General features: G+C 43.5%; 3 protein-coding genes and 3 long non-coding RNA genes across 8 annotated transcripts; 4 read left to right on the top strand and 2 right to left on the bottom strand.

Moving 5' to 3' along the window:
• The first annotated feature begins 44,016 nt into the window (after nt 1-44,016).
• On the top strand, nt 44,017-44,763 carry LOC306807825. Its single transcript, XR_013775824.1, has 2 exons — nt 44,017-44,155; nt 44,698-44,763. It is a non-coding gene; the product is annotated as an uncharacterized lncRNA (long non-coding RNA).
• Nucleotides 44,764-44,818: 55 nt separating this feature from the next.
• On the top strand, nt 44,819-46,549 carry LOC306808125. Of its 2 annotated transcripts, none has more exons than XR_013775905.1 (3): nt 44,819-44,913; nt 45,448-45,626; nt 46,251-46,549. It is a non-coding gene; the product is annotated as an uncharacterized lncRNA (long non-coding RNA). The 2 variants fall into 2 exon arrangements; XR_013775906.1 differs by having other exon boundaries at nt 45,448-45,648.
• A 6,148-nt stretch (nt 46,550-52,697) lies between these two features.
• Nucleotides 52,698-100,892, bottom strand: IQGAP1 (IQ motif containing GTPase activating protein 1). Its single transcript, XM_079317792.1, has 38 exons — nt 100,346-100,892; nt 98,492-98,591; nt 91,255-91,411; nt 90,800-90,877; nt 89,099-89,175; nt 87,649-87,716; nt 86,498-86,611; nt 85,940-86,118; nt 85,220-85,310; nt 84,554-84,717; nt 83,420-83,504; nt 82,235-82,398; nt 81,699-81,859; nt 81,029-81,153; nt 77,723-77,886; nt 74,957-75,047; nt 73,821-73,982; nt 73,315-73,457; nt 72,798-72,968; nt 71,619-71,702; nt 71,455-71,526; nt 71,296-71,365; nt 70,351-70,559; nt 69,540-69,695; nt 69,162-69,325; nt 68,164-68,388; nt 66,966-67,106; nt 66,793-66,877; nt 64,370-64,602; nt 63,465-63,597; nt 63,017-63,119; nt 61,420-61,555; nt 60,029-60,116; nt 59,388-59,600; nt 58,151-58,317; nt 56,428-56,550; nt 55,466-55,574; nt 52,698-53,916 (listed from the first exon to the last, which is right to left on the bottom strand). The coding sequence occupies exons 1-38, from the start codon at nt 100,395-100,397 to the stop codon at nt 53,803-53,805; spliced, it is 4,971 nt and encodes a 1,656-aa protein (XP_079173918.1). The 5' UTR covers nt 100,398-100,892; the 3' UTR covers nt 52,698-53,802.
• Nucleotides 71,883-72,526, top strand: LOC306807848. Its single transcript, XR_013775828.1, has 2 exons — nt 71,883-72,009; nt 72,356-72,526. It is a non-coding gene; the product is annotated as an uncharacterized lncRNA (long non-coding RNA).
• Nucleotides 100,893-103,586: 2,694 nt separating the features above from the next.
• Nucleotides 103,587-116,362, top strand: TUBGCP4 (tubulin gamma complex component 4). Of its 2 annotated transcripts, none has more exons than XM_079317598.1 (18): nt 103,587-103,769; nt 103,863-103,991; nt 104,547-104,669; nt 105,053-105,106; nt 105,552-105,608; nt 106,159-106,238; nt 106,882-107,083; nt 108,968-109,133; nt 110,251-110,375; nt 110,708-110,758; nt 111,146-111,251; nt 111,477-111,584; nt 111,826-111,964; nt 112,448-112,625; nt 113,383-113,517; nt 114,532-114,648; nt 115,071-115,210; nt 115,515-116,362. In XM_079317598.1, exons 1-18 carry the CDS (start codon nt 103,692-103,694, stop codon nt 115,525-115,527), a joined length of 2,001 nt encoding a protein of 666 aa, XP_079173724.1. In that variant the 5' UTR covers nt 103,587-103,691; the 3' UTR covers nt 115,528-116,362. The 2 variants fall into 2 exon arrangements, with proteins under 2 accessions (XP_079173724.1, XP_079173725.1); XM_079317599.1 differs by having other exon boundaries at nt 112,448-112,629; nt 113,387-113,517.
• Nucleotides 116,363-117,561: 1,199 nt separating this feature from the next.
• Nucleotides 117,562-142,150, bottom strand: TP53BP1 (tumor protein p53 binding protein 1). Its single transcript, XM_079318495.1, is given in 34 exon segments — nt 117,562-117,897; nt 118,622-118,767; nt 119,587-119,786; nt 120,786-120,880; nt 121,476-121,688; nt 122,231-122,434; nt 122,926-123,117; nt 123,247-123,668; nt 123,924-124,100; nt 124,411-124,703; nt 126,520-126,672; nt 127,361-127,865; nt 128,959-129,051; nt 129,576-129,627; nt 130,627-130,863; nt 131,469-131,588; nt 133,670-134,488; nt 134,491-134,536; nt 134,539-134,801; nt 134,804-134,846; nt 135,829-135,948; nt 135,950-136,032; nt 137,582-137,673; nt 138,006-138,135; nt 138,944-139,063; nt 139,066-139,088; nt 139,969-140,085; nt 140,546-140,693; nt 141,315-141,330; nt 141,332-141,387; nt 141,602-141,674; nt 141,676-141,728; nt 141,731-141,809; nt 141,893-142,150. Coding segments are annotated over 34 exon segments (5,817 nt in total). The 5' UTR covers nt 142,136-142,150; the 3' UTR covers nt 117,562-117,706.
• Nucleotides 142,151-144,179: the final 2,029 nt, after the last annotated feature.

The raw sequence follows: 144,179 nt of genomic DNA, 5'->3' as shown, positions 1-144,179 counted from the left end.
TGCTGAAGAGGACGCTTGGACGCATCTTCCGGCGCTGGTCTTCGCCGTTGAACCGGAGACTCCGGGAACTAGTGGCGGCGACGGCGACTGCGGAGACGCTATCTGCCTCGGGTACCTGTGAGACAAAGGAATGAGGTCAAATGAGGGTTTTACCTGATGGTTAGGAGATACCCTCAGACAATTTCCTACCCAAAATCCCATGGAAACAGATCAACAATCAAGTTTTATAGCTACATCTACCTAACTGTGTACCAGGGCAGGGCAGCTCTGAGCATAAGCAACATTTACAAGTCATGGCAAAGTGGCAACATCCATTGCATATACAAGGCACAGCAAAGTAAAAAACCCCCATTCCATACACAAAGCATGACTAAGTGAGCAACATCCAGTTACATACACACGCACGGCATGGCAAGGGAGCAACATCCATGTTCATACACAAGCATGGCAAAGTGAGCAACATCCTTACATACACAAGGCATGGCAAAGTGAGCAACATCCATTACATATACAAGGCATGGCAAAGTGAGCAACATCCATGACATACACAAGGCATGGCAAAGTGAGCAACATCCCATCATATACAAGGCATGGCAAAGTGAGCAACATCCATGACATACACAAGGCATGGCAAAGTGAGCAACATCCATTGCATATACGAGGCACAGCAAAGTAAAAACACCCATGACATACACAAGGCATGGCAAAGTGAGCAACATCCCATCATATACAAGGCATGGCAAAGTGAGCAACATCCATCATATACAAGGCATGGCAAAGTGAGCAACATCCACATATACAAGGCATGGCAAAGTGAGCAACATCCTGACATATACAAGGCATGGCAAAGTGAGCAACATCCATCATATACAAGGCATGGCAAAGTGAGCAACAGCCATTACATATACAAGGCATGGCAAAGTGAGCAACAGCCATTACATATACAAGGCATGGCAAAGTAAGCAACGTTATACAAAGCGATGTAAGCGCATGATGATGAACTGTGACGCCCCGAGATGAGTTAGTTCCAAAGCTGTTAGGAGGTTGGTCCAGAAGCTCGGAGGAAGGAAGCGCTGCCGAGTGACCCGTGGCGATGGCTCCGAGCTGAAAGGTGGGCTCCCGAGGTGAAAAGATCCGCGACGACTGAGACGCAAAAAAAAAGGCTGACGACGCAAAGGGCGGGAGAACGCGTGCTTGTGTCGGAACTGCCCTGCCGAGGCTCTGGTGAGGCTGATGAGAAACCTGGTCCCTTTGCTTCTGAGGGGCCCCTCCCACTATGGGCCTATCCTCTAACCTAATTTCAAATTGCCTATGTTGATAACATTTTTCCCCTTCTCCCCACCACTGACCCCGATACTTACCTTTAGGTAGACGATCCTGACAAAATCCATCCACGCTTGGAAACAAATCGGTGCCGTGGACGTGGAGATAATCTCCCGGGAACCCCTTCGGCTACTGCGTTTCGGATTTCGGCTCCACGCCTCCCCTGGATGCCTAAGAAGACAAAAGAGAAAATTTTACTACTGTGCTTCCAAATATTGATCTTGGGATCTGCATATATCATCTGAGATAATCTACAGCCCACATTACAAACTCAAAAGTCCTAGGACCGGTCCTATCCCACCTATGCCTGGACTATGCAGCAGGGCAGAACAGTTCCGGCCCAAATATGTTGCAGGCACCCTGTGACACGCAGGACATGACAAAGGAGGGGAAGATGCTAGCTAAGATAAAACTCTGACTGAAGAATGACTGAGAAGAACAGAGAATGCCAAAGCATATCACTGAGGGGAGACTGAAATGCGAGCCATTCAGGCTTACTCCACGAACTGCAGAGATGGATCCCGAAAATCTTCTCCTTATCTTCGCATTCTTCCAAAGCCCCGATCTGCTGGAATGGATCTTTGCAGGGCACGGCTGTCAATACAGCTCAGAAAAAGGTCTTGAAGACATCTGACTGGATGCTTCAAAAAAGAGATGAGATTCAGATGGCTGTCCAAGCTCCTGAGTCCAAGATTGGATGGCACCGGGCCAGGAATGAAGACGCGCAAGAGGGCTATGAATAACAGCAGGATGTTTGAATACTGCACTCAAAGGGCTAAGGAAAGACCACGTACAATACTACACACACACACAAGACGCAGACTGCACCACGGACAAGTGAGGTGACACCCACCGGAACTGCTCTACCCTGTGCAACTCAGCAGGGAGATCAAATTGAGACTTGCCCATTATGGAGCCTAAGGGGCTGCTTTATGGATATCCCGCCTCTATAGCTGCCTTAAGAATCCTCCTGACAAGTCCAGACCCAGCATCCCCCTCTCCTCCCCTCAGCGAGTCATGCCCCTTCACTTATCTGTCTTATATCCAGGGAACCAGGGAAGAGAATCCATGTCAGGTGTCGATCAAAAGCCTCTTGCAAGCTGGATAATTTCCTGCCAACACCAGGCATGCTGCCTCTTAGTCAGCTACAAAAAAGAAAAGTAAACATCAGTGTATCCTCTTAGCAGCACATTGACCAACACCAGATAATGCACTACTCCACCGTCTCCCAGGAATGCCCGGGTCCTAGGGGCGCTTTAGCCGCTCTCAGTGCCTGATGGCCATCTTCACAGGAGAGACCTGCAATAAGAGTAGACAAGGTGATGTGGCAGGGCTGAAACTAACCGGACCCACGCTCCGCCCCCCAAACTCCCCGACTCACCGAAAATAGCTCGGCCGATGCCAAGGCTGCCCGGGTGGCACCTCCAAAGAGGAAAAGGCAAAGGGTTCGTCAGACATCTCTGAATACTTCTGGAGAGCTCCCATGAGTGGTGAACAGAGTCTGTTGCCAGGTCAGTGATGGAGATCTCAGATTAATAAAAGAGCAAACACAAACAGTAACTGGATACTTTAAGAGTCGCAACCAGAAATGGAGACCTCGCAAAAACAGCTGCTTCTGTAAACAGGTCACTGCTCACCTTGCCCACTTCAACTTCACTGCAGATAGCCAGCTTTAATTCCTATGAAAAGAAGACAAACAAAATGCTGTAAAACCACTCATCATTTACTCTAGCCCCGGTAAATGCAAAACTGTGACTGACCCTTCTCAGGGTGCAGCCTCTCAACTGCGATGGGCCCGCTGCCTCAGAGTGAATCCATCTGCAGCTGAAAAAATAGGTAAGACAAAAGTCAAACCCCTGCAAAACAACTTACTACCTCCAGACATCTTGGCTTTAATCTGCATATTATCTTCTAGAGCCCAGCTAAACCCCACTTTACATACTGCAGATCCCTAGGACCGGTCCTATCCACCTATGCCCGGATTACGCAGCAGGGCAGAACAGCTCCGGCCCAAATAAGTGCGGGCACCCTTTGACACGCAGGACATGACAAAGGAGGGGAAGATGCTAGCTAAGATAAAACTCTGACTGAAGAATGACTGAGAAGAAGAGAATGCAAAGCATATCACTGAGGGGAGACTGAAAGAGAGCCATTCAGACTGGAAAAGGATGCTAAGCAGAAGCGTTTACTCCAAGAACTGCAGAGATGGATCCCGAAAATCTTCTCCCTATCTTCGCATTCTTTCCAAAGCCCCGATTTGATGGAATGGATCTTTGCAGTGCACAGTTGTCAATACAGCTCAGAAAAAGGTCCTTGAAAGACATCTGACTGGATGCTTCAAAATAGAGATGAGATTCAATGGCTGTCCAAGCTCCTGAGTCAAAGGCTTGAAGGCACAGGTGCCGGACCAAGGAATGAAGATAGTGCAGGTGCTATGAATGACACCAGGAATGTTTGATACTGCACTCAAAGGGCTAAGGCAAGACACGTACAATACAACACACACACAAGACGCAGACTGCACCACGGACAAGTGAGGTGACACCCACCGGAGCTGCTCTACCCTGTGCACCTCAGCAGGGAGATCAAATTGAGACTTGCCCCTTATAGGGCCTAAGGGGCTGCGTCATGGATACCCCCGCCTCTATAGCTGCCTTAAGAATCCCTCCTGACAAGTCCAGACCCAGCATCCCCCTCTCCTCCCCTCAGCAAGTCATGCCCCTTCACTTATCTGTCTCATATCCAGGGAACCAGGGAAGAGAATCCATGTCAGGTGTGATCAAAGCCTCTTGCAAGCTGGAGAATTCTGCCAACACCAGGATGCTGCCTCTTAGTCAGCTACAAAAAAGAAAAGTAAACATCAGTGTATCCTCTTAGCAGCACATGACCAACACCAGATAATGCCATACTCACCGTCTCCCAGGAATGCCCGGGTCCTAGGGGAGCTTTAGCCGCTCTCAGTGCCTGATGCCATCTTCACAGGAGAGACCTGCAATAAGAGGAGACAAGGTGATGTGGCAGGCTGAAACTAGACCGGACCCACGCTCCGCCCCCCCAAACTCCCCGACTCACCGCAATAGCTCGGCCGATGCCAAAGGCTGCCCGGGTGGCACCTCCAAAGAGGAAAAGGCAAAGGGTTCGTCAGACATTCTTCTGATACTTCTGGAGAGCTCCCATGAGCGGTGAACAGAGTCTGTTGCCAGGTCAGTGAGGAGATCTCAGCATAATAAAAGAGCAAACACAAAACAGTAGAATGGTACTTAGAGTCGCACCAGAAATGGAGACCTCGGCAAAAACAGCTGCTTCTGTAACAGGTCACTGCTCACCTTGCCCACTTCAACTTCACTGCAGATAGCCAGCTTTATTCCTATGAAAGAGAAAAACAAAATGCTGTAAACACACTCATAATTTTCTCTAGCCCCGGTAAATGCAAACTGTGACTGACCTTCTCAGGGGAGCCCTCTCAGCTGGGATGGGCCCTCTGCCTCACACTGAATCCATCTGCAGCTGAAAAAAAGGTAGGACAAAAGTCAAAGCCCTGCAGGGGAACTTAACACCTCCAGATATCTTGGCTCAATCTGCATATTATCTTCTAGAATCCAATACACCCCACTTTACAAATTGCAAGTCCCTAGGACCGGTCCTATCCCACCTATGCCCGGACTATGCAGCAGGGCAGAACAGCTCCGGCCCAAATATGTGCAGGCACCCTGTGACACGCAGGACATGACAAAGGAGGGGAAGATGCTAGCTAAGATAAAACTCTGACTGAAGAATGACTGAGAAGAACAAGAGAATGCAAATGAGATGACTGAGGGGAGCCTGAAAGCGAGCCATTCAGGTTTACTCCACGAACTGCAGAGATGGATCCCGAAAATCTTCTCCCTATCTTTCGCATTCTTCCAAAGCCCCGATCTGCTGGAATGGATCTTTGCAGGCACGGCTGTCAATACAGCTCAGAAAAAGGCCTTGAAAAGACATCTGACTGGATGCTTCAAAAAAAGAGATGAGATTCAGATGGCTGTCCAAGCTCCTGAGTCAAAGGCTTGAAGGCACCGGTGCCGGGCCAAGGAATGAAGATAGTGCAGGTGCTATGAATGACACCAGGATGTTAGATACTGCACTCAAAGGGCTAAGGAAAGACACGATACAATACAACACCACAAGACGCAGACAAGTGAAGTGACACCCACCGGAACTGCTCTACCCTGTGCAACTCAGCAGGGAGATCAAATTGAGATTTGCCCTTTATGGGGCCTAAGGGCTGCTTCATGGATACCCCCGCCTCTATAGCTGCCTTAAGAATCCCTCCTGACAAGCCCAGACCCAGCATCCCCCCTCTCCTCCCCTCAGCGAGTCATGCCCCTTCACTTATCTGTCTCATATCCAGGGAACCAGGGAAGAGAATCCATGTCAGGTGTGATCAAAAGCCTCTTGCAAGCTGGAGAAATTCCTGCCAGCACCAGGATGCTGCCTCTTAGTCAGCTAGAAAAAGAGAAGCAAACATCAGTGTATCCTCTTAGCAGCACATTGACCAACACCAGATAAGGCCACTACTCACCGCCTCCAAAGAATGCCGGGCCTCGGGGAGCTTTAGCCGCTCTCAGTGCCTGATGCCATCTTCACAGGAGAGACCTGCAATAAGAGGAGACAAGGGATGTGGCAGGGCTGAAACTAGACCGGACCCACGCTCCGCCCCCCAAACTCCCCGACTCACCGCAATAGCTCGGCCGATGCCAAAGGCTGCCCGGGTGGCACCTCCAAAGAGGAAAAGGCAAAGGGTTCGTCAGACATTCTTCTGATACTTCTGGAGAGCTTCCCATGAGCGGTGAACAGAGTCTGTTGCCAGGTCAGTGAGGAGATCTCAGCTAATAAAAGAGCAAACACAAAACAGTAATGGATACTAGAGTCGCACCAGAAATGGAGACCTCGGCAAAAACAGCTGCTTCTGTAAACAGGTCACTGCTCACCTTGCCCACTTCAACTTCACTGCAGATAGCCAGCTTTAATTCCTATGAAAAGAAGAAAAACAAAATGCTGTAAACACACTCATCATTTACTCTAGCCCCGGTAAATGCAAACTGTGACTGACCTTCTCAGGGGTGCACCCTCAGCTGGGATGGGCCCTCTGCCTCAGACTTGAATCCATCTGCAGCTGAAAAAAAGGTAGGACAAAAGTCAAAGCCCTGCAGGAGAACTTACTACCTCCAGACATCTTGGCTTTAATCTGGCATATTATCTTCTAGAGCCCAACTACTCCCCACGTTACAAATTGCCAATGCCTAGGACCTGTCCTTCGCCTATGCCCAGACTAGCAGCAGGGCAGAGCAGCTCCGGGACAAATACCTGCAGGCACCTGTGACACGACAAACGAGGGATGACATTAAGCAGAATAAAGAACTCTCGCAGAATAAAAACTCTCAGGTGGAAGAAGGGTCTGAGAAGATCAAGAGAATGCAAAATGAGATGACCTAGGGAGACTGATAGCTAGCTGACAAGACTGGAAAAAAATGCTAGCCGAAGCCTTCTTTCTAGCAATCAAAGAGAGGGATGCCTCAGAATCCTGTGGGCAGAACCTTCTCCCTATCTTCACATTATTCCAAGTCCCAATTTGCTGTAACGGATCCTTGCAGTGCACAGAAGTCAATACGGCACAGAGCAAGACTATAACAGACATCAGACTGGGGGCTTTTAGCAGAGATGCTACTTGGATGCTTGCTCAAATCCAGAGGGGGACGTTCCACGGTCCGGGCACCGGGCCGAGGAATGCAGACATCTGAGATGCTAAGAACAATTCCCGAGTTGCTGATATGCCCATCAAAGGGCTAAGGCAAGACACTTACAATGCAACACACGCAAAAGACGCAGACTGCACCACGGACAAGTGAGGTGACACCCACCGGAACTGCTCTACCTGTGCAACTCAGCAGGGAGATCAATTGAGACTTGCCCTTATAGGGCCTAAGGGGCTGCTTCATGGATACCCCGCCTCTATAGCTGCCTAAGAATCCCTCCTCGACAAGTCCGACCCAGCATCCCCCTCTCCTCCCCTCAGCGAGTCATGCCCCTTCACTTATCTGTCTCATATCCAGGGAACCAGGGAAGAGAATCCATGTCAGGTGTGATCAAAAGCCTCTTGCAAGCTGGAAAATTCCTGCCAGCACCAGCACGCTGCCTCTTAGTCAGCTACGAAAAAGAAAAGTAAACATCAGTGTATCCTCTTAGCAGCACATTGACCAACACCAGATAATGCCACTACTCACCGCCTCCCAGGAATGCCCGGGTCCTAGGGGAGCTTTAGCCGCTCTCAGTGCCTGATGCCATCTTCACAGGAGAGACCTGCATAAGAGGAGACAAGGTGATGTGGCAGGGCTGAAACTAGATCGGACCCACGCTCCGCCCCCCCAAACTCCCCGACTCACCGAAATAGCTCGGCCGATGCCAAAGGCTGCCCGGGTGGCACCTCCAAAGAGGAGAAGGCAAAGGGTTCGTCAGACATTCCTGTAATACTTCTGGAGAGCTCCCATGAGTGGTGAACAGAGTCTGTTGCCAGGTCAGTGAGGAGATCTCAGCTTAATAAAAGAGCAAACACAAACATAACGGATACTTAGAGTCGCACCAGAAACGGAGACCTCGGCAAAAACAGCTGCTTCTGTAAACAGGTCACTGCTCACCTTGACCCACTTCAACTTCACGGCAGATAGCCAGCTTTAATTCCTATGAAAAGAAGAAAAACCAAAATGCTGTAAACACATCTCATCCTTTACTCTAGCCCCGGTAAATGCAAACTGTGACTGACCTTCTCAGGGGTGCAGCCTCAACTGCAATGGCCCTCTGCCTCAGATTGAATCCATCTGCAGCTGAAAAATAGGTAAGCAAAAGTCAAACCCCTGCAAAACAACTTACTACCTCCAGACATCTTGGCTTTAATCGGCATATTATCTTCTAGAGCCCAGCTAAACCCCACTTTACATACTGCAGATCCCTAGGACCGGTCCTATCCCACCTATGCCCGGACTACGCAGCAGGCAGAACAGCTCCGGCCCAAATAAGTGCGGGCACCCTTTGACCGCAGGACATGACAAAGGAGGGGAAGATGCTAGCTAAGATAAAACTCTGACTGAAGAATGACTGAGAAGAAGAGAATGCAAAGCTATCACTGAGGGGAGACTGAAAGAGAGCCATTCAGACTGGAAATAGGATGCTAGCAGAAGCGTTTACTCCAAGAACTGCAGAGATGGATCCCGAAAATCTTCTCCCTATCTTCGCATTCTTCCACAGCCCCGATTTGATGGAATGGATCTTTGCAGTGCACAGTTGTCAATACAGCTCAGAAAAGGTCCTTGAAAGACATCTGACTGGATGCTTCAAAATAGAGATGAGATTCAGATGGCTGTCCAAGCTCCTGAGTCAAAGGCTTGAAGGCACCGGTGCCGGACCAAGGAATGAAGACAGTGCAGGTGCTATGAATGCACCAGGATGTTTGATACTGCACTCAAAGGGCTAAGAAAAGACACGTAGAATACAACACACACACAAGACGCAGACTGCAGCACGGACAAGTGAGGTGACACCCACCGGAACTCTGCTCTACCCTGTGCAACTCAGCAGGGAGATCAAATTGAGACTTGCCCCTTATAGGGCCTAAGGGGCTGCTTCATGGATACCCCGCCTCTATAGCTGCCTTAAGAATCCCTCCTGACAAGTCCAGACCCAGCATCCCCCTCTCCTCCCCTCAGTGAGTCATGCCCCTTCACTTATCTGTCTCATATCCAGGGAAACCAGGGAAGAGAATCCATGTCAGGTGTGATCAAAAGCCTCTTGCAAGCTGGATAATTCCTGCCAACACAGGATGCTGCCTCTTAGTCAGCTACAAAAAAGAAAAGTAAACATCAGTGTATCCTCTTAGCAGCACATTGACCAACACCAGATAATGCCACTACTCACCGCCTCCCAAGGAATGCCCGGGTCCTAGGGGAGCTTTAGCCGCTCTCAGTGCCTGATGCCATCCTCACAGGAGAGACCTGCAGTAAGAGGAGACAAGGTGATGTGGCAGGGCTGAAACTAGATCGACCAACGCTCCGCCCCCCAACTCCCCGACTCACCGCAATAGCTCGGCCGATGCCAAAGGCTGCCCGGGTGGCACCTCCAAGAGGAAAAGGCAAAGGGTTCATCAGACATTCCTGTAATACTTCTGGAGAGCTCCCATGAGTGGTGACAGAGTCTGTTGCCAGGTCAGTGAGGAGATCTCAGCTTAATAAAAGAGCAAACACAAACAGTAATGGATACTTAGAGTCACACCAGAAATGGAGACCTCGGCAAAAACAGCTGCTTCTGTAAACAGGTCACTGCTCACCTTGCCCACTTCAACTTCACTGCAGATAGCCAGCTTTAATTCCTATGAAAAGAAGAAAAACAAAATGCTGTAAACACACTCATAATTTTCTCTAGCCCCGGTAAATGCAAACTGTGACTGACCTTCTCAGGGTAGCCCTCTCAGCAGGGATGGGCGCTCTGCCTCAGATTGAACCCATCTGCAGCTGAAAAAATAGGTAGGAAACAAGTCAAAGCCCTGCAGGATAACTTACCACCACCAGATATCTTGGCTCAATCTGCATATTATCTTCTAGAATCCAATACACCCCACTTTACAAATTGCAAGTCCCTAGGACCGGTCCTATCCCACCTATGCCCGGACTATGCAGCAGGGCAGAACAGCTCCGGCCCAAATATGTGCAGGCACCCTGTGACACGCAGGACATGACAAAGGAGGGGAAGATGCTAGCTAAGATAAAACTCTGACTGAAGAATGACTGAGAAGAACAAGAGAATGCAAATGAGATGACTGAGGGGAGACTGAAAGCGAGCCATTCAGGTTTACTCCACGATCTGCAGAGATGGATCCCGAAAATCTTCTCCCTATCTTCGCATTCTTCCAAAGCCCCGATCTGCTGGAATGGATCTTTGCAGGGCATGGCTGTCAATACAGCTCAGAAAAAGGTCTTGAAAGACATCTGACTGGATGTTTCAAAAAAAGAGATGAGATTCAGATGGCTGTCCAAGCTCCTGAGTCAAAGGCTTGAAGGCACCGGTGCTGGGCCAAGGAATGAATATAGTGCAGGTGCTATGAATGACACCAGGATGTTTGATACTGCACTCAAAAAGCTAAGGCAAGACACGTACAATACAACACACACACAAGACGCAGACAAGTGAGGTGACACCCACCGGAACTGCTCTACCCTGTGCAACTCAGCAGGGAGATCAAATAGAGACTTTCCCCTTATGGGGCCTAAGGGGCTGCTTCATGGACATCCCCACCTCTATAGCTGCCTTAAGAATCCCTCCCGACAAGTCCAGACCCAGCATCCCCCTCTCCTCCCCTCAGCGAGTCATGCCCCTTCACTTATCTGTCTCATATCCAGGGAACCAGGGAAGAGAATCCATGTCAGGTGTGATCAAAAGCCTCTTGCAAGCAGGAAAATTCCTGCCAGCACCAGGATGCTGCCTCTTAGTCAGCTACAAAAAAGAAAAGTAAACATCAGTGTATCCTCTTAGCAGCACATTGACCAACACCAGATAATGCCACTACTCACCGCCTCCCAAAAATGCCCGGGTCCTCGGGACGCTTTAGCCGCTCTCAGTGCCTGATGCCATCATCACAGGAGAGACCTGCAGTAAGAGGAGACAAGGTGATGTGGCAGGGCTGAAACTAGACCGGACCCACGCTCCGCCCCCCAAACTCCCCGACTCACCGCAATAGCTCGGCCGATGCCAAAGGCTGCCCGGGTGGCACCTCCAAAGAGGAAAAGGCAAAGGGTTCGTCAGACATTCTTCTGATACTTCTGGAGAGCTCCCATGAGCGGTGAACAGAGTCTGTTGCCAGGTCAGTGAGGAGATCTCAGCTTAATAAAAGAGCAAACACAAACAGTAATGGATACTTAGAGTCGCACCAGAAATGGAGACCTCGGCAAAAACAGCTGCTTCTGTAAACAGGTCACTGCTCACCTTGCCCACTTCAACTTCACTGCAGATAGCCAGCTTTAATTCCTATGAAAAGAAGAAAAACAAAATGCTGTAAACACACTCATCATTTACTCTAGCCCCGGTAAATGCAAACTGTGACTGACCTTCTCAGGGGTGCACCCTCAGCTGGGATGGGCCCTCTGCCTCAGATTGAATCCATCTGCAGCTGAAAAAAGGTAGGACAAAAGTCAAAGCCCTGCAGGAGAACTTACTACCTCCAGACATCTTGGCTTTAATCTGCATATTATCTTCTAGAGCCCAACTACTCCCCACGTTACAAATTGCCAGTCCCTAGGACCTGTCCTATCTCAGCTACGCCCAGACTAGGCAGCAGGGCAGAGCAGCTCCGGGACAAATACCTGCAGGCACCTGTGACATGACAAACGAGGGGATGACATTAAGCAGAATAAAGAACTCTCGCAGAATAAAAAACTCTCAGGTGGAAGAAGGGCTGAGAAGATCAAGAGAATGCAAAATGAGATGACCTAGGGGAGACTGATAGCTAGCTGACAAGACTGGAAAAAAATGCTAGCAGAAGCCTTTTATCTAGCAATCAAAGTGAGGGATGCCTCAGAATCCTGTGGGCAGAACCTTCTCCCTATCTTCACATTATTCCAAGTCCCAATTTGCTGTAACGGATCCTTGCAGTGCACAGAAGTCAATACGGCACAGAGCAAGACTATAACAGACATCAGACTGGGGGTTTTTAAGCAGAGATGCTACTTGGATGCTTGCTCAAATCCAGAGGGGGACGTTCCACGGTCCGGGCACCGGGCCGAGGAATGCAGACATCTGAGATGCTAAGAACAATTCCTGAGTTGCTGATATGCCCAAAGGGCTAAGGCAAGACACGTACAATACTACACACACAAAAGACGCAGACTGCACCACGGACAAGTGAGGTGACACCCACCGGAACTGCTCTACCCTGTGCACCTCAGCAGGGAGATCAAATTGAGATTTGCCCATTACGGAGCCTAAGGGGCTGCTTCATGGATACCCCCCGCCTCTATAGCTGCCTTAAGAATCCCTCCTGACAAGTCCAGACCCAGCATCCCCCTCTCCTCCCCTCAGTGAGTCATGCCCCTTCACTTATCTGTCTCATATCCAGGGAACCAGGGAAGAGAATCCATGTCAGGTGTGATCAAAAGCCTCTTGCAAGCTGGACAATTCCTGCCAGCACCAGGATGCTGCCTCTTAGTCAGCTACAAAAAAGAAAAGTAAACATCAGTGTATCCTCTTAGCAGCACATTGACCAACACCAGATAATGCCACTACTCACCGCCTCCCAAAAATGCCCGGGTCCTAGGGGCGCTTTTGCCGCTCTCAGTGCCTGATGCCATCTCACAGGAGAGACCTGCAATAAGAGGAGACAAGGTGATGTGGCAGGGCTGAAACTAGACCGGACCCACGCTCCGCCCCCCAAACTCCCCGACTCACCGAAATAGCTTGGCCGATGCCAAAGGCTGCCCAGGTGGCACCTCCAAAGAGGAAAAGGCAAAGGGTTCATCAGACATTCTTCTGATACTTCTGGAGAGCTCCCATGAGCGGTGAACAGAGTCTGTTGCCAGGTCATTGAGGAGATCTCAGCTTAATAAAAGAGCAAACACAAACAGTAATGGATACTTAAGAGTTGCACCAGAAATGGAGACCTCAGCAAAAACAGCTGCTTCTGTAAACAGGTCACTGCTCACCTTGCCCACTTCAACTTCACTGCAGATAGCCAGCTTTAATTCCTAAGAAAAAAAGAAAAAAAAAGTGCTGTAAATACACTTATCATTTATGTTTCCCCTGCAAAAAAAAACAAGGACTGACCTTCTCAGGGGAGCCCTCTCAGCAGGGATGGGCCCTCTGCCTCAGATTGAATCCATCTGCAGCTGAAAAAAAGGTAGGACAAAAGTCAAAGCCCTGCAGGGGATCTTAACACCTCCAGACCTCTTGGCTCAATCTGCATATTATCCTCTCGAGCCAAATACACCCCACTTTACAAATTGCAAGTCCCTAGGACTGCTCCTATCGCACCCACACCCTGACTAAGCAGCAGGCAGAGCAGCTCCGGGACAAATGCCTGCAGGGACCCGTGACACGGGACATGACAAACGAGGGGATGGCACGAGGAGGAAAAAACTGGGTTGGATGAATGACCGTGAAGATGAGAGACTGCAAAATGAGATGACCGAGTGGAGACTGATAGCAAGCTGACAAGGCGAGAATAAGATGCTAGCGAAAGCATTTCTTCTAGCAGTCACAGAGAAAGATGCCACAGGATACTGTGGGCAGAATCTTCTCCCTATCTTCACATTCTTCTGAGTCCCAATCTGCTGTAATGGGTCCTTGCAGAGCATTGCAGTCAATATGGCGCAGAACAAGACTTTATAGACATCAGACTGGAGGCTTTTAGGCAGAGATGCTATTCGGATGCCTGCTCAAATCCAGAAGGGAGGTTCCGTGGTACGGGCACCGGGCCGAGGAATGCGGATATCTGAGATGCTAAGAACAACTCCAGAGTTTCTGATATGCCCATCAAAGAGCTAAGGCAAGACACTTACAATGCAACACACGCAAAAGACGCAGACTGCACCACGGACAAGTGAGGTGACACCCACTGGAACTGCTCTACCCTGTGCACCTCAGCAGGGAGATCAAAATGAGACTTGCCCATTATGGGGCCTAAGGGGCTGCTTCTTGGACATCCCCGCATCTAAAGCTGCCTTAAGAATCCCTCCTGACAAGTCCGGACCCAGCATCCCGCTCTCATCCCCTCTGTGAGTTTGAACCCTCCACTTATCTGTCAGATATCCAGGGATGGGAATCCATGCCAGTTGTGAGGAAAAGCAGTTCAGCCGTGTAGCAAATCGCTGCAATCATCAGGCTGTGGTCTCTTAGTCAGCTGCGATAAAGAAAATCAAACGACTGTACTTGCTACGAGCAGTACAACAGCCAAAATCAGGTAATTCCATTAGTCACCGCCTCCCAGAAATGCCCGGGTGCTTGGGACGCACTCTTCATCCCCCCTCGCAGGGTGATGCCTTTTGGTGAGAGCGATCTCGGTGTAATTCAAGTGCGTTGCATAAAATGCGCAGATAACAAATACTGAGAGTTGCGCCAGAGATTGAGACCTGATCAATAACAGCTCCTTCTGTCTGTCAGCAACTACTCACCTTGTCGCTTCCCCATGACTGCCAATATCCAGCTTCGTTAACAACAACAAAAAAATATTCCTTTAACAGAGTCACCATTTATGGTTGCCCTGAAAAGGCAAACTGTGACCGACCTTCTCGGGGCAAGCCCCTCGCCTGGGATGGGGCTCTCTACCGTGGATTGGATCCGGCTATATCTGAAAGGAATTAAAGACAAAAGTCAAAGCCCTGCAGGATAACTTAATACCTCCAGATATCTCACCTCAATCAGCAGATATCATCTGCAGCCCAACTACACCCCACATAACAAGTTGCAAGTGTCTGCTACTCAGCTACTCACCTGCTCCTGATCAGTCCTTCTATCTCTGGCTTTATCCTAAGTTTAAGCCAGTGGCTGTTATTATGATTGGCACCTGAGTTGGCAAGAGACAAAACTACGGCATTGCTGTGAGCGAGGCAGCTATATCTATGCGCTATAAGGCGTGTAAATGCATCTGCTGCTCTCGTGAAAAGCATTGGGGACCTACAAAAGGACATTTATCACTGTGCTGCCTTCAAAACTGGCCCCCCATCCCCCACCAGTAATTTCTAACTGTATACGGTGCTCAGCCTCCTTCTTCTGGTCATGGTCCTCAACTTACTCATATGAGCCTTGATCTCAAATATCCTCTTTGACACAAAGCAGAAGCCTTTTGTGACAAGACAAACCTGCTGAAAAAAAATCTCGTGTGCCAGGTTGACACAACCTAGAATTTCAGGAAGTTGTATTCCTCCTAAAAAAAACAAAAAAAACAAAAAAAACAAAAAAACCCCAAAAAACAAAAAAAGCCAAAAATTGCAAAAGTGCCTTATTGCCTCTGAATATGTGACCCAAAAGGAGGAATTGAAATACTCCCTGTGTTTAATGCTAATTCCTTTGCTGTATTTTCAAATCCTCTGCTGTTTTAGATACCCAAAATCATCTATTGAAAAAAACAAACTGAGACAAGGTGAAACAACCACTTCAGAGAAATGAGAGACCTCTTATCTCAGCTGATTCTCTCTCTGATTCCCAGAGAGGGAATGAAGGCCCTTAGCAAAGCCTGGAGTTAATATACCCCTGATTGGGTCCTCCTCCTCCTCCCACAGAAAAGGTGGAGCAAGTTCCACGAGGTATAAAAGGCCTCAGAAGACCTGCAGCTGTTTGGCTCCTCTGAAGTAAAAGCGAGGTGAGTGCATGCAAGGAGAGAAAGGTGAGTCTTTTTTCAATGTAAAAGAAAACTTTATAGGAAATGAAAATGCTATCCTTTATAACAAAAGTACTTTGACAAAAAGGGCAGAAATCTGGTCAGAAAGAAAACTTTGTGTTTCAGCGGCATAGTGAGATAACTTAGATAATTTATTCAGTTACATAATTATTCATTAGTTATTGCAAAGAAGTACTACACCTGTGCCTAAGTAGGGTGGATGACTAGGAATGACAAAAGCTGTGTAAGTCTTACAGGGAACTCTACTTAGTGCTATGTTACAAAAAGAAAGGGAAAAATAATAAATTCTCTATAAAGAAAAACTCACTTACACCCCCCCCCCCCCCCCCTCCCAATTCCATGATATTAGTAGAGAAGAGCTGTTTCACACTACAAAGGCAGCCAGGGTTCTAAGCAGTGGCAACTTGGGTCTAGGACAAATCTTGATACGTTCAGAACTTTAGTGTGTGGAGGCTTGTATGTGGCCACAGACCCATAAACATAAACTTGGGCCGTTTTCCTGGTGAAACAAAACTCACTCTCCTGGTTTCCAGATACCAGTCTGGAGGAAGAGTTTGTCACTCCAAAGGAAGTCAGGGTGGCAGGAAGGACCTGGGAGAAATCCTAATCCGTGTGGAATTTTGGAAGGCAGAAGTCCGCTCCTGGACGCAGACTGTGACCTATTTTGCTGTGAAATAAAACTCACAACCCGGTATCAAGAGTTGCCCTGCGCAAGGCTATTGGCACTTTTCGCTTTGAAAAAGTACTCACCCTCCCAGTTTTCCCATACCAGTCTGAAGGAGGTCTTTGTCACTCTAAAGGTAGCAAGCCTTCTAAGTGGTGGCAGCTGGGGTTTGGGTAAAAACCAGATTTGTTAATACTTGCAGAAGACAGAGCCCACTCTCGAGCACAGGGACCTGGACACAAACAGGGGCTGATTTCATTGTGAAATAAAGCTCACATCGACACTTTGGTAATGTCAGTTTAGAGCAGGTGTTTGGCACTGAGAAAACAGCCAGGCTTCTAAGTGGTACCAGATTGTGCTTGTGAGAGACCCTGAACTGTTTGGAATTTTAGCAGGCAGAAGCCATGTTTAATTCACTGGGCACTGGACACAAAGAGAGGCCTATTTCTCTGTGAAATACAGGTCACTTCAGCATTTTTGTAATATCTACTTCGAGGAGTATTTTGGTATTCAATGAACAGCCAGGATTCTATGTGGTGGCATCTTTAGTCTGGGAGAAATCCTGATCTGTTTGGAATTTCAGCATGCAGAAGCTCAGTCAGGCACAGGAGCACAGACATGATCATTGGCCTTTTCACTTTGAAAAAATATTCACCCTCCCAGTTTCCCAATACCAGTTTCATGAAGGCCTTTGTCGCTCCAAAAGCAGACATAGTTCCAAATGATGGCAGCTTGTGTCTGGGAGAAATATTGATTCGTTTGTGGTTTGAGCAGGCGGAGTAAATTCTGAGGCCTGGGGCACTGGACACGAATACTGGCCCTTTAACCTGTGAAACAAAAACCCCACCACCACATTTGTAATGTCAGTTTAGATAAGGTGATATCACTCAAAGAACAGCCAGGCGTCTAACTGGTGCCAGTTAGTATATGGGAGATTTTTCAACTCTTTGGAATGTTAGAAGACAGAAGCCCTGTCTCAAGCACAGGGCTCTGGACACAAACAGGGGCCTATTTCTCTGTGAAATGAAGCTCTCTTCACCAGTTTGGAAACGTCTATTTAGAAGAGGTGGTTGGCACTCAAAAAACAGCCAGGGTTCAAAGTGGTGCTAGTTTGCATCTGCAAAATATGCTGATTGTTTGGAATTTTAGCAAGCAGAAGCCCTGTCTCAAGCACAGGGACCTAGTCACAAACAGGGGCCTATTTCTCTGTGAAATAAAGCTCACTTCACCACTTTTGTAACGTCTATTTAGAGCAGGCTTTTGGCACTGGAAAAACCTCCAGGGCTCTAAGTGATGGCAGTTTTAGTCGGGGAGAAATACTATTTGATTTAGAATTTTAGCATGCAGAAGCCCAGTCCCAGGCAAAAGGCCATGAATAAGATCATTAGGCCTTTTAGCAGTGAAAAAAACCTCACCCTCCTAGTTTTCTGATACCAGTTTGTAGGATGCCTTTGTTACTGTAAAGGTAGCAAGCCTTCTAAGTGGTTGCAGCTGGGGTTTGGACTAAATCTGGATTAGTTCCTCCTTTTAGCAAACAGAGCCCAGTCTCATGAACAGGGACCTGGACAAAAACAGAGGATTATTTCACTGTGAAATAAAGCTAACTTCACCACTTTTGAAATGTCAGTTTAGAGGAGTATTTTGGCACTGAAAGAACTACCAGGGTTCTAAGTAGCTCCCATTTCTATCTGGAAGAAATCCTGCTCCGTTTGGAATTTTAGCAGGCAGAAGCCCAGTCTCAGGCACAGGGCCCTGAGACAGAACATTGGCACTTTTCACTTTGAAAAAGTACTCACCCTCCCAGTTTTCCCATACCAGTCTGAAGGAGGTCTTTGTCACTCTAAAGGTAGCAATTCTTCTGAGGGGTGGCAGTTGGGGTTTGGGTTAAAACCAGTTTTGCCAATACTTTCAGCAGACAGTGCCCAGTCTCGAGCACAGGGACCTGGACACAAACAGGGGCCTACATCACTGTAAAATAAAGCTCACTTCAACACTCTGTTAATGTCAGTTTAGAGCAGGTGTTTGGCACTCAAAAAACAGCCAGGCTTCTAAGTGGTGCCAGATTGTGCTTGTGAGAGACGCTGAACTGTTTGGAATTTTAGCAGGCAGAAGCCATGCTTAATTCACAGGGCACTGGAGGCAAAGAGGGGCCTATTTCTGTGAAATACAGCTCACTTCACCACTTTTATAAGATGTACTTAGAGGAGGTGTTTGGCAATGAATGAACAGCCAAGTACTAACTGGTGCCAGATGGTGTCTGTGAGATCCTGAACTGTTTGGGATATGAGCAGGCAGAAGCCCAGTCTCAGGAAGTGACACAAACAGGGGCTTATTTCACTGTGAAATAAAGCTCACATCATCATTTTTGTAATGTAGATTTAGAGGAGCATTTTGGTACTGAATGAACTGTCAGGGTTCTATGTGGTGTGTCTGTGGGAGATCCTGCACTGTTTGGAATTTAGCAGGCACAAGCCGTGTTTAATTCACTGGGCACTGGAGACAAACATGGGCCCATTTCTCTGCGAAATATGGCTGAATTCACCACTTTTCTAATGTCTATTTAGAGGAGGCTTTTGGCACTCAGAGAATTATCAGGGTTCTAAGTAGTGACAGGTTGTGCCTGGGAAAACTTCTGATCTGTTCAGAAAACTAAGCAGGCTGAAACACACTCTCAGGCGCAGGACCCTGGGCAAGAACATTGGCACTTTTCGCTTTGAAAAAGTACTCACCCTCCCAGTTTTCCCATATTGGTCTGAAGGAGGTCTTTGTCACTCTAAAGGTAGCAAGTCTTCTAAGTGGTGGCAGCTGGGGTTCGGGTAAAAACTAGATTTGTTAATACTTGCAGAAGACAGTGCCCAGTCTCAAGCACAGGGACCTGGACACAAACAGAGGCCTATTTGACTGTGAAATACAGCTCACATCGACACTTTGGGTAGTGTTAGTTTATAGCAGGTGTTTGGCACTCAAAGAACAGCCAGGCTTCTAAGTGGTACCAGATTGTGCATGTGAGAGACCCTGAACTGTTTGGAATTTTAGCAGGGAGAAGCCCAGTCTTACAGACACAAGCAGGGGCTTATTTCACTGTGAAATAAAGCTCACATTATCACTTTTGTAATGTGTATTTAGAGGAGTATTTTGGTACTGAATGAACTGTCAGGGTTCTATGTGGTGTGTCTGTGGGAGATCCTGCACTGTTTGGAATTTTAGCAGGCATAAGCCGTGTTTAATTCACTGGGCACTGGAGACAAACATGGGCCCATTTCTCTGCGAAATATGGCTGAATTCACCACTTTTCTAATGTCTATTTAGAGGAGGCTTTTGGCACTCAGAGAACTATCAGGGTTCTAAGTAGTGACAGGTTGTGCCTGGGAAAACTTCTGATCTGTTCAGAAAACTAAGCAGGCTGAAACACACTCTCAGGCGCAGGACCCTGGGCAAGAACATTGGCACTTTTCGCTTTGAAAAAGTACTCACCCTCCCAGTTTTCCCATATTGGTCTGAAGGAGGTCTTTGTCACTCTAAAGGTAGCAAGTCTTCTAAGTGGTGGCAGCTGGGGTTCGGGTAAAAACCAGATTTGTTAATACTTGCAGAAGACAGTGCCCAGTCTCGAGCACAGGGACCTGGACACAAACAGGGGCCTATTTGACTGTGAAATACAGCTCACTTTGACACTTTGGGTAGTGTTAGTTTATAGCAGGTGTTTGGCACTCAAAAAACAGCCAGGCTTCTAAGTGGTACCAGATTGTGCTTGTGAGAGACCCTGAACTGTTTGGAATTTTAGCAGGCAGAAGCCCAGTCTTACAGACACAAGCAGGGGCTTATTTCACTGTGAAATAAAGCTCACATTATCACTTTTGTATGTGTATTTAGAGGAGTATTTTGGTACTGAATGAACTGTCAGGGTTCTATGTGGTGTGTCTGTGGGAGATCCTGCACTGTTTGGAATTTTAGCAGGCATAAGCCGTGTTTAATTCACTGGGCACTGGAGACAAACATGGGCCCATTTCTCTGCGAAATATGGCTGAATTCACCACTTCTCTAATGTCTATTTAGAGGAGGCTTTTGGCACTCAGAGAACTATCAGGGTTCTAAGTAGTGACAGGCTGCGCCTGGGAAAAATTCTGATCCGTTTGGAAATTTAGCAGGCTGAGGCCCAGTCTCAGGCGCAGGACCCTGGGAAAAAACATTTGCACTTTTCGCTTTGAAAAAGTACTCACCCTCCCAGTTTTCCCATACCAGTCTGAAGGAGGTCTTTGTCACTCTAAAGGTAGCAAGTCTTCTAAGTGGTGGCAGCTGGGGTTTGGGTAAACACCAGATTTGTTAATACTTGCAGAAGACAGAGCCCACTCTCGAGCACAGGGACCTGGACACAAACAGGGGCTGATTTCATTGTGAAATAAAGCTCACATCGACACTTTGGTAATGTCAGTTTAGAGCAGGTGTTTGGCACTCAAAAAAACAGCCAAGGCTCTAAATGGTGCCAGGTTGTGCTTGTGAGAGACCCTGAACTGTTTGGAATTTTAGCAGGCAGAAGCCATGTTTAATTCACTGGACACTGGAGACAAATAATGGCCTATTTCTCTGTGAAATGCAGCTCACTTCACCACTTTTGTAAGATTTATTTAGAGGAGGTGTTTGGCAATGAATGAACAGCCATGTACTAACTGGTGCCAGATGGTGTCTGTGAGATCCTGGACTGTTTGGGATATGAGCAGGCACAAGCCGTGTTTAATTCACTGGGCACTGGAGACAAACATGGGCCCATTTCTCTGCGAAATATGGCTGAATTCACCACTTCTCTAATGTCTATTTAGAGGAGGCTTTTGGCACTCAGAGAACTATCAGGGTTCTAAGTAGTGACAGGCTGCGCCTGGGAAAAATTCTGATCCGTTTGGAAATTTAGCAGGCTGAGGCCCAGTCTCAGGCGCAGGACCCTGGGAAAAAACATTTGCACTTTTCGCTTTGAAAAAGTACTCACCCTCCCAGTTTTCCCATACCGGTCTGAAGGAGGTCTTTGTCACTCTAAAGGTAGCAAGTCTTCTAAGTGGTGGCAGCTGGGGTTTGGGTAAACACCAGATTTGTTAATACTTGCAGAAAACAGTGCCCAGTCTCAAGAACAGGGACCTGGACATAAACAGGGGCCTATTTGACTGTAAATTACAGCTCACTTCGACACTTTGGGTCATGTTAGTTTATAGCAGGTGTTTGGCACTCAAAAAACAGCCAGGCTTTTAAGTGGTACCAGATTGTGCTTGTGAGAGACCCTGAACTGTTTGGAATTTTAGCAGGCAGAAGCCCAGTCTCAGGCACAGACACAAATAGGAGCTTATTTCTCTGTGAAATACAGCTCACTTCAACACTTCAGTAATGTCTATTTAGAGGTGGATTTTTGCACTTAATGAACAGCCAGGCTTCTGAGTGGTGGCATCTTTACTTTGGGAAAATTCCTGGTCTGTTTGGAACTTCGGCATGCAGTAGCTCAGTCTCAGCCACAGGGTCACAGACATGATCATTGGCCTTTTTACTATGAAAAAATACTCACCCTCCCAGTTTATCAACACCATTTGGAGAAGGCCTTTGTCGCTCCAAAAGCAGACATAGTTCTAAGTGATGGCAACTTGTGTCTGGGTGAAATATTCAGTTGTTTGTTGTTTGAGGAGGCGGAGTAAATCCTGAGGCCCGGGGCACTGGACACGAATACTGGCCCTTTAACCTGTGAAACAAAAACCCCACCACCACATTCGTAATGTCAGTTTAGATAAGGTGATGTCATTCAAAGAACAGCCGGGCGTCTAACTGGTGCCAGGTTGTGCCTGGGAAAAATCCTGATCCGTTTGGGATTATGGCAGGCAGAAGCCCAGTATCAGGCACTGGCACCTGGACACAGATAATGGCCTATTTATCCGTGAAATACAGCTCACTTCAGCACTTTTGTAATGTTAGTTTATAGCAGGTGTTTGGCACTCAAAAAACAGCCAGGCTTCTAAGTGTTACCAGATTGTGCTTGTGAGAGACTCTGTACTGTTTGGAATTTTAGGAGGCAGAAGCCACGTTTAATTCACTGGGCAGTGGACACAAACAGGGGCCTATTTCTCTGTGAAATGCAGCCTTAGACTGGGCTTCTGCCTGCTAAATTTCCGAACGGTTCCGGATTTCTCTCAGACTAAAGATGCCGCCGCTTAGAACCCTGGCTGGACTTGGGCTGCCAAAACCCACCTCTAAATGGACATTACAAAAGAGTTGAAGTGTTTCACAGAGAAAGTTCTAATCCTTAACCTAAATTTCTGACCGCTTTTGTTTGAAAGATACTGTACAGTATGTTGTCCAATAATTAAAAATTGCACAAAGAATAAGATTCCCAGACCAAACCAAACCACCCCCTTCACTGCTCCATCTTAATTTTGGGAGAAAGAGCTATAGAGTTTATAAATGCTCTCCTTCCATGCTATTCAGTCCTTTGCTGCACATCCCCAGAGAGGATTTACTCCTGCTTTTGTTCCCAACACCACCTCTCTCTCCAGCACAAATCCCACTGGTCAGACAGAGATGGAGCAGACCTAAGGCAATGGTTCTGGCAGCACCTGCAATTCCCAGCTCCCTGTTCCCTGGAATGCTCATCCGAGCGCTCGTGGCAATCTCGCTTCAGCCCAGACTCTCTGTCCTCAGAGGGAAACGCAGCCTGATGGGACACGGCTCTGGCACCCCATTTCCTCTTGCTGGAAAGCCCCAGGTAAATGTAGTCCCTCAGACCTTGCATCCCTGAACACCAGGAGAGCTGGCATTTCACCCAGATACAGGATTCCCTAGGCAGCCAATCCCAGCAGGGAGGAAAAGAGGAACGCAGCATCCCTGTGACTTACCCCACAGCACGGACAGGACCAGGAGCCCTCAAGCACAGACCCCGGCTGCTGAAGCCTCTTGGCTTTGGCTGCTCAAACACCACAGCTTTTGGCAAAGACGGGAGCAGTGTAATGATTTTTCCTGTCCTGAAAGAGAGGAGGAAAAGAAAACAAAATTAAGTTCCCTGCAGAATTCAAAGGATCCCGGCTTTCACATTTCTGCTCTGATTGCTCAATACGGGGTTTTATCCAGGTGACACCAATTCAAATACAAAAGTGCCTTTTCCCAGCATTTTTATTCCAAACTATTTCAGAAATTAAAAGGATGCTCATTTTTCTTATTGCATTCTTTGCTTGATTTTAACAGAACCATTTTCATCCCAGACCCTGCTTGTCAGTTATTCAATCCTTTACCGCTGGACTTCGCACAAAGGGACACCCAGGGTGCAGCATCCCAAGAAATCCCAAAGAGAAACCCCTCCAAAAGGTTTTGAGGCGCTCCAGAACACAGCTGTTCATGCCTTGTCAGGCCACACCAATTCTGTCACATCCACCTGAGCTGTGCAGGTGAGACAAAGGTTCCCCTTCCTCCTAGCGAATCGCTGTCTGAGACCACACATGTCCATCCAGGGCAGGACCTGAAAACAACGTGGGAAAGGCAAAATGAAAATTATTTCTGTCAGAAAATGTGTAATAATAATAATCAGAACTTATGGACAAATTTAGTAACATCAGTTTCATATGATAAATACAGGCCATGCCCATCCTTCCAGCCCAGGTGAAGGCAGGAAGGAGAACTACAAGAAGAGTCCCTTTTATGGATGTATATCCTAAAGACTCTTCTGCATTTTATGCTCTTTGTGTTCTTTTAACAAATGGATTGCTGCTAAAAACATCCGTGGGGCCAGAGGCACCAGGCAACCCAAAAGTATCAGCACTCACACCCACTGCTAGTACGGACTTATTCACAGTTCATCTTTGGCCAAACAAATCCCAGGTTGGTTTTGCTTTCCTGACAGACTTGGCCAATTTAATTCCCATTTAGCAAGGCAACAGACCCTGTTTGGCTTGGGGGTCAGAGCCCACCTCTGGCACAAGAACTCCAAATTAGATTGGAGAGAATCCAAGAGCAAATTGAAATCCCAGCTATGCAATAAAGGCCTGCTTCTGGCAGGTTCCTTGTGGCTTTTGGGGCACAAGAAAGGCCTTTAGACCAGAAAAACTGACATGAAAACCCCAAGCGAGCACTTGTCATAAAGATGTTGCGGTTAAGGTTACAGACGCAGAATTGCTTTGGCATTTCCTGCACCCACACAAACACATTAAAAGAATTAAGTGCAGAGTCCTGAAGCTCAGTTCTTCCAATTCTATTTTGGTCGTGTCACTTGACATACCAAAATCCACAGTAATACTTCAAAAAATGGAAAGCAACTCCCACCCTATTCCATTTTCCTGTTGAACAGTCCTCTTAAGAACAGGTTAAAAAAAACCAGAAGAAACAACCAAGACCTAGTAGCAACTGGTGTACCAGCCACCCACTTTCAGTAAGTTTTCATTACATCTGCTGGCTTCACTAAGAAAATTAATTTGTATGTGTAAAAACCCATCCACAAGGAGCAAATGTTTCTGAGCCCACAGCTTGCAGGTAAAGGATCAGAGGGATCCAAAAGTGCCCAAAAAAGATTCAGGTTCACGGGACTGGGGCAGCATTATTTGAAACCGAAGTGCTCTGCAGCTGTCCCAAGTCAGGAGTTCACAAACAAAATGAGCTCCTCGTCCTGCCTCCTCTTCCCCTTTCTTCCCTTTCAGACACGCACAGTCTGAAGCTGACTAGCCCCAGGTGTCCCTAACGTCGCATGCTGGGACTCGCTCCGGGGCGGGCGTCGCTCCGCGGAGTGAGGGGACGGCGGCAGCGGCGGCACTCGGTGCCTGGCACAGCCCCGCGCCTTCGCGGCGCCCGGCGGCGGGTCCGCGGCTGCCGGGGCGGGGAGGCGGGGCGCCGGCGGGGGGGGGGGGGGGGGGGGGGGGGGGGGTGCCCGGCGACGAGGAAGCGGCGCGCCCTGCAGGGGGGGCGGGGGGGGGCGGAGCCGCGTAGGGGAAGCGACCTGCGCGCGGCGGGGGGGGGCGGAGGCCGCGAGGGAGCGACCGACGCGCGGGGCGGGGGGGGGGCGGAAGCCGCGAGGGGAGCGAAGCGCGCGGGCGGGGGGGGGGAGCCGGAGGGCCGGGGAGCGCCGCGCGCGGCGGGGTGGGGGCGAGCCGCGAGGGAGCGGACGTCGCGCGTGCGGGGGTTCGGGGGCCGCGAGGGAGCGGGCCGCGCGCGCGGGGGCGGAGGGGGGGCGGGGGGGACCGCGAGGGGAGCGGCGCGCGCGGAGGGGGGAGAGGGTGGGCGTGGGGGCCGCGAGGGAGCGGCGCGCGCGGCGGGGGGGAGGGGGAACGGGGCCGAGAGCGGCGGGGGGCGGAGCGGCGCGAGAGAAGCCGGAGCCGTGCCGGGGCCGGGCGGCCCCCGAGCCCCCTCCGGAGCGGCCGAAACGGGCTCGGTTCCTGCCGCAGCTCCCGCCTGCCGCTCCGACACTGCTCGGCTCGGCTCTGCGGCTCAGCTCTGCACGGTTCTCAGTCGCCCGCGTCTCAGTCCCCTTTAAATCACAGCTGGAGGGCTATTTCCCGCAGTTTAAGCACACACAATAACGGAAGAGTGCTACTCCCCTCAATTTAAATTTCTTTTGTCCTCATAGCCCCCCTTTTTTATGGAGGAACCAGGGAGGGATGGACAAGATAAAACTGACTAGGGAAAAGAAACAAGTTCCCACTAAAAAGCCACACTGGTTCACCTGTTCAGCAGTTGCTTCCTTGCACAGAAGTGTCCCTCAGCACCTCACTGAAGCAGTGCTCCACATCCCAGCGCTCCCCCAGATCCTGTGAGGTGCTCTCACCTCGGTTCCACGAGTTACCCCTGGGAGCCCACCATAAACTGCTCTCCCCCAGCAGCTCCACACCAAAGAGAGCAGTGAAAACCTCCTCGTAACACAGCCCCCAGCAGGACCTGCCCCTCCTTACTGTCACTGCGAACACCTGGGGCTGCTCACCCTCATCGCTCACACCTGGGGCTGCCCTGTTCTCTCATCACCTTAAGTGCTCACACCTGAGCCGAGGCCCCGCTCACCGGGGAGGGGGCCACGCCCCCAGGAGAGGAGATCCCGTCCACCGGGTAAGAGACCTCCGCCCCCAAGGAAGGTGGCCCCGCCCACCAGGGAATAGCCCCCTGCCTCAGAAATGAGACCACGCCTACAAAGGAAGAGGCCACGCCCATGGGCCTGTCAGAAAAGGAGACCCCGCCCACTGGGACCACAAAAGAGAGTGAAATAGAATGAGAAAGAGTCAATATAAAGGGACAGGAAAATAGAGAGTTAGAAAAAGAAACAGAGAGTTACAAACAGGGTGAGAGAAAGGAAAAGACTTAGGGGTTAAAGGAAAATAGTAAGATACAGTTAGAGAAACAGAGAAAAAACAGACTTAGAGGGAAATAAGGAAATAGTGAGAAACTTAGAGAACCAGAGAGACACAGAGAGTTCAAAATAAAAGAGCAAAGCCAGAAATATACTGAAAAGTAATGTGAGAGGCAAAGCAAGAAAGACAGTGAAGAAAATGAATAAATCATACCAAATAAAGACAGGAGCCGGGGGAGAGGGGGTTGGGGGGAGAAGGAGTGGGGTATCTTTATTATATTCACCTTTATTAAATTATTTTTTTTTATTTACACTTCATTAAAACACAGCCAAACAATGTATACAAAGGCGAGTACAGATACAAATTGGATTAGAAATACAATCCATATACATGATGTTACATGCAAACTTACATACAGAGCAATACATGGAAATGCAGCAGCAAATGCACAACAATACCACTGACTGCAAGCCAAATACATATTAATGCAATATATCCATCCTCCTATTTCAGAACTGCTCACTGTAGTTTGCTTTATTTATACAGGAAATCCAAAGGACAATCGGCACACAGAAAACTCTCGTCTGCCACACGCAACTCCTTATGCTTACCTGTGACTCGCCGTCACTCTCCTGGTTCCCGGGAGCCTCAGGAAAATCCTCCTGCCTGACGAAAACCCCGGGCCCTGGTCGGTGTGTGCCCGAACTCTGGCCATGAACGTCGCCTCACAGACCGGCTGGGACCGAGGAAAAAAAAAACACAGCCGGGGGGAAAAAAAAAAAATCCAGCCGGGGGGAAAAAAAAACCCAGCTGGGGGGGAAAAAACAACCCCCCTGGTTGGGGATTTTTTATTCTAAATGTAAAAATTAATTAAAAACTGAAAGGTAAAAGTCACGCACGCAAGGTTAGAGCCTGTCAGCACACACACTCGCACAGGTGACGCAAGCATCGGCAGACAGACGCAAACTCTCACAGACAGACATGAACAGCCCCACAATCTTCAGCTGACACGCTGACTGCAATCCTTTCTTGAAACGCTCTGAAGAGGATGCTTGAACACATCTTCTGGCTGCTGGTCTTCAACATCGAACGGCAGATTCCGGGAAAAGCATCGGTGGCTGCGGAGATGGATATCTGCCTCGGGGCCTGTGAGACAATGGGAGGAGGTCAACGAGGGTTTACCTGACAGTTAGGAGATACCCACACACATTTCCTACCCAAAATCCCATGGAAAAGAGATCAACAATAAAGTTTCATAGCTGCTCTACCTAACTGTGACTGTGTGCCAGGGCAGGGCAGCTCTGGGTGTAAGCACATACAAGGCACATACAAGGCACGGCAAAGCAATCACCTTACAAGGCTTGGCAAAGTAAGCCCATATAATGAACCAGGGTTCATTCCCTCCTCTGGCTGATGGAACCTAAACCCAGGTGTTGTGGGATTCAAGGAGCAAAGCCCAGCTTTGCCACTTGCTGTTCCACTCTGTCCCATGTTTGCAAAGCAGGAATATTCCTGGCTTCCATATTACATCTCAAAGCAGCAGCCCTGGGAGTACTGCTCAGACTCCAACCTGACTAGTCAGCCTCACATTCCTCCAAGGGCAGAAAAACCACAAACTGGTAGAAAATGGGTATTTTAGACCAACAGGACCCATTTCAGAGGTCAAATATTCCACGCTGTGTTCCTGAGCATTCCCAAGGCTTTTTGACAGGGAAGTAAAACTCCACACGGGAAGGACCACTTCCCATGTAACAACTTCTTCAGTAAAACTTCCCACATAAAAGCCCAGGTGTCTGTAGCATCCTTGGTAACACATTCCACATACAGTATCAGGTCCCTTGGTACATGGGCCACAGCAGAACCTTCAGCATTAAGAGCCATTTCCCTTGGAACAACATCCTCAGTAAAACGTCCCAGATGAAGGACCAGGTCCTGTGTGGCACCAACCTCTGTGCAGCAGTAAGCTTTATCTGGAACTCACAGAATCAACGCCCGCAGCAGCCCCGGAATTTTAACACAGGATTTTGTGGAACCAAGGAATGGAGGAGCTGTCCTGTCCCAGTTCTGCCTCCTCTGCCAGCAGCAGGGGTGATGCAGCTCTCAGCCATGAGATCACTTCAGTTCAACCTCCCAAAGGGAGGGAACACTTACTATGAATCCCAAAGTTCCAGTGCATCATCTGTCTGCTATCTCAGAACTTCAGTTGGTCTTTGTGGGAAAAAAAATCTGTGTTGGGTCCAAGAACTGACTCTAATCCCTGTTACCTGAACTGTCCATCTGCAGGATCAATGTTCAAAATAAACATTGGGTCCTTAAGGGCAGAGTCTGTCACCCTCTGTAAAACCCAAGGGAAGAACAAGGCTCAAAAGGCAGCCCCTGATGCCTCTAGCCCCTGCTGCTGGAAACACTGCCCAGGATTTTGTACAGACAGGACAGAGCCTTTGCACAGCTCTGTCCCGTGGGACCGAGGGTGGCAAACCTGAGAGACTGACAGAAATAGAACAAATGATTGATTCAAATGGACACTGGTGAGCCCCTCCCCAGAACTGTACCCTGCCCAGCTCAGGAGCTGGAACTGCTGTTGCAGGGCACAGCATCTGAAGGAACACTGCAGCCGTGACATTAAAGCCAGCAAAAACAAGGACTAAAGAGAAAAAGATCCTTACCTGGTCCAATGTCCCAATCTCTGGCTCATCCTCACAGGGGGACACTGCTCCAGGAAGGAATCTCCATACAGCCCGTGAGACCGAGGCTAGGACGCTGCCCTGACAGCAGAAGACAAGGGTTAGTGAAGCTTTTAGGACATACTCTGTCCTCAGAGTGGTTTGACAAAACACCCATCAATAATAAGGACAGCCTGCACCCAGGCTTGCAATAGACTTTCGTACGTTATTTCTTCAAAGTCTGTGCTTTAAAATATTTTGATATTGAAAGTGTTTAATCAAGATTTACCATGAGCTCTGCACCCTGCCATGCACCAAGCCCAAAGGAATAACTGGATATCCTCACACTCATCCAGCCTGAGGCAGCTCCCATGTAGGGAGAGTAGTTACAAAAGTATCCCAATTAAAATTTCATTTACTTCTAAATATCCTCACTGAAATTATTTTTATTATTGTTTACTGTATAATGTGTGCCTTATTAATGTATTAGTTATCATCAATAAAGTATAAAAATATATTATGCTAAAATATAGTTTGCACAGATACCTTTGCAAATTCTGAAAGAAGCTGGCCATTATGCTGAACAATCAGCATCCATCTGGATAAAAACCCATGAGCAGAGCTGAAACTGGTTTTCATTGGCAGCTGTACCTTCCTGCAAGTTGTGTTATCGTACCTACGTAGCACACACAGAGATTTCACCCTGCTTATAAACCTTCATGTACTCCCCCCTGCCCCCCACTTGTGCTGCTGCAAAGATGGAAACTGCTAATGGAAGGTTTCAGAAATACAAACCAGCACCATCTGTATTTTTCACCAGGTATGAATGTAGGATGAGCATAACTTCATCACATATGACAGGTGCTAAAATTCCAGATGCTCCTTCAGCTTTCTGACTAAACTAAGATGCTCCTTGAGCTAGAAACCAACAATTTATGCTAGAAAAGGAAACCAGGTTCAGAAGAAATTCTTTTCTTCTATTTTGCCCTAATGATAAACAGGAAGGTTACTGAAACACAGTAATGCACATCATGCTAAAACACTTTGCTCCTATTTTCCATCTCATACTAGCTTAGCAAAAAGGGTGTCTACAAATAGAGCAAGATTGCTTAAAATGAAAAGGACAAAGAACTCAGATATTTTAAATGAAGAGGCTAAAACAAAAATTTACATGGTTCATGCAGAATGTTTTAGGTGGAATAATTCTGTTCCATTACTTCAACTTCTTTGCACTTTGAGAGGACAAGGACTAACAGAGTTTGGAATGTGGGAATCACCATGTAATTATTCAATTTTATTGAAATAAAACTGATTTTTTTCTCCAGTACTAGAGAATCTCAGCTGCTTATCAATGACAATCAATTCATACCAATAGTAAATATTTTTTTTTACCTCTGAGAAGGTTACAAACCTTCACAATAGCTTCCCCACAGCTGGATCTCTGCAAACACTTTTGGAAAACATTTGTGTAGATTCAAAGTCCCAGAACACTGCCTGGATTCCTTCTCTACCATGCAGGAGAGGCCCCAGGCTGGGGCACCCCTGAGGTCCTGGGGCAAAAAGGAAAGTCCCAATCCTAGAAAAAATTCCCCTAAATGAATGCCCCAAGAAAAGCCCAACCACAACTAAAAAACTTCCTGCCCCTAACCAAATAAAACAAAAAAAGAAAACTTTAAATACAGAAAACTTATACCTATTAAAATATTTAATTTCTGGTCCTATCCATATTTGACATTATATATACTACATATATTACTCAATAAATTTTATGGAATTTAAATTATAACATATACTACACTTTTATTATTTATTATGTACATGTTTACATTACTAGATCTTTTTTCTATTTTATGTATATATATCTTTACATATATTTGTATGTTTATATTTTTAATATTATTTATTGAAAAGCTCTGCCTCTAACCTAATAGAAACAGAAAAACCCATTATTTTTAACTATATTTAAATGTATTTTTCTATTTATATATATCATACTCTTTGGTATATATAAAGATTTGATTAAGTTGATACTTTATATATATTAAGTATATTATACACTATAACATATATTATTTATATTATATCCTACATATATACTTCTATTTGTTTATATTTTAATTTATATATATTTACACGTACATATATTCATAAATGTAGATATATTTTAGTTTTATGTTTGTATATATTGCATATTTGTGCATTTATATTTTTGTTATATAAGCTACATTTATATTATTGATTAAAAATCCTGCCTCTAACCAAATAAGACCAATAATAAATTTATTTAAGGTTTATTTAAGGTTAGTTAGGTATTTTTTATATTTACATTTTTTCTGTCTTCTACACCCAGCCCACCCCGTCCCCCCCTCAGCTTTTTTACCTCCCAAAGAAGGCACAGAACGGCTGCAGCTGCCCCGGGCAGGAGCACGGGGTTTTATTCCTTCCCACGGTCCATCCCCCCAAAAAGGGACTGTGCTCACACTGGGAAGGGGGGGCAGCCCACAGTTCCCCAGCCCCGCAGACACAGGCGGCGAGAGGCAGAGCGAGGGAGTGACAGCAGAGAGGACAAAGGAAGAAATCCCTCCCGCAGCTCTCACCTTGCTGGCTAGGAAAGCAGCTGCCTCCTCCTGCCGGCTGATCTCGGCTGCGGGCAGGGCGATGGCTCGGCAGCTCTGCAGAGTGTTCGTTCTTCCTCGATGTATTTGTGTTTCTCTCCATGTCCCCGGGGCCGGAGGGGAGCAGGCAGAGAGCGCGGAGCGGAGCCGGGACGGCTCGGGAAAGGCCCTTCCTGCAGAGGAGCCCCGCAGAGAAAGCCGCTCCCGCAGCTGCCTGCCAGTGCCCGCGGGGCTCCGGCGTGCCCGCGGTGCCGCTGAGCGCACGGCCCGTGTCCGCACGCCTGGCACTGCCACGGAAAACGGTGCCGGGTGGGGGGGATTGGCACCGGGGCGCAGGCAGTCAGCCAAATAACCGAGCAGGGACCTCCATTTCCCACCCTTTCTGCCGCCACCTTTGGAAGGTCAGCGAAGAACGACCGAGGTGCCATCATGGGGGTGGCATGAAGCAACTTCCGCCCTTCCTCGCCGCCATCTTTGTGGTGGCCGATGCCACTTCCTGTCGGTCGCCATCTTTGTTGTGGCCGAAATGACTTCCGGTCGGCCGCCGTCTTTTTTGTGGCTCCCTTCAGGGCCCTCGCCCCTCACAAATGCATCATTCTTGTCACCTGCCTGATCCCGACGCGACTCTGACACCGGTCGACCAACCCTGCGCTTTCGGCGCAGTGTTCCGGCGCCATTCCGACGCTAGAAAGCGTTAGGGTCGTGATTCTGGTTGAATATGGCGGCATTCGGGCCCCGTACGTATTTTCCGTACAATATGGCGGCGCTCCTGCTCTTTACGTATTTCCGGTTTTAAATGGCGGCGCCCATGAGCATCACGTGCTTCCGGTTCAAAATGGCGGCGCCCACCATCGTCACGTGCTTCCGGTTCAAAAATGGCGGCGCCCATGATTGCCACGTGTTTCTGGTTTAAAATGGCTGCGCCCATGCCCGCCACGTGGTTCCGGTTCAAAATGGCTGCGCCCATGATCGCCACGTGTTTCCGGTTCAAAATGGCGGCGCCCGTGATCATCACGTGCTTCCGGTTCAAAATGGCGGCGCCCATGATTGCCACGTGTTTCCGGTTTAAAATGGCGGTACCCGTGCCGCCACGTGCTTTTGGTCAAATATGGCGGCTCCAACGCGGCCACTTGGTGCAGGACAAGTATGGCTGCGACTAAATAATCACGTGTTACGGGAGATTATGGCGGCGGCCCTTCGGCCTTGTGATTGGGGACATTTCGTGCGGCGCCAATGAACGTGGTCGGGCCGACGGGGTGATGCGGGACGACGGCCTCATCCGATGACATGGAGGGCAGGCCGACCCTGTGACGCGCGGGAACGGTGACAGTGCCGGGCGGGCCGACCCTATAACCCAGGGGGCGGAGGGCCGTGCCGCGGGGGGCGGGCAGTCGCTGTGAGGCGAGGGGCGGGGCCGTTGCTGTGGCGCGGGGGGCGGGGCCATTGCTATTGGGCGGGGGGGCGGGCAGTCGCTGTGAGGCGAGGGGCGGGGCCGTTGCTGTGAGGCGGGGGGCAGGCCCGTTGCTGTGGCACGGGGGGGTGGGGCCGTTGCTGTGAGGCGGGGGCAGTCTGTCACCGTGTCGCCGTGACCCTAACCCTAAGCCTAACCCCTAACCCTAACCCTAACCCTAACCCTAACCCTAACCCTAACCCTAAACCCTAACCCTAACCCTAACCCTAACCCTAACCCTAACCCTAACCCCTAACCCTAACCCTAACCCTAACCCTAACCCTAACCCTAACCCCAAGCCCTAACCCTCGCCCTAACCCTCGCCCTAACCCTAACCCTAACCCTAACCCCTAACCCTAACCCTAACCCTAACCCTAACCCTAACCCTAACTCTTTCCAGCCCGAGGCCGCTCCTTTGCTCGGTCTCCCCGGCCTTCTTTTGTTAGAAAGATACTGGACAGTGAATTGTACAACAGGCTTTAGAAACTGCATAAAGAATAAGAGATCCAGACCAAACCCAACCACCCCCACCACTGCTCCACCCCAGTTTTGGGAGAAATAGTGCCGGGCGGGGCGGGGCAGAGTGAGGGGCGGTGCCGGGCGGTGCCGGGCAGGGCGAGGGGCGGTGCCGGTTGGTTCTGGGCGGGGCGAGGGGCGGTGCTGGGCGGGGCCGGGTGGGGCGAGGGGCGGGGTCGGTTGGTTCTGGGCGGGGCGAGGAGCGGTGCTGGGCGGGGCCGGGTGGGGCGAGGGGCGGTGCTGGGCGGGGCCGGGCGGTCCCCGGGGCTAAAGCCGCTCCTCAGGAGGCTCCTCCGCCAGGCGGGGGCTGCGCCGGGAGAACTGCGCCCGCCCCTGCCCGCCCAGCGGGGCTGGCACCGGGCCAAGGCGGCCTCCGAGCCCCCTCCGGGGCGGTCGAAACGGGCTCGGTTCCTGCCGCCGCTCCGGCACTGCTCGGCTCTGCACGGTTCGCACTCGCCCGTGTCTGTCAGTCCCCTTTAAATCACAGCTGGAGGGCTATTTCCCGCAGTTTAAACACACACAATAACGGAAGAGGAATCACTCCCCTCAATTTTATTTTTTTTTAGTCCTCATAGCCCCCATTTTTTTCTGGGGGCTCCAGGGAGGGAGCGGCAAGGTAAAATTGACAAGGGAAAAGCGACAAGTTCCCACTACAAAGCCACACTGTTCAGCAGTTGCTTCCTCGCACAAAGGTTCGTCACTGTCTCGGTGCCCTCCAGCATCTCCTTGTAGCGACGCTGGAAAAAACAGACCTGGGGAGGGAAATTTTGGGGGAAAAAAGTGGAAAAAAACCCCAGCCAAAAAAAAAAAAAAAAAAAAGGCCAAAAAGAAGGAAAAAAACCCCAAAGAAACCACAAAAACATCCACAAAAAACCAAAACCTCCCAAAACCCCAACTCACCCAAAACCAAAAAAAACCCAAAAATTCCCCCAAAAACCCTCAAAAACCTCTGAGAATCAAAAAAACTTTCTAAAAAAATCCCCAAAAACTTTTTCAAATCCCTAGAAATACCCTAAAAACAACTTTAAAAAGCCTTCAAAGCATCCCAAAACCCCTTTAAAAACCGCAAAAAACCCAAACTAAAAAAACACCCAAAAGCCCCCAAATTCCACTGTATATGGCTCCCAAAACCCATCAAAAAAAAAAAAAAAAAAAAAAACCAAAACCAAAAACCAAACTGAGAGGAATGTTACATTTGTCTTTACAAACAAACTGTAGATCTGTTGGTAGGTAAAGTTAGCACCTATAGATAAAAGAAACAATGGGAGGGATTACACTGATTGATGAATGGAAAAAGAGATTTGCCTTTACAAACAAACTGTAGGTTTGCTGGTAAATAAAATTGGGTAACAGAAAATGAAAGAAGCAACGGGGAGGGGGAAAACTGAATTCTACAAGAATTAAAAATTAAAAGGGAGGGTTATACATTAGAGGGGAATGTCAGGTGTCAGGCGTTCCGGGAAGTCTGTGCCTCTCGAGTACCTCAGCCAATGGGGAAAGAGAGAGGGAAAAGCGGCCGGGAAAATAGGATAAAAAGGGAGGCTGCGTCCTCCAAAAATTTGAGAGATCCCAGGGGAATGCCCCATGGCCTCTCCCTTTATTCGAATAAAGCAAAAAGGACTCCTCTGTCTCCTTTTTGGACATAAACCTCTGGTGTTTGTGGGTTAATTTCCCTTACAATTTGGGGGCTCGTGTCCGGGATATTTCCACCGTCCGGGGCAGCAGGCAGCGGTGGAGCTGAAGGCGCGCCTCACCCAGTTTCGGTGATCAGCTCCCCCGGGTGCCGGCTGGCACCGGGCGATCGATTGGGTTCCCGAGACTGTCCAGGAGACAGACGAGTGGCGGACCAGGGGGGTCCGTGAAGAGTCCGCAGGGAAGGACCACTGAAAATCTCACCGGTGAGTAAAGTGGGATCCTCGGGGAAGCAAACCTGGGAGGGCGCCCATGGAGGGCAGCACAGGTGAAACGGGGAACCCATGGAAGGTAGCACAGGTACACCTGGGAGGGCGCCCATGGAGGGCAGCACAGGTGAAACGGGGAACCCATGGAGGGTTGGAAGGGTGAAGCCAGGAAAAATATTGTTATTTTGTGTGGCCAGAGTATAAGTTGTCAAAGGGGCTTATAAGGCCATGTTATATAGATGCCCTGGGGGGGCAATACGGGAAATCGAGAAGGGATCTCGATAGTCCATGCCCTGAGGGGCAAAAAGGGGAGTTGAGAGAGGGTCTCGACAGCGGCGGATGGATGGAGAGTGTTTGTGTGTTGGAAGAGAATTGAGGAGGAGTGTGTGATAGGTATGGGTGTGGCAATGAGCGGCAGGTCCGAGCACGGAGCTGTGGGACCAGGAACACGGGCTGGGGGCTGTGGGGCAGCCGGGGCTCAGCGCGGGTCTGTGCCTGACCCCGCCAGCCCCGGGCAGGGCCAGCAGTGTCCACTGGCCCCCGTGAGGCTCGGGGTGCCCCGGCCCCGTAAGGTTTGGGGTGCCCAGCCGCCTGCGATGCTGCGGGCCGTGCTCGCTGGGAGCATCGGTGGGGGAGGAGCTGTGGTTGCACTGTGACAGGACACAAACTGACTCTGGTATACCGTGTGTGATAAAGAAAGGGAGAACGAGAATAAAGGAATATATGGGAAATGCAGATTGTACGTGAAAAGATTAGGATTCTGTTTTAAGGATTTTGTGAGTTTTGCTGGAAAATACAAGTAATACAGGGAAAGGCATGGGAATTTGCTAAATGTGTGGGAGGGGTTTAAAAAGCATGAGTTTCTGATTGCTCCTCATTGTGACTGTAACTTACTGGGAAGAGATTTGATGACTAGAATGGGAAAGTAAATTAGTTTTGTGAAAAGTAACAAGAGTAATAAATAAATAAATAAATAATAAGAAGTAACACAGAGTCTGTGTTACTGTCTGTAATATCTTTATGTTAAATGTCTGGTAAGATTTATGCTGAAATGCAGCTGCAGAGATATACAAAGTTTGTTTAGGCAAGCTGTGCAGAAAATATTAAGAGTTTACTCCACCCTCAGGAGTTAAGCTGTTGCAATATGTAGATGATTTGCTGTTATCGGGGGAGCAGAAAGAGGTGGTTGAGGAGAGAGTCAGATATTTGGGACACCTTCTGACTGAGGGGTTGCAGTGTGTTGGTCCAGAAGGAGTGCAGGGGATTTTTGCCCCAGACTGACAAGGGGTTGTGGAAATTTTTGGAGTTAGTGGGGGACTGCGGAGCTTGGATCAAGGATTTTTCTGTTGTGGTTAGACTTTTGTGTAACTTTTTAACCCAGAGCGGTCCTGGTGTTGTGATGTGGACACCAGAAGTGGAGCAGTGCTTTGGAAAATTGAGGGATGGATTAGTTGGTGCTCTGGTCTTGGCTCTTCTGGACGCAGAAAAGGAATTTCAACTACATGTGGGTGTTGAGCTGGGTCATGCTAAAGGAATTTTCGTGTAAGAGAATGAGGAACACAGAGGCCTGTCGCCTGTTTTTCTGAGTTGTTAACCCAGCGGCCAGAGGCTGGCTCCATTGTCTGCAGAAACTGTGACCACAGCTCTGATAGGGGCTGACAAGGGGAGGGTATGTGATTGTAAAAAGTTTAGCATCAAATTAAAGCTTTGTTAACTGAGAGAGCCTCTATGTGGATGACGAGTGCTCGATTATTACAATATGAATCTTGTTTAATGGAACAGGAGGATTTAGAATTTAAAAATGGGGAAAATTTTAATCCAGCCTCCTGTTTGAATGGCCCCGAAGAAAGGGGGAGACAGGAGGAAAGCCATGATTGTATCCAGGTTATAGATCTCCAGACTAGAGCTAGGGAAGATTTGAGAGATAATCCCTGGCCTGAGGGAGAGAATGTGTTCCTCGATGGGTCGTCAAGAGTAATAAACGGGAAGCGTTTTACAAGATACTCTATCGTGAATGGCAAACAATTAAAGGAAGAGGGGAGGTTACTGCCCACCTGGTCAGCCCAGACAGCTGAGCTGTATGTGCTTATCAGAGCCTGTGAGTTATACTGGGATAAGACAGTGAACGTTTTTACCGATTCTAAATGTGCTTATGAGGTGATACATGCATTTGGGAAACAGTGGGAAGAACGAGGTTTATTAAATTCTAGGGGAGAGACGTTGGCCCATGAAAACTTGGGTCTCTCGCCTATTGGAGGTGGTGAGTTTGCCAAAAAGGGTGGCAGTGGTCCACATTGGGGGGCATCAGGCAGGGTGCTCGGGGCGGGGGGCAATGGGAGGCCGATTGGCTGATGGGGAGGCTCGGAGAGCTGCGTTGTTGCCAGAGGTCTCTGGGATCCTCCCCTTGCGCCCGGTGGCTGCACCGCTGCCAGAGAGGCTGTCTTTCCCACCAGAGGAACTCGAGATAATTAGGGGGAGTGGGGCAGAAAAAAAAGAAAACGATTGGTTTACAAGGGATGGGAGGCAGTGGATTCCAAAAGCTCTGGTCTTACAGTTGTTAAAACAACTTCATGAAAGGAGTCATTGGGGCTCTCGAGGGCTGGCAGAAGCCTTCCTAAAAATGTATGCTGCTGTGGGTCTTTTTAGCTTGGCAAAACGAGCTATTGAGGGTTGTTTGACTTGTGCTAAAACCAATAATAAGGTTACAAAGAAACTTGCCAGGGGAGGGAGGCCTTGGGCTGTACGTTCCTTCCAGAGATGTCAGGTGGATTTTACTGAAATGCCCCGAGTGGCAAGGTTTAAATATCTTCTGGTAATAGTATGTCAATTAATAGGCTGGCCAGAAGCATTCCCTACTGTTTCAGCAACTACAGGATCAGTTGTTAAAGTATTTCTGGAACAAATAATTCCAAAATATGGAATTGTGGAAGCAATAGACTCAGATAGGGAACTCATTTTACAGGAAAAATTCTTCAAAGAGTTATGGCTGCTTTAGGAATACAATGGAACCTGCACACCCCCTGGCACCCCCAAAGTTCGGGTCGGGTTGAAAGAATGAATGGAGAAATAAAGAAACGCCTTCTGAAGCTGGTAATAGAAACCAAGATGCCATGGGTACTGCTCCTGCCCCTGGCTTTGGCAAGAATAAGGGCCAGACCCAGGGAAGATATTCAATTAAGTTAATGTTTGGAATTCCTTATCCTTGCAACTCTCAGCCTAGTGGGGGGATAGAGATAAGTGATGTGTATTTGAAGCATTATGTGTCTCGGGTACTGTCTCTTGTGAAATCTCTTCGACAGGAGGCTCAGCTGGCACAGACTCTGCCATTGGACTTTGCTGTTCACAACATCCAGCCAGGAGATTGGGTCCTAGTTAAGGAGTATAAAGAAGCACCGCTGGTGGTGAAGTGGCGTGGACCTTTCCAGGTGTTGCTGACCACAGAAACAGCCATCAAGACAGCTGAACACGGGTGGACCCATCACACTCGGGTCAAGGTCTCTAAGGCCCCAGAGATTTGGACATCTCAGCTGGAGGAGAAGGACGGGAAGCCGCGACTGACACTCCGCAGGGATGGACTGGAGCAGTAGCAAGTGTGTTGACATCGAGGGAAGCCTCGTGTGCCTACCCACGGACTGCCTGCTGAAATAAGTTTGTGTGAGCATCCCACCTCTCAGATCTCCAGTCACTGGGGGGCCAGCCCTTTGCTGTCACTGTTTTCCTTTATATTAAGCTGTTTCTGTGCCTTCACTCACCACAGGTGCAGAAGACAACGTGAAAGTAAAAATTAGGTTAGGGAATTACATAACCCAGTTGGAATGTTTCTCTTAGTGATCTTACCTTTATACTGTCAGTTAGGATGGGGCCAGGAATGAGAAAATAAGTTTTTAACCTTAGGAGAAGAAGTAGCAAAAACCTTTAACCTTAGCAATTGCTGGGTCTGTGGGGGGCCAGGAGGATCTGAAAACTGGCCATGGGTGGCCAACCTAAATGGTGGGTTAGCACCCTGAGTGAAGTCCATAATGGAACAGGATTCTGGGATGAAGAAGGAAGTCCATGGCGGCTTCATTCTTCTGAAAGAGGCACTTATTGTCTAAATAGAACAGGAAGCATATACGTGGGGAAAAGTGTTTGTAACTGGACTTTATCTTTGGATTTAGATTGTTGGACCCCAAATGCCTTCCTTATGATTGTTCCAGATATCAGGGCAGATGGAATCAAACTCATGTTAAGCTCTCAAATGGTAGTTGGGTAAAGTGTTCCTACCATACTTACCAGAAAGATTTGGAAGGCTGTAAAGCAGTGGAGAGGGATAAGTTTTTTTGACTCCTTATTTTTAAGCTGCCCCTGAGATAATTCCACAAGTAGGACACATGTTGTTCGTGACTATCAGTGGAAGTGGCAACACCGGAATGGAACTCGAACTCTTTTTAGCAGGTTCTGGTCCCAATCTAATAAAACAGATCTGGGATGTAACTGCAGCTGGAAACCTCATGTGGGAGCATGGAAGTGCAAATACTGTGATTCTTATGGTGGGGCAACTATTCTTGGGGGACCACTAGGCCCAGGAAGCAAGCTGTATTTTGACCCCCCAGTAGATCATGAAAATTGGGAAGGTCTCTTTGCCAACGGGACGTGGGCTTTAAAGGGGCATTACTGGATTTGTGGCTAATATGCCTATCGCAGGTTACCCCCAAACTGGAATATGTTATGTGGGATATATCAGACCTCTGTTCTTTCTGCTACCACAAGTTCAGGGAAACCAGTTAGGAATCAAGGTATATGATGATCTAATCAGGGAAAAGCGGTCAATTGATGTATTCTTGGCTGGGGGGAGCAGCCAAAAGTGGGGTAATGATGAGTGGCCACCTGAACGAATCATACAACACTATGGCCCAGCCACTTGGAATCCTAGTGAATTAATATCAGGTGCCAGAGAAACCATTTATAATTCAAATCGGATAATTAGGTTACAAGCTGTCTTTGAAATAGTAAGTAACCAGACAGCTACAGCTCTTGACCTTCTTGCTGACCAATCTACTCAGATGAGAAATGCAATATTTCAACACCGGATGGTATTAGACTACTTATTAGCAAAAGAAGGGGGCGTGTGTGGCAAATTAAATGACTCAAACTGCTGTTTGCAAATAAATGACAATAGAAAAGTGGTGAAACAAATAGCAAAAGGAATAAGAAAGTTAGCTCATGTACCTGTCCAAACATGGAAAGGATGGGAATGGGACATGTTTTCATGGCTACCTGGTGGACTGTGGGTTAAACAACTGCTTTTTTTCTTCTTATGTGCTGTAGCAACTCTACTCTTTTACCATGCATGATCCCTTGCTTAATACAACTTATTCAACATGTGATCAAGGGGATGCAAGTTATAGCCATGCCTACTGACCCAGAGCTGGCTACAAAAGGACAGAAATTGATGTCATTGCAAATAATTGCAAAACCAAAAAGGACACAAGAACAAGAAATTAAGACAATGATAGCTAAAGTTTGTAAAGACAATTACTAAAAATAAAAGAGGAGGGATTGAGAGGAATGTTACATTTGTCTTTACAAACAAACTGTAGATCTGTTGGTAGGTAAAGTTAGCACCTATAGATAAAAGAAACAATGGGAGGGATTACACTGATTGATGAATGGAAAAAGAGATTTGCCTTTACAAACAAACTGTAGGTTTGCTGGTAAATAAAATTGGGTAACAGAAAATGAAAGAAGCAACGGGGAGGGGGAAAACTGAATTCTACAAGAATTAAAAATTAAAAGGGAGGGTTATACATTAGAGGGGAATGTCAGGTGTCAGGCGTTCCGGGAAGTCTGTGCCTCTCGAGTACCTCAGCCAATGGGGAAAGAGAGAGGGAAAAGCGGCCGGGAAAATAGGATAAAAAGGGAGGCTGCGTCCTCCAAAAATTTGAGAGATCCCAGGGGAATGCCCCATGGCCTCTCCCTTTATTCGAATAAAGCAAAAAGGACTCCTCTGTCTCCTTTTTGGACATAAACCTCTGGTGTTTGTGGGTTAATTTCCCTTACAAAACCAAAACAAAAAAACCATAAACAAAAAACCACTTTTAAAAATCTCTAAAAATACCCTAAAACAACCTTAAAGACCCTCTAAAAAAAACACAAAAGCTGTTTAAAAACCCCTAAAAAGAACCTAAAAAAGCCCCAAAATTCCCATTTAAAACTCTCCCCAGAAAACCTTTTAAAACACCCCAAAATAACACAAAACCCCTTTAAAACCGCCAAAATTCCTCCAAAAAAACTCCTTTAAAATTAAAAAAGAAGCTTTTCAAATCCATTTTTTAAAAAAAAGCCCCAAAATTCCGCAGAAAAAACCCGAACTCCCCCCCCAACACCCCGTTGTAAATCGGAGGGCGCGGCCACGTGACACCTCCGGCAGTCAGGCTGCCCCGGGGGCGCGGTCAGGTTCAGGGTGCTGAGCAGGCAGCAGCAGTCGAGCCCGGAGCGATCGATCGGCGGGCATTAACACGCGAATCCAGAGCGATCGATAGCCAAACATTACCCTTATTTACAGCGGATTTGGGGTTTTTTTTTGTGGAATACTGGGGCTTGTGGGGGGGTCTTTTGTGGGTTGTTTTTAACGGATCTTAAACGGGTTTGGTTTTTTGGTTTTTTTGGTTTTTTTAAAGGCATTTTTAAAGGAGGTTTTTGGAGAAATTTTGCAGTTTTAAAAGGGGTTTTCTGGTTCTTTGGGGGGTTTTAAAAGGTTTTTCTGGGAGGGTTTTCAATGGGAATTTGGGGGTTTTTGAAGTTCTTTTTAGGAATTTATTTTAGGGGTTTTAAAGGGGCTTTTGGGTTGTTTTTTTTTTTTTTTTGGAGAGCCTTTAGGGAATTTCTAATGGATTTTTTTAAAGTTTTTGGAGGGAATTTCTTTTTTTTAATTTTGTTTTTTTTTTTTTTTTTTTTTAGTTTTTCTGGGATTTTTAAGGATTTTATTTTTGAGTGGGACTTTGAGGGTTTTTTAATATTTTTTGGGGGGGATGGGTTTTCTTTGGGTTTTAAAGGAGTTTTGTGAGGTTTTAAAGTGGAATTTTGGGGCTTTTCAGGTTCTTTTCTTTGTTTTTTTTTTCAGTGTTTAAAGGGGTTTTGGGGTGCTTTGGAGGGTCTTAAAGCTTGATTTAGGGTATTTTTAAGGATTTTTCAAAGTTTTGCGGATTTTTTAGTGGATTTTTTTTATTCTGACAGGTTTTTGAGGGGTTGAGTATTTCTTGTGGGGCTTGTTTTTGGGGGTTTTGGGGGGGTTTTTTGGATTTTTTTGCCTCAAGAGAGGCATTGAAGCTCTGTAGGTGCTTCTGCCCTTTTCCCCTGACCCTAAAGAGAAGAGACACTGTCCCTGCATGGACCACCTGGCTTCTGTCACAGTGTTTTTAGGACAGTGAGGTGATCAGGAGAGGAAGGTGGTTTCCGTGGCTGTGGGCAGCTCTTTCCGAGATCAGGGAGAGAGGACTGTGCTGTTAAGTAGGAAATGGATGCATTTTCCAGATAAAGCTTCTTCAGGAATGAAGCTCTGGTGGCAAATATTGCACAGTTCTACCAGCTCCTTGAGGAAAGTCACAGGGGAGTCACAGGGGCATCAGTTGGGCTTGGACCAGGATTTGCCAACCCCACAGAACCTCACTAAGTTCTCTGTGGGTATTTGGTGCTCAAGTACCACCTGGGATGACTGAAAGAAAATTCTGTTTAACTTGTATGTGTTAACTGGGATGTGCCCCCCAGTACAAATCAGTTCTTCTCTGAGGTGGTGCTTGGCAGGGGGCTTTTCCTGTTAAATACAGGCATGCCTGGCACAGCACAGTCAGGATGGATTATTTACTTCAGCAGGAACTAATGTGCGGAGGATTTTTCAGGTTCCTCAGTGGTCAGGAACTCTTGTCTAACACTTCTTGCTTTTACTCAGTACTTTTCTGAATGATGCTCTGTGGGCTGCTGCCAAGGCCCAAGGTAAGGAGGGTTGCCCCAGTGTCTGCTCAGGTCAATAGCTAAATTTGTTTTTGCTTTTCTAAGAACACACATAGTGGAGTAGCTGCCAAGGCCCAAGGTAAGGAGGGTTGCCCCAGTGTCTGCTCAGGTCAATAGCTAAATTTATTTTTGCTTTTCTAAGAACACACATAGTGGAGTACCTTGTTGCTGTTTTCACTGAGCTCCTGCTCTCTCAGAGAGAACCTCTTGCTCTCTGCTTGATGCTCCAACTCTATGATAAAGATCTTGAGTCCCTGAAAGTTGCTAAGTATCCTCAGCTCTACCAGTTTAACCAGTACTATAAACTCTGGATACCCAAGCAATCTCAGGAACCTGTGGTATGAAGCCACTGAATTCTTGAGCCAGTATTCCTATCAAACCCTCACAGTTTATAGAGGTCACATTTCCATGAGAAAGAGCATTTCTATATCGAGCTAATTCTGTATTTCTTGTTGATCATGTTAGACACAGATTTGCTGCAGGGCTTTTCTCTGATGACACAAGAGGTCTCTGTGGTGTTTGGGAGGTGGCTCAGGGCTCAGGGGTGGGTCGTACACAGGTTCCTCACCAGGCACAGCAGAGCCTGGTGCATACAGTGGCCTCAGTTCAGAGTGCCTGGAGTTGCCCCTGGCTGGGTTGGGGATCACAGGCCCCCTTGGCTGGGTTTGGTGTTTTTCTGTAAGGCCAGCAGTGAACACTACAGGTTCCCTGGGGGCACTGCTGGATGGCTCTGTTCTAGCAGGACTGCACACTTGTGCTCCTGGAGCTTCGCCCTGGGTTCAGCCCAGAGGTCATCTCAAAACATGGGTAGCTGAGGAGATTTTTGTTTCATATTCATCACTGTTTTTCTCTTATGCTTTTTTTTTTTCACTTTAAACAGTTTAAAAATCATGAGGAGGTAAACGAGGAACCTGCTGTGCCCCTGGATTCTGTATTTACCACTTTGCTTCCTCTCTCATAGGCTCTCTTTAGCAATACCCTACTGGAAGGTGGTGTTCAAACAAAATTGGCTTCCTGGCTCCCACCTGGCCAGCTTTTGTTGGGAGTAAAGCACGTGCTGTTATACCTGAAATCCACAGTGGAGAACTTCAGCAGTGTAAGAGCAATACTGTAATAATATTGTGGTTACGTTTGGTTTATTTTCATGCAGAAGGTACAAATTACTTAGCTGTTAAAATTTAGGTTCCAGTTCTGTAACTCTTTTTTCTGTACTTGTCTCTGAGGCTGCACAGCACTGTACAAAACTGCATGTAATGTGTAAACAAATGCCAGTTCTTATTATTGAGGAGCTTTGGATTTACTTCGCATGGGTCACCTTGCTGATCGGTGTGAGTGCAAATAAACTCAAGATTTTAATCCAACTCCTGGGTCTCCCTAAGAAGCCTTTGCAGAGAGTAACATTCACTGGCCTGTGTACCTCCAAATGTCACAATATAAATGAAATTCTATCACTATTTATTTGGCAACCTGAGACTTCTCCTAGAATCAGGTTTTACATAGGGAAGTGGTTCCCTCTCCCAGAAGAGGCTGTAATCTAAGTAGTTCTTAGTTAACTCCTATTCCTGTTGTATAATTACCCTTCTGCTCCCATCCTCTTTTCTACACTTCCAAGATGTCTTTATTTTCATAGCTTGGTAAAACTTTGGGTTCTCAGCTTGCTGACCTCTGTGTGGACCTGCTGAGCATCCTGTTGTGCCGGGGCAATCAAATAAAGCCGGAGCAGCAGCAGGAACAGGAAGAGCGTCAGGCTGATGGGATCTCTTTGTGGATGAGGAGCCTCTGATGGCAGAAGTGTCTTCAAATGACAAGGTACCAAATCCTGCATACAGAGGTACCTGTTAGTAAACTTGGATTTGGCTGATTCTCTAGGGAATAGTTTGCTGATCAGAGAGCTGTTGTTAAACTCTTGGAGGAGAACTTAGGAATGTAGAGCGTGTGTTTGCTAAACTACTGTGTGGAGATGTGACCCAGCTGCATCACCCACAGTCCCACCCTGAGCTGGAACATGTCAGAAGTCCCAAATGAGATCACCTTTGCAGAAAAAAATGTATTCCCTCAGCTCTGTCTAAAGCCTTATTGAAAATTATGTACCTGAGAAGGGAATTTTTCCTCCTTTCATCTGTTCTGTGAATTTGTGGAGATTACAGTGTGTTGATCAACCCCAGAATACTCAGTTTTCCTCTGCAGATGAGCTCAGACATGTCTAGAGTGTTCAGTATAAAAGCATAAATCTCACAGCATAAATGTTGGGAGAATGATATTTATGTGCTTGTAATTCATTAATATTTTTTATCCTCTGGCGAGCTAATAGACAATTTCATGTTCAGTGAGTGTAACTGATAAACTGTGGAAAATAGGCAGATGACTGAGTTTATTTTTTACCCTGCACCGTGATTATCCATTTAGTGACACTATTACCTCTGTGTGTTGCAGACCCTGGAGGATACACTCACCTTGATTTTCAGGCATCCTACACGGGAGAGCTGGTTCCTGGCGTTGGAGGTGCGCTCTGTTCCTCAGCCTGGTCTGAACCCTGTCCCTGTGAAGGTCCTGTCAGCTCACCTCAATTCTGGGGTGCTGCAGCTGCTGAAATCAGGCACCCCCGTCCTGCAGAGCATCACGAGGGATCACAGACACGTCTTGTCCAAGTATTTCAAAGCCATCACCAAAAGTGTCCTGGAAGAGCTGCAGACTGTGGGGCAGAACAGAAGGCTGGAACTCTCACCAGCTGCAGGCTCTGGAGGAGCTGCACATTTACATAACTGCAGCTCAGCTGAAGGAGATCACTTGAACCATGCTGCAACTTCCTGAGATGAGCTTGACTTCTCAGAAATCTGAAAAATCCCCTAAAATAGGGAAGCAGTTAAGCTTCTATGGACATATTTTTGGTGCAGCTCCTTACAGATAGCTACCAAGGACATCCCCAGCAAGGAGAACTTCTGCTGTCCGCAGAGCACATTCAGGCTTTGGGGAAATTGATGTCAGCATCGGCCAGCAAAGATTTGGAGCGAGGTTTCCTTCAGGCTCTCCAGAGTGAGCCAGTCCTGCAGGCTCACTGTCTTGCCCAGTGCTCACACACCTCCCTGGCCATTGTGGCCATGCTGATCCAGCACTCCAGGACTCACCTGCTGCAGTTGGAGCTCTGGTGTCTGAGCAGTACCACTGGGAAGTACCTGAGGAAGCACATGGAGAGCTTTCTTCCGCTCGTTCACGTGTATTTGCAGTGCAGAGACCTGAATGGTTTCAGCCAACCTTCCACAGGTAAAGGCACCTCTGAGCCCTGCCAGTGATGCAGGAGCCACATTCCCTGTGCAGGATCTGCTGGCCTTAAGGGCTGGCAATCTTCACAGCACAGATAAAGGTGATAAGACTTGGATGTCTGACCTCTAGTGACTGACTTGGAAGTACCTCTGCAGCACTAAAGGTGAAGAGCTGTTCTGAGGCTTGCCTGTTAGACTGAAGCCAAGTGCTCTTACAGTTACTGCTGCCCAGATTTCTCTTTTGAAGCCCTTATTTAATACTTAGTGAATGTGGGAATCTGTCATTGTGCTTCTCCTCGTTCAGTACAGGAGATAAAACCTCTTGCTCAGGCATGGATAGAAGAGTGTCTGGAGCATGCAATGCCACAGCCAGATGGTTTTTGCAGAACCTGCGCTTTCACTTTTGCAGAGTCCAAAAATTTTCTTTCTAAAACAAACATCCAATAGTGGGCTGGCTACAGTAATGCTCTCCTAAGCTGGCTATCCAGAACTTTCTAAACCCACAGCAGCATTGTATCTATGGACAAGTGTGTTAAATTGTCTATCAGCAATGAGTTGGGATTCAACTGGCTAGAACAGGATCACTTGAATTTCATTTCTCTTGTTGTCCAGAAATGTAAATAGCAGAGGAAATGGGCTGACTGGGGCTGTAGCTCTACCTACAAGGTCAAGCAGTGATAAGACCTTGTCAGCACCCTGGGAGGTAGCAGATGTTAAAGAAGTGAGCCTCTCTGGAGCAATTCTCCGTAACAGATTAGCAGCTGCCGTAGCATCGTTTCCTACGCACTGAGTAGACTGTGCTTGGATTAGAAAGTGATTTGGGATTAGTGTGTTGTTGATTAGCAGCTGCAGCTGGTGGAACCTGTGCCCTCTGCTCTCCCATCAGTTGTCTCAGCTGTCACGCCTGTCCTGAGGAAAGCCCTGTGGAAGGAGCTCTGCACTCGGTTCAGGACGTCACAGCATCACACGAGGCCTCCGGGAAACTGCAAATTCTTTCTAAGTTGTTGCCACCTTTGGAAAGCAAAGAGCTGCACAGTATAATGGACCAGCTTCCTGCTGCTCTTTCTTTCTCATTCCCTCTGTTCCTCTAACTCTATTTCTTCTTCTCCCTCTGTTCCTCTGCCTCTCTTTCCCTCTATTTCATTCTGTCCCCCTCTGTTTCTGTAACTCTTATTTCTTTCTCCCTCTGTTTCCCTCTAACTCTATTTCCCTCTCACTGTATTTCCCCCTATTTCTTGATCTAATTCTTTATTTCTCTTTCTCTCTCTTCCTCTATTTCCCTTTCTCTTAATAAAAAAAAAAAAAAAAAAAAAAAAAAAACTTTTAAATAAAAAAAATTACTCCCTGGGAGCCTGAAATTTTATAATACTGCACCAAACATAGTGTTTTTTCTTCTTTTTATATGTACTATATGGTGACCCTAATAAGCAGCCCTGCACCCCAGGGGAGGAGGTCCCGCCCCCAGGGGACAAGCCCCGCCCACAATGCGGCAGCAGTGCCAGGCGCCGGCTCGGGGGCGGCTGCAGTACCGGGCAGTGCCCACAAGGCGGCAGCACTGCGCCGAACTCAGCCCGGGGCTGCGGGGCTTTGGGGACAGAGAGAAGCAAAGGCAAAAAGCAACGAGTCCCATCCCTTAAAAAAATCCTCCTAAATGAATGCCCCAAAAAAAACCCTGACCAAAACTAAAACAACCCCTGTCTCTAACCAGATAAAAACAAAAAAAAAAAAACCCTTTAAATAAAAATCTATTTATTCATATTTAATTTATATTCATATTTATAATCCACATATATATTTTATATATTCAATAAAGGCCGTATTATAACATAGGTACAATATTATTTTTATTATTTATCATATACATAATCTTCATATTGCTAATATTTTTTCCTATTTTATGTATATATCATAATATATATTTGTATGTTTCTAATTTTAGTATTTATTTAAAAGCTCGACCTCTAGCTAAATACAAACAAAAAACCCATTATTTTAAATGATACTTAAATATATGTTTCTATTTATATTTTTCATATTTGTATCTTTAATATATCTCACCAAGATGGGGACAGTCAGGGAGGAGCACTGGCCAGCAGTCAGACTGGGCAGGGGTCCTTTAGGACAAGAATATTTACAGATAGAAGCAATTCCCTCCTTTGCATCTCCTTTTTATTTAACCCCCCAAAACTCAATTCCTATCACAAGGAATGTGCAGTCCTGCCTTTTCCCTGCACAGTGTTTGTACAGAGGACCTGGGCCCAACAGGCACCCGTGAGTCATTGAATAAGTCCTGGTTTACATTTCCAAGGTTCTCCTTCTGGCACTGCATGTTTGCAGATCTGGGCTGGCATGTTCGACTCCCCTCACGGCCACAGCCAAGAACAATTGATCAGATTTTGCAGAGAATTCCCATTAAAACTCAGGTATAATCAATGAAAAAAAATTCTTCTGAACATTATTTCCTTTTCTAGTATAATTTGTTGATTTCTAGCCTGAAGAACATCTTAGTTTAGTCCATAGTTGGAAAGCTGATGGAGCATCAGGAATTTTCGCACCTGTCATATGAAGTTCCTGTTTTATGCTCATCCTACATTCATACCTGGTGAAAAATACAGATGGTGCTGGTTTGTATTTCTGAAACCTTCCATTAGCAGTTTCCATCTTTGCAGCAGCACAAGTGGGGGACGGGGGAGTACATGAACATTTATAATCGGGGTGAAATCTTTGTGTGTGCTACGTAGGCACAATAACACAACTTGCAGGAAAGTACAGCTGCCAATGAAAATAAGTTTCAGCTCTGCTCACGGGTTTTTTATCCAGATGGATGCTGATTGTTCAGCATTACCTAATGGACAGCTTCTTTCAGAATTTACAAAGGTATCTCTACAAACCATATTTTAGCAAAATATTATTGATGACATCTAATATATTAATAAAGCACATATTATATAGTAAACAACAATAAAAATAATTTCAGTGAAGATATTTAGAAGTAAATGAAATTTTAATTGGGATGCTTTTGTAACTACTCTCCTTACATGAAAGCTGTCTCAGGCTGGGTGAGTGTGAGGATATCCAGTTATTCCTTTGGGCTTGGTGCATGGCAGGGTGCAGAGCTCACGGTAAATCTTGTTTAAACACTTTTAATATCAAAATATTTTAGAACACAGACTTTGAAGAAATAACGTAGAAAAGCCTATTGCAAGCCTGGGTGCAAGCTGTCCTTATTATTGATGGGTGTTTTGTCAAACCACTCTGAGGACAGAGTATGTCCCAAAAGCTTCACTAACCCTTGTCTTCTGCTGGCAGGGCAGCGTCCTAGCCTCAGTCTCACGGGCTGTATGGAGATTGCTTCCAGGAGCAGTGTCCCCCCGTGAGGATGAGCCAGAGATTGGGACACTGGACCAGGTAAGGATCTTTTTCTCTTTAGTCCTTGTTTTTGCTGGCTTTAATGTCACGGCTGCAGTGTTCTTCAGATGCTGTGCCCTGCAACAGCAGTTCCAGCTCCTGAGCTGGGCAGGGTACAGTTCTGAGGAGGGGCTCACCAGTGTCCATTTAAATCAATCATTTGTTTTATTTCTGTCAGTCTCTCAGGTTTGCCACCCTCGGTCCTACGGGACAGAGCTGTGCAAAGGCTCTGTCCTGTCTGTACAAAATCCTGGGCAGTGTTTCCAGCAGCAGGGGCTGGAGGCATCAGGGGCTGCCTCTTGAGATTTGTTCTTCCCTTGGGTTTTACAGAGGGTGACAGACTGCCCTTAAGGATCCAATGTTTATTTTGAACATTGATCCTACAGATGGACAGTTCAGGTAACAGGGATTAGAGTCAGTTCTTGGACCCAATGCAGATTTTTTTTCCCCACAAAGACCAACTGAACTTCCTGAGATAGCACACAGATAATGCACTGGAACTTTGGGATTCATGGTTAAGTGTTGCCTGGTGAGTGTCCTGGCACCCTCGGGTCCCTCTGGGGGAGGGCACCCAGCACGACCCCCCCATTCCACACTCAGCTGCTCCTTCACCCAGCGTGGCTCCCTCTCCCAGGACCTTGGGGTGCCCCAAATGACATCGGAGCCCCCGAGTCTCCACCCCATCCCCCCCTCAGCCTTTTGTCCTCACTCCCAAAGAAGGCACAGAACAACTCCAGCTGCCCCGGGCAGGAGCACGGGGCTTTATTTGAACCCTTCCCACGGGCCATCCCCCCAAAAAGGGACTGTGCTCACACAAGGAAGGGGGGGCAGCCCCAGAAGGGCTGAAGTTCCTCCCAGCCCTGGAGACAGAGGCGACAAGAGGCAGAAAGAGAGAGTGCCAGCAGAGACGACACAGCAAGAAAATTAAGATCAAGGTGCAGGATGAAATCGAAAAAAATAAAAAAAAACAAAACCCAAAAAAACTTGGGACGTTGGATGGGCCGCACACAGAGATGGATTAAAAAAGAACAGGGATAGCAAACAGGACACACCCATGGGAACCAACAGCACGGGGAGCTCCACAGAGCCACAGAAAATAAAACGGGAACACGAGTGAGGCATGGAGAAGGACACAGGAAGAGACACAGTGCCAAACACACAGCAAGGACTGAGGGATACAGAGACAAAGAGGGAAACAAAAACCCGCAGAGGAAACAACCATGGGGGGGCGGCAAACACGGCCAAGGAGCAGCACAGGGATGGAGAGAGAGAGGCACAGCCAGAAGGACAGAGGCTCACCAAGAGAGGGGACAGTCAGGGAGGAGCAGCTGGCCAGCAGGTGCACACAGGGACAGGCAAAGGGACAGTGACAAAGAAACACAGTCACAGTGCAGGACAGAGGGAAAAGGAGAGGAAGAAAGAAGGAAGGATAAAGATGCAGGCAGGCAGGGAGACAAAAAGCAGGACAGACCAGAGAGAAGGACTGAGCAACATTTATTTAATAAATATTAAGGACTTATTTCTTGAAAGAAAAAGAGTAACAAGAGACAGTGAAGAAGTGAAAGGGAACGGCATAGGGAGCACACAGGGCAAAAAAGGAGAACAAAAGACATACTGGACAGAGAGAAGGAGTGAGAAGTTGGATATAAGGCTGAAAGAAAAACAGGAACAAATCCCAGGACTAATTATTAGAGAGTGTGGCTGATGAACATGTCAATAAACCACCAGCTCAAACAGAACCTATTACTGTCACAACTCAGCCTGGGTCTCATCAATTTACGTCCGTCTCTTGGCAGGGCCATAAAGCCCCTGATAAAACATGAGGTGAAAGCTGAATGGTTGATGTGCTCCAGCTTTCTTGGACTTGGTATGCAATTTTTTAAATTGGGTTGGACCAGACCGCACATACACCAACACCAGAATATGTTTAAATACAGTCTTAACACCAGCAAGTTTACATATTTCCTTCCAAGAGAACTGCAGAGAAATTAGTGACACAGCCATTTCAGATACTAGGAATGTCTTTCATGAGAAAAAAAGATCTAAGCTGAAAATACTACCTCAGTGTAGATCAAACAATTCTTTTAAACTCTGAACAGTAACCTGAACAAGCAGGCCAACTTGAAATTTGCAGGAGATATGTCCCTTAAAAAAAAAAAAGTTAAGAAAAGAAATGGGGGAACAGCTGAAGCAAATTAATTTAAAGGTCAGATTATATTTTTTAAGAGTCTCTGCATTTTTATTCGATATAGCAGAACAGCCAGCACCACCACCATTGTGAAGAAGCACAGACAAAACCTCCATGAAATAATAAAATAAACAGGAACTTGAATGTAGCAAGAAAAAAAAAAACTTTTAAAAAGCTAATCTATTTGAGATAGGCTCTACCTCCAGACTTGTCCAAGGAAGAAAACTAACATTTATTGCATCAGACACAGATATATAGAACATTGCTCTAAACTGGAAAAAAATGTGAATTTTACATTTCAAATGCTTTGCGAACAACATTAAAAGTTAACGTGTCACAAGACATTTTTACAGCTACCCTTCCCTTCCACAAAAATCCTCTTTTATATGTAAGCCCTGGTAAATACATTCCACAGTCCCTCCATTTAAGGGGACACCTCTAAATTACTACAGTGTGATAAACAGAAGCAAATCAAGAAATATGAGACACTAAAGCTGCTATATGTGGCTGTAGTATATTATCACAAATAGTTCAGTAACTGTTTATGATGCTTACTGATTACCCTGACTGCAGTAGTTCTAATCTTGCCAACTGGCCTCTGCCCCCTCTACCAATGCAAGCTTGCAAACAAAATGGGTAACCTGGATATTGTCCATGTATTATATTGGTCACTGCTGCTTGAGAATAAAAGGAGTCCAAATATCACCCGCAACCCTTTTTTGGCTCTCAGGAAGAGGCTAACAGATCTCTACACAGTGACAGTTATCTCTTTGCACAGGCAACAAGAATTTAAGCCTCACAATGCACATGATTTTAAAAATTAAGCATTCAGATGGCCTAAGTATACTCTAATATTAGTTTAATTCCCAAAGCCATGTAAAAATACATTCTAAAATAACCACTCTAAAGGGGATCTTCAAAGTTGAAGATTATAAATAAACAAGAAACCAACTTACTGCAGACTCAGTCAGGACTGCTAATTCCCAAGAGGTTCTTAGTCCTCCCTCATGATACATTCGATACAGTTAGCACAAGGTGGGAATATACTGATAGATCACTACGCTATAAAAAGTTGTAGGTGCAGGTTTCTATCCATCTCTCCTTTCACAGACTTGCTGGCAGAGGTCAGTTACTTTCCATAAAATTTCTTATTCAGAAGAAAGATCAGAAGATTGACGTTCACTTTTGCTCTGTCGAACAACTTCATGACAGCAACACCTTCATACTGCAGCTGCAAGAGATCCTGCCAAAGAGAATATCTTAATGAGTGAGGAAACCTCAAGAGCTTATAGAGATTATAAAAGACTGTAGTACAGTAGGATCTTAAGGAGTATCACCAAAAAAGGACACACCAGAAGATAGAAAAGAGAGACTCATTAAAAAGCCACTCTTACTGTGTAAAAAATAGTCATTCTAAGGTATTTAAGATCCTAATTATTTTAAGCAGTGGGTTTAAAAAAAATTATGTTAAGAGAGCAGAAATAGATGACCATTCTAAGTAATCCAAATTTCAGATCTAGCCATCTCCAGCCTCATCACTTGCACAGCAGCCATAAATTTGCTGTAACATTTAGAATATTTAGGTTTCCTAGGTGCCTAATTCTATCATGTACTCATGAAACATTACAACATTCCAGTGTCCCTTTCTAAAAGCTTTAGTTGCCACAGATCTCAGGGAAGTGGCTTACAGCACTTCAATCTAGGGCACAAAAAGAAATGGCATCTCAGTCACTATGCATAAAGTGTCGATTCAGTCTCTAAGGGTTTTACATAGGCAGTATTTCTAGTTATACTTTGCTTTGTCAGCAATGCACCTGCACTGATTTTTATCTCACCGATTAAATTCCTTCACCAATCACACTCTTGCAGGTAGCAAGGTGGGTAGGTGTGGGCATGTGGATGGATGGATGTGATGTTGTGTCCCTTGTTGCTGTCCTCTGACAACATCTGCTTTATCTGCAAACCACTGCTACAAAGGCATAGTGGTATAGTAAACCATGTGCCTGAGAAGTGAGTAACCTTGGGTAGGCCTCCATGAGCCAGCAAGTTCACGACCAGCTCTGATTGATTAGGACTGGAACAAACCAGGAGAGTTCTCAAAGCAAACAAAAGATGTGAGGCAGCTCCATCCCAGCAGCCAGTCAGGTGGCGTGCACTAACTGCAATGCAAGGCACCTCTGCACACCATCTGTCTCGAGGGGCCTGAGGCTTCCACAACTAACAAACATAATGAAGAACAAAATGGACAGGGGGTGGGTGAAGAAGTGGAAGAAGGGGACAGAGACAGCAGGTGTAACATTACTGGCATGAGAGAAAGAACAGGAAACCGTTTGGGAAAAGGTCAGTCAGCATGCCTGTTGTGGTGGCCTAAGTAAAGGCTGCCACCTAAGAAGGACACCTAGATACTGGAAAGAAACGGGTAAGTATAGGGTAGCAGAAAGAATACCAATACATAAAGACTGGCTGAAGCCATCACACACAAGCCCAGGTGACTGCTGCCACAGACTCCCAAGTTCTCTCCTGTAGCAGGAAATTGTTGAAAATGCAAGTGTTTGTTTTGTGCGTATATGTGTACACACAATTAAAAACATACACCGAGATTCGGCTTTCATTAGCGAAGAAATAAAAAGCAGTTTGGATCCCTTGTACATGTTGCATCTGTTTTCCCTGCAAATGGGTTATTTTTGAAAACATTTTTCAGATTGTTTAGGCAAAAAACATGTCATTGCTATTTTGATGAAGAGTCTGGCAAGGGGAACTTACACAACACTATTAAATACGACAGTTCTCACCTGATAATGTAACATAAATGTTTCCATCTGTACACCCATGAATTTTGCTTTAACCTCAAAATCTCCTACTTCTTCTGTTGGACTGATTTCAAAAATCACGTTTTTAAACCTATGAAATTTGAGAAATGTAAAATCACAGGGAGGAAATATACGAGATGAAGCGCGAAGATAAATTTCTAAGAATTCTACTCTTAACTCTTTATTCTATTATCCACATTTGAAATGAGTCCATAAAAGCCACCCAGTCTCAATACAACAATGAATGGAAGCCTAACAGGTTCAATGTCTGGTAAATCACACATCTTCACACAAGCACAGCAGGAAACAGGATAACTTAATTTAGCTTGTATAATCTAAGCAGTCGACTTTAGTGGTGCACATTCATGCCTCATTTAGTGCACTGAGTACAAAATATGATTCAGAGTTGAAAAAATTCTAGCAACAGCCAACTCCTCTATATTCCACGCAAGCCATACCAGCTTCTCAAGGCTTCTCCAGCAAACTACAGGCTGGAGAAATTCAAGCTGGCATTAAGCTGGTTTTTCAACAATGAAAGCTATTAACCATAATAAAAATTCACTCAATGAGGTACCCTTCCATAACTTGAGGAGTGACAGAGAAGGGGCTGGGGGAAGGAGGATGTCATGTTTAAATCACATTACACTTCTCAATCAAATAATTGCTTTGCTCCAACCTGAAAAAGAGAATTGAAGAGTGATCACTATGCAAGGTTTCTTGCCTAGCAATCTTTTCAGCTTTAATGGCTAAGTCTCCTAACAACACTAAAATTCCACGAATAAAATTGCAAGACAATGTGACACAGCCTCAAATAGATCTTAAAATTGCTGGTCCTCAACTATCACCTAGACTAGTTCTCTGAAAAAGACAAGAATTCATCATATCTATTTTCATTTTCCTCCAAAAAGGTTATTTAGCTGTAAGAGCTTCAGAAAGATACTCACTGGTTACCTTGCAGGTCCTCAATCTCTAAAAGCACTCCCTTCTCATGAAGTCGAGCTGCTGTGTATTTCAGAGAAATTTTTTTACTGTTTTTGCCTTTTATCTCTCGAGGTTTCTTGGAGACTCTGGGGACAAAAGACAAACCAAACAAATTAGAAGGTCAAAAACAAGTAAAGACATTTTGAGCAGTGAATTTTCAATCCTATTTGAAAGACAGGATAGGAATCAATACAGCTAATGAACTATGATTAATGATAGATAATGATATACTTCTACTAATCAATTTACCTACTTATAGCCCAGATCAGATCTTTAATTTTCTACTATTTGCCAATAACATTAAAGCAGGAAAATAATATTAATAATGAATAAACATAAAGGAAAAAAAAAAACAACCACCAACAAAAAAATCTCACCCAAAACATAACTATTTGGTTATTCATAAAAAACAATACCGTCTCTCATTAGGCATAATAGAGTCTAACAACAACTGACATGGAGAAAGCTGAGACTACTCAAAAACTTCCTTGTATTTTCATTCTGCAAATGAATTCTCACATCTGACTGGAAAAGACCAACATTTTTTCCTACCCCAGAAAATCTGGATTGTTTAGCACTGTAACATCTGACTTCATTTGGCATAAAAACAGGGACAATTTGTGATTAAGGGTTTCCTTGTAGGCAACTATGTTATTTTCGTTCTCTGTTCCTAAGAAGGATGACAGAACAGACTGACCGAGCAGCAAGTGCACAGTAGACAAGCTTCATACCACTGGACTCTCTGCACCCTCTTCTTCCGAAGGGACCAAGAAGTCTTTCAAGTCTATCTTTTTGACCCCAATCATGGCAAGGACCACTCCCTGTATTTTCTTACTGCTGCTGAAACTACCACTATGTGAAAGAGTTCAGCTGAGGAGTTTTGAGCAGATGGAGCTTTATGGCTCTTCTTAGCAACACATGCCTTCTTGTAAGAAGAACCTCTAGGGCCACAAAACCATATGCTGCAGGGCATTAGGTTTAAGACCATCTAAGGAACCTAAAGGTGTGCAAGTCCATGAACTTTGATGAGATGTGCTTGTGGGTCATCAGGGAACTGGTGGAGGAAGTGGCTAAGCCACTATCCATCATATATGAGAAAATGTGGCAGTCCAGTGAAGCTCCTACCAACTGTAAAAAGAAAATAAGAAATACGCAGCCTGTCTCTCACCTCTGTGACTGGCAAGATCCTCCTGGAAACTGCTAAGATACATGGAAAACAAGGAGGTAATTTGTGACCGCCAACATACTGTCACTCAGGTGCCTGGCCAATTTGGTGACCTGCTACAACAGGGTTAATACACCATTTCTGGATGAGGGAAAAGTGACTGACAATCATCTACCTGTATTTGTGAAAAGCATTCAACAACATTCCACACAACATCCTTGTGTCTAAATTGAAGAGACATGGATTTGATAGATGGACTGCTTGATGGATAAGGATGCAACCAGACGGTCGCACTCAAAGAACTGCCATCAACAGCTTCCCTGTGAAGGTTGTGATGCCCCAGGACAAGTTGCCCTGGAAGCTGTGGTTGCCCCATCCCAGAACTGTTCCAGCCCAGGCTGGATGAGGCTTGGAACAACTTGGTCTAGTGGAAGGTGTCCCTGCCCATGGCAGCTAGATGGTCTTCAAAGGTCTCCTCAAACCCAAACCATTCTATGGTTCTACAGTTCCAAGATACTTACTTGCCCTTGCTGGCCAAGTTATCCAAGCAGGTCTTTATGTAACTTTTGTAATAATCTACTTGCTCTCCATAAAAAGTAGCTTTGGAGTTCAAGGCATTGTATGTCTGCTGCAGCTTCACTAGCTCCGCCTTTCTTCTCTGACGGTATCTACGCTGATTTCTGATATCCTACACGCAGGAGAAAGACAGGCAGAGACTTAACAGTCATTTGAGCTCTCCAAGTGCTCAGTCCCAGAGTCACTGGAGTACTTGAAACACACCATTTGATTTTGCTTAGTCTTGCTTCATGCAAGGCTTGAGCACTCATTTGCACTTGCCCCACTTTAAAAGTCACAGCTTTTTCTCTTTGATGACTATTTGTGGAACTAACCAACTCTACATGGCTGTACACTTGCACCTTTTGTGGCTCTCTCAAACTTCAATTCTGTTCTAATTGTAATGACAGGAGTGGGCACTGAAAGGCCACGACATAAAAGCAGCAAATTTTCCAGCACTGGGTAGGGAAAGTATCTTACAAATCAAGCACTACAACCATAACAGCACACAGATTTCATTATCTTTCTTTGCTAGTCAGCCTTTAAGCATCGCTTGCCTTAATATCTCAACAAGAAAACACTACATTCATTGACCGCTACTTTAATTTACATTACATACATATTATCTACAGTACAATTAATTCTTACCAGATCCTAAAGGAGATTATTTAGTTGGCTTACTTACATAACATTTCCTGAATAGTTTTTCAGTAAACAATGTATTATAAAATATATTGCCAACAGTACTGGATCTCTTTTGTAAGTTTTTTCACAGCCACCCCCTTACCATTTAGGTACTCTTTAACAGGCACATTTAAATCAAAATAACAGTTAGGATGTCTTAGAGTTATGAGCAAAACTTATTTGTGTGAATAAGCATGTAGAGGCACTACTTGAATTAGTGAAATGGAGAAAAAAATACACATCAGGACTTTCCTTCCAAGCTCTTAAGTTTTTTCTTAGTAAATTTTTTCTTATAGTACCTGAGAGGATGGAAACACAGTCATTTGAGGGAACAGATACATTGTATAAAAATAAAGGACTTCCCACATGGTGAAAATGCTGCAACAAAAGGTATGATTTTTCTCTATAAATTAGCTACTAAAAAACCCTACTTTCCCCCTGAAAACTCGTGGAAGTTTCTCAAAGCTGCAGACTGGGAAAACTCCACGATGATTACTCAGAAACCATCAAATGGTATACCTTCGCAATGTCATTGATTAGTTCCTGGTATTTATTTTCAGCATTCACTGGCCCCAGTTCTGTCAACTTCTTCAGGCCTGCCTTGATTTTTTCTTTTTTTTCTTGGAGATTCAAGTTGCCATCTTCCTTTACAGAGACAGATTTTTTCATCTTATCAGGAGTTTTAGCATCACGAATGGCCCGTTTCTGCATAGCTCTATGATGCTCTGCTTCCTAGAAGAAAACAAAAACAAGTTGCAAGTTCACAAGCTGATCATTTTTAAGGAGATAAAAGGAAGCAGAAACAAGATTGTCTGATCTCTGGCATAACACAGGATAAAGAGTTTTGCTTGGCGATTGCCATACTGACTTGAACGAACGCGTTCTGATGAAAACATCCTACAAATGGGCATCAGCAGAAGCCTACCTACCATCTAAAATGGTCTTCCACGTTAACAGTTTTTAGCAACTACTGCAGGAATAAGACTCCCACATACAATTTACTTCCACTGTACACCCTCCTGATTACCATTACACCCTGGTCCATGAGTGCAGACAGCTTCACTGCAATACCTAAACGGAAAGTCCCACATACACCCACATATATCTAGATAGATTATGATTTCCTAGTCTAAAACCAGCACAGATAGAGAGCATCGTACTTGCTCTGAGGTAGCTGAAGTTTCCAAAATTTCAGTCAGTGTCTCCCCTGGCTGGAAGCGGATTACATCAACAATTAAACGTTTTGTGCTGCAAAGAAATCAAGAACAGGAGAAAAAATTTTAAACAAAAAGACCTTTAATACTCTTCTGTTCTGCAACAATACCAATGTTACTGCTTTATTTAAAGTCAGATTATTACTAGGCGGGCACTCAAGCTGTCATAGGCTAAACCAGACCAGAATCCTGAGAAGCATTTTACTTTTTGGACAGTGCATTATTGGAAACATTATTATTGGTTCCCTGAAAAATTCCTCTCTGTGATATGCACAATTTGCTCCTCAAACAGCAAGGATGTTAACCCATGTATTACAAGGTAGCCCTAGTACTGCCACATGGGCCACAGAAACTGCATTCAAGGTGGAAGATAAAGCAGATAACAACCACAGCCCATTTGTGCAACCAGAAAAGCTCTATAATATTATCCATCCATAAGCATGCTTCGGTGATCTATAACAGGTATCAAAAAACTCTGAAGGATTACTTTCTTATGTGCATGGGAGACAAGGCAGATCTCAACTCCAGTCTGGTGTTAGACAGGGTCATTTCCTGGGGGTCACGATTTGAGCTGAGATTTAATCACAGTTGATGTCCACTCTGAAGCACTTCTGCTCTTAAGCCACACAATGAAACCAAATAGCATCTTGGCAGTCAGGCTGCAATTACTTTTGGAATCACACAAACTGCATCACATAGGCACCTTCCTCATCATCCACAACTTCAGTGACTACCAGTGCAGCTGGTAAATCCTTCCTTTTGAAATCAATGTCACCCTCATCTGGTGGGTAGGAAAATACTGATATATCTTTTAAGAAGTCTCGTTGAAGTTATTTTTGGAGACAAAATTTTCTTGTGGGAGATCACTTGTCTGCCTAGGCCAAGTGTATGCTGACCACAGATTTTTCAATTAAACTATCTAGCCTCTGAGCAGGAACGCATCAGAGGAGGTAAACAAGCATTTGAATGTCAGGTCACTGCTCAAAACATCTCAGCAAAAGGGATTTGCTTAAAACTAGCCAAGAGTCACTATCAGTAAAAAGTTTTCCAAAATAAAGATTCTGGCAATAATAAAATCCCTAACAGTCCATAGTTCCCTTTCCATTAGGGTAATAAGACCCATGCTTCTCAAAAAAGGGTATGAGTCTCCATAAATTTAACATCATGCACAGCATGGAAAAAGACATGGCTACAATCTCATTGTATTTAGAGTAACAGCCCTCCCACATTACTTTAAATTATGTCTCGATTTTCTTATTTTCACATGTAGATTAACTGTTAAAGTTCCTGTTGCTCCTTCTTTTGAGCAACGTACCAGGTAGTTAGCCCTTACTTACTTCAGCAAAATAGTCCGTGCGTCCATTTCTGCATTCTCATCACCAGGAACATCAAATTTATTAGTGAGCGTGAGAGAAACCTCCGTCTTTGCTAGCATTTCCCTGTTGGGGTCATTAACATTGCCAGAACCTTCCCCTGCCAAGCAGAGAGTTTATAGATGAAATCACATTATTTATCTTCTTGACTGTCAGGACTTTGTAATTTTTCCCTACGTAACAGATCACAGAAAAAAAACAGACTGTTTCCTGTACTGTCAAAAGGACACTTCAAAACCCAGACCAACTTTTAAAGACATCATCTTGAATATATTACAGACTTTTTTTCATAACAAATCTGAGAGAAGGCATTGGCCAGAAAAGCACCACAAAATCACCACTTAGTATGCCTTAAAGACTTATGTTTTCCACACTGTATCTCAGTATCACTCTAAGACTGGCGGAACTTTCAAAAGTACTTTAGAAATGAAAATGTGATTATGCTCATATGTTCGTGTCCTCAACTAAATGCATGTTTCAAGCTAAGTGCAAAGCCCTTGTTAGCAATCAAGCTTGCCATCATCTCCTGAACAAAGTAAGCTATCCCATCAAAAAGAAATTTTCTAATATGCTCTAAGTGCATATGAACTTTCACCAGAACAACTGTTGGTACCTTTCCCCCCCTTTTTTAAAGGATTGCAGAAAGATTTACCTCTTGACATATTAGCCCCAGTGACACTATGCACACAAGAAAAATGAAATGGGAAAGGCGGGCGAGTTCTGGCTAAACCCATAGTCTGTGCTTGTTCACATAATGTTTCTTACATTCTGTTCTTTGCCAGTGCTTGGAAGAAAGTCTGGTTGCAATCACTCCTTTAGAAGATTCCAACCTTCCTCATCAAGCAACTCCAAGGTAAGTTTTTGCTGTCAGAGCATCCTCTCCAAAAACTGTGCCTGGTTTGCCTCCCTCCCCCCTGCTAAACTAGAAACTTCAAATAACTGCAACGTAGAAACCCATGAAGGAGAAAAACTTGTCCATCTTTCCAGTATGTGTTATAGCCTGAAGCAGTAAACCGCCTCAGGTTCTCAGAAGAGTTTCATAGATTAGTAGTGTTAGTTCCTTCTTCCCCCAACCAGAAGTGGACAGAATTCTATTTTTCTTATGGAAAAAAACTCTAAAGGGGAAAAGCGCTACTTGCCCACGTGCCAAAGGCTCTTAAAGGAACGCATGGTATTGGGTGCATTTATTACCGCACTCTGAAAGGAACACCTACAGATCTCCAGAAAGGAGGATGGATCTTTGCAAAAAAACTGGAACAGGGACATAAGCACAGAGAAATTGCTCCAGTGTAATGGAACAAAGAAAATATGTCAATACCCATCCCTCTTTTAGAAAATTCTAGAGTGGGATGAAGTGAGGTGGGTGGGGAGAAGAGAAAGTACCCTTGATTTTTTCAGGGCAGCAATTTATGCAGAGAAAATATACTGCAACGAATCCGCTGCTGCTTTTTAGAGCACATCCTCCCAAACGACCTGTAATGATTTCTTACTGTTTCTTTATTGAACTTTAGGTCATTTAAGGCAATATCACATATTACTTTAACAGAACAAATTAGACCACCTATTAAGGACTCAATTGTAGGAACCTCTCCGAGATCATCCAGCAGCTCATGAATTGGATCATTGTGCTCAGGAGCAATTGCATCTTGATGGTCTAAGAGCAACTAGATGAACAGAAAAAAACAATTATGTTGTAACAGTATATCCTTTTCTAGACTGCAGAATTTCATTATTTCAAGCTGGTGTCTTCTAGAAAAAAAATCACTGAACTCCAAAGTAGCAATGTCAACATTCAGAGCTGTGCCAATTATCACATACCCAAACGCTTTCCAAAGAAACCTAGTGAAGCCATACCTAAATTACTTCATTCTGTAAATCAACAAGCTCTTGCAAACTACAATCATGACAACTTTCAGCCTTGCATTTGGTACCTTTGCATTTCAGAGAGAAGCAGCATTTTTGTCGTAAACACCACTTATAAGGAGCAACTGTGACTAATGTATACTTACAGTGTGCGTATTGATGATTTCACCAATTGAAATATAAATTACTGGTTTAGTGAGAGTCACCAAGTCTGAATATTCATCAATATTAAATTTATCCTGCAATTCAGGAACCTCACAGGCAGCCTGAAAAAAACGTCTTCAGAAAAAGAAGGAGAGAACAGTCAGTATGACATTGAGAGTCATGTGGTATGTCAAGAGTATTACCTCCCCATGACAATCTCAAGAACAGATTCTCCTCTTTAAATTGTGGTACACTATGGCATACTACAGTTTGTCAGCTTTAGTTTAACAAATTAGAAGCAACCTAGTAAATTCAATCATTGATACTGGCCATGTTGACATTTGCCCATTTTTAGAATTGACAGAACTGGCTTCAGTGACCTTGTTCTCCTGCCCTCACTGCATTATCATCCTTTGCTCCCAACTATCTCTGGTTACTTTTCCAAAACACAGAAGATATGACAATTCTTGAACAAAAGCTTACTTCAACTACATGAACAGCTAAATGCCCACCTGCTCTATTCCTGATCACCACTAGGTTTTCATGTGGAACCAGGGTTCACATAGGACAAAAGAATGTATGTCCATTCTGGTTGTCCACATTCAAAGTGCCATAATACAACAGCCACCTTTATTTTGGACATGAATATTCTTTGAAAAAATATTCTAAACTCTTGACTTTGCAATCTCATTAACATACAATGCATTGTCCATAAATTCCAGGTACACATTTTATCCGCCATTGTTACTGATGCTTAGGGCAGTCTGGAGTAAAATTTTTTATTTTTAACAGACTGCATATTTGACAGTGATAGAACTCTCCATATTCTGAATTTAGTCTTTTCCCTTTTTACTTGCAATGTTACCCTCTGCCAAACTTCCCAGCTTAATCGGCTACAGTCTTCTACCTGAATTTCTGGTATGACTGCAATAGGTATTCATTAATGATGCTTAGATGAGCATTGTCTCCCATGAACATCTTATTGGATGCAGCATGCTGTAACATCTTTGCAATGGAACCAAGGTTTCTGCGTTGATCTGTCGTCAGCTGTCCTCCAGCTGAAAGGTCAATGATGTCAAATGCATCTGGTGCAACAATGGCTGGATTCATGTAGCGATAATAGAGTAAGTTGCCAACAATCTGGGGAAGAGAGAAGAAATGCATCAACAAACAACAGCACAGGACTCAACTGAATTTTATTGAAACTACTCTGTGTTTTGATAAATTGCTTCCTTGTAAGCCTCTTTCCAAGACAAAGGTTCTGCTATATAGAAGCACGTACCCTCCCAAAAAATCTACAGAGTAAAAAAAAAAAAAAAAAAAAAAAAAAAAAAGCAATATCATAAAGATGCATTAGGGCAATCATCGTAGAGGAAAGCATGAGAACTATCAGTCACAGCACTATACAGCAGCAGAAATTCCTACACATAAAAATTTAGAATTCCAGCTTACAAAAACTTACAAAAAAGCTCCAACTCACAAAAGGAGATACTACAAGTTACCAATGAACTACTGACATGAGCATGAGACAGTCTGTCAGGAGAATTAAATGCAACTGAGTTAGCCTAACAGAGGGCAGAGCGACTACAGTATAGATGAATCTGATAATGAAGTTTCAGTAATGGAACAAGAGCTAATTTTTACAGAAGCATGCAGCATTGGCTGCCATCTCTGAAAGCTTAGAGAGGAAGAATGGCACACCAAGAAGTTAAACTGAAAAGACTATTTTCCATTTCTTGTCCAAAGCCCTTCTCTCTTTCAGAATAAAAGCTTTCTTCTATAAGCCAGCAACATATTCAGGCACAGACTCCTAGTTAGTGAGAAACCATTTAATCCAGAAGTAAGAAAATCAGAAGTACAGAAAACAAATAGCATTTGATCCTTCAAAAATCCAGTTTACCTAGTCAAATGTGAGCAGCAGTACACTTCAAAGAACTACCAATAGAGATTATCACATTATCCATATACTCACAATATTCTTCTACCCTGAACTGGATATTTGGCCAAAAGTAATTCTAGTAATGAAAAGGTATTAACCCACCATGCTCATTCTAAGAAAAAGCTCTCTCACCACATGCTCATTTGCAGAAGGCCACATTCACTGAATCTTGGGTTCACCTGCTTGCCATGTGACTTAAATGCATGGAGTAGATTGGGGTCTGAACAAATAGTTGAAAACACAGAGAAAAAAAGGCTAGCAATTGCTAAGCAGTCAGTGAGATAATGTTTTGACAAGTGTTTTTATGCAAGCCTCTCCTGTAGCCTCACAAATTATGCCGTAGAAAGTTAACAGTCTGCTGACAATCAAACTGTTTACTGCCAGTAAATAGAAAAAAAAAAAAAAAAAACATCCATGAAAGAAATTGAATTAATGACATTTAAACTTGCAGGGCAAAAATAACAGTATATTGTATGGGTATCTTTGGTTGCTAAAAACAATCTGCAAGTAGCTATGGCAGCAACTGCAGTTTTGACTTTCATGTGGACAGTTAGACTGTTTCCATGATTAAAAAAAACCTGAAGTTTTCCACCTAAATTTACAGATGGAAGAAATTAATTCACCTGCATAGAAAGAACCGGTGTCTCAGAATGGGAAAGCACAGAACTAGAAGAGAGAAGAAAACAGCATTCAGATTGGTAATTATTTTGTAATGAAGCAGAGGCAGAGAAGCTTAAAGAGACGTTGTCAAGTATTCTAATAACCAAACTATATTGTATTAAGAAGTAAAGCATTCATGGGTATAAATTCACAATTTACCAAAAGCCATGAAACCAAAGAAATGTCGATGAAAACCCCAATGTTGTAGTCATCTAAGAGCAACTAATATTAGGATCGTTTTAGTTCTCCAAACCAACTGAAATGCAAAATACAAAACTAACTAGGCATCATGGGAAATGACTCTACATATTGCCATCAAAATATCCTAGTGTGTTACAAATGGAGCATTAGGAATATCAGAATTTTGCATACAGACTTTTTAGCTTGTCTCTTTAAGGAAGGAGCAGTGGGCTGTGATCACACTAGTTAACGCAAGGTTTACCTTCTAGGAGCAACAGTAAAACTCGGGTCAAAAAATCTAAAGGTCCAAATGCTCAAGATAGTAAAAGCAAAAGAGAAGCATCAGGATACTGCCTTCTAAACAATGTATTACATCTCAAGTGATGAGTATGAAGCTAACATCAATAGCCTGATGTGAAATATTTTCTATCTGTAGAGGCAAATGAATAGGTTTACATGCACTCCTCTCCACACATACACCTAACAAGAGAAAAATGAAATGTCACAGCCAATTTGGCTGACAATTATTCAAAAAGTGTACAGATCCTCACCTTCAGAAGCTCATCTTCACCAGCATCAGGAAACTTCTCATGCAGGGAGTCTTTCAGGACCTTGGCAATGAAACGCATTCCATAACTGAGAGAAAGAAAAGGTCAAATAAGACTGCTGCAAGCATGAAGACACCAGCAACTTCTCAGGGATAACACTGGTGCATGAGACTCACGGGATTTTGTCCACTGAACTAATGATGGCAGACAGGAACTTGTCTGTCACTGTCCTCATGTTTCTGATTGAGGCATCCAGTCGTGTCCTCACCTCTTCATGACTTAGGGCTTGCTCAGGAGTAACATCATATGGCAGCTTGCTATTTGAAAAAGTCAGACATATAAAGGAGAATATTATTCAGGCTAGCACACTTCAAGAACATTTAGCCTGACTCAGAAACATTCACTTCACTACCAAAAGCTATGCAGTATGTTTAAAGCTATGCATTTGGGTATTTATTAAGATGATGAAAACTTGAATACAAGCAGAAGCTAGATCAGCACCCATAAAATCAATATAACATGCTGCTGAAAGAATAGTTATCGTTTTCTCAATCAGGTGAAATTATTGCATAGTATATATATATTGCATAGTATAGAAGTGAACACAAGACAGATGAAACTGGTAATTCATAAAGGAGTATCCTGAATCTCATGTATAGAGAAGGATCTGAACACACATCTTCACTTCCATTTTTAACATGTCCAAAATTTTGCATAAAATGTGCAAAGGTATATGACTGCAGATTGCTTTAGGTATGGAGGAATCCATTCACCTGTATGGCTTTTTGCCTTTCTTTTAAAGCACATTAAAAAACCCCAATTACACAACAGAATCCTCAAGTTCTAACAAATCACATCCACTGAAGAAAAATAAACCAGAATGATATAAAATCACATAGCTCAATATATCATCAGTGTCATCAGAGGCTGGTATTAATTAGAAATATGTTAGGATCAAGAGACCTGCAATATGATGCTTTCTGCCAGCAAGAGCGGCTTTGTGTGGTTGTGAATAGTACCTGTTTGCACAGGTCACACATGACATGAAACACGGACCGACATGGAAGCAATTCCCAAATACAATCTCTTACAATACATTCTTTTAGGTTAGTTAGCTATGACATGCCCTCTATCAAGTTAACATAGGAAAACAGAAAAGGGCATTTCTTCTTCCATCACCTAATCACACTCCGCTTCAATACTCTCAGCATCATAAACAGAATATGAACTTTAGAACTCTCAGATGAAAGCTATCTTGACAATCAGTTGGACAGATGCACACAGTGGAGCCAAGGATGGTTTTGAATGACTAACCGAGCAATGCAAAGCAGCTAAGCAATGTTTAGAAAAATACAATTTTAACAGTTCCCATACCTGGCCTCTCCCGTTTGAGATTCCATCTGGTTAACCCAAGACTTGTAGATATCCACAGGATCAGTTTTGATATTAAGTGACTTGTCATCAATGATTTCCTTCACAACTGGTGCAAGGATCTGCCTCAGGGCATTCTGACCTCGGGCACCACGATTGAAACTTACCACCATTTTAATAACAGTAGGATTCCCAGTCACAATTTCATGTATCTGGTCTACTTTTGATCTGAAGAAGAAAGAATCTATATGAAATCTGAGGTATGCATAACTCTGTCACTGCCTACACTTCCCTGGACTACTGTTCCAAGCATGACTTTGGGGCGGGGGGAACCACAAGTTTTTTAGAAGTTGCTGTTTCAGGGCATGTATCATCTTCATGCTTAAAAAGCGTTCTGAAAAATGCATAAGGGTAGTTCCTCAAAAAGTTCATTGCATATTCTTTCTCACAGCAAGCTGTGCCACATTGCATTGTAATGAACTGAAGTAATGTAATACTGAGCTCCTAAGGCCTAACCAATCCTAACCAATAAAACATGTCCGAGGACAGCCAAGAGTTTCTAACACTGATAGGAAACAGAAATGCCAAACAACAGAGATTTCAGACTCCTCATTAGCTTTTGGAAATCCAGAGAGCTAAGATTTAGCTCTCTTCCTGGCTTGTAAAGCCTAAGTTTGCAGTTTGTTGATATATTTATAACCAGACATCTAATGATGAGAATTGAGATCAGACTAAATTTTAGCATGACTTCGCATCAGATCAAAAATAGCTGCCATGTTGAGCAGTGAAATCTTGACTGAAGTGAAAAGCCCTCATCTTCAATGGACATACTTGATTCTTTCACAGACTACATTAACAGATATGAAATGGGAAGAGGACAATGAAGGCACAGATTAGCATTATCTCCATATAAGCACTAGACTTAACATGAAAGTGGCCTCAATTTCAGGAACTGCCAAAACTGACTCGATAGCAAGAATGTGCCATATGCTACCACATACTTGATCTCTTCCTGCAGTGCCGTTTGGAAAAGTCGCAACAACAGGTATTCCTCTCTTTGATTGGATGCATAGTTATACAGTGTGAAGATCACAGAATCCATGAATTTTGTGGATTTGTTTTGAGGCATCTGAAAAATCAGCTTGGCCAAGTAGGTTGGGTTAGTCTACAACAACAAGAAAAATTACTTAGTGTGCACATCCCCACTGGTGTCGCTAAAACCTAAGGTGGCTCAAAACAGTTGCTGGTTGGACGTGATCTTAAAGGTCTTTTCCAACTTTACTGCTTGTATGACAACTACAGTGCATAAGCAAAGACTGTGCTAAGACATATAACCTTCTATAACAGAAGGTTTCCAAGCAGTGCAAGAAGCTGCTTACCTGAAGTAGGTAGAACAAATGTTGATAGGCTTCCAATTTTTCTCTCTTTTCTTTGCTCAGTGCTTTCAAACCTCCCCTTTGCTTGTTCAGCATCATCATGTCAGAGAGCTGTTCCTTATTCTTCTTGGTAAGTTTTTTGCTATGAGAAACAACATCCTGAAAAGAAAGAACAGTTACAGATTTCACTCTGAGAAGTTTCTAACAAGCAATACTGGAAACAGTTGCATCTGAGAACCACTTCTCTTGGACGGAGAAATGCAGGGTCAAGGAATTCCTGGAGCTATTAAAGTAAAGCATTATTTGTATAATTGCTCTGGCAGCAGTTTCTCCAACTGGAAGTACATGTTCTGCTTCGTTCCTGACTTAGTAATTTTTTTTTTCTTTTTATTTTCTTTTTTTTTTTTTTTTGGGAAATTAATCAACTTGCCAAGCAACCAAGTGGCACAAGTGTATCTCCTGCCTCCAAAATCACCCCCATGGCAGCAAGCTTGTGGCATGTGACTTGTTTAACCACAAAGGAGCAACAAAAAAGAGTCTCAAAGCCTTTAAATACAAAACCTGTTGCATTCATTAGATCAAGATAGTCTTGTTGGCTTTTTTAGCTTCAGGACTTGTTTCTTCTCCTCCTACAGTTTTCTTTCTAGGGATACATACTAAATTAGTGAATGGACTAATGACACATTGGGAGTAAAAACTATGGGAAAACATTTTCCATAGGCCTGAGCAACTGACATCTGAGGCCAGGAGCTCTCCATGCTCACTACCACTGGGCTCAATTCAATGTCTGGTGTCCCAACAACATATTTCTTACCTGCAATGTAATTTTGTTTTTCACTAGCAAACCAATTTTGATGTCCATGAGATTGAGGTCATTTTCCAGTTGCTGATTGGATCGGATCAAGGTTACAACTTCTTCACGCAGTTTCATCAGCTCAAGCTCCTCCTGAAAATCTTGGTCACTCTGATCAAGCAAGTGGACAAATTTCCGAACCACAGCCATAGGTGGGTTTTCAGCATTAACTAAAAATAGGCAAGAAAGTAGACAACACTAGGGGATGGCAAACAGAAATAAATATGTGCCTTATCTATGTTTAAACAGCACATCAAGGAGCACCCAGAGTCAAATTACTACCATCATGTCTGAACAGCTTCAGACACTTATGATTTTCCTGTTTTGAGAAAACTGTAAGAGAAGTAAATCAAGAACAAAGTTAGTATTAGCATAGGGCAGTCCACACTGTCAGAGCTAACTGCAAAGCTATAGTTCCATTTTTCAGCAGGGAAAAAAAAAAAGGCAGCTAAAATCAAGTTTTCCTTCAGCCTCAAGAACATATTCCCCGCAGTGCCCTATCCACTTCATCCCAACTGCTCCTCAAAACTGTCTTGATGTTATAAATCACACAGCCAACATCATATTGGTTGACAAGAAACCTGACATGAACCAGCAATGTGCACTTGCAGCACAGAAAGCCAACTGCATTCTGGGCTGCATCAAAAGCAGTGTGGTCAGGAGGACAAGGCAGGTGATTCTCTTCCACTCCAGTCTCATGAGACCCCACCTGGAGTACTGTGTTCAGCTCTGGGGCCTCCAACATAGCAGGACTGAGTTCAGAGGAGGGCTACAAAGATCATCAGAGGGGCTAGAGAATCTCTTCTATGGAGACAGGAAGAGTTAGGGAATCTCTCCTATGAATCTATGATCCCCCACAAACAGAGATTCGAGGCACATCAGTTTTATTCTCTTTGCAATACTTACTGAGGGTTTTGTAGTCTTCTCGTGCTTTGTTTGCTCGGATAAAGGCTTGAATTTTTACAACATCATTTATCTAGGATTTAAGAAACAAAAAAAAACCACTTGACCTCATTCTGGAAAGAGTACCAATTACAGAATACATTTAACAAGATTGCCTCTTACGTGGTTTCTGAAATACTGCAGACGATCTCTGTAACGTCTTCTGGCTTGATACATCCTGGCCATTGATTGAATCTATTGAAGGGTAACCAAAAAGATAGAAACCTTACCTATAAGTTCACTACTCTAAAGGTTTATCAAAAAAGTCAGCAGGGAACCTGCACTACCTTTACTACTTGGTCCTTTTGTGCGCGTAGATAATCCAAACGGATTTGATATGCCTTCCTTTGCTTGTAGCCACGCCACTGAGACTGAAAACAAAATAGGCACACTCTCTTTACTTTTCCAATTAAACAGAAGAAGTTACAAATCTCAGCTTCTTGGTGTTCCTCAGCTTCTAACTGCCCTTTTGGCTAAATGAAACATAAAGGAGACATGCTTGTCTTATCAAGGGATACACTGTGTGAAGCATTAACTACTTTCCAACTGTAATCACAAGAGACTTGAAATTACCCCATGAAGAGCCTGGGCCTTCTGAAGCACAGTTAGGGGTCAAGGATAGAATCAAGTTGGCAGAAATTGTTCTACATGAAGATCACATGTTAACTGCTGCTGATGGTGAGAACAATGATGCAACATTTTAAATCTTCCAAGCAGACCCCGTGCCACCCACGCTTGAGAAGTGAAGTCAGGCAAGGGGTTGGACTACACTTAAAGGGAGAGAATGTTATTTTAATGTCCTGGGAGTGGGTGTGGAGGTTTTGTTAAATATACAGGAAGAGTATGTATCAATTCAGCAGAAACAATAATACATATACTGATGAAATAATAAAATGGTAATAGAGTGCAAAGCAACTATTTCATTTGCATGCATTTCAGTTACAACACCACAGAAAGAATTATTTTGTTGCTGTCCTGTAAATGCGCCCAATTTCATGCTGAATTATCCTACTATCTCTTTCAGGTCCTTAATCCTCCAAATCCCTGGACAAATTTGAAGAGAAGCACTTTACTCAAGAATACTGAAAACCACGTTGTTTCTCTTGAATTAATGATGAACCACAGCAGCAATGCATCTCGTGGTATTATCACCATACAATACACTTCATATTTCCTTATTCTCAAAACATTGAAACATGTAAAAAAATAATTGGTACAGCTTCCTCAAGTAAGTTTTTCTCTCTCCAGCTCTACATGATTATTGGATTGATTATTTATGACACCTAAAAGCAAATAATATACCAAAACTCATCGGGAGAAAGAAATGTTTTTAGATAATTTACTATATGAGGCAAAAACAATTGTGTGCTGTAACTACCTGAATTGGACAAAAACTATCAATAAGCTTGTGTACAGAAAACAACTGCAGAGTATGAGTTCCAAACAGAATTAAAGAGTATCACTACCTGAATGCAAGTGATTGCTGGGACTTGCTTCTTCAAAAAATTCATTCTTGAGTTGAATTCCTGACGAACAAGATACCCTCGACAGCAAGCCTGAAGTTTCATAATCAGGTTCTCATTTGCAAGCCACAACTGTTCTCGGTTGTATGCTGCAGTGACTCCGGATATGGTGCTCTGATTTAATGTTATGATAGGAAGAGGGAGCCAGAAAAAGAAAATGGAAATACAAGAAAAAGGATGTTACATCAGCCTTCCACATTATGCTTATAAGAAACTCCTAAGTTGTCTTTCCAAAAACAGCGACACTGTGGTCCTGTACACTTTTAGTGATAGGATAAATTTTTATGAAACAGGACAAGCAGTTGTGACACACACAGTCTGATGATGCCTAGCAAATCAAACGAGTTACTAAGCTTGTTAACATGACTATGGCATTGAAGCACTCTTAGAGCTGCATTGAAGTTGGGAATGGTAAAAACATCAACTTTCAAGAGAGAGAGCATGTGATAATCTACTCTACCTGTATCTCTTCCCGCGACAGCTGAGTGTCATTTTGCACAAATTCTGCTGGTTCATCCCATCCTCCCTCTTTGGTGCTCAGGTTGTGATAGTAATGATAGCCTCCTCTCACCCAGTGCTTCACCCACTCACTGCCATTGCCCCCTAAATGCAGAAACCGCAATTAGAAGTCTGAAAATCTGACAAGTGTCTTACCATTCACGTATATAAATGTTACAACCAGGAAATCTACTTTACAGATTCTTCTTCCTCCAAGCAAGGAAAGGAATGTTTCCGAGTCCCTAATGACCTCTTATGAGAGCTACCTAAACACAACACATTCTACAAGTGGGGAACATTATACTATTCACAAACTTTTTTTTGGAAAAAAGCCCCTTATTTCACAAAGCATCCACAATTGCCATCTACAACACAAGATTTTCCCAGGGGCGTTTTTACCTCTGGTTCCAATTCCATTTACAATAATCTTGCATTTATTTCACTAACAGTTAGTCACTTAAGGTGTACCTGCTGCCCTTTTCTTGACTTCTGACAGTTCTTGCTGGTACGTCTCAGCACATTCTGGAGTGACCCCATACAGCCCAACATCAGACGAACGCAAGGCACTCAGGGTCTGGCTAACATCACCGTGATCTACTGCTTCATTAATGGCCAGAATTCCTAAGGAGACTTGGATAACACCAGGAAGCAGGTTAGTTCAGGGGCTCAGTAGCTCACAGTAAGCACAGAACAGCAGAACAGAGGAAGGCAACATGAACACACCCTTATAGCTGGGTTGTATATAAGATACACAAATTTTAAGTGTACATAAACATGAAATATAAATAAATAAACAACTACACAACTTGCAGTATAGAGGCCTCTTCAGTACAGAGTGTTCAACCATGTGTGAAACTGCACCTATCAGCATGTGTGTGCCCAAAGTCCCAGTACAGCACTGATTTACCATCAGAACTTTTCAACACACAAAGTTACAACCCTCCTCTGACATCTGTTTCAGTTAACACAGTCTTTTTCTGGTAGAGCCAATCACAACTCAGAAGCCTTTTCAACAACCAGAGCAGTAATTACTTAATTGTTTCTACAGACAGAAACAACATCATTATATAGACTGGGATGCAACAATGGGTGGACCAGTCCACCTGCAAACTCTGTTAAGAAGCAAAGATGAGTATTACTGATGTGTAGCACTCTCTGCATCTGAAAAACATGTGAGTGGTGTTCGTCTGGTAATACCTAAGAGAGCCAAGACAAGACAACAGCAAATAAAAGGCAATGCTCACCAGAAAACACCATTTCAATTGCGCATTCAATTGAACATTCTCACTTCTACCTAACCACCCACAGACATGCACATTTAGTCCCAAATGACAAACAATTTGATAGAGATTTGTCCAACAAGGTAACGTGGTCTAATGGTTGCATGTAAAAATGCAGAAGAATGTATATTCCCGCAAAATAGAAGAAATTCAGTATTTGAAGAATCTGACATTCACTCCTCAAAAAACCACACCTGAACCAGAAGCCTCATTTGGTTTCCTTTGCCACATGCACGCAACATTTCTAGCCCCCAGCTTTTCCTTAAATAACTGGTATTTGGCTGGAAGTGGAGATTAATTGCAAGACTGTGCAATAATACCTACATCTCTGGGACTCCTCTGTGTCCTTGTTAGCCTTGTGAATCCCATCCTGAATTTCATCTAGCCAAAGTACAGCTGTTTCATCCTTTGTGTCCTGAAGAGAATACAACGAGGAAAATATACTGTATCAAGAGATAAGTATCACTATTTTTGCATAATTTATATTCAGAAATAACCCAATAGAGAAGTTTTCCATATCAGAGGGAATAAGAAGTATTTCAGTCTTCCTAACTGACTCCAGCACAATGATAGCACGTGAATTTGTGACTGGCAGAGACTACGACAGCATTATCAAACTCAGTATTTTCTCCCAGACAAAAAAAATATTTTTGGGAAACAGAACAAACAATAAATTCTATCAATGGGAATCACTCTAATAGCTCAGTGAACACAAAGCCAGGGACTTGGTACCAGCTAGTCCTAAAGCCATACTAGCTAAGAGGATATAATTTCCCAGGAAGTCAGTCCTTCAACAGAAGGTGACTACACAGATGTGCCAATGCACATCTGTGTGCAGAAACTAATAAACCTTCGGGTAACTAATGTCACATCAGGCTGTTCATTTCTGTGCTCAACAAACTTCACAAACCTCTACAAACTAGCAAAGCAAAAAGCATTGTACATATTGTGGATATATGCAGCAGTAAAAGCCATGTTTTAAATCTTTATTTTAACAGATTGCTTGTCAAGGAGCCGTGATCACACAGTATCGTGTATTTTGACTGAGAAATCCAGCCAAATGAGCTAATGTTACATGCAGAAATTTGAGAGGAGGAAAGGAACAAGTGTTTTGCAAATCCCAAAATATACATAAAGAACAATGACCCAGCAGCTGCCAAGCAAAAGCTTCTCACCACCCACTGCTGCTTCCTGTAGGAAATGCTAAGATGCAACTGCTATCCCTCTGACAACTTCCCTCATACAAACAGAACACAAGAAACATTTAGTTCTGGAATGGAATAATAATCACAGTGAACAAAAGAACCACTATTTACAACATTCAAGAGCTTTAAGGCCAGACTTAAAATGAACACTTTATTACATGCTTTCCATATTTTTTCCACTGTTTTGGCAGATCTGCAACTAAATGATACTTCATTCAAGAGCTTAACATGACCTTCACAGGCAGATTTCATCTGAAAGCCAGACAGCCCCACAAGAGTACCAGCAATCAGCAAAATTCCTGTCCAGAGTGTGGGGGAGAGTCATCACTGTAACTCTACTGTATTAGCTACCCACAGAAGTCAACCTGAAGACTACCAAAACCACCTTGTTCTTCTCTACAGTTTTACTGCTGCAAGGCTTTCTGCAAGGTACACAGAGTGTAACATACTGCAGAGTCTACTGGAGTAGTGTGGACTGTATGGAGGATGCTGTAGTAGACTCCATAGTATAGAATCTTTTTTTCTCTCTCATGGCTTCCCATCAGAAACATGCATGATACAGCACCCCCCATTCAAGTAAGCAATTGTACAATATTTTCAGGTGAACAATAATTCCTCTCAGCCCCAAGGTACAGAAATCACTGGTTTGTAACAGTTCACTTCAGATTGTGCTTATTTTCCCCATATTGTTACTTTATAGATCATACATCTCTCTATTTTTGGAATTACTCCCATGCCACTGGGAGAAGCCTTTTATTTATCTTATGCCTAAATAAGGTAATTTCATACTGACTCAGAAGTTACCAGCACAGTCTGGCACAAGTTTAAGCACAGGATAAAAAGATTTCATTGTTTCATTCTGACTCAGCGAGAGGAAATGCTTCAGCACAAAATGGATCCTGAGGAACATTAACCTTGTCAAGAGCTTTGGGAAAGCTACTTAATGATTTTCATCAGAATTGCATACAGTTTTCAGCTATCATCATCACACCAATTAACGTTCAGTCAAAAAAAAAAAAGTTCAACAAAATATAGACCTTAGCCTCTATACAAAATTGTGCATTGCTAAGAGAGCAATGAGCTCCACAGCAGAAAAAGGAAAACAAAACACTCTCAAGCCACTTCTCTGTAAATAGATAAGAATCAGTGTCCTATCCCTACAACCCAAAAATCACTTGCGTACACACATGTGCACTCATCATCCATCCTTACACCTGTAAAATGAAACTTGCTCTTCCTCTCTTCATGTTCACCTTCCAGTTAGTGAAAGCTGCAACTATGTACAAGTAGGAAGGAGTCCTTGGCCAATGACAGCTTCTGCTCAAAAAGTCACAAGCTATGTAAGTGTCATCAAGTGAACGACAGCATACATTTTGCTGGTAGCATGTATGTTGCTTTACATCTTTTTTCTAATTTATCACTTTACAGATTTTCCACTTTCAGAAACTTTATTTTTGCCATATATAACTATACCTAGGACAACATTTAACAAGGAACATTAGAAGAAAATACTTGAGCTTTTAGAAAGCTTGCAATCAGAAGTTCAGTACTCCTGGAATGAACATGATCTCCTCACAAAAAAAGATGATGAGTATTATTTTTCCACATAAAAGGTATGTGTCTCGCAACCCAAGTTTAGCTGTAGCAAGCCACCACATGCACTTAATATCCTTCTACCCATCTCCACAGTTCATGGATTCATACTGTTGGCTGAAAGCTCTTTCTCTTGTACAGAACTATCCAAACTGCTTGGTTAAGATCAGCTGAAGATATGCAGAATGCCCACCTGTCCTTTTCCAATTTTGATTCCTGACTTTCAAGACCAGTAGGAATCCAGTAACACTAATGTAAAGGTCTTTCAAGAGGTGCATTTAACTGCACTCACCTGTGCTTTCTCTCGCTTGGCTCGAAGTAGTGTATCCTGGTAATGTTGTGCTACCTTCGGGACTACACCCTCCAACTTTGCTGCAGGAGTCTGTAAGGCTTGAAGAGTCTTCTTGGTGTCCCCTTCATCCAGAGCCTCATTAATAAGACCAATTGCCAAAATCCCTAAGGAGGAATGCAAAGGGGGAGAAAGACAAAGCTCCATTCTTAGTCAACAATAATCATAAGCATTGCTCTAGAAGAAAGGTGTAGTTAGTCCTTCCTAAATCAAGTAACAGCCCAGAAGCACAGTATTTTTAAGAGAAAACATTATTTACTATTAAAGAAACCATGGCTATTTCTTCCCCTCAAAGTAGTCACAATTCTTGAGCATTGTAATTAAAAAAATAAAGTTTCAGAGAAAGAAACCCAAAAACCCAGGGAGACCACAATCAGGGACAAAACAGAATCGCCAGACACCTAAGCTCAGTGCTTCTAGAAAACCCAAATGGCCAGAGTTCACAATATCCAAGGTTCTGGCTTCTACAGAAAGAAATTTTCACATGAAACTAAAGACTTGCATGGAATACCATTTAAAAATACAGTAACTCCATATTTCAAAAAACTCTTTTATTGGTAACATAAGTAGTATCAGCTGTATTAGAGAAGTAGATGTTATTCAAGTACAGTAAAATTTACCATTCAGCAAAATAAAGACCTTACAGTTAGCTAAACACAAACAGAGTCTACATCTGTAGCAACTGTGTCCTGACAAATCATTAAATAACTCAGGTTGAAATGAATCTCAGAGCTCATCTAATTCAATTGCCTGCTTAAAGAAGGATTTGTTCAGTGCAGAATAAAGAAGTCTTTTAGATAAAAGAAAGAAGCTCAATGTTGGAATCTCCAAATTTGGTTATTGTATTCAAAGATTGTGACTCTTCAACATAAGACTCACAAAGCAGAAGTTCATATAAAAAATAGAACATCTGTATATTTGGATGGAGTAGAGGTGAGGGAAAAATATATGTTGAGGACATTGTAAAAACTGCATCACTAAAATGATGGCATGATTTCTACCAAAAAACAGAAACAATAATTTAAAAAAGGGCACAGGAAAAAAATATACATGCATATACAAATATATATCTATATACAGACATATAGATAGAGATATAAATAGAGACACAAAGACAGATATCTACAGATACAGCCACAAAGCTTGAGGACCTTCTCTGACTAATTTAACTTATTCACAGAGAGAAGATAAAATATATCTTTGCATAAGGGCATATACAAAGCAGACCAAAGAATTAGGAAATTCCCCAGGAGAACAATTTACCTCATTACAGGATTTTCTGCACCTTTTTTTACAGGATAAGGAGCATTAACAGAAACAGGATGTAGGGACTACACAGACTTTCAGAATTCCACTGTGACCTCTTACATAGAAAAGATACCATGAACCGAGCCCCAGGGTGCCACCCCCAGGGTGGTGCCCCGTTTGTGCAGTTCCAACAAATCTACTTATGTGACCCCAATAAGAAACACAGTGTCTATTTGGAGATGCAGGAAACAAGTTAACCAAGATAGCAAACTTTTAATTTAAATGTTAACCCTCTCTAGAGCATAAGCTTTGCAAAGCGAAACACACTGAGTACACAACAAGGAGTGGCAGAAGACATCTGCTTGTCTCAGTGTACAACAAAAACTCTAACATCACCTCCATACTTGTGACAAATCTCTCCCACTTTATACTGCAAGTCTTTGAGCATTGCTGAGATATTAAATATTATAAAACTGCAAATATTACAAAGATGGCTTCAAAGTTACTGTGAAACCCAAGACGTTTTCAGTATTGGTCATAAACAAAAATTAAAAACCCTTAATGAAAACAAGGAAAAAAAAAAATTAAACCATATGAAACAGAACATCACAAGGGTCAACTGAAGAATAAGTTCGTTTAATTTTACCATTTTCAAAGACTCCTCTACCCACACTCTGGATTTTAAGTCAACTAATACTGTCTTTGCAGAAAAAGAATTACTCCAATTTTCTGTTCTGATGAAATTGCCATAATAACACTCAGGCCTAGTCTTTTATCACTGCTAAAAGACTGCTATTAACATAACTACTACTGAGAAATAGAAAGTAAAAAACATGCAGGGCTATAAGCATAGAAATTATGTTAACACTCATTCACCATTTTCAGCTTGCATCAGTAATTTTTTTCCTTCATGAGTATGTAATTTTCAGCACTCACACTTGCTGCATAGAGTGGCTTGGGTTGGAAGAGACATTAAATATCACCCAGCTCCAAGCCACCAGCCACGGGCAAGGCACACCTTCCACTAGACCAAGAAGACTATAGAGCAGGCTGCTCCAAGCCCCGCTGAACCTGGCACTGCATATGGATGTATACACCACACCTCTTCCAGTTCTCTTCAACACAGCACTAGTGACCAAACGCCTGTGCGTGAGTGCAATGCATTAGTGGTGATTCCTCAATCACACCTTTTATATAAATACAAACGAAAATTTCCATGCTCCAGATCAATAAGTCCTCAAGGGAAACACTGAGCAGTGCAATTGCAGGACATAAGACACACAGCACAGTTGAAGAATTAGCTTCAGAAGCGTGGTCATGGTGAGAGATCAAATATCAGTGTCCCTGCACCCAGAGAACTGGAATCTCACCAGTGATCTGTGTTAGACACACATAACTTCTGAGGGTTTTTGCACATCTTCTGATTAGGGAGCTAAATACTGGGAAAGTAAAGAGACCAATGCAGATAAAAAGAATTAAAAGGAATAAAAGGAAGAAGAGGAAAACCTGAACAGGGAAAAAGTTGCCATCAAGAAAGGATAAGACTTCAAGAAAAATATCTTCTATTGTATGCAGCAAATTAGAAAGGAGGATGAAGCACTCCCAAGACAAGGCTACAACTGACAGAGATTTTGGTAAAACTAGCTTAAATTTGGAGTATTGAAGCAAAATGAGTAGATTCTAGACTAATATCCTAACCACTGATACCAGACAATGCATTTTCAATCCAAAAAAGGGTTGAAATTTACGCTTGAAGGATTAATAAACAGTTTTGAAATACTGACATCAATACCACAAACACAAAGGACTGCCTGATCTCTCCATCAACAAACAGTCCTGCCATCAAGACTCTCATATTACAGATCGCCAAGTCCTGTTCACAACTAAGATTTTCCTAGGTATCTAGCATACAATACAGGTCAATCAATAACTTCTTGTATTGACATGCATCCAATTTTAGCACTCCGATTGGTCTAGCACGAACTGAACAGAAAAACTTACTTTCATGTTCTTCACGCACAACTTTATTCACATGATCAACACATGATTGGATATCATTCCATGTGATAAATTCATTTCCTTCTGCACTTCTTTCAGCTTTCAGCTTCACCAAACCATCTATGTACCTGTAAAGAAACAAAACCCAAACCCAGTAAACATCACACTGCAACAAGCACAGGCAGCACACAACCCAGCACTAACAACAGCACACAAAGTGGGAGAGGTAACACGAGGGCTGAAACTGAAAAGGGGGAGAGAGAAATGCTTGTGCGTGTGGAGGATGTCAGTACAAATGTGAAGCCGGTTCAAACAGACAAAATTGCCAAACAGAAAAAAGCACTGAAACACTGAATAGGAGTTCAGGGCAAAGAAAATGGTGGATGAGCTGGCATGAGTACTAGTGACAACCTAATGGTATTACAGCATGGCTTTAATGTGAAATCCATGAGAAAGCATTGAGAGATTGCACGGGAATCAGACCAGTAAGAAACAGCAGTTGCAAAAACAAGGTGCAAGAGACAGCAGGGATTAAATTCATACACATTCATAACAGCAACCCAGGATAATACTGTAACAAATAATTTAAAATTTAAGAGAAGGAAAAGAAAATTCATGAAGTCACAGAATATAAGCAACATCAAGGACAGGTACAATTCCTTGAATTACTCACCTCTGCGAGTTTTCATCCTCAATGTTTGTAAGGCCTGTGACAGCACTGCTTAGTTGTTTCCACACTGTATTCATATCCCCTGAGTCCAAAGCCCTGTTAATCAGGGCCACAGAAGACAGCATCTCTACAGCAACAGATAGTTCTGGATGGGTGAGGTGACCCTGCATACGAAGAAGACAACAAATTAATTATTTTCGTTCTATACAAACCATTGCTGAACATGGAAAACAGTGGAGCAGCTGTCAGAACAAACATGTAACAAGGCAAAGGGACATCCTTTAAGACAACAAAGCAGTTACAAAACAGAGTATCATAAACAAAGCTAGAGCACTAAGTAAGAGACTGAGGTACAAGTCTTAGAAAGCCAAGCAGATCAAGATTTAAGCATTAAACCACATCAGAACAGGCTGAACACCAAAGCAGTCCTGTGAAGTCTCAAGACAGGTTTGTTACAAAGAATGCACTTAAGAAAACAGACAAGGTAGAATCAGTGATCCACACCAACTTCCAGAAATAACAGAGAAGGTGATACTTACCTCAGGGCTCTGTTGCTGTAAGGTGGCCAGCTCTCTTTGGTAAAGATCTGCAGCAAATGCATAAACCTCGGGTAACTGAGCCTCTGGATTCATCATTTCTGCCACAGTTTTCTCAGCATCACCCATTCGAATTGCTGAATTAATTCTGGCTACTGCTGCCAGTCCTTAGAAATTCAAAGAGCATAAAGAATAAGGAAGGCAGACAGTTGAGACTCCCATAATAATAGCACTTCTATTTTACTCAAATACTTAACTGGAGAAAGAATAATACCTTAACTGCAGGGAAAGAGCCAAACTCTCAGATCAATACACCCTCAGTTAGTCTTCCATTACTGAAGACAATTAAAACACATAATGCTTAATACTAGTTCACCTTTTTGTCTGGTTATCAAGGGACTGTTTGACCATTTCAGTATTCTGATAGAAAGAAGTGTCATTGCAAATTTTTGGTGGGTGAATCATACCAATTTTCTCTTCCTTTCTACCTCTGTCCTGCTCAAGGCAATAATATGGGCACTCCGCAGTGGGTACATGCTGGTAACTTAAAACACCACAAGTAGGTAAACAAATGTGGACTTCCATGCCTAAAAAGTAAGGTACTTTGATGGAAGCTGCCTACTTAATTCAGCATTTGCTATTTTCCTGTTCTATTTTAAAACCTCTCTCCTCAAATCTCTGGTAGTCTCCTTTCCACCTATCGCAAAGTGAATTGCTCCTACACTGTAAGAGAGCCCTGTGTGGTCTCAGAAGCATCTATCAAAAAACAATCAGCAAATTATCTACATTTTATGTGCTAGCTGATATTCAGAAATAGTAACGGTTCAGTAGTTCTGTGTGAATGATCAGCAAGTAAACCTATCTTTCACATCTCTTGGAGCAATCCAGATTTACTTCACAGATCCACAGCACAAAAATTCAGAAAAGTATTCTATAAAAAGAGGTTATTTAAGGTGGATGCCAAAATTCTATGTTTCTTAATTCAAACTATATGCTATTATCTCCAGCCATGTTGTAGAACTGTGCAAATAATTAGGGCAACAAATTCTCTTTAATGTTCTTAGCAGCTGCAAAGTACTTATAAAACATTTATAATGACCATTCATAATAGACTCAAATACTGTGCTGCCTCATTTTCTTGATCACATCCACGGTGACTTTGCTGCAATAATTCCTGCTGATCCTTACTTTGCTGGTACTTTTGTGCTGTCCTGTTAGCAGCATCCACTCCCAATTGCAACTCTTCCTTCTGCAGAGGACCTGTAAGGCCAGCCTAAAAAAAAAACCAGAAACTGTAAGGGTGAAATAATGCCAAGTTAATTACAAATACCTCAATAAAAATACTCCACTTGAACTTAAAACAGAAAGAATGACATATACATAAGGAAATCAGAAATCACTCACCAGATTCCTAGTTCAGGTGCTGAAAGATTATATGTGTACAACCTGATCTTGTTTATATCAGAACTGCAGTCCCATGAACATGAAGGCAGCAATTAAAGGCAAGACTGCTTCCAAAATGATAAAATATTTCAGACAAAAGGCACAATTTTGTGGGAAAAGACTCGCTGCACACAAGCTGCGTGTTGGAGTGAGATTAGCAATTGTGCAATTTGGCATGAAATAATCCATCACACAATGTTGCATTTTACCTGTGAGCAACTATAGCATTGGCAGAAGACCAAAATGGACAACATGCAGCTTTGGCTTACGCATACACGCTTCTTGGACTATATGATACTACACAAATACAAACAGAAAATGAGACTGAGTAACTAGGGAGGCAGGAGGGCTTTAATAATTGGGGTAGCATCACAGAATCACTGAAGCTGAATAAGACCCTTAAGGATCATTGAGTCCAACCATACACCTAATACTGCCAAGTCCGTCACTAAATCATGTCCCTAAGCACCGTGCCTGCAAGTTGTGTATTATGGCATTCTCCACAGTGAAAGTAGTTCATGCTTATCTAATACACGTTTATAAAACACATTTATTCACATTATTTTGGCACTGACAATATCAAAATGAGGGAGGACGCACTTTAATTTTAATAGTCCTATACACATGCAAGTGGGTAGTTCAAGGTTTGGTCAATTATATGTACACCTACATACAAACATTATACTGGTCTTTCACATGCAAAGATAGAAGCTAAATAATAGGCGTACTGAACGCTTCCATATCTTAACATTAACTTTTTCTAGCCAACACTAAAGTGTAATGCAGGTATATACCAAGTGATTAGTACTCAGTTGTATGGTGAAAGGTGGGAGCAGGGGAAAAACTTCACATGTCAAGGTAATCTGCAGTTTTCCATACCTCTTGTTTCTGTTGCCTATCACTCAAAAACTGCTTGAAATACCAGTCACAATTTTCTCGTAGCAATCCTCGGAGTCCCAGGGCTGGTGTTGCCAAAGCTTCATACAGTGCTAATGCATCTCCTTGTTCCAAAGCCAGGTCAATCTTTGATATGGCTGTGTGTGCTAGCAACAGTAAAACAGACTCTTGAGAAAGTCCGATAGTTTACACAACCTACTGCTCAGAAAGTAATACTCTTAGACCTGATGGACAGCAAGTCAGGTATGTAATCCAAAAGGAACACTTCCAAAGTCAATCATGAAATCAACTATTAATTACTAGGTTGAAAAACAGGCTAATGCTTGGAAATGGCACTATTCAAGATGAAGAACTGAAGGGCCCAGCAACATGAACAATACACTTCCAAAAGGAAGGGTAACAGAAGTCTAGTGAATTAACCTTACAACTATGTATTAATAATGACTAAAAAATCAAAACAAGACCATAATCAACTAATAACAACAAAACCACACAACTGAAGAAAACTGAAACACCCCAACACTAAAACAATCCATAAACACAGGGGATCTGCCTTTAAATTTTGTCAGCATTATAGTAAAAGAGGAGTGCGGGTATCATTTTTAAATACTCCTTTAATTAAGACTATTACTACAACATGATACTTACTGTTCACTTTATTGATGTTTCCCTGAATCTCAGCTTGAGTTAAAAGTTCTTCATACACATCTCTCTCTCTATCTGAACTTTCTGAGGCAATCTGAAGATGAAATAAAAACCAATCAGCATTTCTACAGCTACCTTCTCCCTTACAGATCTTGTAACTAAAAAGGCCAGGTAACTGTTTACCCAGAGCTGTGATAGATCATACCTCTACACATGCAAAAAGAAGCCCTAGACATAAATACATTCAGAGTAACTACAGTCAAATTCTGATACAGACAGCTTAGAAATATCTTATTTCAATTTAATGGATTCTACTGAACACATAGTAGAGCTCCGGAACACAGAAAGCAGTATATAGAGCTGGGCAGGTGTTATACAGTGTTCCAAAGCAACATGGACAACTTCCAGCATCAGTCAGTTTTGCTCATCATTTCAGTGTTAGGAAAACACATCTATGATATCTAAAATGTCAACATAAAAACACTGACAGGAATTTTGTACCTATGTGGCCCATATTTCAGACAGCTAAACAGATTAATGTAGCTAATTATTGCCTGTTTTCTGCAAGCTAGATTACTGGGGAACATAATAAAATGCCCCAAGGAGTAAATCCACCTAAGACTACAAATATAGGACCTTAACACACATTCAGTGAATTCCCCACAGTTTACACTGCAATACAAAATAGCAATGCATGCAAATACTTTGAAAGAACTAAGCTACCCTATTTTTAGCATTCTCCATCTTGTCTTGTTTTGCTCTGTAGAGTGTGGCTTGGTAAGTGGATTCCAGTTGATCATCCAGATTTATTAGCATGGCATTAGGGTTCTTCATTGCTGTAAGAGTGTCAGCTGGAATCTGACGGTCAATTGCTTCATTAATGGCGATGACAGCAGCATGCACTGAAAAACAAGTCACAGTCTGCCAGTAAGTCCCAAATAAAACAGCACTGTTAAAAATCAAGAATCCCTTATTTGAAAAGAGAGAAAAAATATATGAAAATTAACTGGAAAGCAAAAGAATTACTAAAGTATCTTATTCCATCATGGCTTTGTGTTGATGAAAAAAATATAGCAGCTTACTTTCTAATTACAATATTTTAAGTAGTCAAATCATGCTCCAGAAAACAAAAATACATAAAGGAAGAATAAAAACATCTTCCCAATTTTCCTAAAGGCCTATCAGAAAGACTGTTGTGCAAGGCTTAAAACCTGCAGCATTAAAACCAACACTTAACTGATCTGCCAATTTGAATAGCAAAAAAATGCCATTTTTCCTTACGTGCAGCTTCATCCACAGAAAGTTCATTTGCAAGAATTCCTCCAATCTTGCTGAAGGCAGGCATCTGAATACCGTACTTCTCCAGTTCAAGCCTCATATTACTGATTTCCTCCTCTGAAACAATGTTAAAATAGTGTTAACATGGGTTTTTTAATCCATTAGCCCTGCTATACTAACTGGTATTAAAAAGAAAAAAAAAAGGACAGCTACAATAGATGACAATTATTATTTTAATATATTGAATATAACTCAACAAATGAAACCAAAGAAATGAAAATGCTAAGACATTATGCACACTTTCCTAAAATCTACATTTCTCCCAGAAACTCGTATACGGGAGTATTCTTTAGTTTTTGTTACTAGAAAACAACGCAAAAACTCTTGTGAGTAGCTGGAAACAGGCTCCATTCTAAGGTACCTCGACTGTGGTTGCCAACAGGTCAGGAAAATGCACAGGCAGTAGTTTAAGACTTTTTCTCCCCACAAACAGACTACACTGAGAGAAGTAAATGGAGTGCATCAACACATGTGGTTGCTAAATACCATACAACGTTAAAAGTGAGTTAATAGCTTAGCATTTTATAAGTATAATCAACAACCAATTTGCAGGGAAATAAAGTTTATACACCTTTTAAACCAGATGTGCGTCCTCGGGCAAAAGCGTCACTAATGCAAAACATTAAATTTGACACTTCCACAAAACTAAGGAAGTGAAACTTGGAGTAGGTGTGTGGACACACAACTTTGTGCTAGCATCTCCTGCAGCAGATCAGCTGTCAAACACTTCTTCCACTGATGGCACCTCTAAACTGTCACAGGAGGTCAGAGCCATGTACTAAGTTCCAAATTGAAAACTCTCCCAAGGAGATGGATGCAAGGCTTAAGCATATTACAACAGTGACAAAAGAGCTAAGGCATTGTTAGTTATTTGTGAAAGCAAATGATTGCAGAACTGATGATGCCTGGCTCAGAAGCTGGCAAATGAAGTCTCTTTTTCTTAAATTACTAAAACTCCTCACAGCCATTAATTTATAACTTTATTTACATTTAGGATATTGACACTAACAATCCTCAAATTGACCTAAACAAGTGCTCAACAACTGATCTAGAAGGGTATAAGATACAGGCAGCATATATGAATGTTTTTTTACCTGTGAAGTCTACCTTGCCATATAAATCCTGAATCTGGGGGGCAAGACCCAGTTTAAAAAGGTACAGGCTAGAAAAGAAAATAAGCAAATAATTAGAACTAGTCATTTTTCCTTGTTCTGACATGATACAAGTTTAGGAAATACAGATTCAAGGAGATGTAAGCCAATATAACAGTTGATAACCACCAAGAGAGTGAGCTGACTCTTCTCTTCCCTCCCTTAGGTGAAAACTAACTGGCCCACTACTATGAAGTCTTCACAGAATTACACAATGGTTGAGGCTAGAAGGGCACTCTCAAGTTTGTCTTGTTCGAGCTCTCCTTTCCAGTCAGGTCACATGGGATGAAGTTTCCCAGGATTGTGTCCAGATGGCTTTGGAGGATCAAAACAGTGGAGACCCCATGTTTCAGAGCAACCTGTGGCAGTCACTGGTCACTCTCACAGGTAAATGAGACATTTCCTAATGTTAGGAGGGACCCTCCTGTGGTTCAGATTATGCCACTTGCCTCTTGTCATGTCATGGGATGTCATCGAGAAGAGCCTGGCTTCACATCTCGTTTGCATCCTCTCTTCAGATAGCTGCACATATTGTTGAGATTCCCATGGAACTATATGTTATATAGGCTGAATATACCCAACTGTCTCAGCCTGTCCTGATAGCAGAGATCCCCTAGTCCATTAATCATCTTAGTGACCCCTCCTTCAACTCTCTCCAGTATGTTTGTGTCTCTCTAATGCTGGAGAGCCACGAACTGGACCCAGGACTGCATGTGTGGCATCTCCAATAGTGAAGCCTTCACTAGGCTGATTCAGCTTACGAAAATGGGGTTAACGTATTCACCTGCAGCCTGATGATAAAAAGGAATTGCAACAAAGGCAGGATGAACCCATATACCTGTGTTCAGACAGGTCTGGGAAAAGAAAAGCAACTCCTAGTTTTTGCTTGTCATGCCAGCTCAATACAGATCACAGAATCACAGAAAGGCTTGGGTTGGAAGGGGCCTTAAAGCTCATCTAGTTTCAACTCACTCCACTGCCACAGGCAGGGACACCTTCCACTATCCCAGGCTGCTACAAGCCCCGTCCAACCCGGCCTTGAACACTTCCAGGGGTGGGACAGCCAAAACTTCTCTGGGCAATCTGTGACAGTGCCTTACTATCTTTGGGTTAAAGAATGTTTAGCTCTGCTTCAGGCAGCAGAGAGGGCGGGAACTGGAATGAAAATGTAGTCAAGTATCTCAACACACTAGGCTGTTTTTTTCCTTCAGAATCTGATTCGGCCACTGCCCAAGGCAAAATATTGGCTTCATGGATCTTTGCTGGCCTGATGAGATTGCTCTGCTAGAAAACTTGCCCTCATCCAGCCTTCAGTTCATCTGTCTCTCCTGTCACCTTCCAGCTTTGCAGAAAGATTTCAGAAGCAATCAGATTTCTATCTAGTATTCCTTACCTGAGTGCATGAATACAATAGATACAGCGTGGCATGTTCTTGCGATCATAGATATCTGTTGTTTCTGGGTAGAATATCTAAAGATAAAACAAAGTTAGCAGTCTGAATTATATTCACTCTATACAGCCAAATAATATCAGCTCAATTCTTCAGCATTACACTAGAGAAACTGCTCGTGGAGCAAAACTGTACAAGCTTCTCTGCCCTGGACCAATGTTTCTCCTACTCGAAGTGTCAATGTTTCCTTTTATTTCTAATACCCAAATCAGAGCACCCCTCTTCCTGCCAAGTTCTACATATGCAAATGTGCAGAATCTTTCTTTTGTGTGTATACCAAGATACTGGTCATGAGGTATTAGTGAGGAAAGCAAAAGGATGAAAAAAAGAAGAAGAGAGGAAAGAGAATTTTACTTGGATTAAATGTGGTTGAGAAACAAGAGGAGAGAGATTCAAAGGGAAACTCAGACCAGCACTGAGGTGCTCTGTATTTCCAGTTAGCTGGACCCAAAAACTTTCAGACAGTCTTAAACACAAAGCTCTTAAAAGTTTAACAAAAGAAATTGATATTGAAGTTTCAACTATTTCAGAAGTCCCAACCTACTATAAAATAATAAAGTATGTCATTTTCCAGTTATTTGAAGGCTCCTTGCTGTCATCTCTGAGCACAAAAGAGCACTGCTCTTTCTGTAAAGGCAAGTGCAACTGAATGACCCTCAATTCCACAGCATCAGTTCCCTGGCTGTTCTGCCTGGGAAAATACTTAAAGCACCCATATCTCTTGTAAATGTACTGAATCCCAGCCCAGTTTCTTCAACATCTTATCACCCATTTACTTCCACCCAAAGCCAACCTGCATCTTACCTCATACCTGGCATTTAACGTCTCTCTAAGTCCCTCCTCATTGCTTTTCACCTAACCACCCTAACAGCATATTTCAGTATTTCCTAATCCCAAATGTGTTTCTGTAAGATTATCATAGATCCCAGGAAAGCTCACCTAGTAGATCACAATAATTTATTTTAAAATCTTTGCCAAAACTGAAGTGTTCAATTTGCAAGCACGTATGCAAAGAAAACATACATCAGATTGAACTACACAATGCCAGTTTTGGTGAGACTATGCATAACATGGCTCCAAAAGCCTTGACTATCAGCTCAATGCTACTACAGTTCCATATATTTTCAGGCAACTGTGTTTATTAGCTCTGAGAAGTTTATATGGCCATTTCTCTAGTCAAGTCAATCATTTATATTTGATCAAGCTACACCAGGAACATTTCAACTCAAAAATGTAAAAATTTCATAGGAAAATCTGCAGAAACAGAGAACAGAGCAGTTTCTTTTGTGCTGCTATGTTTAGCATTGATTTCTAAAAAAAATTCCACAATCAAACTGTAGCCTGAATACTGCTCAAAAGAATGCATGGCAAGAACGATGTAATGCAGATATCATATCAGATAAGTAATATCAGGGTTATGATACACAAGGAGTAATTATTTTGCTCCTAGTCACTCTCACTTAAGTAGGAGAATGAAATCTTTCACCACATTTTAGAAGAGAGTTTATATAGGGACATAAATCTAGAAATTTAAGAATTAACTAGAGTAAGCGTGCTGATTTTTTTATAATGGCAAATGCTTCCGCAGAATGCAAAGCTTTTCTAAGATTATTTATTTATTTGGATGTACAAGACAGAAGTTACCTTGGGGAGACCAATCTCAGACATGGCATTCAGCCACTGGATTACGTTATCTGTGTGTCGGAAGTGGAGACCAGTTGCCTGAAATAAAAATCGGCAGAAACAAGAGGATGGGCAGCAAGAAACAAAATATCACGGCTGTCAAGAATAGCAGTGAGTTTCATTAACATAGGTAACGAAAACAGCACTTTTGCAGGAAAGAAGTCTGAAGTCTTCCATATACACTTACATTGACTGTTCATGACAAGTTACTTCACCTAAGTGCAAGCTTAGGTATAAAGCTAAGAGTACATCCACTCCCTCATTTAACCATTGTTCTAGAGTGAAGGCAGAATTTGTCAGATAAGACTAATGTAAATTAACTTTCTACTTATTTTCTCACATTACCTCCATGTGTAGCTCCATATTCCCATTTTAGATGTCTACCTAACAAAGCATTCATGGTGAACAGCACTCACCTTATACCTAGTCTGTTCCCTGTCATAGATTTTCTTCACAGAAACCACTTTAGGGGAGAAAAAGTTCCCAAGTTTTGCAAGGTAGACTCCATTTCTCAATCCTTCTTCCAGCTCTGTTGTGGCAGGCAGCTCCTCATTCAAACAGGCCTCCATCCATCTCAAAGTGCAAGAACAAAGTTGGTCACATGAGTATGTTTCCAATTTGTGAACACAGTGCCATGCCAAACAAGCCTCATGCTGCTGCTGCAGTCATACTCAAGCACACTATTTACTTAGCACTAGGGGCTGAAAATGGATGTAACACTGAGTCTGCATCATTAAAATGCTAAACTCAGTAACACTTCAGTCAGAATATTAAGGAAAAGTACAGAATTTATCAGCCAGAGTTTCAAAAGTAATTAAGACACCATCATGTTCTCCTTCAGCTCATGACTTTGTACCAGTCTACACACAGTGGTCATCGTGTCCTTTTAACTAACTTAAATCTTCCCCTTGTACACATTTATCACACAAGCATTTCTTTACTCTCATTATTTGCTAGTTATTTCATGACTTTGTGTCACCTGCTTAAGCTCTTTTAAAAGATCTCACAGAGAGGCCCTACAACGTCCACAGAATCCTAGAATGGTTTGAGTCAGAAAGGACCACGAAGCCTATCTCATTCTAACCCTCTGCCATGAGCAGGGACACCTTTCACTAGACCAAGTTGCTCAGAACTCCATCCAACACTGGTCCTGAATACTTACAGGGATAGGGCAAGCCACAGTTTCTCTGGGCAAGCTTCTCCAGGTGCCTCAATATCTAAATTGTTAAAATTTTTTCCCTAAAATCTAATCTAAACCTATCCTCTTTCAGTTTGATGATGATGTTCTCAAGTCTTTCTTCCTACATATCTTCTCCCACCCTACTATACATTTAAAGAACGGGGAAAAAACATGCAACAGGCATTCTTTCCGTCATAACTCATTTTCCCTTATATTGTTGCCTTCCGCCTCATTTAATGGTATCACAGATCTCATGACAAAAATAAAGATTACAGCAAAACATTTTGAAAAATCACAGTTCTCAAAACAGAGGTGGCACCTTGATACATACTTCTTCTGTACAAGCTACTAGAGGTTGTAAACTGCAAGCTCAGCTACAGTTTCTCCTAAAAACATTTTAGCCCTTCTTCTAGTGCAATTCCCCAAAGATGTACCAAGGAAAAGACGCATGGTCGCTGCAGCACCACCAGCAGAGGAAAAAGTGGTGAGAGCAAAAGGGCAGCACCTTTTTTTTTTCCCCAACAGTGTCTGCATAAACTATCCAAAAGAATGTACGAAACTATGACTTAAAACCTTTTTCACTGCTCATTACTGCCAACACCACAGGTATGGCATTTTTCAGACTAACCATACTATTCATTTTTTCGAAAGATTAGGATTTCCATACTCCAGCAGATCATTCATATGTAGGGGCAATCTCAAATATTTTTAGTGCAGTTACAAACATAGACTTGGCAGGCATTTTCACAGATGGTTAAGAAGAGAAAACTTGAAAGACAGCCTCAGCTCTTCATCCAGTTCACCTGAACAAGGGCATTAGACAGCCATGGGAAAAAACCCAACAAAAACTCTACTTCAAAATAACTCATTCTACCAACTCTAAACAAATCAAGGAATCACCTCAGATATAAAAAGATCTCCCAGAGAGTTAACAACAGCAAAGTAAAATAAATTTACCACATCAGAAGTGTCCTCCTCTAGAAAAGTAGGCAGGTATTTAAATGCCTTTCAGTAAGTTTTTTTACAGATGGAGAGCTAGGAAAACAAGTACTGCCCACAGCTAAAAGGTCTCAGAGCATTCTCATTATCCACACAGGCATTTTTCAGTCCAAAGATACAAAAGAGCAAGAAACTAATGAGTAACATAGGCCAGATTTTTCCCAGTGACCAATGTATTCTTCCTGGCAACATGCAACTGAATACTGATACTCTGGCATTAAAATCTTTCCCTCTACCACTCTACACCTCCTTAAAAGTAAATATGAGGTTCCTCTTTGCTCCCTTGCAAACCCTGCCATCAACCTGTAAAAATTCCCTCAGCTGCTCTTGCTGATGAGGATACTATTGCATTTGCCCTATTTGCCAAAAAGATTCGTCATTTGTCCTGGAGAGCTTTCAGATGAGTACCAAGCCTACAGTCAAGAGGAACATAATTATCAAATACACAGAAATCTTTTGCAGGCTAATTGTCTTGATCACTTAGCATTAGAAACTAAATAAGCCTAAATGCTTGGAAGCTACAACATCACTGAAATTACCACACCTTAGGACCAACTTGATTTCTTGTAAATAAGGGTTATTAAGAAGAACTCCAAAGTACTCAGCAGCCAAGAACTATTAGTGACACCTATTTGCTTTGGTTATTTTGGGCTGCTCTCTTCTTACATTACACACAGTATTCATTCAGAAAGCACTGTCCAAAAAGAAAAATCCTGGTCTCTGAACAAATAGGTGTTTCTTTCCTCCTGGCTTGCCTTTCATAACTATTTCCACTGAGTCATAAAAGAAGTATCCAAAGTGAGGTAAAGATGGTGGTACTCCACTATTGACTGTCCTTTCCATACCTCTCTCCACCCACTTCTCAGAAAAATACAGTTCTGAATGTGCATTCCAAGACACTTCCAGTCCAGACAGCCACTCCCTGCCAACTGCATGAGGTCATACAAAACAGTACAGGATCTGTAGAGAAATATCTCAAGTCCAAATAGGAGCTGATAAAAGCCCAAATAAAGTGGTAAGAGCTAAGTATAAGTTACTTCAATTTACAACTAGTGATAATAAAATATTATCTATGAATACTCCTGGATTACAATTTAACACAGCACTTGCATTGTATCTGAAAGAAGCAGAAAACAAACAAAAAAACCCATCACAAAACAACACATACAGAAAACCAATCCAAGCAACCAACCCAAAACCAGTACCTGACCCAATCTGCAAGTGGAAACACTGATGAAAGATATTACAGTAAAACAACCTGACTTCTAGATAAGGAACACAAAAATCAGGTCTCAGATGAATATACCCTTACCATTCTGTGAGCATGAACTGGCAACAGAACAGAGCATATTCTTACATTTTGATCTGCACTGCCACAGCTTTTCTATTAGACTACCGTGATTTGGAGACAGAAAAAAAAAGGCAAAGCAATCCAAACAAACAAATGAAAAAGACAACACAAAAACCAAAACTTTAATTATTAAACAACACCTATTAATAAAGCCTTTTTTCTTCAAGAATGAGGCATCTAGTCCACAGATAGTAGAGGAATCCCTTTATTCACAATCTTCATTTTAACTCCAAATTTAATTTCAGTCCTTCACAATCTTGAGCAACTTAGTTACACTCTGCTTCCCTTTCTCCAACTAACAAGACTTAATTCCTGTTTCACAAGACCATTGCACACAATTGACTGAAATAAAAAACCACTAAATAACAATAGAAAAACAGTGACTGAAAAAAAAAAACAACTAAACATGCTGGAATACCATTAAATAAGTACAAATTATTCCTCTAATAATGCTTCTGATGCATGCTTGTTAGCAGACAGGTCCTGCAAACAGCTATAAATTGCCATAAACTGAGCACAGAAGTTCTCAAAGTTACTGCACATGGGCCATCACATCAGACAGTTCAGAAATTTAATCTTTTCTAAATTTCATATTTCAGTACAAAATTAGGGGCTAGCCAATTTTCATCTTACTTTCTTCTAAAATTTAAAAAAACCCTACTTTGCTTCTAGATTCCATATCGCTTGTTTGGTTAAAGGGATGACAATGCAGATCAGCATGTTGTTAATCACATTCTTTTAGGTGCCTTTATGTTGTACGAAAAAAAATAATACAAACTAAAGTGATTGAATGCAATATTATACTGTAATCATATAACATGATTATGGAAAAGAGGACAGGAGTCACCAAGTGTTCTCCAGCTGCCTCCCACCCTGCCTTGGCTACCATCAGCTTTACAACGTTCACCTTATCAGCTTCTGAGTGTGATCCAGAGTACACCAGCTACCTTTCTGTCCTCTTAGGTCCTCCTCTTCTCTTTAGAGATACAACTTCCAATCTGACCTTCTCTCACCATGAAGAAAGATTATTAGCCCTCTCACAGCTCAGAGAGACTGTTATCAATAGCACAAGCAAAATGCCACAGTATACAGATGCTATGCCTCAATTACACTACTGGCAAAGAAGTCAAAATAAAGAAAATCTCACATCAAGGGCATTAATTTCAAATACACTGATCTTTTATAGTTCTTGTTTAATTGCTTCTGTTAAATGAACTCTCTACCAACAAAGCAGCCAAAAGCCCTCTTCTAGACTGTACTAGCAGTAATAAATAAAACCCAAAGGGCAATTTACATAATAACTTCTCAGGAAGTAAAGAAAAATTCCTGGAAGCAGACAGTGAAATCAAGCCTTTGCTCTCCCTTGTATATCAATTATTAAACTCAGAAGAAGTCTGCTCCCCTCCTGGTCATTTAATCTTTAACTCTTACATTAAGTGTTAAGGCCTTAACTTTAGGAATCAGGAGCTCCGACTCACATATACATGAACAGCCTTTATGCCACTAAGCAAACATAGGTTATGGGTTGGATTAAGGTTGAGGCTCTCCAAGGAGACCTTCCACTTGAAAAAAAAGTGCTCCAACCACCAAGGTGGATACAAGGAAGCCTGTACACCACTACTTGAATTTTGAGCAACACAGCTGTTGCTTCATTCCTTACAAAACACACTGGCAACCACTAGGCATTATTTGAAACATCTCAAGGCTCACCCTGAGATAAAAGTGAAAACTTTTTTTCTGATAAGATGTAGCAAAAACCAAATGCCCAGCTGCTCAACGTCATCAGTATCGAGACAACACTAAGAACTAAGAACTAGAAGCTAAGAACTTCAGAGTCAAAGCCAATTTATTTAAAGAGTAAGTCCCCATGATTAACAGAGTTAGACAAAAATATTTAAGCTGTTACTGTGGAACGTATTTTTGTCTGAGGTTTTTTTTTTTAAGATCTGAGCATGGAATTCAAGAGAATCAGCACCTCCTCAAGCATTTATTCCAATGCTGATAACAGGAAGAGTCCACAAATGAAGGATTTGGGGCTCCTTCAAGCTTGGACAGTTACTACAGTGTAACTCATCTCTCCCTGTTTGCCCAGCATTTGCTGCTAAAGACTCTGGATGCAAAGGGAGAGAGTTATTCTGAAATGTAGTCAGATCTTACTAATTAAAATTCATACAAGTTTGCATGGAAGGAAAATTACTATCTACTAGTAACTAAGCACTCTCTGTGAAATTACAGTAGTGATAATTCTCATAAAGCATTTAAAGGACTACAGCATAAACTGCGTGCTTCCCATCCCTTCAAAAATATACTATACATTCTTGGTAAAATTAACATCCTGGAATTAAATCCTTTATATTCTGCCAGCAGTAAACTTGTACAAACTCAGCATTTCCTCATCAATAAAGTCACTACAGCTGAACATGTCTGCCTTGCAAAGGAAGAATTACACAGATTCATACAAAATTCATCATCAAGCCAGGGAAAATTTTCTGGCTCTTAAACCATATCATCTTTTGAAAGACAAAGGGAGACTTAAGTGTTCAGTGAGCCATGACAAAACACACTCTCAGCTGTGTCGAACATGTGTTTATGTATGTCGCACTCCTATTCTTCACATACAGTATGTAGGATTTAATGTGTGCAAAAGTATTTTTTAAAATTGCAACAACAGGACTTCACGCATTCATTTTAAAAACAGTCCTTTCTGCTTCACAGTATCTACTGTGCTCTGATCATACTTTCAATTGTCTGAGTGAATATATACAGTATGTTTATATGCTTACTAAATGTGGAGATTACACACATGCTGGAAGACAAGAATAAGATAAAAGTTATTTATAGTATTTTAAACAAAAATCAGGAAAAATCTAATGCAGCAGGATCAAAAGAAGGGTAAAACACTTGGGAAAACACGATAGACCATATAAACACAAAATGAAAAACAAATCTCAGCAGCACTACTTCAAGGTGACTCAGCAAAACTCTACTATACCATAACATCACGAAAAAGCAGATACTATGCAATCATGTATGATACTATCAAATCTATTGGAGTATACAAAATAATCGTTGTGTTCTCTATAAGTATGCCCACTAAAGCCTTGTTGGAAAAGCTTTTTTTCTTTTGGCAGAAAGAGTGCCTGGAGAGAAGTCTGAGCAACCAGGGAAAAGTACTACATTATTAGAGATCTATTAAACAGATGGATGCATGGAGAAATATCAAATTGAGTTCTCAGTGTGCAAGGGATATACACTGTTACAATTTAAATTTGTAAAACATTTCAGTTAGGAGGAAGGGAATAACAGTTTATCATGTGCACTACTAAGGCGGGAAGTAATACTGCACCAGACATATCCAAGTTAGACACCAGGGAGTGATTTAGAATTAAGAGTTAGACATGGTCAAGGCATAAAGGGCTTTTTATCTCAGTATCTAATAAAGATTTTTATGGTGCAATAACTTGCCAAGATGAATTACTCCAAAATGTACGCACATGGCAGATCACATACACAATTTTATGAACTTTGTTAATTAGCATACTTAAGAATGATTCTCCAATGAGAGGTTTAAGTGAACACTGTGACATTTTCTTATCTTAAAGTATTTTTCCCCAGATGGAGTTAATTTTAGTTTACAGGATATGTTTTAGAGGAGGTCTTGGTTTTTCAAGATACCGTAAGGTTTTTCAGCCTCCAATTGTGAGGTCTTTAGAATGTTTGGTCTTCCAGCCTAATAGAATACCAGGACTATGCTAAGATATTAAAGAATTACAAGCATGCATGTTAAGGGTATTGATAATACATAAGAGGTATATAAAAACAAAAGGTAAAAAATCATCACGGCATCGGGAGAGCCCATTCAGTACCAGGAATAACAGAGCAATACAGCTACAGAGCCCTCATCAGGAAGTCTTTGAGAACATTAGACACACACATCAGAGGTCGGTTGCTTTTTCGAGAAGGAAGGGAGTTTCTTTGGTTTTTCTGGTAGGTTGTTTTTTCTAGTGAAACTATATAGTCACCAAGAAATGGAGATGAGTTAAGATGCATTCAAATTATTCCCCACACCAAAAGTCACATCACCTTTTAAAGCACCAGCAGTTTCAAAATCAATTATTCTCACCTCTTCGCTTCCTCCAGATGACAAAGGTATTCATAGGCCACATTCTGGCGCCGCCTTTCATCCATTTCCTCTGCTGTTAATCTCTCATTATCCAAGACAGCTGAAAATAAATAAAACACAGTCCTCAGATGGTTGAAGATCGAATATAACAGAACAGGCACACCAAAAATCAGATTTGACTTCTCCCACAGAGACTCATCATTACTTTTTTTTAAAATTCAGAAAACTAAGGATGTGATGACTTGTTTTTACTAGCCACAGAAGATGCCCCATTTTCTCATCACTGTCACACAAATTTGCCAGCTTGCTTCTTTCTGATTTCTCAAATTGACTGCATCCCTCTTACAATTTCTTAGAAAACAACCCTTGATTTTCTTATTTTCTAGCTTTGCCTTCCTCAAAAGCAGATCAGTGACCTCTTGTGCCCACACCTCTCCTCTGATTTTGATAGCAAAAGATTGAGGAAGGACACAAATACATATTCACATCATCTAATCCCATCTATATCTTTACAGTCCATCTCTAAAACAAGGTGGAAATGCTACTCATACTCCGTATTTGCATGCCATCCTGTGTGCCATCTTCGGACCACACTGTAGACCTACACAGGGGTAAAATGCCTAAATCTTCCAGATTCTGTGTATTCAAAGCCTCAGTGAAAAAGTCTTGTATCCCATACTTACAGCTAAATACATCTCATGTCAAAAAAAAAGAAGAAAAACCCACAGCTTTTTTAGGTTTTATGGACCAATTTGACAAATAGGAAAGGTCTCATATTGTTATTAAGCAAAGGTTAGCTTATACCTAAAATGCCTCCAACAACAATCTACTGTGTGCTTGTGAGACTCCAGCAGGAACGCTGCATCCACGTCTGGAATCCTCAGCACAAAACCTGTTAGAGCAGGCCCGGAGGAGGGCAACAAAGATGCTCCGGTGGCTGCAACAACTCTCCCACAAAGGCAAGCTGAGACAGCTGGGGTTGTTCAGCCTGGAGAAGGCTCCAGGGATACTTCACTGCGGCCTTTCAATACTTAAAAGGGGGCTTATAAAAAGAAGAGGGATATACTGATGGTACAAGGGGGAAGAGTTTTAAACTACAAGTGGGGAGATTTAGACCAGATAATAGGGAGAAATTCTTGAACCGAGAAGATAGTGAGGCATTGGCACAGGTTGCCCAGAGAGGCTGTGGCGGACCATCCCTGAAGTGTTAAAGGCCAGGCCAGACCAGACCGACTGCCGCTTACAGCACCGCCCCGCCACAGCACCACGTTTTCCTCCGCCGTTGATCATTTTTGACGCGGTGTCATAGCACAGGCGAGCCCGCGCACCGGACGCCAAGATGCAAAGCCTCCCTCTGCTCAGCTAGCTCATGACAGCGCAGAGGAGGCGTCCGCCGGGAGCGGCGCTCGGGCCGGCAAAGCGGGTGTGGTCACCAAAAGCGGCGGGAAGGCGGAAGGCAGGGCCGCCCCCGCCCCGCCCGCGGCGGACATCTTGGGCGAGGCGCGGGCCCGTCCGCGGCAGACGACGGCGGCACCGCCCCGTCGCTGCCCCTCCGCTGCCTTCTCCCAGCGCTCATCTCCAGCACTCGGGAAGGTCGTCGAGCTTCGACGAGCTCCCGCGCGGCACGGCGCCCACCTCGCAGGAGGCGCGGCGCGCCGGGGCCCGCGAGGAGAACCGGCGGGGCGCACCGCGCCCGCGGGGCAGTCCCGCAGCCCGGACCCCGCGGCTTCCCCCGTGCCTGCGGCGGCCCAGCCTCCCCTCCCAGCGCTGGACCGCGGAAGGCAAGGACAGCTCGGGCTAGGGTTCCCTTGGCGGCCACGCGGATTCCCCCACCCCTGGAGCCCCGGTACTCACAGCCATAGTGGGGCCGGGACACGGCCAGCCCGTCCACGTCCTCCGCCGCCATGGCGCTGCGCTGGGCCGGGGCTAGCGGGAGCTGGGTGCGGCTGTTCCTCTTCCTGCCGTACCGGGTGTGGCGGGGGAGGAGTCGCCCCTCCGCGCTCTCTCTCCCTCTCCCCGCCCCGGCCGCACCCTGGTCGCCCCCGCCACCTCCGGCCGCCGCTGGAGAGAAATGACGAGTTGCTCAACCCCCTCCGGCCAGACCCAGCCTCCAGTCTAGCTCGGCCCGTCCCGTTGGACTGAAGGACCCGGCTTGGCCGCCCTGCCTCTCTCCGTGGTCCCTCCCTCTCGGCGGGCCAGCGCCCTGGCCCTGAATCTTCCTGCTAGCCTTATTCGTAACACCCTAAAATAAGCTCTGGCCTTAACTCTGCCAGCATATTATGCGGGACACAGCCCAGGTCAACCTAGTCATGACCCACATCTTAGCCTCGCAGCCCAGCCATGCCAGCCCTACTGTGTGCAGTGCGGCCTCATTTGCTCAGCATCCACAGCCCGGCTGCCTGAGGTGCTGCTTTGCCTCGGCCCTCTTGTCCTGCCAGGTTCCCCAGCTGCACTGCCCTTCACAGTGGCAAAATCTGACCTTGCTGGATGCAGCCGTGCCCTTCCATCTAAACAGCTCTGCTCACCAAACTTTGGTAACTCACCTGAAATGTAAGCCACAAGCTGAAGCAAGGTGCCCCAAAACAATAGCAACATCCAGCAGCACTGCCACAGGAGAATCATGCCCTGACAGCTTCCTTCCCCTCAGTATATATTACTGTTGCTTTGCCTATTTCTTGTTCAAGGGTCAGAGCGCTGACAAAGCCACCATGTGTCCATTTTAATTAGTCCCATGAATTTCACTGCTCAGGCATACATTTACTACCTAAACCCAAATTAAGTAATTTGGAAGAACAATAGCCTCTGTTAGGAAAAGCAGCACTAGCAGGTAAGGAAGTCAATCATTCTCATCCCAGCAGTGGATTCAGTTTCAGCTTCCCCAGTACAAGGAAGACATGGACATAATGGAGCTAGTACAGTGAAGTTGATTAAGGGCTTGGAGCATCTGACATCTGAGGATAGCATGAGAGGACATGCCAAGAAGCAGTGGGCAGTTGACTGAAAAATATGAAAGTCCTACTTCAACAAAATACTAAATATTTGTATTCTGAAGGTGATCCAACACTGGAACAAGTTGCCTGCAGAAGTTGTGGAGTCTCTGCCCTTGCAGATAGTTCAAGCCTAACTAGGCATAGTCCTGGACAAACCTGCTCGAGTTCACCTGTTGAGGAAACAAGGTGAGACTAGAGACCTCCAGAGGTCACTTCCAAACTCAGTGATTGCGTGAGCCCATCAAAAATTATATTTACTTACTATATTTACATATGCAACATGCAATACGACAAGAAGATATAGTTTTAAACTGTGCCAGGGCAGGTTTAGGTTGGACATTAGGAAGAATTTCTTCACAGGAAGGGTGATTAGATAGTGGAGTGGGCTGCCCAGGAATGTGTGGAGACATCATCCCTGGAAATGTTTAAGGAAAGACTGGACTTAGTGCTTCAAGTGACAAGTGACTTAGTACACTTAGTGACAAGGTGGTGATCAATCATTGGTTGGACTCAACAATCATAGAGAACCTAATTGGTTAAAGGAAGTCCATAATTCAATGGCTACAGAAATAGCTACATCGGGGAATTCTAGACATAAATTACAAAACAAAAGGGTTTAGAGTGCAGTTAGGGTTCTAATTATTAACATTTGCATTCACATGTGGCCACTTGAAAGTTATGCAATGAGACGACGTTTAATATTTACATGTAAACTGTGGAGTGCAGAACTCATTTTGTTCCCCCTGAAAAACTCATAACATGTTTTGCACCGTGCCACAATCCCCCTCAAAAACATCTAATTCTGATAATAAAAATAAAACACAAGTATTGCATATCAACAAAGAACCTATCTGAACCTCTTCAAGGTTGTTTTCACTGGTACCTATAACAGCTCCCCTGATTTAAAACTTCTGGTGTTTGTTATTGACTCTGCAAAATGTTTTTATAAAGAGTTGTGTATTTATGTGTCTAATATACTGCCTTTCCTGATTCTTGTCTTTTTTTCCCCTTATTGTTGAATGAGCACTAGTCAGATGGCCTTGCAAATATTATAGAGATATTTTTCTCTCATTTAAAAATCTGAGCAATCAATTCTGTAAAAAAATTCTTTGAAGTCTTTGGACTTAATGACTAATCACTAGGCTTCCTAGAGAAAATGAGCACCAAAATCCTTTAAATAAACTACTGTTATCTGTTCTTTTGCAGGGGTTTCCAGACCAATTGTACACTGTGATATTTATGTCAAGGATGCATAACAAATGCCTAGACAAACTCCTCAGTCTTTATTTTGACACTATAAGTTTTCTCAAGAGAAAGACAATAGTTTTATTGTACTCATACATGATAAACAATAATGTTGGGGCTTCCAAGTTACACATAAAGCTGTACAGCTATATAGCTACATGCCCATATTTTTCCTACATTTCAGACCTTATTGTGGCAAGCTAAACCTAATACATATTAGATGACCCTTAACACCAAACACTAATTTCTTCTAAATGAAGAAGAGTAAGAATGCACATAGAGAAAAACACTGTCAAAAATGGTGGGGGGAGAAGAAAGAGGATACTGGAAACCACTTTATTAAACAACTTCATAGTTTTCATACTAGACAGTTTTGATTAAAAGACTACCCGGATTACGACAGGAAGTGAAGGAAAGCAATACATAATAAATGGAGAAAGATAAAACTAGCACCGATAAAACACTGACACATAACATAAGAAACCTAATGACCCAAGTCTGCCTAGAAGGCTGCGCATTTGCTATTGTCCTGGATGTGAGCTCCCGAACCGGCACTTGCCATTGCAGCCAGCAAATTACTCCGTCGTCTTCTCCTGCCGCGAACCAAGGGCAACGCGCCCCTACAGCGGTCGGGACATGAGCGGCGGCCACGGCACCCCTCAGAGCATCCCTCACGGCATCCGTCACGGCACTCTACTCCTCACTCCACTCTCCGTCACGGCATCCCTCACGGCACCCGTCATGGCACTCCTCTCCTCACTCCACCCCTCACGCCGCGCTCCGCTAGGCCGCTCTTGCTGCCTCTTCCGGCGTGCTCGCCCTCGCGCGGCCCCCGCCGCCCGCCGTTCCCCCACCCGCTGCGCTCCTGCCCTTGCCCGTTGCCCCCGCCTCCTCGGCGCCCCTCAGCTGCCGTTCCCGGCGGCCTCCTCGTTCTCCCGGCAGCCGCCGCGGCCGCGCGCGGCAGGATGATCCACGAGCTGCTGCTGGCGCTGAGCGGGTACCCGGGGGCGGCCTTCACCTGGAGCAAGCGCGGCGGCCTTCAGGTGTGGCACGGTCCCGGCCAAAGCCCCTGCCCCGCCTGATCCCCGCCCTTCACGGCCTGTCCGTCCGGCCGTCACCGCTACTTCCCCTTCCAGGTGTCTCAGGAGCTGCCGTTTCTGCACCCCAGCGAGACCAGCGTCCTGAACCGGCTCTGCCGCCTCGGCACCGACTACATCCGCTTCGCTGAATTCGTGGAGCAGTACACGGGACACGTACAGCAGCAGGTGGGGCCGCCGGACCGTGGCATTTCCCAGGAAGAGCGTGGCAGGTGCCAGTAAGGCCAAGCTACCCAGGCACAGGAGCGGCCCGGGCCCGGTGGCCCTTACCCGCGCTTTTGCTAGCACCGAGCAGAGCTCTAGAAAGCTGTCACCCATGCATGTAAGGGAGGTAGAGAGCAGTGAAGGATGAATCAAATGTAAAATCCTATTCTTGGGGAGGTCTTGTAATAATTCCTGACTACACCAGACTGGCTGGGGTTTGTGAATTGAGCGGGATGCTCGTGACTATTTGAGAAGAGCCCTTAGATGCAAGAGGCATGCTTAAGTGAAAAGAAGCGCTGATACCAGTGGCTCCCAGCACTTGCATAGGTCCACAAAAGGCTGCTCGACTAACTCCTATTGTGACAAGGATGTATTTGTTCTTCTGATCGTTTTATGGTGAGCTAAGGTGCATTTCAGCATGTTCAGAGCACTGACTACCGCTGTGACACTGCACAGATATTACGTTACTCTTCAGACTAGCACTAGGATGCTGATGTAGATTTTATTGTTTGGTTTCAGGATCACCATTCATCTCAGCAAAACCAAAGTGGATTGCATGGCATTTATCTGAGAGCCTTCTGCACAGGTCTCGATTCAGTGCTGCAGCCTTATCGACAGGCGCTACTTGACCTAGAACAAGAGGTAAAGGAAAGAGATACAGAACAAGAAGCTGCAGTGCTGCTGACAGATTGTAGAAACTTGCAATTTCTACAATAAACATACTAGTAGCAGTTTTAAGATGAAACAAGGTATTTTCCTTTCCACCTTAGGGATGCCATCCAAATTATTCCTGTGAGATGCCATTGTAAATTAATTTTCATCCTAATAAGTGTTGTCCCCCCTTCCTTCAGTTCAGTAAGGGCTCCATCTTTATGAGAGCCCAGTGCTGTCTCAGACTATTGTGGCTTTTGTTTTCAGTTTTAGAGGTTTTGATTAATCTCTGTTAGTAACTAGTCATATCTTGGGTAGTGTCACCATCCAGTGGTTGTGATAATTAATCTTCATAATTTGCTTTATCTTTATAGTTTCTGGCTGACCCACATCTTTCCATCTCACATGTTAATTACTCCTTGGACCAGGTATGTCATGTTATTAAAGAGGCAGTGTTCTTTTCTTGCTCTGTCCTTCATTAAGTCTAATAAGAAAGTGGTTGGGATAAACGAGGCTTATTCCATTATGTCATGCCATTTCTGTTTAATGACTCTACATCTGTAGTCCCTTAATCATGGTCAGAGAATCACTGGCACTTCAACACAAAGCTAAGGTCCTCTACCTTGCCCTCACACATTCCTCACTGGCTGTGTTTAGCCTGAGCTGGAACACAGTAACTTCGTGCATCTTGATCCAGTGGAGAGAAGATATACTCCTAGAGATTTGCATGTCATGTTTCTAATTTGTGGGGAAAGGCAGATAATAGTTTTATTAAATTATTGTGTTCAGCTTCTGCCCACAGTTACTCAAGTATAGTTGGGTTTTTTTCTCTTCCTTACATAACAAATCAATATTTCACTTCTTGTTCTGCAGTTTCAGTTACTCTTCCCCTCTGTGATGGTCATGGTGGAACAGATCAAAACTCAGAAGGTACGGTAAAATTGCGGCTAGTATCTTTTAACAGATTTTCTTTTTAACAGATAGATAAAGTGATTTCTGCCCCCATTTTAGACTTTTTAATACTAGAAGATAATGTTTCAGTAATGGATGTCCTATTACTAGTTCTATTGTAAGTATTGAGACTATTTTACAAATTCATTTACACTGTATTTGACTTTTTCCCTTATCCCATAATCTTTGATGTCTTGAATTTTATAGGACAGGATGCTGGTAGTTGGAATTTTTCTTTTCTGAGTTTGTTTTCTCTGACTGTTGCCTGAAAAAAGACAGGGGCCAATGTTTTAAGAATCCAGAGATGCTTACATTTTTTAAGGGAAAGTATTGAGAGAAGCTTGAGTGTAGAGCTACATATAGAAGGTCTTTTTCATCTCTACACAGATCATGTTCCACCTTTCTTTCTGTAAGACTTGTTCAGTTTGTGAAGACATTTTTTTGTTATCTGAAAGTGTAATGTTTAAATGTATAAAAAGATCAGTACAGATCCAAATAATAGACCTGGTCTAACCTTTTCTTTCTGCAGATTCATGGATGCCAGATATTGGAGACAGTCCACAAACACAGCTGTGGGGGGTTGCCTCCTGTTCGAAGTGCTCTTGAAAAGTATGTAGATACAATAAAACTTCATTATTTTGGAATTAGTGTCAAAGTGTTTCTTATTTGTTGAAACAGTACATGCAAAACAGCCTTGCATGGTATAAAAGTAGGAGTACCAGGCAGGGGAAAACTGTCACCATCCCCATTATTTATCTAAAGCAGGCAAGTGGTGGGAATTAAGGCTTTCTCCATACTTCACATTAAGGGCTCAGGAAACTTCAGACCCAGGTATTTTTCTTCTTTTGAAGTCTGCGTTGTTTTGCAAATGGTAGACCTGTTACTGATCTTTGATCCTTCAAAATGATAAACGTGAGTGTTGTGATGTTTGTGTGTCATTGTTGAGAAAGTCAGACTACTTAAAATGTCATTTTAGTAGAAAAAGCAGCCCACTGCAGACTTACACCTCTGGTATACTGGCAGATTTCCATGGAGAAACCACATGTTCAGAGGATGTGTTAGCTTAGTTTTGGACCTTCTAGTTTTGTCCACCTTTCTCTGTTAAAAGAAAAAAAAAGATATTAAATACCACATTAGCCGTTTTATACTTGCCATACTGCCTGGCTGACCAACTGGACCATCTGGAATGACATACAATGAGGTTTTGATTATTGTGTGCAAACGCCTGACTGACTGTTTCTCTTGAACTCAGGATTCTGGCTGTGTGTCATGGAGTCATGTATAAGCAGCTCTCTGCCTGGATGCTGCATGGATTGCTACTAGACCAACATGAAGAGTTCTTTATCAAACAGGGCCCCTCTTCTGGAAATGTCCCTAGCCAACCTGAAGATGACGACGATGATTTAGGAATTGGGGGACTTACAGGAAAACAGCTACGGGAACTGCAAGACCTGGTAAGATCTACAGGTCATAACTTGGTATCTTTGGTCCTTAGGGATCTAAAGAGTAAGTGCAGTGTATTCTGCTTCAGTGCGAGCTGTGCTAGACAAGACATATACTGAAACCTGCTAGGATGGTAAATCAAAATAATACTGGAATAGGTTGCTGCTAGGCATTAAGGGACAGAGACCTATCGTTTGGCACAGTTGGATAACCCCAGGGCAGAAAGCCTTACGGATGGAACTTATGTAAACGCTGATGTCAAGGAATGGGAACTGCTGCATGCCCACTTGTCCTGAGGTGACTTTATGATGCTTGTATCCCCAGTTGTTCTGTTTACATTCTGTCAGTCTCTTGACTGACTGGTTTCTCCTGGTCAACACTGTGATTTGTTTAACATAGACACTGGTGGTAGTGCGAGCAATTGCAAGAAAGAGGGTGTGGGGAACTTGGCTGTTAACTTGATTTGCATACTTTCTATGGGCAGCTGGATCAGGTACCTTTCTTGCACAACCATTAGTTGTGCAAATGTTACCAAACAGGTTAATGCTACTGACATTACTGGTAGAAAACATGTTATGTGATAGTCAAGAGACTGCTAAGCAAGGGAGCAACCTGCCAACACACTGGTGAAATGTGGTAACTCTTCCTGTAGATGCTATACCATTAGAGTGCCCTTTTGCAAAGCAGCTTTCTCAATTGAATAGTCTTCCACGTTGGGCATTTGAATAGTGTCTGAGTAGGGAACAGTGTGGAGCAAGTTCAACTCTAAATTCACCCTCTAGTTTATGGTGAGAAAACATTTCATGGGCACTTATGGAGTTAGTGTGGTGCATGCAGCTTGGCTGTGACCACACAGAAACTCTGTGTTGCATACTTATTAAGTGCCCTGTGCTGAAAACAGACTACACCCAGAGAAAAACAGAGGAAATATTTAAAAGGCAATTAGTGAAAAAATCTGTTACTTCATTATATTGGATAAATAAAGCGAAGATTGTTGAGTCTTCTAAGTCCATGGTGGAAATTGTAGAGTAAGCAACTTCTTCAATATTATCAACTAACAGTGTTGGCAATTCTTCAAAGAGTAAAATAAAAGCTCTTGAGTTTTACTGGGATAGACCAGTAAAGTACTTGGGTATTGCCTCATCTAAAAGTGTTGTAAGAATCTTAAGAAAAGAAGTGACAACCTGTTAACATCTGTATACAAATTTGTACTAAACTCTTCTATTGAAATGAAGAATTTTGTAGATGGTGAACATTCTCAAAACTTTGTTTTAGTGATTTTTTCTGGATTATGGACCATTGAAAGTAATTCTCCAGTAACAAGAAAGCCGGATGAAATTGTCAATATTGTGTTTCTGAAGGAAGATCTTGCATTCATTCTTGAAGTTCCTTATTAGCATTCAGAAAAAAAAAATTAATAACTTACTGTATTGTTCTAAACCTAGTGGAGGTGTTTATATTTGGCCTGTATCACAAGTGTTCTGACAGTGTTAAAACATAGGAATGGGTATAGGGGAGGATTCTTTTTGATAATGCTAGTTAACATTGTTATGGCAGCAAAAGACTGATGTAATGCATTTGCAGTAAAACTTTTGATTAGGTAACATAATCCTTTAATATAGCAAATTTGTTGGTGTTCCACAAAGGTTTGGCTTCTTTTTCCCCTTCTCTTCCACTCTTTTGGATGCAGTATCTAGGGAGATCTGCTAGCTTACCAGAAGCATAAGGAAGTTTGCTACATTACTTAAATGATACAAAAGAGTTCTGCTACCTTTCTACTTACTTCCAATGCTCTTAAATGCTCTCTCTCTCACACACACCCCTTTATACACCTTTTCTATCTGGTTTTCTGACACTGTTTTGCACTGATTTCCTTTCCCTGGTGTCTCTGGCAGCGCTTGATTGAAGAGGAGAACATGTTAGCTCCATCTCTAAAGCAGTTTTCATTGAGAGTAGAAATGCTGCCTTCATACATTCCTGTACGGGTTGCTGAGAAAATCCTCTTTGTGGGAGAATCTGTTCAGATGTTTGAAAATCAGAATGTTAACCTGACCAGAAAAGGTAAGGAACATCTTTCTTGCAATCTTTGCTCAGTTATGAGTGACTGACACGTAGTTTCCAAAATGCCACATTAACGAATTCCTCAACAATCACTGACTATTGGCGGTTATTCTTCAGACTGTATGGACAGTTGTGTCAGGACAGAGCAGTAATCCCAAGTAGAGCTGATTGATTCCAAGGGAGAGGTGCAAGAACGGGATGAGTAAATAATACTTTCCAAACATAGTCTCCAAGTTTCCCACAGCAAGTCACCATGTGATTTGCTCTGGATAAAGCGATTGCAAAGGCCTTGTTTTCTTTTCACTTTGCATCCCTCTCCCTGCATACAGACACAAAGGCACATCTTGCTCTGAGTAATATATTGCAGAATGGTGTAATGGGATTAACTTGCATCCACAACTACGAGATTCACTTGCAAGGTGCTCCCAAAGTTGCTATGAAAGACAAATTATATGGAGCCTTAAAGACAGCAAGGGAGAGAAAATCCTAGCTGATGGTTGACTTTGAAAGCTTGGAAAGTTTACATTGGGAGTGGCTTGGGAAATATATTCCTACACCAATGGGGAAAGACTGCTGTGGTGGCTCTACCTTCAGCATATCTATGCAAAAGTACTTAAATTACTTGAGCGACATTACAGAGAGAACAAAGGACCAATTAAGTTGGACTGTTTTCTTGCAGTAGCAGAAGTAAGGAAAAACAAATATAGCTCAGTTTGTTAAAGAAAAACAAAGTCCCCAAGTTCATGCAGTAGGATAGATTTGAAAGGGGCAGGGGTATGGGGAGACCCAAACCAAGTGTTTAATGTGGCAGAAAAGTTTTTGGGTTCAAAGATCTAGCTTACACCTCGAAAAAGGCCTTTTAGCAGCAACCATTTATGTAGAAAATATTTGGGGGTTTTACTGATACCACAGCACTGCCATGGCAAGTGTCTACACTGCAACTGTACATGCAATAGTAATCTTATATCTTGGTACTTGTACTTTGAAGCCTTCTCTTCATGTTCCTTGCCAGACCTGAGACAGTGCAGCCTTTCTGTTCCACTGTGCTGGAAGGGGTCTGCACATCTCCAAATGGCATCCATTTTTACTCTGTGAAACTCTCATCATTGCTGCACAGGCTCCATCCTAAAAAACCAGGAGGACACTTTTGCAGCCGAGCTACATCGACTCAAGCAGCAACCACTTTTTAGTTTGGTGGACTTTGAATCAGTAGTTGACTGGATACGGAGCACCGTTGCTGAGGTGAGCATCCTAGGAAGGGTAACTACTATGCAGGCTGAGAAGCTAAGTTTTGTGAAGGATGTGGAAGAAGGGGGCTTATCACTGCCAGTGATGGAACAGACATGTAACAGTGCAGCTATTCTAAGTGGTCTCAGAGTTTCATGTAATCCCAGCTTCTAATGACGAAAGGACATTAACAAATACTATGCTTTTTCAGATAGCATTTTGTGTAGCTGCTCTTTTTGTATGCATCGCAAGGGTTTTAAGACAGCAGCTACTCTTCTCTCTGAATGGGTGAGAGAATTCTGAAGGGAGGTTTCTGTTGTTTTGTTTGATTCTTGTTTCTTCACTAGCACCTTTGGAAACTGATGGTGGAGGAATCAGATCTACTAGGACAACTGAAGGTAATGCAACTCTTAGTTTGTTTTTCCTGAAGCAGCTCTTTCTTCCCTTGTGTTTTCCCTTCTCTCTATTAAATACTTTACTGCCTTAAACCCTGGGCTTTCTTCATTTAGGTAAAGATGTTTTCATTTTCCAGTCTCCAGAATGAGGGTACACTGAAAGAACTTGGTCAGAGACAGAGTTTGAGGGGCATGTGTATGCGGTTTTATAGTTTGCATCTTGAAGCAAAGGCAGTGTAGACTTTTTGGTCAGTGACTGAAATTCAGAGCTCTCCAGCTGTGTTTAGAAACTGCAGCTGTCCAAGTAATAAAAATGAGTGCTATCAGCTAGGATGCTTAAAATTTCTGCTCAGTTTTTGCTATGTTAGGTACAAAAATATATCTCCACAGATTATAAAAGACTTTTACCTTCTGGGAAGAGGTGAGCTGTTTCAGGCCTTCATTGATACTGCACAGCACATGTTAAAGACACCACCTACAGCTGTAACTGAACATGGTGAGTGTTGTTTACTTGCTTACCAAACTGTCCTCATAGTGGTATAGCAGGAAAGTGGCAAGCTATGTCCAGTACAGAAGAGTTGTGATGGCAGATATTTGAAACTGGAACTAAAATCAGTTGTACACCAGCATTGTCTTTTAGGACCAAGAGTAAATAATTAATGAGTGCAAAATTGGCGCTAGCTGCATCATCTTTTGCTGATATGTGTTCTCTTGTTGTCAGATGTCAACATTGCATTTCAGCAGTCTGCTCATAAGGTGCTGTTAGATGATGACAACCTTCTTCCTCTTCTTCACCTAACCATTGAGTATCATGGAAAGGAACATAAAGGTATCTATTTGCATTTTTAGAAGTAAATTAAGAGGGATGATGATGACCTTGTTTTCAAATAGATTCATTACCCTTCTCTGAAGTAAAAGAAACACCAATTTTGTTCCCTTTACTGCCCTATGTAATGGCCTAGACTACTTTGGCTCTTCTTAATTCTTTTCTTTCCCTTTTCCCTTTTCTTTCTTGTCATGGTTGCACTGACCAAGAAGATAACATAATTCACCACCTTGCTTGTTTTCAGATACTTGTCAGAGTCGTGAAGGGCCTTCCCGGGAATTATCTCCACGTGAAGCCCCCACATCAGGATGGGCAGCCCTGGGCCTGTCTTACAAAGTTCAATGGCCACTGCATATTCTTTTTACTCCTGCTGTTCTTGAGAAGTAAGTAGTAGGTATGGTCTTCCTATATTCATCTGTATGTTCCGTGATGCGAGGCATTCACTAGTGCGTTTGGGGCTTTTTTTCCTCTCTATGGAGAGAAAGGTAGAGCTATTGCTCCCTGAACCTTAAAATGGCCCATTCCACTTACTCATAGTACTCAAAGTATTTGTAATGACAGTAAGACCTGCAAGATGCTGACAGATCTGCACTGAGTTACAAACAGCACTGCTTTTAACAGTGTTTTCACTGACAGCTCCCCTCCTTACACTGAAACCAACTTCATATTTTTTAGGTCAGTAATCAATACAAGCAGAAATCTTACTCTTCAAGATGTGCGATGGGGCACACAGGCCATGATTTGATTGGCCCTAACTATTGGCAGTCACCACCTGTTTCTTTTTCTAGTCTTGTATTATTACATTGTCCAGTAGCTGCAGCAGAGAAGATTTTAGTCTTAAACAATTTTGTGTTTTTTGATTGTAGGTACAATGTTGTGTTTAAGTACCTGCTGAGTGTGCGACGAGTCCAGGCTGAGCTCCAGCACTGCTGGGCTCTCCAGATGCAACGCAAACACCTGAAATCTAACAGAACAGATGCCATCAAGTGGCGTCTGAGGGATCACATGGCTTTCCTCGTGGACAATCTTCAGTATTATTTGCAGGTGAGTGTTGCAGAGAAAGATAAACTGTATCAGTTATTCAGAAACTGGCAGAAATGCATGGAGGGAACACGGAAGACCTATCTCAGGTTTCTGAATCCTTGTATCTTACCAAAATCAGGATGTCCTTCGCAAGTCTAGAGCTTCCTCCAAGTTCCCAGACTACTGGTACAATTATGGAGTTTTTGGACTTGTGAATCAGTGACATGGAGGAGTTCTTTAGTAGCTCTCTAATGCTACTAAATATTTGTGAGAACTACTCATCTCTGAAGTACCATAATTAAGATACAATCCTGGTTTCTTCTCTGGCCTCTTTAAGTGAAGTCTACTTTGAGTTAAGTTTTGGGCTTTTTTGTTTGTTGGTTTGGTTTTTAAAGAATTGAGCGGGGGCCTGGATTTCTAGATTATCCACAGTAATCTATCTGAGCTTTTGTACTGCCCTAAGATTTCAAAATTCAGAAATTACTACAATCAAATATCTTTGTTTACATGCTAGCTATATACCTTTTCATAGTCAAATAAAACTATCATTCCCTTTCTACTTAGATATTACTTAGGCATCAAAAATTGTTGTGTACCCCACATTATGTACTGCTCTTGTATATAATTCCCCATTCATAAGCCAAAGAGAAGAGGATCCTCAGCCTCTAACATAAGAGTAGCAATAAGGAAAGTAAGTTTCTTACTCAAACCTTCTGGCTGGTCTGAAGCACTCCCAGTTCCTCAAATCACTAATGAGGTATCTTCACATATTCATCAGGTAGATGTACTGGAGTCTCAGTTCTCACAGCTTCTGCAGCAGATAAACGCCACGAGAGATTTTGAGAGTATACGACTGGCTCACGATCATTTCCTAAGTAATTTGTTGGCTCAGTCTTTCATCCTCCTAAAACCTGTAAGTAGTCTTGTTTTCACCTTTTTCCACTGATTCTCCAAGTGCTCTAAGAAACACACCTTTTTGAACAGATATAACAGATCACATCTTTTAAAACAGATCAGTGATAATCTCCTGCAGACTACAATACTAGGAGTAAGGCAGGTATAAACTATAACTGATAATTGAATTAAGATTATCTAATTTACAGTTGGTGAATGTGAATGCTGTATTCCTGGCAATTCTAAGTGAAGCTTATTTCAGTGTTCAGCTAACCTTAATAACTTGTGTTTTATCACTGTTTTTATGACATTTTATTAAAGAAGAACTAATGAGCATAATGTTGGGAAAGGTATTCCTGTTGGACTCATACTGATATGCATTAGACTAGGAAAAATTCCCTCTTCTACTTAAGAGAAAAAAAATAGTTGAGATGTTCCCAAGTACTGAGGGTCTTTTTAATTTAATTAATTTAAAAAATAAAAAATTATAAACAGTCTCACAAAAACATTTGCAAAGAAGGTTAGTTTCAGTGAACACAATGTATCTTGCTCAGCTACAAGGTTATTGTAGAATAAAGGTGTCAGAAGAGTAATTACCCTGTCAGATCAACTGATACAAAATAAATTCCAAGTTTAGTGGACAGTGAAACCAAAGCCTTGAACCATAGCTCTTGTTGGTCTTTAGCCTGCCTTCTTAATCCCAAAGCTGCAGTAATAACCTGCTGATTGGATAGAGAAGCCAGTATGCAAGTCCTGGGCCTGTCTGGACGATTCCTGCCAATTGCTGTTTTCCCAGAAATGTCTGCAAAGATTGTGGGAGGGGCAGAGGGGACATGCAGCATAACATTTAAATCCTTTTTCCATAGAAAACCTTTAAAAAAAAATGCTACAACAATATCTTCCTTCACAACTAAAAAAAAATACAATATCAGCAACATCTTTGTTATGAATGCCACAACTTTTCAGGTACCTGCTTTCTCTCTGTGTTCAAACTCTGTTTCAACTACTAATTTATACATTTTATCCCATGTAGGTTTTCCACTGCTTAAATGAAATTCTGGATCTTTGTCATAGCTTTTGTTCTCTGGTCAGTCAGAATCTGGGCCCACTAGATGAACGGGGAGCAGCACAACTCAGTATTTTGGTGAAGGTGAATCTGTGTTTCTGTGGCTCTGTTCTCCTCCCCTGCAAACATTTGCCTAAGCAGTTATCTTGGCTTTAGCTGTAGAGCAAGAGTGAGTTTAAGTCAAGACCTTTTATGTAAGTGTTTGTAATTATTTTAACTAATCAACTCTACTTGAGTTGGAAATTCTATGTTCACAGAAAGGCAGAACGGGGGCAGGTACTGGAATAGAAGGCAGGCAGAGGTTGGTACCTCTATCCCTCCTTTTGGATAACTAACATCTAGGAGTTCTTGTGGCTCACAGCCTACCTTATCCTAGACCACAAGCATCACATCTCTTGCAGTGTCTTCAGACTGTTCAAGGACGGGGTAGGCAGAAACAAGAAATGAGATGCTTGCTTTTCCTTCTCTTCTGAGAAGGCCCAGAACTGACATCTTCAAATTTGTAGGGATTCAGTCGTCAGTCATCACTTCTCTTCAAGATTCTCTCTAGTGTTCGCAATCATCAGATAAACTCTGACTTGGCTCAACTGCTGCTACGCTTGGATTATAACAAATACTACACCCAGGCTGGAGGAACCTTGGGCAGGTAGGAATATCTTGAGGGTTGCTTGTAGCATTATCCTGAGATACTTGAAGTACAAAGCCATTTTTTGATTGCTGCTAATTATTTTGGCTTACATTACGTGTTGGTAAATACTATGACAAAAACATAACAAGTCAGCACACGGTAATTTTTGGGTTTCATATGCTTTCTCCCCACTGAGCTTCTTTTGGCAAAAAGGTTGAACAAACTGCAAGCTGCAGCATTTATGGGCCAAAAAAATACTGGTGTGGGTTGGTAAAAGGAGTTACTTTCAACATGTAGTTAATACTTTACCTTTCTCTTTCAGTTTTGGTGTTTAAGCACTAAAGGCCTTTCCTTCAGGCTGTGGCTAGTGATGCGTCAAGCACTGGAGACTGGTGCTCTTGGACAGTTGGAGAGTTTGCACTCCTATTTTTCTTTGCAGCTGGCTTTTGTGTGATGAACTTCTGTTTCAAAGGGAATTGGCAGGAATTGCCACTTACATGAGGCTGCCAACAATTACAGAAAGCTATTCCATTTCTTTTGAACTCACAAAAATATGCTTTCTGCAGCTCTGCACATACTTATAAGTGCTTCCACGGAGGCAACCTGAACCTCTTAGAAAGTGAAAAAAAAGAGATGATGTCTGGACTCTTCAGCTGGACTACAGTGTCTTTACTCTTCAGCTGAACTGTTTCACTTCAAGTTTGAGTATGGAGGAAGTAATCTTGACTATAAATGAAGTTTTGGTTGTACTCAGAAGTTCCACTTGTGTAGTAAGCTGATTTATAGTAGAAAATATCTGCTAATCACATATCACTAGGTAAATGAAATAGCAGTAGCAATTTTCAATTGAGGTGAAGGGGGAAGGAAGAAGAAATTTTTTTTTTAAATCTCTTCTCATGCAGTGCACTAGTCTAGTATATTTGTACAAGTCATGGAAACACTATTGCTATCACGTGCTTTCTCTAAAAACACAGTTTATGTGCTAAAATTGCACTTGCCAAGACAGGAGCTCTGCCTATTCAAGTAGAAATCACCCTCTGCTGGCAGAAAAATGGTAAGGAGATGCTTACCCTGGGATGTTCACCTGTGCTGTTCTCATTCCAGAGTATTTAGAATGCTACTAGTGATTACCCTACTGAACCCAAATAAAAATATCTTGTCATGTAATTATATGGAGTATTGTCAATGTCTGCACCCCGATGCAAAGGGAATAGCATGGCATGGCCTTGTCCATCATTGAAAAAGCAGTGTCTTGCAGGAACTTTTTGCCTCTTACTAAGATTTCCTAGCCTTGCTATAACAAACAGACCATCTTGATCCAAGTCCATCTGAATGACTGCCAAAAAAGAATGGTCCAGTCCATCATTGGGGTGTTGTTTCAGGAGTCCCAATTTGAACACAAACACTGCCAGGTAACCAGCCTTCCCCTTCAAAGAGCTGGTATTTGCACACAGCTGCAGTTCACACTGAAGTTACAAGTCCTTGGGGGAAAAAACCCTCTTTGCTCACTCAGAAAGACACAGTAACAACAGCCAGCAAGCATTAAGACCTGGCACCTTCCACACAGTACAGTGGTTTATGGTAGGACTGTGCCTGATGCAAGGTTTAAAATTAGCCCTTGACCATGGAAAAAGCTACAAAGCTAGAGAAAGACATTTGGATGTGAGATTCACGGACCAACACAGTCAAATGTCTGAGCCATTAAATGATAGAGGAAAAAATAGACAATGAGAAAAACTTTTTTGAAGCAAGGGACTAAAGATTGTATGAGTATGGAGGAAAGCCTTCAGCCTATAGCACAATTTGAGTGAAGAGCTTTTGCCTTTATGCCAGCTGACCACTAAGATGTGAATGCAGAAGCTTAAAAGCAGATGATTTATCCAATTTCCATTTAAAGATACACAGCACTTACATACTGTTTGTACCTCAGTCTCCCAGCAATTTACTTGTCCACGGTTCTTGTGATTATCTCTAGTTAGGTAGAGCCCATCTCCACTAAGACAGGTTAATACCTACACAGTCATGACAAATTAAAAAAAGGGAGCCAAAATAAAATGATACTTGTCCAAGAAATTCTTAGCACTCGCTTCAGCAGCACCCTAATGAAATGAATGGAAAATAATAGCAAACTGGAGGAATACACAACATGGCATTCTTCCAACAAACAGAAATGCCAGTGCCTCAAACTTCTGCCAGTGGAAAACACCTCTTCCTCTGTAATTGACTTTGTGTTGAGCTCAGGCTTTACTTAAAACAGAATATTAGTTATACTTAACTCAGAGGAATGTAAGCATTTCTTTTTCCTCTGCGTTCCTTTCCTGAAGGCATTGCTCTGGAATAAGTTTAGATAAATGAGGAGCACCAGCAGATACCACAAGAGATCAAACATTTATTTAATCATAAAAGTCCAGTTGATAAAACTATATACAATAATCCATGCATACTGCCCAATTCACAAACATTTAAAACCTTTTTAAAACACAGTCTGCACAACAGTTGGACAGCAGGGCAGTTTCATTCAGTGAGGGCATAGTCATGTTTATATTTTGGATGCTGCTTGTAGCCCACTCTCTCCCCAGCAATTAGGCTCTGGATCACCCACTCTTGTGAGACAACAGGCAGTCGTAAAGCTTCTGCACACTTCAAGACACCAGCTGGGCAGGAAAAGTCAGTCACCACCACATCATAAACACCCAAAGCAATATCTGTACAGGAGGAAGGACAGGTATGTGTCAGATGAAGAAAGAGGATTCTGCTCTGCAGCAGAACATCATAGAAGCATGGAATGCTAAATTATTTGGTTTGACAGGGACCTTAAAGCTCATCTCATTCCACCATCTGCTTCCTTCCACTGGAGCAGGTTGCTTCAACCCCATCCAACTTGGCAGATGAGTGTGTTTCACCACTACAAATCACTCTTACATCTTCTCAGTCCTAGGCAGTGAATTCTCATTGTAAAAGTCAAGACACACCTACAGCAACCCTGCACCTCACAAGAAAATATTCCTTTTAGTCCAGATAAAAATTAGGAGAAAACCAGTAGCCAACAGTACAGGCATGACCCTGAGTCCTGACCTCAGGCTGTGAGTGCTAGGGCCTGTATCACATATAAAGATGGAAGCCACACTCAGGACAAGGGAAGCACAATTTGGGAGACCAATAGAAGGTCCAAGAGCAACTCTTGCCTATTTCCCCCTTTGAACATAGGCTGGAAGCTGATGGCTTGTGTTCTGAATTGCTGCAGCATCTCCTCTGCAAGACAGGTGTCCTAGACAATCTATATACAGATTACATTCTGTAAGTAGCAAGCATCTGCCCTTTGCCTTCCTTTCTGCTTACAGACAACCTTGTGAATCATCCCACGTGGTTTTATAGCACACTAAAGAGCACAGCAGCATAGGATTCCTTGAGAAACTAGCCAGTGAGTACCTTTGTTGTGAGCATTTGAATAATGCTGTTTAACAGATGCTGCTCCCCCTGTCATGAGAATTTCAGACCACAGATCCAGGAAGTTCTCTTGCTGGTCTGATACCAGGAGAACCTTCAGGTTATGGAACAGGTCTTCTCGTGGGTGCCTGTAAAGAGAAATGCAGACTGGTAAGAATATCCAGTAGTCTAGTCATCTGATTTGCTCCCATATGTTTTTTTAATATCATGTATACAATGACCCACTCTCTTAGCACCCTACCTGAAGTACTTGGAATGACTGTCCTTTGTTCATAGAAGTTACCTTAACAGTAACAAAGCTAGACAGTGTTGGGGTGTGTGCACAGCAGCCTGCATCCAAAGTTAAGATGAACTCTTCCCTAATCTTGAACCATCTTTTTTGTGCACATCCAAATTGCTTCCACTTTGACAGGGCTGAGCAGGAAGACATTGGTCTCCTGCCCAAAAGCCTACAGCTATCTACAAATTTGTGTCTGCCCCTCTGCCCCTTAGGCAGCTTGCTTAAGGAGTCTGACCTCCTCTGTCATCTCAGAACAGACTTACTGGATTAGACTTCATAGAAAATGCAGAAGCCAACTTCAAAACATATCAAAGGCAAAGAAAATTAACACAGCAAACATCTCCTTTATCCATTTCTGATCAATTAGAGAAATTAGCCAAGGGTGTGGGAAGCCCTGTCTGAATTGTGTTCCTCATGAGAGGACTGACGCCTTCCTTGCTTCCAAGGAGACTGTTTTTTTTGTGTATGTGGCACCCAAACGTACTTTGGCATTAGAGGTACCAGTAAATGCAAGGGAAGAGATAGAAGTGCTATTCCTATATGGAAGGGAATTACAGGGAGCAGTACTCGGATCACTTTCACTATTTGTAGCTATTCAAGAGCCTCCCAAGTGTAACAGGTCTCTCCAAGAGTCTGTAGACTCAGATCATGGTTATTTGGCACTCACCATTCTAGCAATTTTTGCTCCTGGAGGCTATATCCGGCTGGCAAAAGGTAATTCCGATAATTTTGAAGCTGGTTAGCATGACAGCTATCGTGGACCCAGATATGAGACACACAAGGGATCCCTCTGGCAAGGCACAGCAAGTATTTCCGAGTTCGACAGTGCTGGTCCGCAATCAGAAGACACTCGTACGCTGCATTACACTTCAGGGGAGAAAAGAAGGCAGGTGAACAGGAGACTGTGCTTGCAAAACACACCCTGAAATTATCCTGCTGCTAAAAGTTTAAAGAAGAAAACAACCGAAACCCTGATTTTCACAGCCATATTATGTGAGAGGTGAATTAGATAAAAGTAGTACTGATTTCAGAATCTGTTTAATAATATTCTATTCCAAGCTCTGCAGTTTACAGGCAAAAACTCTGCCTAGTAGTTTTTGTATCATAGTTCTCTTCCAGTTCAGACAAAAGAGATGATGTACCTTTTAGTCTGAGACTCAGTAAGTCACTAGACAAGATTGTTTCCCCAAGCAAGATGTTCCAAAAACAATTTACCATCTTTATGTAAAAAAAAAACCCAAAAAAAAAAAAAAGAAATTAAGTGAAAGCTACACTAAATTATTGTAGTTGTCCAAGTAGATCTGGTAAGTGAAAAGCTCTACCTCTAAGTGTTCCAAGGCACACACCTGTGGTAGGACCACATCTGGAGTACTTCATCCACTCTTCAGGTTCTGCAGTCTACCAAACAACCAGACATGCTAGAGCAGGTCCAGCCAAGGACCACTAAGGGGCTTGGGCATTGGAGCACCTGACACACCAGAAGAGGCAGAGAGAGCTGATCTTGTTAAAGATCAAAAAGGGAGGGCCTGGGTGGACTTTTTAATGCATATTCATGACTGATACGAGGGTGTACAAAACATGGAGCCAGACTCTAGTCAGTGTTATCCACTCAAATGTCAAGAAGCAACAGTTACAAACTAAAATACAAGATTTTATTTTTTTTTCCTAACTGGATCAAGCTGCCCAGAGAGGCTCTGGTGTTTCCATCCTTGATGATGCTTAAAACACTAATGGACAAGGACCTAAGCAATCTGCTCTATTTGAACACATTTTCAGCAGAGCAGTTGGACAACATGAGCTATAGAAATTCCTTCTAAACTCAACTATTCTGTGACTGTTGTTCTAGATTAGTAAGTGAACCCTTACCTGGGTTTCATTGAAGTCTTCCAGGATATAGCCAGCTCCTGCTCGCAGCTGTTGTGCTATGTAATGTTTATCATACGGAGTCCTCTCTAAAAAATCTACAGCAGAAAGTTCAATTTTTGACTACAATCTATCTGGTTATGCTCCTACACCTCATTCGACAAAACCCTCATCCATTCCAGTAAGAGATCCCAGCCATTCCTCCAAGAATATCTAGAGAAAATAATCTAAAGACTCAAAAACAACAACAACAACAACAAAAAAAAGGAAGGGGGCAGCAGAAAGGGCATCACACCATTAGACAGGTGAGCACCCTGTTACTTCTTTGACTGCATGAAACTTAACACCAGCAAAGGCTAACTGGAGCAATCCATTCAAGTTCTGTGCTCACCAGCACTATCCCTTATGTCACAAAATCTTTATTCTTATATTATACTATTCTGACACTGCTGATTTCACTAATTTTCACACCTTTCTTGGCTTGCCGAACAGGCCTATAATCATCACTGATGTTTGTCACACCTTAGGCCGTAAGTTGGCTAAGTCAGAGACTGAGCCCAAGGAATCTGCAAAGGATTAAAGACCAAAAGGATAAACAAGTACTCACACAATTGTCTGATCAGCCAGTATCCAGCATTTTTCCTAAAGACAAAGCATTTCACTTGAAAATGCCATGGGTAAGATTTGCCTCACCTTCTTCCTCCTCGCTACTCCCAGTGGGACCATCTGATGGCTTCTGGTGATTGACCAATTTGTCACTTGGTGTTGCCATGGTGAGAAGAAAGGCATAGCCCAAAAAGAGGGTCTTATTGTGGGGCAAGGGTCCATGGTCGCCCTCCAGTACTGGGGGATCTGCAGCATCGACACCTTCACAGGTGCTTGCAAACTCTCCACCTCTCACAGCCCCTGCAGAGAAACAGAAGCACCATAAGTCTTCAAAGATATCTTACCCAGATAATCTGTTCAACTCAGGTATTATAGTGCAGAAGACAGAGAGGCAGGATGGGCTATGATTACACTAGGCTAGGTAGGGATCTTTTATCCTTCTGGTAGCAAACAATCTCCAAATCAAAATATGAAGGACTGATGGAACAAGTTTGCAAGTCTTATCAATGTCCTGAAACAACACTGACTGCTGCGAGGTGTCCCTTTAACAGCTTTCAAGGGCTGACTAAAGAGATAACAGAGAGACAAATCACAATATTAAAGTCAAAACATTTCTAAAAGGCAGAACTGAAAAGATGGCAAGCAAATACTCAGACTATGCTAAAAATATCTCTGGCTGCTGAATGCATCCAGGGAGAATCAGTCTCAAACCATGCAGAACAAAAAAAAAAAAAACCAACCAAAAAAACCCCCTATCTCATCTCCTTTTTAGTTATGGAAAGTGAAAATATCAATTACAGAAAAAGCAGTGAGGAATAAACTAGATGAATGCAAGTTCTCACCAGGCTTTGTCATTGCTGACTTGCGGCCACGTTTAGCTGGGGATCGTTCCTCTTCAGAAGCAAGAAGTTTCCTTTTCCCAGACAGTGAGGCTGGTGGGGCACGTGGACTCTCCTGCCCTTTACGGGTGGGAGTTGTGCTGCTGCTGGAAGTGCTGGGAGAGCCAAGGTTACTGCGCCGCTTCCTCTTCCCCTCCACCAGATTATCTGCAATACAGTGTGCAGGAATTAGTCCCGGGCTAGTCACCATAGTCACCAAAGTCCACAGGCTTTCACTCTACCTATCTGTACAGAAGTGGCTGAACTCAGTAGTAACTAGAAGATACATCCCACCACCCTCTGACAGAGGAAAGCAAGAAAAAAAACCCAAACCTTTCTTCCCAAGTCTTGTACCCTGCTTGTCTGCTTTCCTCCCAGCGCTGCTGAGATTTTGTATCAAAGCAGCCATCCACCAGTGTATGTCAGTATGGCAAGCATCACTGTCCTTGAAGCAGACCACTTTCCATAAGCCAGTCAAGACCACTAAGTCACTGATACTGAACAAGAAAAGGATCTCAAAGATCTCCCTATGAAGTACCAAAAGCATCACCGAATACCTAGAAACATTTAAACATTAGCAATTCAGGTCAGGTACTAGAGTACCTCAAAGGCACAAGACACAGACCAGCAGTCAGCAGCTCAACAGCACCTCTCCTTACCAAGACTGATGTCAGCTGCTTTGGTCAGCGGGGTGACAGGTTCATAAGGACCTAGGCCAAACTGCTCCCGGAGCTTATTTCCTTGTTCCAGAGACAGGATAACAGATATTCGTCTGTACCACTTCCTCTGGCCTTCCTTTTCAATGCAGTAGTACAGCTCTCCAGACTCCTTCCGGTGTCCCTTCACCACACCTGACAAGACAGAGGGTAACAGCTGTTAGACAACCACTCACGCTTCTCATCCTCCTGGAACAAACACCTGATTCTCACTACATTCAGGAACTGAGAAAACCAAGGATAAAACTCAAGCACTGCTCTTACCTGCACTGAAGTACTCATCCTCCGAGAGTGCAGTCACCTCTGTCTCCAGTGGGATAGGATCACAGAGCAAAATATCTTTTCCTAGCACATCACACTCATATCCGTCATCAAAGAGCAGCTTGTACTTTCCAGCTCCAACATCTCGGGTAATCGTCCCAGAATAAAAGTATCCATTTGAGGACCACTTGGCTACAACCCTGAGGCCCACAAAGCTGCTCCCAGTGGATGAGTCTGCACAGCCCGAAGGACCAGTCACCACTTGTAATGGGATTTCTGGAGAGTCACTTCGACGTAAGGCACAGAAGCCTGAAGTGTCAGATTTCTCTCCTCCCTCTGGCAGGCGAACTGAACGAGCAAATGATTTCTCCTCAGGTGATGCTGTAGTTGAGAGATCCTCCATACCTGGCAGTCCAGCTAAATCTCTGTAGAAAAAAGCAGTCCCAGATAGGGGAGAAAAAAAAAACCCAAAAAGACGAAAAGCATTCCCAGAAGGATCTGAAAAGACAATTACTAAGTATAAAATACTTGCTTGGGTGAGGTGCTTGCAGCTGCTGCATGATATAAAAACTAACTTCTGAAATACTCGGTACTCCTTTTCCTCTAGGATGTTAAGATAAAAGTTCCCCACTCTCTTTCTTGCAATAAATTAAAGTTATAGTCTCCTTTTTCCAGGGTACCTTGTTCCTGTTGTTCGAGATGGTGGGCGTCCTCTTCTTCCTCGTCCACGAGGTGTCACAGGTGCTCTGCCAGCCTGACGAGTGCCAGGCACAGAGTCCTCCTCTTCCTCACAAGGCAGTGCTCCTGTCTGGCTAACTCTGAGTGGTGATGCAGGCTGCCCAGCTCCTTTCCTAGGGCTAGAGAATTTAAGAGTTAACTGCTTTGAGAAGCCAGCTCACTAGGATCCTCACGTATTTTTTATTGTCCCACAACATATCCAGAAGTTTGCCTCTTTGCTGCTAAACTGCAAAGCAATGCCTCACAAAGAAACAAGCTACTCCTCAGGAAGGACAGATGCAAAACAAATACTATCTCCTTCTTTCTGTTCATCAAGCCAGATCGTTTTCAGAAAACCTTCGATTTGGGTCTACCCTGTTTTGCACTCACAAGCCAGATGTTTGTTTCTCCAAAAGATCTCTTCCTCTTTTCCCAAGACTCTACACTTACCTCAATTTTCCTAAGATGCCTCTGCCAATGGGTAAAGCAAATTCTCCGGTTTCTGTCCCACACACTTTCCCTTTGACAGGTCCAGTTCCTCGCCCTGAGCTGCTGCTGCTGCTGTGCGTGGCAGAATGACCACTGCTTCCTCCACTGGATGTACGGTGCAGACTTGAGGCCTTAGATGAGAAGGAGCTGACATCACCAAGGTCCCCCGAGGTCAGGGACGAGCCCCCTGCAGTTCTAGAGGAGGACACATCAGTCTCACATTCCTGGCACTCCACTATAGGCTCCTCAGATTCCTTAAAAGAAACAAAAAGAGGTTTGTCTAAGATGATGAAAGTGCAAGATTCTTTACAATCACTGGTCCAAAGTGCAGCCAAGCTGTGACCACATCACGAAGCTGATGACAGCCATCTCAGACTTCTGGGCTGATCAGCGGTAGACAGTGCATCTCTCACTACAGGCCTGCAGCTGCTCTGTATCAAGAAGTGACATCAAGAGCTCAGTCAGCAGTGTTGAGGAATACATACAGTGCAGGTAGCGCAGGGCTGCAAGTGCAAGCTGCATGTGGAGCCCTGTGGGGGTGAGAGCCCCAGGCAAAGGGCTGTGGGACCTGGACACTCGGAGGCACAGCAGGAACTGAGGACCCCCAGACTTTCCCCACACTTTTCCAGTTTAGACTGTAAGGGTATAAAAGCCCAGGGTGCCCTTTGTTTAAGGTCTCTCCTTGGAGGAACCACCTCAAGCTGTTATTTTGTTATTTATTTATTGCAACAAGATTAAATCATTTTAAGGATCCAGATGTCTGAGATTCTGCCATGGGAAACCTGGGGTCCAGCAGATGAGGAAATCTGATCTGACTGTGTGAGTGTGGTGTGTGTAGGGACTCAAGCAGAGCAGTCATCAGCTCACTGGAGCTGTCCACTGTGCAGGGCCCCAGTCCCACCTCAGGGGCGGCTGTGACTGCCAGAGTGGCTCCTGTGCTCCTGTTTGGCTGGAAAAGGAAGTTTCCTTATATATATATATATATATATATATATATACATATATACATATGTATACGTGTGTGTGCAAGTGTGTATGAGCTTGGCTTGGTATTCAACTGGTCTGGCTTTGAGTAATTCCCACCCCTCTAGAGTGTGAGACTGCAACAAATACAATAGGAGACAACAGGAGCCTTTGGTTGCTTACAATCCAGGATCAGTTTCAGACAGCTTGTCATGTGGAGTTATTAAAGCTTTATGGACATAAAAACATGCATCTATAAAACAGTGATATCAAGTGTTGGTAGATAAAGTGGAAATGGCTATATAATTGTGATTACACAAACTATGTAAGCATATTTCAGGACACAATTCTCCGTTTTTATGTTGCAATAAGGAATTCCACGAGCAGTATCTGTTGTAAAAGTACTGAACTAGTTTATCCTTTGTGTCATTACTCACTGTGACTACACAGCACAAGACTCTCAGGTTATTTACCTTTATAGAATAGCAGTAACATTTTACTGCCAACTGGCTGATGTGATTACTATGATCATCAAATCAGCATTTCTCAGTTACCTTTTGTGATTCTTCAAAGACTTTCCAATTAATGAATATACATACTACAACACAACTGTACTAAATAGAAGGCTAGTTTGTTCCTCAGTTTTAAGCTGATTTTTGAAGACCTCTTACACAATCTGGTACACAGGACTCAAAAGATTGTGGTTAAAAATGAAACATGCTAAACTATCTTACATAGTTCAAATTTTACAGAAGAAGTGATTTTTGCTTACTAATAGAATTTCTGCTCATTCTGAAATATCTCTATTTTGCCAAAACTCCACAACTTTTAAAATAATTGGATGCACACAGTTAAGTCTTTTGTTGAGACCTTTGAGACTTGAAAGTGTCTTCAGAACACATGCATAAAATATACCAGCATCAAAACCACAGCTTTTGCCAGTCACTAAAAGGCCTGCAAGTTTGCTCACAAAGAAAGCCTTGTCACCACAGCACACAGACTTGTTCATTTAACTTGTTTTCTGCAGCCGTAACACATTCCCACTTTAACTACTTGTATTTTTCAGCCAGTATCTCGTTCCATTTAACCACGAAGACAGGAGCTTACCTCGACTACCTTTCTGTCCACCTCTGCACCGTTGATGTAGTACACGTCTGTGATGACGCGCGTCACAACCGTGCGCACCTCGCGGATGGTTCGCATGTGGCGCCGCCGCACCCGGCCCTCGGCGGGGTGAAGGGCGATGAACTCCTCCTCTCCCTGCAACAGGGAGGACACAGTAAAAACAAAACAGACCACAACAAAAAGCAGTAGTACTAGTTCTGAGTAGGGCTACCTCTGCAGTAGGTATATACCTACGTACCACGTTAAAAGTACGGGAGTAGGGAACCTTTACGCATCTTGTTACAAATTAATGCAACAACACAAGAGACCCTACACAAAGGAGAACTGAACTCACTTTGCAGACAAGTAGAGGAAGGGAAATCACAACAGCCCAAGGTGAAAACAGCAAACTTGTTTAGCATGGCTTCCGAGACTCCTTGAGTAGACTCTCAGACACATCACATCAATCTTGCACTGTCTTTTTATGGCCATGTTAATCTCCTATTTCCCACAGGACACATAAGTCTTAAACCAGATTTAGCAAAAAATAATTTGTCTAGTCTTTCTGCTGATAAAAAACCCAACCCCAAACAAAAACAATCAACCAACCAATGAAAACTTGTCACATTTTTCCAGAAAATATATATGGATAAATTTGGGAAGTAAATGTATGCTGGCCAGTGAGTATCGCTACCTTAGCGGTTGATTCAGGACAGCTTGTGACATTAACATTTTAAAGCGGTCCTTGACCTTTTTCAATAGTACACCAACTGTTAATGAATTTACTGTCTGAAAGGATACTTTAGTGCCTAAAGCAGTTAAATACAGGCAGCCCTCATCCCACCTGACTGCGCAAAGAGTCCGTGTCATCTCCAGAGGTGTTGACAACAAGCTTTTCCCCACTCTCATCGGTTTGAATGTTCACATCTTGCTGCCCAGGTCTTTGTCCAGACATACTGGTTCCCATTTCCACCTGTCTACAGATTTCTTCTGATGTTTGTGTTGCTGTTGTAACAGTTGTTGGGGTAAAAAGACAGTCTGCTGTAGTTTGGATCCCTTTATTCTTGATGTTCTCCCACCTCTCTTGACTCTGATCAATTTTAACAGCCTTTCTTTGTTTTCTCTGCATTGTTCTCCCATCTTCTGCCTGAGTGATTACAACATCAGTCTCCACAGACTCTGCACCCCCTGCATCTGAAGATTGTTGATGGCAGTCCTGCTGCATCCTCTGAGGAGATAGGATCTGTCCACTACTGCCATCTGCATTCTGTTGCTGGTGCTGCCAACCACCGGGATTTGTACGTAATTCAGCATCTTCTTGTGTGCCAGGAAAAATGAACAGATCCCCCCTGTAAACCAGTTACACACAAATGAAAACCAAAACTACTGACTAAAAAAACAAGACAACCAATATGCTGCCTCTCAAGTGAAAGAAACATTTAAAAGATCCACCTTGACGGTCACTCAATTGCTTCTTACAATTGCACAGAACTCAGAGAGTTCAAATAATAAAAAAACCTTTCAACACTTTTCAAGTGATATACAGGGCAGTAAAACATATGGCTGACAACGTACAGAACTAAGTGCTTTTTGAAATATAAAATTTGCACATTAAGCACCTAGTTGCACATAGTTGCACCTATGCAACTTTCCAGAAGCATGTCATCTTCAAGTTACTTCAGGCTGCTCCAGCGCTTGATTGGCTTGAAACAGAAAATCACATGTAGCAAGAAGACCCAGCAGCATAAACACAAATGCTGTCTAATGTTTTCATTAGAATTTTTCTATTCTGCCATAAGTCCTGCCTCTGCCAGGTACTATAGGGGACACTCTACTGAGCCCAACTACAAGTATGAATTTGGCTTTCCTCAGGTACTTGAGGATTTTGAGGAATGACTGTCTTCCCTTCTGGCTGTGTCTCACCCAGCCTGGAACTCACTATTCATTTTGGTCTACAATGTAAGTGTCAAAACTCAGGTTACCCTTTCTACATAGACCAAGACCTCACTGTCCCATCAAAAGATGGAATGGAAAACACTGAAGAAGCAGATTTCTAGTTCTCCAGGCAGCACCCTCGTCACCGTAACATATGCAGCTGTACAGTCCTTTGGAAGGAGGACAATAGCAGCAGCAACAACAAACAAAACTGGTCAGAAGATCTTAGGAGACAGAATGGGTATTTAAACACCCTCAAATATGATCTCAATTTTCTCAAACCCAAGACTTCACTGAAGCCTATCAGTCTTCTGGAATCACACGGCTGCTCAATCAAAAAGTAAGCCTTCAACCACCTGAGACACAAACATATAGATTTAGTATACTTACCCTATTGCCCCCTAAGTCACCCAAAGAAAATGGTTTAATGCAATTTCTTTGATGTGAAAATGCATATATAATTATAAATCCAACCAGGACTGGCAGGCAAAGACTGTGAGGAGTTACCTAAATGCAGAAGCGGAAAGACCATGACTTCTGGCCTCATCCTCTCGATGAACTTCACAGACACGACTAAACACAGATGATGCTTTCTGGGAGCTAGCAGTGCAGATTTAAAGCAAACAAACAAAAATGCAGCAGGAAGTGAGAAAAACCCTCATACAAAAACAAGAATTCTCTAGCTCCTTGTGAGTACAATAAGGAGTTTGCTGACCTACACAGCCTCAGAATGAACAAGATGATCTGTCGCAAAGATGAAGAAAGAAGCTGCAATTGCACAAACATTTTTCTAATTTCTGCAGACAATGTAACAGCCAAGAGCAATGGAACAATTCTGGAGAACATTGTGTGGAAAACTGCAGCACCATCAGGAGTTTCAGCATCTACTGCCACTGGTACCCACCAGGAGATACAATTAGACTTTTTATGGCTGATTTCTCAGGAATTTCATGACATTGCAAAAATACTGGCAATGACAGTCATAAAGTAGACCCATTTTACTGCTAGAATGTTCCTTGCTTCTTTGTCTCCTTCTAATTTTTTTTCTCTGCAGCTGATAACATGTGGAAAAAGGATCTACACAGACCTTTGTATTAACTCTGCCCAGCAAGAAGCCCAGTTACCTGGCAGCAGCCTCAGCAGCAGATCCATCTTTCCTGTCACTGGTTGCAGGCTCTGAAACAAGAAGGACGGGAAGGATGATTTGGGCATCATCCAAAAAGACTCTCCTGACCTTTCTCAGCTTCATACACTCAGTGAAGAGAGGCTGAGTAATACTGCACTAACGTTACCCAGGCTTCCCCATACAACTTCTCAGAACAGACCTACATTTCTACAAATTTTAGGCTAATACATTGAATGCCACTGTTCTGATTGAAATCCTGTCAGTCTTTTATTACGGACAGGTCCAGAGGAAACAACAAAGACAATGAGAGGACTGGAGAATCCCTCCTCAAGAGACAGGCTGAGAAAGCTGGGCTTGTTCAGCCTGCAGAAGAGAAGGCCCCAGAGACACCTCATTGAAGCCTTTCAGTACTTAAAAGAGGGTTTATTTAAAAAAATAAAGGGAGACAGACTTTTTCTATGGGCAGACAGTAATAGGACAAGGAGAAACAGTTTCAAATTAAAAGATAAGATATTTAGATTAGACGTTAGGAAGAAATTTCTCCCTGCGGTAATGCATTTTCACATGCTGCCTGGAGAAGCTGTGGCTGCCCCAGCTCTGGAAGTGCCCAAGGCCAGGCTGGGTGGGGCTTGGAGCAAACTGGCCTAGTGGAAAGTGTCCCTGCCAATGGCAGGGGGTGTTGGTACTAGATGATCTCTAAAGTTTCTTCCAACCCAACCAATTCTATGATTATACTTTCCTTTTTATATATATATATTCCCTCCCAGCACAATCAAACTTCACTTCCTGTCCTGTGTACCATTGCCACTATATATCACAATTTGTAGTCTGCTGGAAATACCTTTCCTCACAACAGAGGCCTCTCCTCTCACTTCATCCTTGCTTAGAGCATTGCAGAAACAGAGAAACAAATTTAAGTGACACTGCCCAAAAAGAAAAATGAGAGAAATTACAGGGACTCAGAGACTGTGTTGGGGAATGCCACAAGAGGTTTTGAGTTAGGGCTGAGATCCAGTAGGACCCATACACTTGAGGTTTCACGCTCTTACTTTCCAAGCTGAATGGCAAGGACTCCTCGCTCCCATCATTCACAGGTGTAGCAGGGTTCATTCGCAGAGAAAGTTTTGCATCCGATTCAAGAACCACACCAGACTCTCCTTTCCCACACATTTCTGACACATCTGCTGGTACCACTGCACTTTCCACAGTGTCATTGTTGGTCTCCATTGTGCCCTCTGCTGTAACATCACTGGTTGCTATAGTGCTGTCTGGGCAAGTATCATTCACTGAAAACAGAAAAACAAAAACAAGAAACAAGAAGTAGTGACCGTCATTTACATTGCTGAAGTTGAGGTCCTAGTTTGGGTTTGAAGACACTTCACTGTATGCATCATTAGTAGTGGAAAGTAGTGGAAATTCCTTTCTAGAGATCTGAAGCATGAAAATTCTGTAGCACAGGTATTATCCTTCACTTGTGACAGAACAATTTGCTACTAACCAAGCAGTTTTCATCCAGCCCTTGCAGGATGCTGTTACGTGAACCTAGCAAAGTCCTGATAAAAGATGAGGAATACTGGAAACAATCTTATAGTGCTCTCTTTTGTTACTCAGAAGGCTCTTTTACATTCTTTAACGGAGTTCTTTGCAGGACCATAGTGAGGGCAAGGAAGACATGCTCCATACCACCCTGGACTCAGGAAGCAAACACCTTTGGTAGAGACCGAGAAAACACTGGAAAACAAAGGAAACTGTAGGGAAGAGATAAGCCCTCCCCATAGAATGGAGTGCAGCAACGTTTTTTTGCCAAGGTAGGTTTGAATTATCCCATTACACCCTGTACCAAAAAGCTTCCAGGCTTTCATTGCAGAACAACTATTTGGGTCAAACTCACCAATTGGTGTGCTGTGTCTCCTGGGTCCCATTTTGAGATGGCCAGGAAGAGGTGGTGTTATGCTAGTTAAGGACTGAATGACATCACCCTCCTTCGGCAAAGTAAAATGAAATGGGGTTCCTGAAAGACACAGAGCACCACAATTAGTAATTTCAATGGTCTACTTTAGTTCAAGTATCAAAAGCACAGCTTTTTTTAACATAGCTGTGGTTGGATAATTGACCCCAATATGTAGAACCAAAATGTATAAAAGTGTAAAAACTCATAAGCAGGATTATCTTGGATTTGATTTGTGTGCAGCCCCAGCCAGTCTCTTGCACTGCCCAAGGTGTATCCTTTCAATAAATCCCTGTTTTACTCCTTTTGCTCTTTCTAGTCTCTGCTCCAAGTCAGCCTTTCCAGGCAGCACAGAGGGCTGTGGTCAGTGGTGTACAATCTAGCTGGAGGCCTGCAGCTATTGGTGACCCCAAGGGTCACTGCAGGGTCCAGCCTCAACTTATTCATCAGTGACATGGATGAAGGGACAGGGTGTACCCCTGGCAAGCCCTCATCCACAGGTTGTGCTTACTGATTTACGCGTCAGAATTTGTTGTGAATATTTATTATGAATATAATATTAATTATGAAAATAATTATTATGATAACAAACCTGCTTTAAGAGTAGAGGAATGCTCTACAGCTCTTCATACCTTAAGGACTGAGTGCTGGTAGGACAGCAAATACCACCTCTGCATAATTTTCTGCCATGCTTCACGAGTCTGAGAGCAATCACGTAGAAAATCTCAAAAGCCTGAACTCTCTCCTAACACCAATCAGCCCTTTAGTGTATACAAATGCATAAACCACAAACAAGCATTCAAATTAATTTTCGTTAAACAATGGTTTGCAGTTCTCTTTCAAAAGCAAACCCATCCATGATGCATGTACACTGCACTTAGATTTGCCTAAGAAAAAAACCAAAATATTTTGAGAACAGTATGAGAGGTTAAATATTATCTGAAGTCAAACACATTTTGTTTATGCTCTCTTAAAAAGGAAGTTTTGGATTGTGAATATTGTGACCATACTGAAGTGGAACCAGACACTTAACCTTGTTATATAACAGCAGCTATTTATCTTAATCATCATTTCAGCAGTGTACTGCCAAATTTATTGTTGTATTTAATAAAATCCATACTGTTCCTAAGTTCAAAGGTAGTACTATTCTCCTGACTACGCCAAACTGTCCTAAAAAAAACATGCAGTTCCAAATGCCACGGACTTGTTCACAGAAAAGTTCATCTTAGATCACAAAATGCAATGGAGTCAGAATACCTTTGAACTTCCTTACCAGTATTTTAACTCAATCCCCTCAAAGTATTATTTTCTGTATAGTAAAGCTATTTTTTCTTCTTTCAGTTAAAGGAAATTAGGAATATTGTAGCAAAAACTTCATTCAACTTAACATTAAATAACAGTTGAAGTCCTACAGTCTTTTACTAACAGACTTCATAGAGGGAAAATACATATTCTGACACTAAAATCATTCTTTGTTCATTCTCACTTAAGGACTAGGGAAGTGTGTTTAAAAATGAAGCCAGCTAAGAGTCACAAGCTCCATGAAACAGGTGTAGTATCCCACATCTTGTATAATGACACACAGCACTTTAAATTATTTCAATGGGTCATGACAATACCTGCTGAGCCACAGCTTGTGGGTGAGTGAAAACCCATTTTACTTTGAAAAAAATCTCAAGAAAAATTTGCTATATTGGTTTCTAGCTCGAAGTTGCTCTGTACATCCCCACAAAGAAAATTCTTTTCTGAGAACGAAGGAAAAAGAAAATAAGAAGACCTACAACAGGGAAAGTGTGACTACCACACACCCTATTCCTTTCAAGGACCCTGCTGTTGTTGCTTCTTGTGGGGGAGAAGTCACAAAAATGCCTGAACATTGCCAAGGTCACAACATTTTAAGTTCTTCAAGCTGCCCCGCATTTCTACCACAAAGAAGTGAATCAGGAGCAAGAATTACACCACACGGGAAAACAGCAAAGTCATGTTCTGCATGTAACACAGTAAGGTGTAGTGCTGCTTTTAAGAGAGGCTGCTCAACTTCCATCCAACAGCAATGCTCGCTGAAAACACTGAGGATTGTATACAGCTGTCCTTGGCATTATTCAAGTTACACACCTGTGAACTACTGAGCCAAATTCACTTACCACTGGACGGACTGGGGGATTCAGAAGTTGCCTTCTGTGGCTGCATTTGCTCTTGTTGCCCCAGATTCCTTGTTGTAACTGTATGCTCCATATTCTTTGGCACCTGATCCTCCTCCTGAACCACTCGTGTTTCAACTTCTCTCTCCTGAAGGGATGGCTGATTGCTCATTATCATTACCTGTCCCAGTTCTGAACAATCGGGCTGGTTTTTGGCACACAATGCCACTTCTGATTGGACATCACCCTTTAACTTTGGAAGCAAAATGTGCTGCTCCAGTAACTCCCCTACAGAAGGCTTAGCTAAACCTTCATTGAGCTTTGTCATGTTTTCTGCAACAGCCTTAAAAGACAGTTTATCCATGTTCTTTGCCTCCCCAGCAACAGAAGTACAACCTTTCAAAGCTTCTTTTCCCTGACATTCTAGTCCAATCTTTTCTAATTCTCGGGCTACATTATTGCTATTTTTACAAGAATCATTCACTGCTGTATCTTCATAACACTGTCCTTCCCCTTCAAGAATAAACCTATGAGAAAATGTTGTATTAACAAGAGACCTATCTTCCTTTATTTGCTTCTCTTTTACTTGCAGTTTTTCTTCTTGTTCTTCACACTGAGTCTCAGGAACTTCCTCAGGTTTGGAAATCTCTTGAGCATATGACAAAGTTTCAGGGAGACCAGACTGATTTGCAGCAGCCTGACTTCCAGAAATACACTCTATCTCTTGATGAACTGCAGGGGCAAATGGCTCATCTCCTGCAACACCTGCACTAACAAACTGTCCTACAGACATTCCTGCAGTCTCTGCATCCTCTTCCTTTGCTTTTCACAGTTTTCAGACAGTGCTTGATCACCTGCATTCACTTTCAGTTTATTTTATCATTCTCCACAGAACAGAGTCTTGAGTCTGAGGCCTTGAATTCAGAAGTCCTCTCCATCTGCATGGTCTCACTGTCTTGGCCTGTGTTCAGAGAGCCTGAACTGACATCTGTATTTGCACTTGCAGAAAGCATCAGTTTACAGGACTCAGAAGGCTGTGACACAGAGTCATCCCTAGATAGCTTGGACAAAGCATCTGTGGATCCAGAGAGATCTCCTGGTAAGCATAAAGGGGTTAAAGCAGCAGTTTTTTCTCTCCTTCATGCTTCCTCTCTGGACTCTGAGTTGGAACAAAGATATCCTAAAACAAAAAAAGTGGGACATGAAGTATTAGAGCACTCAAAGTAGGATTGCTTATTACTCCTATAAAATTACACTGGATTATGGATCAAAACAAGTTTAGCACAAAACTATAGACTTAAAAAAACACCCATGAGAATAAAAACAAACATCCAGAACTTTTTTTCCACGTATTTATATGAGCCACGATTGACCTGTTTTTGCTGAGAAAAATTATCACCACACATTACTATTTAGTACATCTGTGGCAAAGTGAGACAATCTCGATATCTTCTACTACCAAATCATAAAATACAGAGCAAATATGGCAAATTAGTAGTTATTTTTACTGGAACAACTAAGGGCCCTGGAAAGATTCTCTGTGATAACTATTATATTAACACAAATGTTTCTTTCAGCTAAGGAGAAGCACTGCTTAAACTAGTGAAGTTTCCAGCAAGTTCATGACATTCATAATACTAAGGTATAAACCCACAAATTGTCTGTTAAATCCTTTTGAACATTATAATGTTATAATTTCCAAATCAAAATGCACAAAGGAAACAATGGATAGCAAGAATAAGCAACTTGAGAAATGCAGTAAATGAATTCTAGCCTTGCAGGAGAACAAAAATGCTTTATTATGGAACAGCTTCCCTTTCTTCATGAAAAATTATTCTAAGGTCCTGCTTGATAAAAAACTAATTTATGATGCAGTTTGAGATGCAGGATACCCAGGTCAGCATAAGAAGGCAGCAGAGTCTAAGATAACAGCTTCTATGTTCTGTAACTCCCTATGCCCTCTTAAGCTGTTCTGTATTTCCTCTGCAGGAAAATCTGCCACACAGTTTGACTAATATATAACTGCCACTGGTGGGAACAGGGAGTTTCATGAGAACCAGCTTAGTAGGGAAGCTCAACACAGAAAAACAGAGGCTGACTCAAACACACATTCTGCATCAGCCATGTAAAAACCTCAGAAAAGCTATATACATGAACCTTACATGAGAAAACTCTGGCTGTGATGGTATAGGTAAAGATCCAGGAAAGAAGGTGGGGCTACTCTGGGACACTGGAGTTGAAGCCTGTGGCTGAACAAGAGGTCTTGGAGGGATACAAGGGAGGGGCCATCTCCACCAGCATATCTCCTCTCTGCTTTTGCATCAGCTCTCTTTCTTTTGCAGAGATGGATATATCCATCGGTTCATCTGGTTTGAAAGAGCAGAAAAGATACCAGCACTAAATTCTTGTGTTATGCCTGAGTTTCCAACATTCTATGAAAAGATTTATCTTCAGTGGTGCATTCAACTTTGTAAAATCTCATCTCCAAGGGCATTTTTTTTGAAGGAGGGAAAAAAAAAATCAACAAAAAACATCTGCATTCTTACTTTCAAGGAGGAAGTGTTTTGTTACAATTCACACTGAGTATTTTGCTACAGGCCTAGAACTGCTGCAATTAGAAAAAAAGTGTCTGAAATTTATAAAAAAAACATTTTTATGAGGTATTCTTTTCCCTTTGCTATCTTTATTAAAATGGAACTAAATCCAGACCCCAGCTAACAAAATATTTGCTCTAAACAGTATTCACATTCTGTGACAGAAATCTCTCAGAGTGGAATATTTGATTTTGTATCATACTAAAAGCCTGCATAGATGGATATCTTATCCCTGATGGTAAATGCATGCTTAGAGAAAATATTTAGCAACCAACATATTACATAGAATAACTTCTCTTTAGGCATCACAATTTAGGATACACACTTATGAGCATATGAAAGGTTTTTACCAAATATCGTGGAAGTTGTCTGTATTAAGATAAAAATAACATAAATGATGTAATTCTTATCTGTCCTTCCTATTGCCCTAACAGTACAGGCTTAATACAGGTTTCTGCCTGTAGCACAAACGGCTTGTCCTGAAAGAAGGGAAGGTAATTGCCAGCAGAAATCTGTATGCCATACAAAGCACTTCCTATCTTTCAAGTGAAGGGGCACTATCAACAGTACAAATTTTATTGGGATAGCTATGCAGGAAATATCAATAGCAGATAGAGAACCATAAACAACAGAGTCACAAATAGAGATGTCCCTTCCTCTACCCCGTCACAGCTAAGTGGAGGGAGATAGGGCTGGCAACACCATCAGCCCTTTCACTGGCATTTCTTACCAGTCCTCATTCACAAACTCTACACATTTGCATCTACAGACCTTATTCTCATACGACTCTGTCTCCTTTCTCTTACAGACCTCTCTGTTAATGCTGACTCCTTTACCTTATTGGCAGCTTGTACTGATTCCTTTTCTTATGGGCAGTTTCACATAGCCCTGACTCCTTTGTTTCTGCACGGCTGGGAAACCCCAAGCTGTCCCTAACCCAGAGTGTCCCTCACACAACATCATCTTATCTTAACTGTCCCTTACATGACTCCATATCCCCTGGCTCCTCACAGCACAGCCAGCAGCCCTTTGCATCTCCTGCAAGCACCTGTACACAATAGAAAGCTGACCTACTCCTTTATATCCTCTAAATATTGGCCGGGCATAGATGTTCCTTCTTTGGCAATCAGTACAGCTACAGATCATTGGGGAAGATTCCCTCCTGCACTATCCCAGCTCTCCATATACCCCTTTACTGTTCTCAGTCCTCTTCTACTCTTTAAATATAATTGTAACAGATTTTGCAAAGGCTCTGACTAAAAGCTTCGACTAAACCAGTGCACAGAAACACAACCACAGACCGTATGCAGAAAAATGTTACCTTCTCCTTGCTTCTGTTCAGTAGGACTGCTGGGGACAAGGGCATTGGGTCCACAGGAAACAGAAGGAGGAATAACTAGGCCTGAAGAGACACTGCAGAGCAAAAGGAAACATGGAAATGAAAACCACACCTCATTAAAAAATGCATTAAGTTCTTCTCCTATCAAGCTTCAGCTTGTCACAATACAACTCCTCTCATGGCAGGCGAGTGCCAAGTGCTCACCAGTAAGAGACCAGCGACAGTCAGGGATCACATGGCCACCATTAGCTAATTTCATTGCAAAATGAGGCCACGCCCCCTCACAGCGCAAAATTAAAACACTGACTGCTTCAAATCAAGCACAAGTCCTTGAATAATGAAGAGAGTAGGGGGAATGCACTACTGCAATGAAGTTCTTGAAAGAGTTTGGGGATTTTTTGCTTACATGGAACGATCCTCCTGTACAAGGAATGCCTGTCCAGAGAGCTGCAGGACTTGCAGACTGCGGGCAGGGGTGCACACCAGAGAACTTCCCTCTTCCATCCTGGTTATCGGACAGCCACTCCCTGCAGTGGCTTTGAACAAAAGAAAATAAAGATAGAAATATGGCAAAAAACCACAGTGATCAGAAAATTTCTGAGGAATTAAACTCATGCTATTGCACAGCTCCTTCTCAGATAGGCAATGACAAGCTGATTTTCAGAGCTGGTGAAGGACTGTGTGTGACAGTTCAGTATTTGAAATGTGAGCACAAAATAGTTCAGATGAAAAAGAAACATTTGAACAGATTTTAGACTGTACAAGTCTTCCTACCTTGGAATTGAAAAAAAAAAAAAAAAAGGCTCCAATATTGGCACACCTGATCCAGCACTAGAATGCAAATATAGGCAAGGTTCTTGTAAGAAAAGTCACCTTGCATTGACCACTGACTCAATGTGAAAAGAAGGTTGTTATTGAATCTTCTGGATACAGAAGGTTCATTCACATCATCAGACCAGAACAGACAACACTGGACAGAAGTTTGCCTACACTACTTATCCATACTGATGTGAAATTAAAAAGGCAGAGCATTATTAGTTTCAGAAGAGGATAAAAGTTGAGTTTTCATTTAGCTCTTCAAGGAGCACAGAAAGAAAGGAAATTGATTATTTAACAAGCCAGCAACCATTCTAACAGGAAGTGACATTTAGACATTGTTCCATACTTTAGTGAAGGAGGCTGTGGCTTTTCATTTCCAAAGTGTTCCCAATTTTAGCAGAAATCACATGAAGAATACTCATGGCGCCCTACACCCCAAAACATCACGTCTATAAAGATCAAGTAGGTATGATGCTTGTAACTATCTCTGGGATGGACATTTTGGTTCTGTTTGTTTACTGTTACCTGTTGCATGATTTTCGGGAAACATCTCTTCCTGAGTTGACAAGATATCCAACTCCTCATGACCAGAACCAAGGGATTCTTCAGGTTTACTGGCATCACTGACAGGTGTTCTCTTCTGGCATGCTCTTCTGCTTCCTGCAGAGTTCTGGAAATGCAAGACACAGTTTTTGATCAAAGAAATCCAAAATATGAAGACCAAAACATTGTAAAGAAAAGCGATCAGTAACAGACAGAAGGCATTTGCTCTTGTATAACACAGGGAAAAAAAAAAATGAGAGAAGAAGGAAGACCAACTTCTCCTGACAAAATGACATTTTCACCCTCAATAAGTTACATGTTCAGAATTGGTTTTTACAGCTTCTACCAACCTAGGTGGTGCTTAAATGGAATGCAGATTGTTCTACTTTTATTCAATGCAGGCATTCAGTTTCAGCTCTTTAACGTTTGCAGAATACGATAATATGAGTCAAGTATTATATAAATTTATGCCAGGACAGAATAAATACTACTCAACAAACTGAAGTTTCACACTTTAAAAGCAGTGTGGAACACCGTTAAAACAGTTAAAACCACAAGCTTACAACAGCAAATACTCAAAAGCATCCTGGAATACCACCACTTATCCTGCAGATCCTCCTGTGCAGCCAAAGCCCATGCTACAATGACTAAGTTATTCCAAGATAACTTCTGTGACTTAAAATGAATTATCACTTCTAGTACATTCCAGTCATACCGTTTTAGGAACATTACTGGCATATTTTATTACACAATGAACTTGTCCTTAAAACAAATCTATTGATACCTTTGTGTTCAGGAGCTTGACATCACATATTTTCTCATTAAGGAATGCTGAGAGCACTCCTTAGTCAGCACTGCTGCAAAAATGTCTCAGCAGTACATCATCTTTCCCTTTACCTTTCTCTTTTGCCTTGAATCCTCTCCCACATCTAAAAATCTAGTAAAAAAAAAGACACAATCACTTCAAAAATGTCCATAAAAGACTTATAGAGAAAAGATTGTTTTACCTTTCAGACTTCTCTGCCTGGCATTCCAAAGTCGTACGTGCTTCTGTGCTGGAGTCAGTTTCTGTGTTGTCCCAACAAAGTTCCACAAAGAAAGATATAAAATCAAAATATTTGTTACTCACATCACCTGGATTAATATACAAATAAGAAAATGTAGATCTGTAAATTACACAAATACCAAGGCAAGCTTTATATGAAAAAAAAAAAAAATCGATTTTGAACTAGCTATGATAACAAGAAAAAAAAAAAAAAAAAAAAAAAGACAGGATGAGGTTTTTACCAGGGAGGGAATTCCGTAACAGATTGTCTAAAAGTTTTGGAAACAAACTAGGAAAGAGAAGTGAAAGAATCAATGATAGCACTTGGACAGGTACAAGAAAACAAATTAATTAGCCCAAAGGAAAGAGGGGGTAAATTTTTTTGTAACTATCAGTGAGCTGTGAACTCATTTTTGAAAACTACTAATACTGTATTCTTGTCAAAAAATGCAACATTTATAATTTAAAAGAAAACCAGACAGAATCTACACAGCAGCAAGAAGACATCTATGATCATTTTCACTTACCATTATTTAGACTCATTCTTCACAAGTCTGGAAGGAAGGACAGCAGTTCCAGAGTGAAGCTGATGCTTCGCATTTCCCTCATTGGGCACAAAGTCACTCTCAAAGTCCTGGCTCTGAGACAGCTCTAGAACTCCAAACTGCAGCTGTGACATGCCTGCATCTAACACCAGACATCCATTACAAACATACAGTACAATAAAAAATAAAAAATCAAGAGCCATCTATCACTTTTACAAGGGCAAAGGACATATCCTCTAACATGTGGAGAATTTAGGTTTTGCTGAAACTCTGAATAAACTAACTGATCTGATTGCAGTTGTATTAATTAAAATATGGTAACAAAACAAGGACAGTGGCCATTAACTCAGAAATCTGTATTAATCAGCAAGGGCTTATGTAATGCCATTAGGAACTGCAGCAGACTTCGACTCCATGAAAAGAAATAATCTTGATATACACAGTCTGTGTTTGAAAATCCTCTGATGACAACGAGCATTATGTCAGTTTATAATAAGGCTCCATTTCCTAGCGATCACAATGCCTGCCTCTTCTAAACCACCTTCAGTCTCAAAGATCCATCAAACCATAATAAATCAGTTTGGTTTTTTTTTCAAACACCAAAGCATACCAATCAACTCCCAGGAAAAGGATGCCAATTTCGGACCTATTACTACCGGCGCAATTACCCCAGGTGAAACTAATGAGTCAGCTCAAAAAAAAACTGCACAGACAGTCGATCTGATTCAAAACCCAGAAAAACGACCTGGAATGGGGAAGTTACCTTCTACACACGGCGAAGGAAGCACAGTCCTCAGCATCCCCTTCAGTTCGCTCCCCGGCCTTTCCAAGGGCGGCTGCAACAGAGACGCTGGCTAACGGGGCGCGGGGCTCCTGCGGGGCGCCGTCCCGCGGCCCCTGCTCCACAAAGGGCGCTCCGAGCCCCCCGCCCCGCACGTCCCGGCCGCGGCACCCGCGCCGCCTTCTCGGCCTGCGCTCAGCAGCACCGAGATTTCAGCAGGCCGAGAGCCTGCCAATGGCGGCTCCCGCGGCCCGGCCCGGCACACGTACCTGCTCTCCCCGTAGGGCGCGGAGGCTCCTCCGCCGCGCAGCGCTGCGGTCCGGAGGCGCTCGGGCGGGCCGCAGCTCTCCAGGGGCTCTGCAAGCACAGCGCCGTCAGCGCGGCCGCGGTACCGGAGCCGCCGTGACCCCGCGCCCCGCCCTTACCTGCGGGTCGCTCCCGCGGCGCCCGGCTGCCGGCAGGACCGCAGATGATGTCCTGCAAGAAAGAGACGGGGCGGCGTCAGAGCCGGGCCGAGCCGGGCAAGGCCGGGTGGTGCTGCCACCACGCCGGGCGCTCACCAGCACGGGGCTCGGGCTCCGGCGGGCCGGCGGCCGGCGGGCCGGCACGCCGAGCCAAGCCCGCTCCGCGTCCGCCTCCGCGCCCTGCGGCTGCGAGTCCTCCACGATGAGCAGGGGAGTGCTCTGCTGCGAGAAGCCGGGGTCCAGCTGGCTGCTCCCGCCGCGCTCCATGCAGGGCGCCACAGGCTCTGCGCCCGGCCGGGCCCTACGCCGAGCGCCCGCCGCGCTTCCCGCCGCCGCCATATTGCCGCGCGCCCATTGGCGCACGCGACCCGTCCGCCCCGCGCTGTTACCGGGAGACGGGAGGGCCGGGGGCACCGGCAGGGAGCCAGCAGGACGGGAACCGAGACCGGAACCGGGACCGGACCGGGAGCCAGCAGGACGGCAACCGAGACCGGCACCGGGAGCCAGCAGGGTGGGAACCGAGACCGGCAGGCCCAACCGGCACCGGCACCGGGAGCCAGCAGGACGGGAACCGAGACCGGCACCGGGACCGGCACCGGGAGCCAGAAGGGTGGGAACCGAGACCGGCACCGGGAGCCAGCAGGGCGGGAACCGAGACCTGGACCGGGAGCCAGCAGGACGGGAACCGAGACCGGGACCGGGAGCCAGCAGGACGGGAACCGAGACGGCACCGGCACCGGGAGCCAGCAGGGTGGGAACCGAGACCGGCACCGGGAGCCAGCAGGGCGGGAACCGAGACCTGGACCGGGACCCAGCAGGACGGGAACCGAGACCGGCACCGGCACCGGGAGCCAGCAGGGTGGGAACCGAGACCGGCACCGGGACCAAGCAGGACGGGAACCGAGACCGGCACCGTGACCGGCACCGGGAGCCAGCAGGGTGGGAACCGAGACCGGCACCGGAGCCAGCAGAGTGGGAACCGAGACCGGCACCGGGAGCCAGCAGGGTGGGAACCGAGACCGGGACCGGGACCGGCACCGGGAGCCAGCAGGGTGGGAACCGAGACCGGCACCAGGAGCCAGCAGAGTGGGAACCGAGACCGGCACGGGAGCCAGCAGGGTGGGAACCGAGACCGGGACCGGGACCGGCACCGGGAGCCAGCAGGGTGGGAACCGAGACCGGCACCGGCTACGGGAGCCAGCAGGGCGGGAACCGAGACCTGGACCGGGACCCAGCAGGATGGGAACCGAGACCGGGACCGGGACCCAGCAGGACGGGAACCGAGACCGGCACCGGGAGCCAGCAGGGTGGGAACCGAGACCGGGACTGGGACCCAGCAGGATGGGAACCGAGACCGGCACCGGGAGCCAGCAGGGTGGGAACCGAGACCGGCACCGGGAGCAGCAGGATGGGAACCGAGACCGGGACCGGGACCCAGCAGGGTGGGAACCGAGACCGGCACCGGGAGCCAGCAGGGTGGGAACCGAGACCGGCACCGGGAGCCAGCAGGACAGGAACCGAGACCGGGACCGGGACCGGCACCGGGAGCCAGCAGGGTGGGAACCGAGACCGGCACCGGGAGCCAGCAGGACGGGAACCGAGACCGGCACCGGCACCGGGAGCCAGCAGGATGGGAACCGAGACCGGCACCGGGAGCCAGCAGGACGGGAACCGAGACCGGCACCGGCACCGGCACCGGGAGCCAGCAGGATGGGAACCGAGACCGGCACCGGGAGCCAGCAGGATGGGAACCGAGACCGGGAGCCAGCAGGGTGGGAACCGCGTCCGCCCCGGAGCGGACCCCGCACCGGATAGCCCCCGTCGGGTGCGTCCTTTTCTGGACATAGCAGGAGAGTGAAATCTGATTAATTTTCCCTGTGTTTTTATGGTTAAAACCGTTATCGAAGAAGCCTTGTCCATGATTGTGACAGTATTGTCTTTCCAGCATTCACCATCTTTCCTGAAAAATAGTAGTTCGAATACCTAATTTAAATCTTCTTTTTCAATTTCTCTTTTTTTTTTTTTTTTTTTTTTTTCATTTTTGCACCTCTCTGTGTTTTATAGATGGGAATTCTGTATATTTTATTTTAAAATCTTGTAGAAGCAAAATCACAGAATGTGAAAAAAATGGTACCTGGCCTGGAAGAAACTCTTATTATGCAGCATTACAAATAAAAGGCTGTACATAGTGAAACACTAAATATGAGTAAGTTACAAGGCGGGTTGTTCAAATCCTGGAGGATGCTCCTTGTCATGTATATTAAGCTTTATTATTGAAACGTTTTCTTAGAAGCATTAACAGTTACATTACAAAATTCACAGTGGATAATGAAGGCTAGAAATAGAAAATGTGCCAGTCACTTTCTCAAAATTCCTTTCAAAT

The sequence above is a fragment of the Erithacus rubecula genome (assembly GCF_903797595.1).
Source record: "Erithacus rubecula genome assembly, chromosome: 14".
In the NCBI taxonomy this organism is placed as follows: domain Eukaryota; kingdom Metazoa; phylum Chordata; class Aves; order Passeriformes; family Muscicapidae; genus Erithacus; species Erithacus rubecula.
Note: the sequence above shows the minus strand (reverse complement) of the source record. Positions and strands in the feature narration are given on the sequence as shown.

Bases quoted from the DNA above. Each gene is read 5' to 3' on its own strand.
- IQGAP1 (XM_079317792.1), bottom strand. From the start codon at position 100,397: ATGGCGGCGGAGGACGTGGACGGGCTGGCCGTGTCCCGGCCCCACTAT. The intron at 90,878-91,254 runs GTGAGTGCTGTT...TTTTTATTTCAG, and splicing joins GGGAACAGACTAGGTATAAG to GCAACTGGTCTCCACTTCCG. The intron at 86,119-86,497 runs GTAAGGAAAAAT...CTTGTTTTTCAG, and splicing joins TTCTGTGGATGAAGCTGCAC to TGCATGCTGCTGTCATCGCC.
- TUBGCP4 (XM_079317598.1), top strand. From the start codon at position 103,692: ATGATCCACGAGCTGCTGCTGGCGCTGAGCGGGTACCCGGGGGCGGCC. The intron at 103,992-104,546 runs GTGGGGCCGCCG...GTTTGGTTTCAG, and splicing joins CGGGACACGTACAGCAGCAG to GATCACCATTCATCTCAGCA. The intron at 105,107-105,551 runs GTATGTCATGTT...CTTGTTCTGCAG, and splicing joins TTAATTACTCCTTGGACCAG to TTTCAGTTACTCTTCCCCTC.